Source organism: Lycorma delicatula, chromosome 9, assembly GCF_047948215.1.
Source record: "Lycorma delicatula isolate Av1 chromosome 9, ASM4794821v1, whole genome shotgun sequence".
Taxonomy (NCBI): domain Eukaryota; kingdom Metazoa; phylum Arthropoda; class Insecta; order Hemiptera; family Fulgoridae; genus Lycorma; species Lycorma delicatula.
Window position 1 is genome coordinate 5,436,171 of NC_134463.1, and position 144,179 is coordinate 5,580,349.

The 144,179-nt window shown below is 30.5% G+C and overlaps 1 protein-coding gene across 1 annotated transcript; it reads right to left on the minus strand.

The window, feature by feature from the left end:
- Positions 1–3,367: 3,367 nt before the first annotated feature.
- LOC142330388 (uncharacterized) lies at positions 3,368–61,865 on the minus strand. The gene is made up of 15 exons (XM_075375612.1): positions 61,724–61,865; positions 52,795–52,845; positions 44,848–44,929; positions 43,770–43,968; positions 40,644–40,786; positions 39,459–39,550; positions 37,606–37,697; positions 33,987–34,086; positions 30,457–30,594; positions 20,629–20,853; positions 19,664–19,848; positions 14,187–14,292; positions 13,108–13,213; positions 4,117–5,001; positions 3,368–3,688 (listed from the first exon to the last, which is right to left on the minus strand). Exons 1-14 carry the CDS (start codon positions 61,863–61,865, stop codon positions 4,131–4,133), a joined length of 2,532 nt encoding a protein of 843 aa, XP_075231727.1. The 3' UTR covers positions 3,368–3,688; positions 4,117–4,130.
- Between the last annotated feature and the right edge of the window lie 82,314 nt (positions 61,866–144,179).

Below are 144,179 nucleotides of genomic sequence, written 5' to 3' on the forward strand. Positions count from 1 at the left end.
CAAGGAGATTCAATTATCTACTCACCTAAATTTAGAATCAATTTTCCTGATTGTTTGTTACTAACAGTTATAAAATTATATTCATCTTATCTTAATTATCTTCAGTAAAAAAAAAATAATAAAATAAGAATGTGGATGAACTTTCTAATATAGTGGAGAATCTGACTTAGTTTAGTTGGTGGTTTCTTAATTGTCATTGTGGTTTCTTTATTTCATTAAAAATAATTCTTTTAATGCCATGTTATGTTTCAGACACGTGATGGCGATCAAATAAAGCAAACAAGTTTTGACACTTCTGAAAAATGGATAAAGTTGTAATAAAGTATTTTGTTTAAAAGATTTAACCTTGGACATACAAAAAGATTTAACTCCACTTTAAAGGATTTTTCCCCTTCACTGAATTTGAACATGGTCATACATCCATTCAAAATGAACGCTCAGGATGCCCAATAACTGCTAAGACCAATGAAATTGTCACAAAAATTCACAATACCGTATTAAATGATCACTAGTTGAAGGTATGAGGGCTTGCTGACATAGCAAACATCTTACTACATTTTACATAATGTTTAGGGTATGAAAAAGCATTCACACGATGGGTGCTGTGTTTTGACTAAAATATATTGACGCTAGACCAAACAATGAGTGGGAGCAGGTGAAAATACATCAAGAAAGAGGAAGCAGTTCCATCTGCAGGAAAAGTCAAGGATTGCATAACTCAAAAACAATTAGCCGTAGGATGTTAAAAAAAATTTGGATTTAGTACTGTTGTAAACATCTAGATGTGGCACCTCCCCTTTTGATTGCTATCGACTGAACCAAAGGTGTTGAATATGTTAAGAAAAATGAAAGAAAACGAAAAGAAAAATTTTGGTTAACCAAACTGAAAACATAGTTCAGTAGACTCTTATCAAACGTAATAAAATAATATGAACCAAAAATAATTGAATAGAGTTTGTTATGTAAAGAGGACAAAAACTCCTTTTTTTATAATTTGCTCCACATTGATTAATGATCCATAAAATAATGGGTAATGACATTATATCAGGTTTTATTATTCTCATAATATGCATTGTCTCAAAAATAAATAATTTATTAGTGGAATAAATAATGTTTAAATATTATTTTCCATAGGAGTATATATATATATATATATATATATATATATATATATATATATATATATATGAAATCAAATAAAATAAAATATCACTGTAAATTGGTCTGAATTAAGTTTTATTTTTTTATTTGGCACTCAAATTGAGAAATACAACATGTACACTGCTCTAAAACATTTCAAGCGATAAAATATTCATCTGATGAGTTGAATCATTTGATAGCTATCTCACAAAACAGTTGTGCAGTTACAATCAAATAACATAAATCCAACAAAGCACTCTTTTCTTAGATGAATAATAATAGTAAAGAATTTTTATTTTAATTTTAATATTCTTATTATGAAGAACTACAAAACTAAATCTCCCTTTCCAAGGAGGGGAATGATAAAATTATGTTAAAAATTTATCCACAGATATTGATCAATAATTCCAAATTTCTACAGCAATAATTTACTAGGATTATTAAAAAAAGTAAGAAAAATGTTTAAACCATATTATAAGTGTAATTATTTTATATTCATTATGTTGTATTCTTTCATCAAATTACATCAGATTTCTATGGACAGGAACTTTTTTTTGATGAAACATACTCTCCTTCAAAAAAAATTGTTTACTGGTTACTGGTTTAAATCTTTTACTACAAACTTACTTACTTTTTAAATCTTTTACTTCAACTGCTGAGTTACATAAACAATAAACAAGTAACATAAACTAATGGGATTATGATTTTTCACAATAAATCTGTACTTCACATAGCAAAACCGAAAAATTTCAGAGTTGTAACAATTCACTATGAAATTTTTGTTCACATTACCAAATACCTTACTTTACAACAAGTGATCACAATCTTATTCTGCGTGCATAATAATTTGTGCTTGAGATGGGGAAATCTAAGATTATAAAGAATTGAAAACTGTGAGAAAATATTAATATTGAAAATAATGGTGAGAATTTTTTTTTAAAAACAGATTAAAACAGTTAAATATATGAAAAATATGATGAAATAAATCATTACATAAATACTGATTTGTTAAAAATTTTAACTTTATTTTATTTAAGTAAGCGTTAATTTTTAAACTGAGGATAAACAACAAAAATATAACAAAATCAGAACTACAATAAAAGTTAATTGTGACAATGAAATAAAATATCACAAGCAGTGAATTAAACAATTTCATAAAGGAATAAGAATATTATTTACAATAACTAACACACCAACCAGATACGAGCAAAATAATTATATCCACACATTAATACTATTGTTAATCTCTACATATAAAAGAGAATTTCCTGACTGACTGATTCATAATCAATGTTCAGCCAAAACTATTATAGGTAGAGACTTGAAATTTTCAGGTTACCTTCGTATCTTTAAGTAGGCGTGCAATAAGAAAGGATATTGTGAAATTTTGATTTTAAGGGGTCAGTTCTAGAATAATTTTATTTTTATATTATATTTAAAATATTTATATTCATTTTTTGTTATTAGTTATTTAATGTTTTTTTAATTATTTATGTTGTTTGTTATTTAAATATTTATTACAATAAATTCAGTAAATAACATGCAAAGTTTTTAGTATTTATTAGTAGATTTTTAATATTACTGGGCCTGTGAGGGCTCGGATGGAAAAAAGGGTACTTTTTTTTGGGAGCCTGCAAGTAGCTGTGATGAATGATGATTATGAGTGATAAGAACAGGAGTTCTATTATCTATTTCTGACAACATCTTTTAAACATAGCAACATAATAAGCAAAAGCATTCAATAAAACAAACATTCAATAAATATGTTTAAAATTCAAGTATCGTGTGGGTGAGGCCGTGATGGGTAACCTGCTAGTTTATTATTAAAAAGGTTCTATTGCAGTTTTATTTAATAAAAAAAAAAACTATGAAATTTCACAATAGCTAAAATTATAAGAGATTTTCACATTTTCTTTTGCTAGTATGAGATGGACTCAAAAGTTCATTTTGTGCTAAATTTTCTGAAAGAGCAACTATAAATTAACTAACTAATCTTAAATATGTTTCTATAAAATGAAGAAGGTAAGAGTAGTAGATTTTTTTTTTATAAAAATTGTTGAACAAATTATATGAAAAATGTGATTTTATCAGGATAACAATGTTGAACATAACTTAAATTTTAATTAATTAGTGTTACGTTCAGTCGTTATTTATTTTTCAATAAATAAACTAAGTTTTTCTAATTTTTAAAAATAATAATACATAAAATATTAAAAACACTGTACAATACTACTTAAAACCATAAGCAAAATGCATTCTAAAACTGTAATAACAGGATCATTAAAACTGATTCACTGTGAAGAGTAATTCAGTGTCCACGAAAAAAATAATTTTTTCGTGAAATAGCTATTAAGAGTAATTCAGTTCACACTAAAGAGTAATTCAGTGTGATTGTTCATGAACAATCATACACACAAAGCGTATAGGACAATCTACATACACATTTCACAAACACTGTATGCTACACATAGGTTACATCGGAAGTGAAGAGTACATGTGTAAAGTTAATGGCGATAGAAACTTTCTGGTTTACCATATTTCTTCTCTCCTGTAAATAACAGACATTAGTTATCATTTTGAAGTAGAAAATTTTATGAAAAATTTTTGTATATAAATTGTTCCACTTAATACAGATCTGTACTTCACTAGGTCAATAAAAAAAACATGTAGGATAAAAATCTACGCTGCAGCATATAGACCACTGACCGTAAAACAAGTTATTTGATTTGTAGTTTCTAGACTATCTTTAAGTCTTTAAAAAGCTGTATTGACTGAATTGTTTTACTTCCTGTCTCATTTGTCAAAAGTTTAATAAGATTTTCTGAAATAAGACATAGCTCTATATATACACTGACTAAATTATCTTTCTTGTAACAGCATCATTTTCAGATATTTTTAAAGTACTCTTAAAAAATGACTAAATATATATTACATACATATATATAAACCATAAAAAGTAAAATAAATAGATAATACCTAAGTAATTTTTTTTAACAGATTTCTTCATCAGAACTTGAATCAATCACAGCTTTCTTTTTTTTTTTATGGATCGAACTTTGACTAGGAATTTCATTATTATTTTGTCCAGATTTATCAGCAACAATTAACTTTTCATTAGCTTTACTTTCTGTATTATCTGATCCATCCACAGTATTTGAAAATGATACTTCGCTTATATCCATATGATTGTTTTCATCATCGGCTTCTGAATCAGAATTTACAATTATTCGTTTTTTCTTTTTCTTTATATTATCAGATAATAATACAGTATCAGAATCAGAATCATTTCCAGATGAGTCAGAAGTAACAAGTCGTTTCCTTTTAGATTTATCATTATTCATATCAGATTTTATATTTACAGAAATATTCTCTTCATCGGGTTTGGTTTCATTTTGGTCAAACTGTTCATCATTTATTCTTAATGAATTACTCATATTATTTAAATTTGTAAAAATATTTTCTTTCTCATTATAACCATTATCATTATTAGAGTCAAAACAATTACTTTTCTTTTGGGATAAATCTTTTGAACTAATCTCATCATTATCGCTACTATGAACATCAGAATCAAAATCATGATTTAAATTATGCTTTCTCTTATGATTAAGAGGTTCATCATCGTTATCAGAATCTGTCAATATCTCTGTCATAAGTGTTTTTAAATGTTTCTGATTATGTTTTTTCTTTTTCTTTTTTTTATTTGAATTATTATTCAACTTTGTAACTTCCAAATTATTTTCTGATGTAGATGGTAAATTAATACTAGAATTATTTTCTTCATCAGAAATTTGATCTGACAAATTTAATTCATCATTAACATCATCACTAGAATTTTCTTCCTCTGAAGTTGAATCATTATTCCTGTATAAAAAAAAAACAACAAATTATTGAAAGAAGAATTACAGTTGAATCTAGATATTAACTAAGGTTCATTAACTGTGAGTAAGAGATAAGTATTTAATTGTCTCAAAAAAAAAATTAGAGAGCAGTATAACCAGAAAATTAATTTAAGCAGTACAACAAAGTGGATCACTGACGTCTATTTCACTGTTGCCTAAAGAAAAACAAATTCAACAACATATATCTAATCTTTGTTTTTATCACAACAGATTGTCATTAAACTGCAACTGATTTAACAGTTTATTGTGAGATGTATACTCTAAAAAATTACGATAAAATAAAAACATCTTTAGCTGAATGGAAAAGCTACCCTTTTACACGATACGATGCAATCACAATTTTTGAAAAGAAAATCTTCAAAAGTGATTTATATGAAATTTTTAACATGTTTATTATCGATGTTTTTTAATTCTGTAAGTTCTTATTAAATATTATTAAAGGTAATTGTGTAATAGTTGAAAGAAAATATCAAATATTATTTTACATAGATTTTTATGTAACATTATTCGTTAACTGATAATGTTATTTCATTTATTGTGTGTTTGACAATGATGTTGTTTATATCAACATGAGTTTTTATAAAATTTGGTTGAATACTTCTTACACATTATATTATTGAAGAAGTGGCAGGGATACCTGCTGCAATGAATCTTGAAGACTGGATGGCTAGTACAGTGCCTGTTATCCACACATACAGTTTAGTTTTCATGTGCAGATGCAAATTGCTTTCATTTAAATACAACTTATTATTTTATTTTACTGGTTGGTATTATCGATTACTTGTAAATATTTTCTAATTCCACTGTTTTTGTTTTTTCCATTATAATTATGTCAGCAGACAAACATCAAATGATAAAATAACATTATAATTATCTGACACCTGTGTGGAGTTTTGTGGTCACTCATCAGGCACCTCCCCAAGTAGTGGATATGGGAATGCTCACTAGATATGGTGGTTACTGGGTGATAGAATACCCAGGAAAGACCAAAACCAGCAACAGATCAAAGGCCTCAACAGTGGAAGAGGAAGAATTTCCCAATGGTGGAGAGGGCGGAAGGGCCTAGGGGAGTAAACCCTGAATGATAATCCTGCAAGTCTGGAAGCAGAAAGGTGGCACCAGTCTTACTCTACATAGTGCCCATGACGTGGCTAGAGGAATCTTTAAAGTACTGGCAAGCATCCATTAGCCTAGGATTGGAATAATCGTCAAATTAAACCGGAAAAGTCAAAATTAAAAAGTTTAAATGGATTATGGACACAGTAAAGGTGGCAACTTGGAATGTTAGAGGTTTGTCTTATAAAGAGATGGAATTAGCAAAGCTCTTTCATCATGCTAAGATAAAAATTGCAATAGCTACAGAGGCTATAAAGAAGCTATCAGGTACTAAATATGCGGGTAATTACATTATGCTGTATAGTGGGGTTTGGCAGGACCAGAGAACTAGCAAGGCTGGGTCTGGATTTACCACTGTCCAGACAGTTTGAGGCAGGCAATAAGAGAAAAAAGGTCCAGAACGGGCAGGCCAACCTACCGTGCCGGCGGGTGGCAAGGCCCATTAGTCACAAGGATACTTCCCTGGGATGAGAAAATACTTGACTGTTGATCCAACCCAGGGAAGCAAAGAAAAAAAGAACTAGCAAGGGAGTAGCCATATATGTTGACAGGAACTGAGCTTAAAACTTAAAGATTATAAATTTGTGAGTGATAGAATTATCACAGAAAAACAGGATACAAGTTACTTCCTGATAATTGGTGTGTATTCTCCAGAAGACAGTACAGATTATAGGAAACAAGAAGAAACGGTTGATTATTATGTGTAGTTGCAGGATGTAATTAATGGTATTGTCAATGATGATTTTTTGCTGATGGGAGATTTGAATGGCAGAATTGGTAACTGCCCCATACCTGACTGTGTTGGAATGTTTGGAGAGACTACAATTAATTGAAATGGAACCAAACTAACAAACAGATTTTGTAACTTCTAATCAGCTAAAAGTCACCAATCCCTTCTTCAGAAAGTGAGATATCCATAAGTTTATATGGTTTATTATCAGCTAGAGGAAATAGATCGATCATAGATTATATCATTACCAATCAGAGATTGGCGAAACAGTTTCGTGATGCAAGGGTTTTTCAAAGTGTCGACGTGAATTCAGATAATTTTCTAGGGGACTAGGGGAAGATTGATTTGTATGCTCGATGGTATCATCCATCGGGTTCTACCGCACAGAAAAAGAGTAGTAGCGAAGAAGGTTTCAAAATATCTTTATTGTGTGATGGTGGTGTGGAACATTTGTTTCAAGATAGATTAACATCCATATTGAGAAGTGTCCCTACCGAAGAAGATATAGATAGAGAATGCGAAAATATAAAGAAGTCTTTAAAACACACTACCTATGAAGCTCTTGGAAGTTATAAGTGACAAAACAAAAAGAAAGGTTTACAAGTGTGGAATGATGAAATTTAAGATGCTATTGCTAGTAAGCAAAAGGCTTATATTAAATGGTTGACTAATCCCATGCAACAGAATAGGAATGATTATATAAGAGTAAGGAATTATGTTAAACTTGTTGGTAGGCAGGCTCATCAAAGCTCTTGGAAAAGATTAATTGCTAATGTTGAGGATAATCTGTAAGGCAGGCAGGAAGGATCTAGCTTACAGATTTTTAAGGTTGATGGGACAAACACAAAGAGAATGTGTGTGAATAGAAGAATGTGTCAGAGGAGGAGTGGATGAAGCATTATATGGGTCTATGGTATGATGAAGCTTCCCCTGATGCTAAATTTGTATTATTTCTATTGGGTTCATTAAAGGAAGATACAAACCAAGGGGAAGAAGAGATATAGGACGCCCAAGAAAGTGATGGATGCCGGAACAGGCCAATGAGCTTAATCCATGATGGATGATGACTATCTGACATATATAAACATAGTTTCTAATTGATCATGATTTTATTTATCGTAAAAATAAAAACAGACAAGCCAAGCATTATAACTCAGGAAATGAATCACCTTTCTCAGAATCATACCAAGAAACAATACTGCTGTATTGTTTGCTATGTGCTCATAGTTTTCAAATATAGCCAGGCCAATGTAAAAATAAATGATTACCCATAAACCTAAATTATTGAACTCTTGGTACGGATATAATCCAAATAACTAGTTTTCCTATATTTGTTGATCCTGAAAGAGCATTTTTGCAAATTCTGTTTCTTTTTATTCAAGTTTTGATGAGAAAAGGCAGTCATGTTTTGTAATCGGTTGTGTATTTTTAGTGTTTTATAATTATGAATAACTTAAAAACTTATGAGTCTACCATAAAAAACAAAAATACTAAAACAACAGGCTCAGGTAATAATAAATAAGGTGTATGATTTTATGAAAAAAGAAGGAGATTAATTTCCAGAGTTGGAAAAGGAAGATAACACCTGATTCACATTATGCTAGGTATCACCATCCCAAATCCAAAGAGTGAGAAATGAGTAAAATTGGCAACGTGTGGACATACAATAATGAGTGAAGGAAAGGTTAGACAATGGTGTCGAGACTTTGATACGAATGGTATTGAAAATTGTGATATGATCGGCAATTGACAATTAGTGCTCTGGCTGATGAATTTCCACATGTTGCATGCACCTCTATCTACACGACTGTTACAGAAATGCTTGGATATCACAAATTGTGTGCAAGGTAGGTACCAAAAATGCTCACTGACCACCACAAAGGGCAAAGAATGTGCAGTGGACAAGTGTTTTTGGACCGTTATCGACAAGATGGAGATGATCTGTTTTCTCATAATGTTATGGGCGACGAGACATGGATATCCTACACCAATGCAGAATCAAAACTGTCAATGCAGTGGCGCCATTCAAGTTCCCCAAAACCAAAAAAACCATTTGAAATCTTCGTACTAAAGTGGAAAAATGTTGGCTACTGTTTTTTGGGACGAAAAGGGTGTCCATTTTGTTTGATTTCATGGAACATGAATCAAAAGTTATAGCTGACGTGTACTGTGAAATGCTCACCAAACTGAGACATGCGATCCAAAATTTATTATGCAGGAAACTGTCGCCTGGCATAATCCTCCTTCACGACGAACACTCATACTCACACCACTGCCTTAACCAAGAAGATTCAAGATTTTTGTAGGGAACTTTTTAACCACCCTCCATATAGTCCTGACCTTGCACCTAGCAACTACTTCCTCTTCTTGCATTTGAAAAAGTGGCTTGGTGGACGATTTGAAAATGACGAGGAACTCAAGACTGCCTTTGTCAACAGGTTCAATTCCCAGGTGGTGAGAGGCTATGCAGAGGGGTTAAAGAAACTGGTGCAGCATTACGAAAAGTGCTCAGACCTGAATGGTGATTATATGGAAAAGTGAAGTAAATATGTAGTAAACCCTAAAACTGTAAGTAAAAACCTTTTCTCACAAGTTAACTTTTTTTAATGACCAAACGGCCCTTATTTATGAATATGCCACATATAGTAAACAGAAAACAAAACTGAAGGTTTCCAAAGATACTTGTTTGTAGCGTAAATAAGGGGATATTTAACACAGTTGAACAAGCAGACTTCATAGAGTGAAATTTGATATACCAAGAAGCTTCATTAATTAATGAAATAGAAACCTGCTTAAAATGACATATCTATAGATTCCCTCTAAATTGATAAAACATAATAGATTTTACCTGAAGATAATGTAATCGAGAGCATTCTAAAGCAGTGAGAGCAATCATAAAAAATAAGAGGTGGTAAAATGAAATTTATAAATAAAAAATTAAGAAAAGTAATTAATAAAATAATAATAAAAAAGTACAAGCAATAATGTACTTATCTAAAAATCACCTGAATAAAATTAATTTCTTGTACTATTCTTTTATACTTTAAAAACTAAACAAAGAACAAGTTAAAAGAACAAATTTTAAGTTAATAAAAAAACAGGTTAAATAAAATATGTCGGCTACTTCACTTAGAAATACTTTATGAACTTATATTAAAATCTTTACATGCTGATGAGACTGTAATAGTACCTAACTTATTTCATTTGCCTATGTCTGAAACATTACAACACTAAATGAAAAGACTTACTGAAATAAATATTGTACATAAGCAACTTCAAACAATTTTAACAAAATTATCTGTTATCATTTTAGAAAATTTAATCAGAGGGACTTCATGGTGTAAAAATGAAATTTTAAAAGAATTAATTTAAGAAAGTAATAAATGGCCAAAAAGAATTGCTGCTGTATCACCTAACACTATTTTTAGAAAGTTCTTTTCAGTTTAATTTTTTTTAAATTTGTTTAAAATAAAATTTAATAAAAAACCATAAAATGATATCTTCAGTCATTTTTTCTAATAATAAATTCATTTTTTGTTATTTATTACATAAAGAGATAAAAAATGAAACTCAAACAATAAACAATCAAAATACAAATATTGTCAGTTGAATGTTCAATTACGTTATTTCACAACGGTAGAAAAAATTGCATTATTGCTGTTTTAAAGTCAAAATAAAAATGTAAAAAAAAAAAAATTTTACATTCCAACAGTTTTAAATCAAAATATTCAATTATAAAATAATCATTTTTGGTTTTATTACATAATTTCTTTTGTTTCAAAGAAAATGATGGTTGAAGACTTTTTTGATAAAATTTTGTGAATGACATTCAGTAATGAGAATTATTAAATATTTAAACTTTTATAACAGTTAAACCATAATTTATAATAAAACTTTGCAACCATCTTCATCGACCAATCACAGAAAATTGTTGTAAAGATAACTGAAAATGTTTTGAATTAACTCACTTAGTTTGATTTGTTGTAGAAAAAATTTTTATTTTTAAAAAAATCTATAGATCAGTAAGATGAATTGCATTTATACCCATTTAGTAGTGGTGTTAAGGGTGCTTCTTATTATGTAAAGTGTTAGGAAGCCTGTTCAGTAAGTAGTCTAAACAGTATGAATAACCTTTGCAGTATTTATTCAAATAATATATTCTGTTACTTTTGCTCTTTTACTATGAAGTGATCTGCAGTCTGATTCTGATGTACATGGTTTGTATAAGTTTTATGGAGTTCTTAACTCTGGGGTTGAATATCCTGGATAACCTAATAAGAATTTAGGCAACTGTAGTTTAGTAATAAAGTGCTACTTATTTTATTGATTTTTTTACAGTTATCATCTTGGTGATAGATAGTAATTGGTGGTGGTTGGTGCAAGTAATAGATGACAAAACATGTCTCCAAAAATAACATGTTAGTGTAATTTGAGAAGGCTAGGTGTGCTTTGAATTTTGAATATGTGTTAAATGTGGTGGGTGGTTTTATTTATATTTAGAAGATGTACTTGTCTGTTTAGGCCAAAACACAGAAAAATATAAAGATACTTCTATGTTATAAAAAATTTCAGAAAACAAACTGTACCAAAGTATGTAAGATGCTTTGTGAATCAACACGTATATGTTTCTAACTCTTAATTTTTTTTTTTATTATTATTTAAATAAATATTATAAATATATATTATTTTAAATTTTATTTTCATAAAATGCATGCTGCGTGCTTCTATTACTATATATACAACTTCTCTGCCACTGGTGTACCCCCCCACTGCACAACTACTTTCGGCCGCTAGAACAAATATACTCAAGATGTTTAGATGTATTTTTCACCTATTTCAACACATTTTAATGACATAATGTAAATTGACAAAATTTAGTAAATTTTATTAGTTTTAAAATATTTTTAAAAAACGCCAATCAAACCATTTCTGGAAAATGCACACTATGCAAGGCAGGTACATAATATTGAGCACAAAATTCAGAATGCAATTTTACAAAAACTAGTTACCCGATAGCACCCACATTTTGCACGTATTATTTATATCACTTACTATAATTTCGCAAAGAGCTATTGCTACAGCTTTGAAATTGATTGAGCTATGAATTTTTGAAAAAAAAAAGACTTTTTTAAGGATTTTTTTAGATTTTCTCGGTAAAAAGTGAACCAATCAAGTCGTTCAAGGGCTCATTTTAAAGTATTTTAATCGTCTATAACTTCTTTAATTGAAATACTACGATTGCTACATTACTTTTCAATTTAGAAGTGTCTTTTACATTCTGCAGTGAACTCTTAAGTTTAAATACAGTTCGTTGATAAGCATGAAGAAAGTGTGACACTGTATTATATTACCTTATAGTACAGGAGTATAATTTAACATAACACTAGCAGTATAAATTCTGACTAATTAAAATGTGTTTTTCAAAGTTAAAAAATGTTTGAACAGGAAGCTAAAAGTAAAATACTGATAGGCCTGATTGTGTAAATATTTATGGATTCGACAGAAAATTTTTGTACTACTAAGGCTATGTTATGATTTCAGCTTTAATGACGCGTGGTTTTTGTGCAATTCTTGTAATACATAGATGATTTCATGATTAAGTATATTAGTATAGGTTAATTACGTTCAATCACCAACATCTTTCGAGAAAACATTTCTTGAAGAACTCTTCAGAAAGTAATCTTCCAAATATTTACAAATTGAGTCATAAATTATTATCAAAAGATATTTATCCTGCATACCATAACACTGTTAAAAAGCTTCTATTTAATAATTCATTAGCTTTTTCTATAATTTATTTTAAAATTAAACCAAAACCTCACAGCAAAACTTTGACTATAAAAACAAATGAACTAACAAAAAAGAACAATCAAATCATTAATATTATTTGCTCCATAAAATTTTTTATAAATCACTAATCTCTATACAAAAAATATGGCACAAAACAAACAAATTCAAGCTTCAAGGCAAAAAAGGACATTATTATTTATATAAGTGTGTTAATACTAACAGAATATTACATTATAAGGATTTGTAATAAAATAATTTAGAGAAAATGAAAGGTAAAGAGAATAATACAATTATCTGATGTTGCATTAGGTACAATAACACATATTGAAAAAATTAACTTCATGGTTCTAAAATTTAAAAATGTTAAAAACAATAAAATATAGAAACTACTTTACAAAGAAAAAGTAAACTAAAAAGACCTGTGAAAAGTACCTGTTAATACTTTCAATGATGTCTTTAAACTTTTCACTTTTTTTAGAATCCTTGCTTTTTTTCTTCTTAGGTTTCTGTTTTTTTGCTTTTTCAAAATTTTCTGTTTCTGTGAAAAGAAATCAAAAACAAGTTAAAATATTTCTAACTACGGAAAATAAGAAACGATATGAATTGGTTCAACTCACTTGGAACTACAAGATACAGACTTGTTTACACACCGGAAAATAAGAAATGATATGAATTGGTTCAACTCACTTGGAACTACAAGATACAGACTTGTTTACACCCCACCTGTAGCAGCACTTTTAGGAATTTTTTTCCAGTTAAATTAGTGAGATACTAAAGAACGGATATTTTTATATTGAACTTGGCATATATAACATACAAATATTCACATCAGTTCAAAATAAATGGAGTTTACATTTTACAGAATAAAATAAAATCTACCATTTTTATAATGCAATAAGCTAACTTACAAATAAATAAGGTAGTAGTATTTAGCCCACTGAAAAAACCTAGTGATTAACATGTCATCACAAATCAGTTTTTTAACAGTTAATTTTCAAAGTCAAAGGTTCTGAGATTCAAATCACAGTAAAAGTTAGTTGCTTTTGTATGGATTTGAATGCCAGACAATGGAAACCAGTGTACTATGGTGACTGAGGTTCAATTAATCACCATCTCAGGAATGGTAAGTCTGAGTCTGTACAAGACAACACCTCCTCATTTACATGTCATATATATCATATTCATCTCATTAGGTCATGAGGGGGCTGCTTAGTTAAACAAATTGCAATGTACATTTAATTAATTGCAAATATTCTTTAATTTTAAAATGAAAACAATTCATATATAGTAATTCTGATTATTATGACATTACATGTTTGAAAAATTTAAAGTATTGATTTACTGGTTAACTTTAGTGCAATACAACATTAGTTATCTAAGATAATGAAAGAGAAAGAATTTTTAAATGATCCAAATTAATAAAATTCTGAGTAGTAAACATAAATTCATGTAAAACAAACAAAACAAAACATTCTAATCCGTAATGAATGTACAATAAATGTAATGTATACCTTCGACATGTGATACCAACTTTCCATCAATAGCATCTCTTATTTTGTCAACTTTGCTCCTTATGTCAGACTCTTTCCATGTTCCTGGAATTCGCCAGTACATTTCCTGATAAACATAAAATCATTAAAATAATAAACCGGTAAACCTGTGATAATACTACAAGTTTTAGTGTTTGTCTGGTTCTCATAATGCATATCTTCTGTGAATCTGGAATTGACATAACTTTAAGAGTTTGGTAACTTTCTGAGCACTATCATAAAATAGTTCATACTGTTTACAAAGTCTGTAAGTGGCTCTAGGACTCACCAATGGATGTCATTATTTTAACAGTGTAAGTTGAAACATTTGGATAACTAGAATGAACATAACAATAACATAAATTCCTTCCTACCAAAAAACATGATTTTAAATGGTAGATGGTGGATTTGTTTGATACTAAGCATTTAAGTTATTACAAAAAAATACTTTTCAATTATTTGAATGACTGTGATTTTAAATAAGCATCAACAAAAAGATTCACTAAAAAGTGGGAAAGATATCTCTACTCATTACACACATAATAATGGCTGCTTAAAAAGAACGACTGATTATGTTTTCTATTACTGACACCAAGAATACAATACTGGTAGAAAAATCTTCAACGTCAAAAATTAAATTAACATCTAGCAGCTTTTTTTATATGGCAACATGGCATAATATATATATTTATTTATTTAATATTTATGAAATATAAACCCCAAAACACAGTAATTTAGTTAAACTTATCTTATTAATTTACAATAAGTGATTATCACAGTATCCTGCAGATTCAGTTAGTATTAAATCCATTAGAGCCTATATTTATTAAAACTTATTGTTATTAATGATGTCATTATTTCAAAAATTATAATATTCTCTATTCTCAAATTTAAATGATGTTACTAACATACATATACTTAAATCCTGTACAGTGTACAGTACTACAATGGACTATTCCATTAATCCATTTTGGATTACTCCAGTACTGGATAGCTCAAGTACATTACATCATTAAAAACTTGACAATAGAAAATATTATAGTTTTCAAAAAAAGACACCATTAAAAGATTAAGTTTTAATGTAATAAATATAGAATTTAATACAAACTGAAAATGTGGGATATTGCAAAACCTGATTATTGGAAATTAATGAGGTAAATCTAACTTTTACTGCATTTTGGTGGTTTATATTTCATATAATATACATTTATTAGCACAGTGGTCAAAATGTTACTGAATTATTTGAATATTAAAAAAATATATATATAAAAACAATTTTAAGAATTTAGGAGATGGTCCCTCACATTAAAATACAGAAAAAAACTTTATAAGAATATATGTCTGGAAAATAGTTAATTTATTGGACATCAATAAATAAAATTTATTTTTATGTTAAGAAACATAAATTTACTACTACTTGTATAAAATAATGAACCTGATCTCTCAATCCATTTCAAAATGACAGCCATGAAAATTTTTTAATTGTTAATATCTTTCCAACTGTCAGTTTATTTAAATGTTATGTTATTACAAAAAATGTTTATGGCAAAGAAAATTATATCTTATTTAATCAAATCTAGGCATAAATAACAAAATTATGGCAAAAATTCTTTAAGTAAGTCACTCTAGGTTAAAAAACTAGTTTTCATTTCCTCCCAAATAAAATTAAATAACTTGACACAATCTCAACTGAAATAATTTTATTAATGTTATCATATAATAGATTATAATTTAATAATATTGAAAATATTACAATAAAACAAACTATTATTGAAATCGTGAAAATACTATAATAATAATTAATTTTTACTGAAATGACATATTACTTTGTGGATTTCCAACTAATCTTGAAAATAGTTTATGGTGAGGTGGAAGTCTATGAGGGAGTATCGTGTATGTATATATTTCTTACTGATGTTGAATTCCTGTTACTAAAAAAATAACTTCCAGCACATCTACTTTTTCATTAATAAACTGCTTTATTAAAGTTATACAAACTGATAAATAATTAAAAAAAGAAATGATCACAAATAAAGAATATTAAAAACTGAAATATTTATCAACTTTTTGACAATTCAAGCAACCATCAATAATTATTACCTGTTTTTTGTATTCTTGGGAAATTTAACATTAAAACTGTATTTATTATTTTTGAAAGTTTACAATTATCAGCTTGTACCTCCGTAATGGCTGTGTTTAGAGAAAAAAATACAAAAGAATAAAAATTTCTTATACTATTTTCTACCCAAAAATGCTTTAAAAATGTTAGGTTTCCATTTGAAATAATGAAGTTGGCCATCATATTGGAAAAAGGATAGACTTCAAAAATGGTATACATATTTTTAATACAGGGAAAGATCTAGGGAAGTTTCCCCATTTAAAGTTTCACATATAGCTTCTAAGATCCCAATGGTGGCCATCTTGAGTTTATTACCTTACATGTATAAATGAGAGGTTATCTCTAATGTAAAGACTGTTTCACTGTAAAAAAATTTATTCTGAAAACTTTATAAATATTTTTTATTTCTGTTAAATTACATACCTTATACTACTTCTCTATTTAATTGACACATTAATTAAGACATTTATCGTAGCGATACACCAGCTTCAATATACCCTTGTTGTATTCTTCTACCAACAGTCCATTTAGTCATTGATTAACAGTATTTTTAAGTTCATCGTCACCCGCGAATTGCTTACCACTTAAAAATTCTTTCAATTTCCCAAACAAATGGTAATCAGAAGGAGCTAAGTCCAAACTATATGGTGGGTGATCATAAATTTCCCATCCAAATGTTCTCAGTAAATCACGTGTTGGACCCGCAACATGTGAACGTGCATTATTGTGCAGCATAACGACCCCGTCGGTCAGGCGCCCACGTCACTGATTTTGAATTGGGTGCCATAATTTATGTAGAGTTTCACAGTTGGCTTTTGCACTTATAGTCGTTCCATGTGGCATGAAATCGATTAGTAGTAAGCCAAACCGATCCCAAAAGACTGCGGCCACAGTTTGCGTCTAAATGGCTGTGGCTTGACCTTTGTTGGTCTGTTTTAATATTATACAGATACATATTACATAATATTATATAGTTTTTAATATTCATTATTTGTGATCATTTCTTTTTTTAAATATTTATCAGTTTGTATAATTTTTATTTATTGAGGATGACGCAGTTTTCTCTCTGGCATGTAATACAAAATCCATGTTTCATCGCCAGTACCAATTGAATTAAGGAACTACTCACACCTTTTTCTGTGTAACGCATCCAAAATTCCAAAGTAGATCCCATTTGGATTTTTTTGACGTTCCATTAAGATGTGCGGCATCCAACGTGCACTAACCTTTCTGAAGTCTAAATGGTCATGAACAATCTGATCAATAACAGCTCCTGAAACATCACGAAAAAGAAGGTCCAGGTCGGAAATCATTGAGCAACGATCTTGATTTTTTTATCAACACGTTTCAACAAGTCCTTGGTGATTATCGAAGGCTTCCCCGTACATTCTTCATCATGCACAGTAATTCTGTTATTTCTAAACCTTTCACACCATTTTCAGATGCTTCTTTCATTCATTACATTATCACCATACACAGTAACCAACTGCCTATGAATTTCAGCCAGCTTAACATTTTGATGGTTTAAAAAAAACGTATGACTCCATGTATTTCACAGTTGGCGGCAACATTGATTTTCCTATTTATTTTATAACGTAATCAAAGATATTGAAACGTAACAACTTACAGGGAACAATGCAGTGTATACATTACTAGTGTGGCCATGAATGACACAGGTTTGCCAACTTTAAGGAGAGAAATTTCCCAGCAGAGTTTACTTTAGATATCCCTAGTATTTATAAGTTTTTGAATATTTAATTCATTAACATACTGACCACTGTGTTAATAAAATTTAATATTATATGAAATGTAAACTACCAAAACATAGTAATTAGATAAGTTAAACTCACCATATCAATTTCCAATAACCGGTGTTTGCAATATCCCATATCTTCAGTTGGGATACTGCAAACACCGGTTATTGGAAATTAATATGGTGAGTTTAATTTATCTAATTAATGTGTTTTGGTGATTTATATTTTACACAAAATTAAATATATACAGAGCATTTCATAATATTCTTTGGAGTTTCGAAAATTCATTAACATCATAAGAATAAAACAAGTACTGTACAAAAGATTACTTCAAATAGTTTTTTCCACATATACTAGGCAGTTAGTAAACCATTTGCTTGCTAGGCGTCGACAGCAGAGACTTGTCAAAGACAGTAATTTCTGTGCAACGTGCGTTTAGGTTGAAATTTCATAAGGAGCCACGAAGTGACAATTCAATTCGTGCATGGTATAAACAATTCAGTGAAACTGGTTGCTTGTGCAAGTGAAAACTGGTCATCCATCAACCTCAGAAGTCAATGTCGAACGTGTGCGTGCAAGTTTCATTCGCAGCCCATCAAAATCGACTGCAGCTGCAGGCAGAGAATTAAGAATTCCGAAAACAACAGTGTGGAGAGTTCTCCGTGAACGTTTATTATGCAAACCGTACCATCTTCAATTAATCCAGCATCTTTCTGATGGAGATAAAACACGTAGGCTCGATTTTTGTTTACAGTTACAGGAAAAGATGTTGTTAGATGAAGATTTTCTAAACAAGATAATTTTCAGCGATGAAGCTACTTTCCATATTAGCGGCAAAGTAAACATCATAACATGTGAGTTTGGGGAACTGAAAACCCACACGCTTATGTGGAACACAGTCAGGATTCTCCGAAAGTAAAAGTTTTTTGTGCGATCTTTTGTGAGGCAGTGTATGGGCCGTTCTTTTTTATGGAAACGACAGTAACCAGCATGATATACCTGGATATGTTACAATTAAGACTTATGCCTCAGCTACTCAACGACTTCATTTTCCAGCAAGATAGTTGTCCTGCCCATTTTCATAACGAGGTTCGACAGTACCTTAACTCAACATTACCTCGGCGCTGGATAGGACGTGCGTCTGAAGAAGACCAACACATTATGCTGTGGCCACCAAGATCACCAGACTTCACGCCATGTGATTTCTTTCTCTGGAGTTACGTGAAGGATAAGGTGTTTATCCCACCGATGCCGCACGATATCGCTGAGCTAAAGGATCGCATAATCAATGCAATCAACTCTATCAAAAATGACATGTTAGAACGAGTTTGGCAAGAGCTAGACTTTCATGTTGAAGTGTGCCGTGTCACTAGAGGAGCACATATTGAACATTTATAGATTTTAACAAAAACTGTTTGAGTCCCTGCATCACCTCGTACAACTTTCATTTAGGTAAGTGAAATACTTTTTTTGTACTGAATTTTTGAAACTCCTAGGAACATTAGGACCTTATATATATACCCTGTATATATATAAGAATAATATATGTATATGTAAACACACTTACGAATGAAAGCTACATTTACCTGTTCACTTGATGGGCAATTAATACCAATTCCAGTCAACATTTCAAGAAATACTTTATCTTCCATAGATTTTATACATTCTTCAGTAATAGGTAAAAGAGGAATGCCTGTTTCATCATCATCATCTAAGTCTTCAATTGTTTCCAATAATGATGTAATTAACCATTCCAGTGGCTCATGAAATCCTGTTTAATAAAATAAAAATTATAAATAATATTAACATTTTTATTTTAAAATAAATTTAATTTACCGGTACAAAAAAGACGGAAGAAAATTTTAATGAGCTTATAAATCTGCTTATGATATGATATGCTTGTACATTCTTAGAGATCTGATTTTTATCCATTTAAATTGATTTTACTACAAAATAAAGAAACAATTCAACCCATAGCTTTGTTATAAACTGAATTGTAAAATAACACATACAAAAATATTTTTTCTGTCATCAGTCACTTGACTAGCATATACTACTTTTCCATTTCTGGTGAATGAAGCTTTTCATTCTAATTCCTGGAATCCATTAATGCTTCAAGTTTCACATTCAAATATTATGTAACAGAATCCAAGTTAACTTATTTTATATATACATAAAGTTTTTAGGCTAGAAGAAAAGTTGGATGATTTTCAGAAGAAAACCAACATAACATTGCCAGGAGTTAAAAAAAAAAGTTTCAGGACATTTAATTTACAATCAGAAATATTATTTTAATTAACTGCTGAAATGATTACAACTGAACGTGACAAAGTTACCAGTTAAAGACATTTTAAACAAGAACTATGCAATAAACATTACCACTACTACATTAATGCTCTCTTCCTTTCATGTCATGATAATCTTCTGGAGTCGTGTACTTTACTAGTTGACATTCTTATTACTTTATTATCACCTAGAGATATGACAAAACAATTTCCCATAAAGCTTACTAGAAATAATAATATTATTTTTTTTAAATTTTTTAACTTACCAGCTTCAACACATTTATTTAATGCATTAACAACATCAATGTTAGAAGAAATGTTATCATTTTTCTTTGATTTTTTACTTTTTTTTGGTTTAGATGGTAACTTTCTTTGTGTGCGCGGTGTAGTAAGTAAATTAGTGTCATTGTCACTTTCACTGCTATCAATACTTTCATAATAAAAGGTGCCCCCTACATCATCACCAGACAAATCACTATCGTTATTTTTCTCTATAAAAAAAAAAACAAAATAAAACAAATAATATTAACAATGAAATAAAACAAAAAAACCTTAAAAAAATAAAATAATTCAGTACACCTGTGATATTATTTAATACATTAAAGTTTTAAAAGTATAAATAAAACAAACACCCTTCCTTTGATTTCAATGTTTTTAATTTCACACAACATTAACAGAAAAAGTGAAAACAAAATAAAAATTGAATAGCATTGGCTAAGAAAACATTTATCAAAAACAAACAGTTATTATTAGTACGAGTTAGGTTTGAGGAACCTATGTCTTATGAACTGTTACGTGTGAAGTTTACTTCTGAATGATTGTGAAAAACATAGATTCTAAGAAAAAGAGAAAAAAATGCTGGAGGAATTTGAACAGTGACCATGTAAGAAATTATAAAAGATTAAAAGCTTAATCAGAACAATTCAGAATAGCGAGAAATAAATATTGTCTCAGCCAATTCAGAATTGGCTGACACATAACAGAGAGAAGAATTAACATAGTACTGTAAGGATCAATGGAAGGTGTAAAGAAGAGAGGCTGAAATAGATTAAAAAAATGATACTTGATCTATAAGTAAATGAGAGCTCTCTAGAACTTAAAAGTTTTGCAGGGAATGAAAGAAAATGGCATGGTAAAGGGGTTTGTATTAGGGCTGATAACAATATGATGATATCTATTTCAGATATTATTAGTAAATAGATTGAAAAAAAAAACTGAAAGGTATAATTCCAAACATTTCCATGTGTGGAAATTATAAAATTTGATATATTTTCAGGTTTTTTCTGCAACACTAGTTGATGAGACATTATAGTTGAGACTTCTATCTGTTTATCACTTTGTATCACCTCTGCTTTTAGTACTAAAAATTATAAATAAAAGAACATCTATAAAATTTATATTTCCATCTTACATATTTAATATTATGTAATTGGATGAGGGAAAGAAAACAAAATACAAAAAACACAAGCACAAACAAAGGAACAATAAAGTACACAGTACAGGGACAAATCAATCTTAACTGTGCATTAGGCTCAACTACTAAGAGATTTGTATCCCTTTATGTAATTTTGATTGTTTTTTTTTTTATCTAATGAAAATTAATGCTTTTTTTGTATATCTAAAAACTAACTATTTTCAAAAAAAATGTAATAATTACAGCTGTTGAAATTTATGGGGATTGTTTTAATTGGTAAGAGATTAGATTAGACAATTGTTAGAAAAGTAGCTTTCTTGAAATAACTAGAAAAATAAATTTATTTACATTTATCAAATATGCTTTTTTCAATGAGACACTAAACTATTTTGTATCCTTAATTAGTTTTTCTGTTTCTGTATCTAAGCAAAAGAAAATACAAACTGAATGATTTTCAAATCTAAATTTTTTTTATTAATTCACACTAACAAGACTACTGAACATACAAGATCTATTTAAAATTTATCTTTTTTGTTACTTTTTCAAACATTTTAATGTCTTACATTATCTTTCAAAATTTTGATGAAATCCATAAACAATGAGGACTCAATGACAACCTTGAACATTTTGAATTCTTCTAAAGAAAATCTAAAATATTTGCTGTAGATTTCAGAACTAATTAATCAAAATTTAGAGATGATTTTGAACCAAGGTTATTTCTAGATTGAAATGATAAAATTATAATAACCAGTTATGTAATAATACTTAATACAAATACAGAAAATTTAAAAATGTCAATATTTTACAAATTTATTTTTAAACAATTCTGTCAACTACAAAAAGTGAAATTTTGAAGATTCTTTAAAACGATTTGTAAGTACAGTTGAATTTTTTTATAATCTGAGAGTGGAAGAAATCTCAACATGGTTAAGTGCAAATGAAATAATCTTGACACAGGGTGCAAATAAATGGATGCAGCTGTGTGTAGAAGATCACACTGTTTTAAGACTGGCTGCATCAAAATGATTACACATTCGCTGAACTTCAGGAACTGATTCAGGACACCAAAATAAGCAAAAACATTCATATTGATATAAATCCTATCTTGCTTTGTTTTCCTTCTGGATACCATTTTGTGATTTTCAACAAAAAAATTATTTCTCAGAAATGTGTAAACCTACTTAATTAAATTTGGCAAATCTAATATTAATGTCTTATGCTACAAAATAAAAAATGTTGAAAACATCACCTTCAAAAGTTTCAAAATTTGGCGGTCATCTTCATTTTTTTATCTTCAATATCTTTGAAATTATTTGTTTGATCAAATTTTTATTTATCACAAAATTTATTAAGCAATTTATTTTGAACAAAATAACACCTCATTTGTAAATATCTGTTGATAAACAATCGAGTTATTACAGACAATTAATCCAGCAGTACGTTTGTACACCATAATGCAAGGTAATTTTTTGCCTGTTTTTATTTCCTCCACTAAATGTAATAAAAATTGTTAATAATAGTAAATTAATAAAAATTATATGAACTTCTTTGCTCATTTTGGTGACCTGAATCAGTTCCTGAAGTTCAGTGAGTACGTCCCAGAACACGCTGTACACTATTCATACTAACACATATACTCATAAGTATTTTGTTGATAATACATAATATTAATATTACATACTCGATTTTGCAACTGCATATTACATTTTCATGTATATCATCAGCCTAATCAAAGATGCAGTTTATCAACTTGCTCAATAACTAAAATGTTCTTAAATATTATACTTTAATAAATGTAGATTTGCACAATGTTTTGTAAACAAATCTCCAATCTTTAATATTTTCCTATTTATCAAAGTACAAGTGAAAACGCACTAAACTTATAAACTAACTTAACTTACAAACATAACACAAAATATACTGCAACAAAAATTAAAGTATTGAATCTTGAAACAATATAAAAATTAATATTTTATAACAATGCATCAATATTTTATTGATGTTCATGAATGCCTAAGATTTAGGCAATTTTATTTTGAATAACAAAAGAAAGCTGGTAAAGAATTGCATAATTTTCCTGGAAAGTCAATATAAAGTTATGCAACACTGGCTACCAAAGTCTTCTTCTTTATTACTGATGAGGAAATTATTAATAAGCCCATAGCTTTATTCAGTGTGAATTTAATTTGCTTCAGCACATTTTTCAACTAATTTTACTACATATTATTGCTTAAGGAATTCTACTCCTTATTGAATTTTTTTACAAAGAATGTTAATCAATGTTTATGGCTCCACATAAGCAGCAGCTTTATTTATGGGATTAAGAAAAACTGAGCTTTGCGCTGCTAATATAAAATATTAAATTCCTTATTATTGAGCCAATTCACCTCTTTTACAGACTGTTTAATGACTGTTTCTGCTTTTTTTCTTTATAAAATTTTACTCATTTCTGTAGCCAATGATGTTTCAGTTGTGATTAGTAGGTAAGTGTTTCTTTAACTAATTTACTCTTCATCACAAATTTGAGGAAAAGCAGATTTGGATTTTGAATGTTTTTATATTTTTTCAAATGACAATAAAGCTAATATTATTTTTTCAACATAATCCCCGGCTACATTTAAGCACTTGTCTCATCTTTCAATGAGCTTTCTTATTCAAATATAAAAAATTGCTCACCTTCGTGTATGAGCCATTCTTGTACAGCATTCTTACTCTTCTACTGCTGATAAACATGGTGCCATATAAAAACTCTTTGGGAAAACCAAACAAAAAAAATCTGATGATGCAAGACTGGCACTGTAAAATGGATCTGGCAACACCTCCCGAACCAACTTTTTAATAGCTTTCTGTGTCCTTTTGAGTGTTATGTGGGCGGGTGTTATGCAAAAGAATTAAACCTTTTGAGAGAAAACCAGTACGTGTATTCTGGGTTTCAATTCATTTGTTTTGCTTGTCATAATACTGCTCTTTCAAATAATTACATTAAATTGGATCTTCCATTAACAGCTGTATTGGCTGATACATAGATTTTGAAGATTTTTTTATGCATGTGAACTCTGACTTTGGACTCTGTTTAAAATGATGAATCCATGTTTTATAATAAATATGTAAACTGCTTACCAACAATTATATATGTAACATGTCCAAGCACTTTCAGAAAGTAACTTCCATAATCAGGAACACACTAAGTTATTATGTATGTAATAATAAATAAAACCACATATATTAATATATACAAAAAAAAATTGTATAATTAATATGTAAAGTTTTATTTATAATAATTGATTGTCATCTATGTTAAGATAATGTCAATGTCTATCTTGTCTATATGGTAGTCTCAATTGTTATGTATATTTGAGGGAGGGGATCAGTTTGGCCAACTTAAAAGTCAACAATTATTATTCAGTATTTGTTTGAATAAAATGTTATAAAATTTTGTGTGCTCATTTATCAGTTTGTTATTATTTAAATATATATGAAATTCTTCTGAAATATTAGTTTTATATATATTATTAGAATAAGCAAGTATATTAATGAAATTGTCAGGGTGGTAATTATGATTTTTATTTAGAATGAGTTTAGCAAAATTTGATTTTTCTATGTAACCTTTATTTATACAATTTATATGCTCTTTGATCCTGACTGAAAATTGAAAACGATTAGTCATACCAAAATATTTTAAACTATATATACCCTGTTTATCTAGATTAAATTTATCATTCTTTTTTATTGTTTTAGAAGGATTTACATTATTTATATATTTTATTAATTTATTTCAGATAAAATTATTAAAAATTTTGTTGAACTTTCTATAATTCATATTATATTTGAATTTAGCATATTTATTTCCATTTATATTATTAGTTAACTTTATCTTTTATGTATATGTTGTGTTTTATTTTATTGTATAATTTATTTATTAAATTTTCATTATATCCATTGGTTGTAGCGATCTATTTAATATTATTTAATTCATTTTTTAAATTTATATTACTATATTTTAAATATTTTAATGCTCTATAAATTAATGTATTAAATGTAACAATTTTAGATTCCAAGGATGAAATGAGATACTATGGATTATTGTGTCTTGTTTGGTAGGTCTCCTATAAAAGTAAATATCTAATTTGTTATTATTATAATTTTTAGGTCCAAAAAATTTATGCTATTGTTGTTTTCTCGAGTTAAATCAAATTTGATGTAGTTGTCTAAACAGTTCATTTCATTATTTTGTTTTCTTCATCATTGTATTGTTGATTATGTATAATTAATAAGTCATCTACGCATCTCTTATGTAATAAAATTTTATGTTTTTTTAAAAATATTATATAAATCATTATTTTCCAACTTGTTCATGAAGATATTAGCTAATATGGATGAGAGTGGTGAACCTGTAGTGAGACCTTTCTCTTGCTGATAATATTTATTATTGAATTAAAATAATTTTAATAATTATATGTACTATGTTGTCTATTTTTAATTTTGTTACGGTATTATTAATTATATTAATAGTTTTATTGGTATCGATATTAGTTTACATATCTTTTATATCTAATGTTATGAATTTGATTGTGTTATTTATTTATATTATTAATTATAATACTTATTCTGCCCGATTTAAAATCTTCAATACATTTAAACATTTGCACACTTAATGCATCTTTTAACATCCTAGACTAAATTTTGGAGACATGTTTCAATAAGAGTCAACATTTTACAATAAAAAGAGGTTATAACAATGGAAATTCTTTATAAACAGCTGATATTTTTTGTGTAAGGGGTGCTAACATTAACACCATACTGTTTCAGTTTATTTTATTAAATAATTTTTCTACTATTGGCTTTGTCTGTTAGTTATTGAATGACCCAAGTAATTGGACTTCACCCTTATTTTTTCAGATAAAAATTTGAAACAATAACTTTCAGCTGATGCACAAGGTACTGTATATGGTATAATTATTTTATTGAGATTTTATGATTTCCTGGGAGAATAGTAGTTTATTTACAACCTACATTGATTTTTGAAGATACTTCTAAAGTTAGTTAAAAAAGTATTATATTAAAACCTTCATTTTAATTAAAATGTTCAACGGGCAGAAATTACAAATTGTAGGCAACAACTGATATTAAAAAAACGAAGGCAAAAAAAATAGAAAAAATTTAACTCAAACAAAGGTATTTTTTTTTAACTTAACAAAGTTAAAGAAAAATAGATTAAACAAAGATTGTTTAATATTAACATAGAAATTTTATAGTCATGATATTTTAAAATTACTTCTATTGGAATTTTTGATAAAAGTACACCTTATAAATTTTGATTGTGACAAAAAGCTTGCAGAAATTCAATCTACAAAGCGAAACCTTATTAAGTGACAAAAGTAAAAAAAAACATTCAAGACACCTTACATTAGAAGAAAACATCTAAAGATTTTAAGTGGTAAAAAAACTGAACCTATAAAAAGAAACTATAAGACCAGTTTGTTCAATAAAATCACAAAAAAAAGACAAGAAAAACGTTTATTCTAAGAACATCAAGAAGGAACTAAAAGAAAAACAAGCAATAAAATTTTATAGAACACAGAAAACACTGATAAAAATATAATGTAAAAAGGTATCTATAATTAAACAAAACTTAACCCAGTAGTAAAGAGAATTACTTTAGAGTTACTTACTTTAGAGTAATAAAGAGAATACTTTAAATTGTTTTGAAAAATAATTTATATAAAATTTATTAATTTATCAATAATTTATTTAATTTATTATTATTTTTTTTTGTATTATAAACAATAAACCTATTTACATAATGTGGAAATATTACCTAATTCTGGATAAGCCAATTTAATCCACTAATTGTAGAAATTCCACAGAGAAGAGAATGTCAACTTTTTGCTTTACGCTGTTACATTTCTTTTCTATGATTATGACATATGAAAGAAAAGTGTCTAAGGTAGAAGCATAACAAGTCAGAGTAGTTTTATCTTGAGAGTAATGATGTTCATTAAACAGTCAGACTATGATGAAGAAAGTAATGGTGTCAGTTATAGGTTACAAATTATTTATATTTCAGTGTGCCTGACATGCTGATATACAGCAGTGCATTTGACTCTGTGAAGAAACCAGCAGGAAACTACTTAATTCTTTTATTTATTTCATTTTTAAACATGTGAACAAATTTTATATAAGAGGATCATTCAAAGGAATTTTGCTGCACAGACTGAGGAAGAGCAGTGATTGTGGTGGGGCGTTATGGGTAGTTATATATGGGTGGAGGGAGCATCTGGCCAGCCATGTGTGTAGGTCACGTTCCATCAGTAACAAAATGTCTAAGCAGGAGATACCATCTTCTGTTGTGCAATGTCTTATAATCTGATTTCTTGCCAGTGAAGGTATCAAATCCTCTGAAATTTTGGCTCAATTCCAGGCACAGTTCAGAGAAATCTTCCTGTCAAAAACTCAACTGGTGAGGTGGGTTCCATGTCTTCTCACTGTGGCATAGAGAAATGTCTGGAAAGATATCTGTTAGCAGCTTCTGAATTACTCTGAGGAAGAAGAGACATTTTTGGATCATGTTGTGACTTGTGAGAAAATGTGTGTCTACCCTGCACCCCAGAAAGCAAGAGAACAAGTATGGAGTAAAGGAAAAGTGACAATGAGGTATCAATCAAAGCCAAGAAACACTCTTCAGCTTGAAAAACTCTGCCAACTGTATTTTGGGACTCAAAAGGTGTGTTACTGATTGATTTCCTGCATGAATGAAGGTTGGTAAATGAAGCATATCCTGAAGCTGTTGGATCACATCAGGGCTGCTTAATGCAAAAAAATGATGCCAGCAATTGATTTGCAACATTTTCCTTCTCCATAATAATACACAGCTGCATATAACAGCTGTGATAAAACTTGCTAAAATTCATTGGACTCTCTTGAACAGTCATCGTACAGTCTAGATTTGTCACCATTTGAGTTCCAGGTGTTTGATTTGCTGAAAGAAGCTTTAAGAGGGAAAATATTCTAAGACAATGCCGCAGTGAAGCATTATGTGCGCATATGGTTGTTGGGATGTTTTTTTTTTTATGAGATCAGGAAGCTATCTATCTGGTGGAGAAAATGATCTCTGTTGAAGGAAACTATGTAGAAAAATAAGGTAATTTATTTGTAATTTTATCTAATATCAATAAATCTATATAAACAAGTTTCGGTTTATATATGAGTGACCTTCATATAAAAGCACTTATTACATAGGCAACATCCTCTTCAATAAAATGTGGTGTGTGCTGGCACACTGAATATTTGACTTTCCAAACATCCCCAGGAAAAGAAAATGAAAGGTGAAAGATCAGATATCCTGATATTCTCTATCAGGAATAACAAGACATTCTGCAAATGTGCCTTGAAACCTATGTGATGCGGCTCATAGTTCCATCTTGTTGGAAAAGATTTATTTATTGGATGATGAGTTTAGGAACTAAAATGGGCAACAAATATTAACACTCTAGAGCCTTTCTATCATATAAGTTCAATAACAACTACAGAACAAAATGTACACCACACAACTCCCACAGTCACAGCACTTCATGATGATCCACTATACAGTTCTTCCTCGTGAAGTGCTGCGACTTCTATGGGAAACTATTAACAGAAGATTCACTTAAAAAATGAAAATGATCTTCAATACTCACAAACTTGTTTATCAATTCTCAATTTTTGAAATACAAACTAAGAAGATGTTGGTAACAATTTGCAAAGTTTTTTTGGTTTTGTTTGTGTGTAGTGCATTAGTATCTTGAATTTTATGGATATGGAAGTGGTGTAGGCCTGTAACCTCTGCCAAATGCTTGCTTCAGACAATGTGTCGATTTAACTCTGTTAAAGCCAGTTTTTGTAAAAATATTTTACAGCAAAAGCACAATGCATTGCAGTTCAAAATTCTATCGCAACTACAACATAGTACGTGCTATGAGGGGTCAAGCAACTACAAACCAAAATTTTGTCTTCACAGTTTGTGTACGAACATGAGTGGACCTGGTACAGAGGGATATTGGTGGAGAAAATGTGAGAAGGGGATGGACACTTTAGCTGCCACATTTCTCTGATCAATAGTGTGATGTCAGAGCAAGAAGTTCCATTGTCAATTGTGCAACATGTAATCATAATATCTCTCATGAATGAGAGCACGAAACCCTGCAAAATATTGACAAGGCTGCGTGTGCGGTTTGAAGATATGATGTTGTCACATAACCCAAGTCTACGACTGGGCCAGGAAATTTAAAGGAGGGCATGGAGCTGTAGAAAAAGAGGGATAAGTGCACATCAACATAAGAAAATAAGATAGCTTGGTGAAAGAAAACAGAGCTAGAATTGCAGTTTAACCATGTGAATAATAACTTACTATAATAAATTGAAACATTCCTGTTATGCTGTAGACAGCTACATCTATAAACAACTGTTCATCAAGTAAAAAGAAACAAACAAGGAATAGTGTCTGTCATCAATTTTCAAAAAAATACATTAAAGTTGTCTTGATATATCATTTAAGGTGTGTAAATAATCAAAAAATATTAACGAAATCAATTACATTAAACTAAGAGACCTGTGTTACGTATGAACATACTCTTCTAAATATGGTTAATGTTGCACATTATTTATGAAAATATAATATGCAAAAAAGTCTTAACAAACTTACTTTTAGATCTTGGTTTTACAATTTTTTTCTTAGACAGCTCACTCTTATCAGATATTAAATGTAATTCAATACATTTCTGAATAACACTTTTTTTGCTTCTATCTCCTTCTAAACTAAGCATGATACAATCAATTGGATCTGAAAAAAAACATAAATATTTTCATAATTCTATTAACACATTTGGCAAAAATATAATTTTATTGGTATATATCAATAAAACTATCCCTAGTGGCAAGACTAATTAGCAACTACTTACAATAAATATTAACTCTCAAATCTTAATAAAGATTAAACTGTTAAACTTAAAAAAATGTTTTTCAGCAAGAAAAGAAAGTATAATTGTGACAGCTCACCATCTGATTGTTAAATAGATATTCTTTTCAAGTGAAAAGAGATTATACCAAACATATAGTTTTTCATTAATTTTTTCTTTAACAAATTAAATCTATCATTATTTCAAAATGTTACAGCAATAAACGATAATTATCATTATTATAAAGTAATATTACACATTTAGTTTTATAATGTGTTAAGTATTGCTCTAATTTCTATGTTTTAATGTTTCACCATTTTTTCTGTTCTTTTATTTAAATACTACAACACACAGTGGTTCTTCTACTGTTCTGCTGGTTTCTTAATAGGAAATAGCTATGTCTATGGAAAAGGAAATTTAAATATATTTTAAATTCTATTAATATAAATCATGTAGTCAGAATATTGAGATAAGACATATCATACCCCAGTTTTACCATGAAGTGAAGGATGCAAGCAGGATCCCCGCATCCTCAGTCATGATTGAAATATTTAATTAAAATGCATATTAAAAATACTAAACTAATGAAAATTGTGTATAAATTTATTATATGGGTGCTGTTGCAATTTTTATAAGACTGTCTCCCCTCAAACACTGTCTGATGATTTATTAAATTATAATTTTGTTTGTATTTATATATGTTAATATTTTTCTAATATATTTAATTTTATGTTATCTTTATTAATTTCTAATATTTCAAAATTTGTGTTAATATGAGAAATAGAATGTTTATTACATGGTCTGCCATAACAGATAAACCTAATTTATTATTTTGTAATTTTTATAATGTTCAAGAAATCTAGTTTTAAAGGATCTACTTGTTTTCCCCTTTTATTATATAAATACCATTACAATTACTACATTTAATTTTATAAATTCCGCACAGAATGTTTATTTTATTATTTTTGATTTTTATGTATTTTATTAGGTTTCTATGCTGGCTTAAATATTACTTTATTGTAAGTTTTAGTAATGTTTTCAATGATATTATTGTATACGTACTTTTGTATATGCGTGTTTTCACATTTTTTTGTGTCTTATTATGAAGTAGTTGTAAATTATTGTTTTGATAGATTTCTATAAATAATATTAATTAAACTAGTAACATATCCATTTTCAACTGCTACATGTTTTTATGATGTTTATTTAACTATTTTTATAATATTAGCTGTAGGTTTTCTATTTACTGATGTTTCAATTTGGTTGTCCTTTTTATTTCGATATTGATATCTAAATAATTTAACATTCTATTATAATCTATTTCAAATGAATTTTAAATTTTCATTATAAGAATTTAAATTGTTTAAAATAATTAGATGTTCATTGTTTGTTATTGGGCTATATATAATGAAAATATCATCAACATACCATGCGAACATTAAAACTTTGTGTATGAGTGATGCCATCCACTAATTTACACTCAAAATCCTGTAAATATTTTCTGACATAATTGCTGAAAGTGGACATTTTATAGAAAACGTATTTTTTGTGTATAACATTTATTATTAAATTCAAAACTGTTTTATTGTCATATATTTCTTAAAACAGCAATGATACATTTAATAAATTTTGATCTTTTTGGTTATTTTTTAATTTATGTTTTATTTTTATGGTATGGTATATAGGTATTATACTAGGATATATATTAATTATGTCATAACTAACCATTCTAATGTCTTTATTTACAATTAAATATTTTAATTTATTTTTTACTAATTAGTAACCATTTTTTATATTAAATGCATTACGCAAATTTCATTTTTTCCTAAGAATTTTATTTATATTCGATATAATATAAGGGGGGCAAATTAAAAATTTATCAAAGGTCACACTGGGATGTTTAATTATGAATTTTTGGTAGACAAGTTAAATTAGGGGCAATGTGTTCAAAAGGAAATAATCTAGAATCGTATTTTAAATTATAATTAAAAATTGGTTTGAATTTTTTTATTACTTTTTTGTTACTTTCAAAAATTTATAAAATAAATATTTAAAAAAAAAAGCTGGATGTATTTAGCTCCAACATTATTTCTTTGTTTAATAACAGCGTTACTTGAAAATCACATTTGTTACTTAAAAATACAAAATAATTAATTTATTTCATTACATTATTTAATAATGAGTTTTTTAAAACATACTATAGCATTCAATTTTTGAGTTGGAAACTGTATATAGTTTTTATGTGTTGATGTTTGCTAAAAAGGGTGAATAAAATGTGATTTAAGTAATTTAGTGATATCAACAAAATTGTTTGTATTTACTCAACTTAAGAGGACATACTTGCAGGCAAAGAAATACAGGTTAAGATAAAAATTCAAATTTGTATAATTAAATTTAAGTCAATATTTAACAAACTATAAATTACTAGTTTAACTTAAAATTATTCCCATAATACTACAAAATCATCTATTTTTCTATAAAAATACCAAATACAGTATTGTAACCAAGCTAATAGGGTACAGAAAACAAATATGCTGGAAAATAAGGATTGTATCAGAAATCTTAAAATCATAAAATAATCCTAGAAAGAGGAAACACAAAGGATGAAGTAAAACGTAAATATAGTTGAATTAGGCAGTTTTGTAAAATTAAAGAGAATATTATTAAGAAAGTTGAATAAAGAAATCAAACTAAAACTTTCCAACAAATAATAGCACTGGAGATGAATATGTCTTATAAACCTGACTAATGATTAAAGGTATATTAGAAAACATTCAGAAGGTTCAGAGAGGTATGGAGGAGATAATTTTAGTTTAAATTTAATTTAGGTTAATTTTAAAGTTAACTGATAAAAAGAGAAAAAAGATCGGGTTAGATCACAAGCCAGAATAAAAGATTTAGCATTATTGATAGCAAGGATGAAATAATGATGGGCAGGTCATGTAGTAAGAATGAAGATGGCTAAGAAAGATTCTAGAAGAAGACTGCAATGGGAAAAAAGGAAGAAGAGTCAAGAGTATACAGAGAAATGATACTGTAAAAGGCAGGCAGGGAAATTAGATGAAAACAGTGAAAGATTGAAACAAATGAAAAAAAATCTCAAAGAAGTCTACTTTATGAATATAATAGTAATAATAGATCTTTTTACCTTATTAATCATAGGCATCTTTTTAATGTAGGCCTTAAAAAGATATATTACACAGATAAATCTGCATTCATTTCGCAATAAACTAATCAAGTATCATTAAGTTATTAAAATAAAAAATTGTGATCTTACTATCAGCTTCAAGGAATTTAGGGACAAGTTCCTTCAACTGCGTTACTTCATCATCAGTCCAATTCCTTGTAGAATTAGATTTTGTCAATCTAAAATCTTTCTGCAAAATAAAATTATTTTAATTAAAATTAATTACAATTTTATAACAGTGTTTACATCTGAATTAATTATCCAAATGGATCATTATACATGCCTCCTACATTTATAAAAATTGTTTATACTAGACAAGTTGCACTAAAGTAAATTGACTTCTATTTAAACTTTCAATAACTTTATGATATCTGAAACTGTACCTTTGCATAATTTAATTATATTTATGAACCTTCTTTCCCCTCCGGTCATGAACTTGGCTTAAAGTGTTTGTTAATTACTATACAATGATAAACTTTAATTATGATGTCATCTGACTCGTAGTGCTTTAGTAATTTTTTTTTACATAACTCACATTCTTACTATATGAAGACTTAAACAAAGTTATGTTTAATATTCATGGCGACTTTTTTCTTGACGAAAATGATTATAAAAGGCGTTGGAGAAAAAAATATTTAAATTAAATTTTGTTTCAAAAAGAGATTTCATTGACATTTTAAAAATCTATTCATTTATTTGTTCAGTTTTAGAAGATTATAAATAAGGTTATGTAGAAGGAAAGAAAGTATGAACTGAATGGTGTTACGAATTACTCAATCGTTTTACATAAGTGTAACTTTGAGGTGCATACTATTATTAGGAAAATCATTGATTGGATCATCATGATGTTGCAAAAAATGGGAACATATAAATTTGCATTACTTTACTTAATGACAAATTTAACATACAACCCATTGCGATGCAATTAGTACCAAGCTTTTGGGTGAAGAACAAACCAAGGGATACCAAGCTTTTGGATAACTTCTTAAAAAATGTAAGAAATTGTCATAAAACGAGAGTATGGTGGAAGCCATACAATCATTATACTGGATGTGAAAATCACATCACACATACTGGAAGTGATAAAAAAACATTAAGTCACCCGAACTTTTGTTTATCAGGAGTTTATCCTGCAAAGTAAAACAATCAATAAAAAAATTCTGTTTGGTGGTAATGCAACATTTAAGACAGATAGTGATAAAGAAGGGGAATTGGGTCAGCTATTCATGGATGCTAAAAGACAACAATATCCACGTCTAGGCATTATTCCATAGTCAACAATTAATCTCCCAATTTGGCTCCTGCACATTTTCTTATTTAAAAAAAAAATAAAATCAATTTTGCAAGGTTGCTGTTTTCATGCGATAGAAGAGATTAACAAGTTTTATGCACTGTTCATCAAACAGGATTCAAAAAAGCACCCAGCAAAAGAAAAAAATTCTAAGAGATGTCCATTGACAGACAATGACTTAGAAAAACAATTTCTTAAAAATAATGACAACTACTAAATTATTATGACCCTATTGATCTGACTAACTTTATGATTGTCCAACTTCTACGTGTATATACATACAATATAAGAAAATACTTATATTTTTAATAAATATTGTACAAATTACACCCTAGGAGTAGAATTTAATTATTTACAAAAACTTAATTAATAGAACAGAGAATGAATAATTGGATTTTTAAATTAATCAACTAATACGAAGAGGAATGTGTTAAGTTATCTAAGTGAATAATGTGAAGATATCTTGTATCTTGCACACAATAATGAATTTGCCATTTGTACAGTTTGTTGCCCAAATAAATCAAATTATGTGTTAATATATTGATAAACCATACTGAAACTATCAAAGATTCCAGGAAAAAACAAAACTGCATCAGGATATTTATTAATTTCACAACCAAAATACTCATGTGGATCATTACAAGAAAACGGAAGCATCATATGATAGATAATATTTCAGAGATGTCATTCTCAAATAAATACATTTTTTTTTTCAAAGAAATCGTAACATAAACAATTTAAATGACGTATGCTTTCAAATATCAAAAAAGCTTGTTTCAAAGTGAATTTTAATGTTAATAACATTTGTTATAAGATGAAATCAATGTTTTTTTTTCAACATAGAAACAGCCAGACAGATCCTCTGATCCGAAAATAGCAGAAACTTACAGGATACATTCTGTTCCAAGAATGGGATAAAAATAATCATAAACAACTTCATTAAACTATTTCAACAGCTAAGCATGTTTTTGGATTGCTAAGATCCAAAGCATAAAATAATAAAGGTATAAACTTATGTTAAATAAAGATTTAAATTTTTAAATAAATTTTATTCTTCTATAAATCCCTATTAGTATGTAAAATCTCATATATATATATATATATATATATGAGAGAGAAAGAGAAAGAGGTAAGTAGAATAATAATATTCCAAGTGTTAAGAAGTTTTTTCAAATTTATTAAATAAGTATAATAAGTTATAAGTAGAAATTAGTTAATAAGTATATCTTTTTTTTTGTTTAACCTTCGGGACCACCATTAGGTAATACTTCAGGATGAAATAAATGATTTGTAGCATGTGTGAAAATGAAATGCCTGACTGGGATTCGAACCCGGAACCTCTGGACAAAAGGCCGAGATGCTACCACTCATGCTACAGAGGCCGGCGCAAGTATATATTGTTTTGCAAGTATATTGCAAGTCTGTGTACTTTATTTACCATAGTAACTACTATTCTGTCTTTTGTAATTTAGTTTCTTTCTCATGTTTCTTTATAAAGCCCGAATATTTCAGCTGTTATTTATTATGTTATAGTATTATTCTCACAATTATGAGGGTAGTAAATTCTGTGGGGCTCCTGGCTAGATGGGAATGGCGAGCAAAGCAAGCTCTATGGTCCTGAGACTGGCCCCTTGGCCCAGGAGCCCTGGGGAGCCTCCCAGGCTTGTATGTTAATAAAATTACCATATATGGATGGGGGTCTTTTCCTTGCATGGTGATCTCTGAAATTTTCTGTCATATAATCTTCGTTTTCCTTTACTGATCCAAATGAGTATTTTGGTTGTGAAATTAATAAATATCCTGATGCAGTTTTGTTTTTCTTGGAATCTTCTATCATTTTTGATATGGGTGATCAATACATTGACACATTTCATTTATTTGGAGAACAAATGGTACAAATAGCAAATTCATAATTATGTGCAAGATACAAGAGATCTTCTTTAGATTATTCACTTAGATAATCCCAAAGCTATAACTTCACTGTTAAAAGCAATGTTCACTGGATTTTGAAATAAAGAATGGAATCAGATTTTATATATAATTTTGTACTGTTATTTTGGAGAGAGAGTTTCTCTCTTCTGAAAAACTTTTCTGATCATATCTAAATTTTTTCTTTGATTTCTAGAATTGGCTGCAATAACCTATTACTTGCTGGACAGTCTGCCAGGTCTGCTGTTCTTAAATTTAGTGAATGAATTTCATATCCTTACTAACATACCCTTGTATGATAATAAAATCAAATTTATCAGAGTTAAACTAAGATGTTTTAATTTATAAAAGCAAGATTAATAAAAAAAATTGATTAGTTAAATAACTGAAACAATATAATACAACCAAGCATATTCTTTTTTATAAATAATGTGATAGAATTTATACATTTTCTTTAAAATAAAAAGGATAAAACAAAAAATATACTACCTGAATTAAACCTAATTCCCTCATTTTTTTAAGTACAATTCTACGAGATCTCTCTTGATTAATAATATTCATCATTATCCAGTCAATAACATCTATAAAAATAATAAAATTTATCAAATGAGGCATATATAAAATAAATACAATAACAAATTATAAAAACTGAAATTGATAAATCACAGTTCAGACTCCTTTTATTCAAATATTTCAGATAATATTTCTAAACATACAAAATTAATCAATCTACGGTTAAATAAAGGCAGGCTTATTAACTGATTAAAATTATTTATAAAATATTATAAGAAAAAATAGCCTAACAGACCTTTAAAATATCATCCAAATAAAATAGAACTTGCTATAATAATAAATAAATAAAAAAAAAAGCTATCAAAGAAATTATTTTAAACATTATACTGAAACAAAATTCTTTTCCTATTAATAATATAATTTATTAGTAAACAGAAGGTTTAGCTGCTGGAATACTAGGTGAAATTTTTATGAATAAATTTGTTCACACAATAAACAAATAAAAAACCTCAATAAAAAGAAATTAACAAATGAATTGATATCCTTATAGCACATAATTAAATGGACAAGATTATATAATTTGATAGATAGATATAAAAAATTTTAACAAAAAAAAGTTATTAAATTATTTAGACATAAAAAATAACAATTAATGCTAATTTATATAAAACCGTATAAAATTAATGCAATACTTATAAAAATTCCAATCATACAATAGACATAAATATTTGGCAATCAGATGCATATTTCAGAAACAAGGATATGTTTTATATTTGAAATATATTTAAAAAAGAAATTTAAATAAAAATGAAATAAATAATTAAAAAAATACAGATATTCTAAAAGAATGTCGATGTAAAATATAATTAAAATTAAACTGAACATTTAAAAAATAAAAACTGTAATACTTATTAAGCAATAAAAAACTTAATGAAAATTTTAACTAATTTAAACTATGAGCAAAAGATATGAATAGCAAAATTTAAAAAAAAAAAATTACCTAATGAAATAATACATTTTGAAAATTAAATATTGTTCAAATATTTATCATCATAACCATAAGAAAAACAGAACAGATTTTTTAAGGTAACAATACAATATATTGTATTGCTTTCAATTATGAAAAAATGTGTTTATATAAACTGATGAAGTTTTAGTTTCCTATTTGTTAGGAACATTTTGTCACATTAAGTTGATAATAGTGTTATAAATTTAATAACATTACAACTGAATTGCAATTATATTTAATAATTTAATTAAAACGGATTAAAATATTTGCCAACTAACAACAAACAACTAATTTTTTATATTTTTATTATTCTAATAACTGCATAATATGAGAATATTATGCTGTTTAATTTGTCATATGAGACTGGTATATGTTGATATGTATTTATTCTTAACAACAGCTAAATAAAATGAATAAAACAAAATTATAACAAAACTTTTGACTGATTTATTTTCCTTATTAAGAAAGATTAAGTTATTATTTGTTTAAATTTTGTAATATGATTTTATTGGAACTATTGCAATTTCTATATCTGATCTTATTAGTAATTTTAATTCTGTAATATACTTTTTCAGTGCAATTTTCAAAAACTCATCATCGCGCTTAACTTTCTTTTTGAATTAGAAGTATAAAAAATACAAGCTAAAGATTTAACCAACTTTTGTAGTTTCTCTTTTTTATAGAAGAGAATTGTTACTAATATATTACGCAATAAACGTAAGAATATTTTACATCCAACATACAGTTTTCTATTAATTATTAAGTAAAATTAATTTTGTATTATTAAACAATAAGGATTAGAAAAAAAATATTAACTTACTTGGCCCAGGATTATCTCGTTGATATTCCTCAAATAACCTTCTAAGTTCATCTTCTTGTTCTTCAGTCCACATATTCCTACTCGAGTAAGTCCTGTTATATAAACAAAATATGTTCATTATATATTAATGAACATTTATGGAAAAATATAAAACTACATAATAAAAAGTAACATAATATGAAAACAACAAGTGAATTTTATACACATGAGGGACTTGTAAAGTACTTTTACGTAATCAAATATTTGTGAACTGCTAGATTACAAAAGAAACATGTCCCAGAAGACTTTAGTTGCACTTTCTTTTTAAAACAACACACATTATGAAACAAACTCGACAAAACTGAAAATAAAAATTTCATACATTATGGTAAATAAATTTATTCTCATACTTGGTATAATATTTGATTATAATGTAATGCTTCTATTCTATTACAAAAAAAGAAAAAAACTCATAAAATTATTCTGCATTCTTATAAAAATTAAAAAGAAAAACGAAATTTCATCTTCAATAAATTAAAATATTATATATTCCATATTTTGAATGAGACGACTTTCTCCCTAAAATTTCTTTAACGAAATTAACTTTAAGGGCTATTTAAATGAATACATTTGCTATTTCAACCGACTTCTTGTTACCTACAATAATGCAGAAAAGAGAATCGCAAAAAAACACAAGAAAGTGATAAATAAATAATATTTTGAGAACAACTGTTAGAAATCAGCCCCAAATTAAAAACAACTATTTGTAATTTATTGATAATTTGGACTTAATTTGGTTCTGACTTCAATAAGTCAAAATTGAGTCAGAGTTGAATTTTTTTTTTGATTCTTTCATTTTTATTGCTAATTGATTTTACATTCTTCAATATAAATTTATTATCATTAAAAAAGGATAGGCATACAAAAATGCTTACTACATTACAAATTTGTTAAAAGATATTCTGAAGTTGTTATTTTTAATTTGTAATGATTAATAATAATTTAATCACAATTATATATTTAATTTTTATATTATATGTATACTATTTTTATAGAAATTTAATTCACATTTATGCCTCACAAAAAACGTGGTTATTGATTAAGATTTTTTTTTTAATAAAGAGACATGTTTTAAAAAAGATAGGATATATAACATGATTTTATTGATAACATTATAATTTTTTAAAACAAAAATTATTTACTTACTTAACATAAGTTCCATATCCTTCAATAATCTCTTTGGCCTCATTAAATTTCTTCCAAAATAATAATTCCAAAAATGCATGTCGATTTTTTTTTGATATTTCAATAAACTGCTGAATTATAAACTTTCCAAACTTTTGTATTTCCTGTTAATAAAAATCAATAACAAAAAAAATTAATCACATTATGACAGGCTGTTTTAGTAGCTGATACAGTAACTAATTGATATATACCAAATGTTTCGATTCTTACCGTGTATGGATTAATTAGGTTTTGTATTTTTTTCAACTCCTGCAGTTTACCTGATTTATTTATTATGACTTCAGCATGAATCTAAATAAACATTTTAATAACAAAGCTGAAGTGAATTAACTGACAAATATATAAATAAAATCATGATTGCACATCTGACAGAAAGCAATGAATATAATACAACTTACTCTTTTACAAAATACTTTAAAAAGTAAAATGAAGTGAATAAATGAATAAAATATTTTAATTTCATCAAATGTTTTAAATAAGAGATTGCTAGAATGTAATAATGTCCAAAGTTAAATAAATATTATATACTGCTAATTATTAAGAATATATCTACATAAATAAGTAATATATATTTAACATAAACAATCTCCCCATTCTGTCAACCTGCAGAGTGGTAGTTCTCTGCTTTTTATGGGTTTGAATTCTGATTAGACTGTGCTAAAAAAAAACCATTCTCAGCATTAAGAGTAACTGCAATTGGGATAATATCCATAAGTATATAAACAGAAAAATAAATAAATTTAAATCCATGTCAACTTTATGTGATGTAAATATTTTAAAACAGTTCATTATTAGATGTCTAAGAAAATTATAGTCAAATAAAATAAAAATTATTTTAAATATAACTATATTCTCTATATAGAACATTTTGATTCATAAAAAGAAAAACACTACAATTCATAACAAAAAAAAAACAGAATTCGTAACATTTATGAAAATTTAAGAATTTCTGTAAAATGAAACGAGGATAAATCTTGTACTTTTAATAATAATATTAAATATATTAAAATTTCTGTAATGTATTTAGTAAAAATTTAGGAGTAGACAAAAATCTTCGAGAGAACAGAAACATTGCTCAGATAACTCATGAAGTTCTTTTGTAAATTCAAATTTTTAAATAAATTTGTTGTTTTATACAATTTTCCCTAGTTTTTTTTTATGGCTGTCACATGTAAACCACATGCAGACATGACACTAACTAGAATATTCTTCTCTGAGAGTAATGATGTTTACTACATAGCCAATCCTGGCATTGAATGGTGTTTATTATTAGAATGGATGCTTCATTTTGGAAGTGACTGTATCTCATAATCATTTATGTTAAAATCATTTCTTATAAGTTTTTCAATACTTACAAGAATGTAAATGACTTTTTTCTGTTCATTTTGTGATCGAATCTAACTACACAAAAATAATAAATATGAGGTGTATCGTTCAAATTTGACCATTATACAAAGACATTTTATTTATGTTAGTACAAGACTAATGAACCTTGCAAAGAATAATTTTTTTGAAGATCAAGTTATCAAATATAAAAACCAACAAAGAGTTAAAGAAATGCATTAAATAGTTTTTTTTTATATTATTAAATATAGAGTTTACTTTTATTAAATATTCTTAACTAATTTACCTCTTAAATTTTTTTTGTCAAAACATTTGCTATGGTTTTGTTGTGCTCATGAACTAAGGATAGCATTTTCAACATTTCTCTTTTTATTGTATCAATTTACAGATCTGATATATTAGTACAATTATATTAATTACTTTCACTAGTGGACAAGGTTTTGAATCTTTTGCTAGTGAAGCCGAAATAACCAATTATTAGTTAAATAAATTTGTAAAATAATATTAATTTTTTTTAACTTAAAAGAATTCAACAAAACTATTTCTTTAAAAAAAATTGTAATGTTTGTACCGTGTTGAATTTTGTTTTTTTTATATTTTAATGCATTTTGTTATTGGCAAATAAATAAAGGAATAAAATCAAATTTTAGCAAAAATAATCTAAAGTAACATGATAATCTAAGTAACATGATAAGAAAATTTGTAATTCACATTAATTAATATTCAAACGTATGAATATTTCAGCGACTGTAAATTAATTAATTAATTATTTACGTTAGATTTATTATTCCCAGAACTATAATTAATTACTAAGTTTACTCATGTTAATATAACTAAAAAATACCAAGAATAAATAACAATTCTGGGTTAGTAAAAGATATTACAATAAAAAAGATAAAGTAAAAAATAATAAAATTACTTTTTAAGAAAAGAATTGTTCTATTACTTAAAAAATTAAGTAATACAATTTAAATTAAATTTACTTATATATTTACTTTACTTTACTTTATATATTTAATTTACTTTTATATTTACTTATATATACAGCAGAATGTTTCACGAGGAATCTGCAATACAGTTGAAATCTGTTAAAGGTGAAGAATTCAATAAAAAAGATGACTAATTTTAATTATGATAAAATGGTAGGAAATATTAAGTGTAAAAGAGAAGTTAAAAGTTTAAAACTATAACAGACATCAACTGTTGTTTTCTAACCTTTGCTGATTGTGAACTATTATATTTCATTAATTAATTTGTTGGTGAGATTCTGATTGGTTGGTTAAGTGAAACTACACAGTCATTGGACTACTGAATCCTAGAATGATTCTATTGTTAACTTATTCTTTCAGTTCTTAAGTTAAAATATTAAAATTCAATCTTAAACTTTATCAATGGTATACAATGATTTTGATGTGTTGAAATTCTTTTCACTGTCTTAAAGACGATGTAAGTTGCACATGTTACAGATCAATTTTTCCACTGATACTGAAAACAGACAAAACTCCTATAATATTAGCTGATTTTAAAGTCACTAAAGAGACAGCACAATTTGTATAGTGCTTAGAATTCTGATTTCTGGATCAGCTGGTCTCAGCTAATTAAAGTATTATTCAATTTTTTGATAAAAAAATTAAAGCATAAAAATTAAATTTAGCCAAGTTTTTACAACTTTTTTCAAGATGTTGAATGCATCAGTTAATAACCGAGGACATATTACTTAAATTAAAAAAAATATTCTATTACCTTATGTTCAGGATTCCTTGATTCCAGCGCTCTCTGAAATATTCGAAACATTGATGCCTGAAATACCATTGCTGGTAATTTACAATCCCATGCAATTCTATGTAACAATTTAATGACACAGTGATTTGTATAGGCAGTATTCTTCTCAAATTGTGATAACAACATAGTGCAGATTTCTACTGCTTTATAATTAACAAACCTGTAAAAAAATTTTAATGAAAAATTTTGTACCAAAAAAATCAATTCTTTAACTTGATAATTTAGTATTAATTGCAGGTAAGTTAAAAAGCTGAAATCTGACCGTAAGACTACAACTTATAACTATCTACACAGTGTGCTGTAGAATTCCTCAATGAAGTAAAAATAATTCTTTAACAAATCGAATTAAAAACAGTTAGCTGTAATGAATTTCTGTTAAACAATTTTTTCTGTAAAATGGTGTCTTATCTTAGAAATTTTTATTTACGCTATGTTTTATCACTTTGGTTAACCATATAAACATCTTGTAAGAAAAGACAACTCTACAGCTCTACTTATAAAAATACTACTAATCCAATTTTTAACAATAAAAAGGCACTGAATAATCTTTTAGAGATAATAGATAATAGGTTTGGTTTGTCATTTAACATGTTTACATGGATTTAAATAACTTTCATTGCTGATAATCACAGATATAAAAAATACACGAAACAATGCAATATTCTGTAACAAGGAATTAAAAAAAAAGATTAACAAAGAATAGTTATTTTTTAAACTTTGATTTCTTACTAAATTAGTGACAAGAGATTTTACTTTTTTAACATTCTATACTTTCAATGGTTTTGGATGAAATTTTCATTAGATGGAATTTTTAAGATTCAGATTCAGCATTATAATTTATTTCATGTCTTTCATCATTCCAAGGTAGTGTAGGTAGTAATATTCCAAATGTAAAGCATCTATCAAGGCATATTATAAAAGAATACAACATACCATATCAAGATAATTTATTGCTTATTAAATTATCTTAAGTTATTAATAAAAAACCAACATAATTAATCATTATAAAATAGATAAGAAAAACATAATAGGCTGTTACCTATTAACGAAATCATTAAAACTGAAATCATGTTCTTGAACACGAAACTTGTGAGATGCTTCTTGATCTTCATCTTCTTCATCTGAAAAAATTAAAATTGATTTAATTTCAGTATGGCAAATCATATTAAATTACAATCGCTTGAAATCACACACATGTCATCTCGGCAACTCAGTGGTAAAATGACTTTTCATATACAAAAGAGTATTGAGTTCGATTCCTGGTTTAGGCAAATATATTTTCATCGATCATTGGATCACACTTGGGCAAGAATTTATACAATCCATAGAAAAAAAATTTTGAAATGGATGTACTTAACAAGAAAATAACTTTATAAAAACTGGATCAATGGTTCACTAAGTCACATGAAATGGTTGTGGGATGGGTATGAGTACAAAAGGTACTTAAAATTTGGAAAAGTGCCAACAGATCTTAGAGAGCGATGAAACAAAAGTAATTTAGACATGGTTTCTGTAATACAAAGTTCACCACTAGTTTAAATAAATACATATATAAACTAGCAGTAGTGAAACACATTGTAGACTAAATATAATTCATTAAAATTACCACTCCAGCCGGGACATTTTCCAAGTTTTTCACTGATCTGCTGCATCTACCATTTTACCATTTACATTTAATTTATTGGTGTTTTTTTATAGATTTTTCTGAATAAAACAAAAAAAAAATTATAATCAGTTTACATTTATATAATTTTTTATTGAAGATAATAAATAAAGAGGAAAAAATTAATTAATTTCTTCAATACAAATTTAGATTGAAATAAATAAACTTGTATTATGTAAATGAAATACAATGTGAAGTGAAGAATCTAAAATCATTTACAACTTAATACTTATGATAAAAAACTTTTATTCAATAATAATGTTTTACAAGACTTGTATGAAAAACGGTTGAAATCAGCACTACAATCTGCAGAAACTAGTTCTAAAAATCACACAAATTAAAAAAAATCCAGTTTTATCTATTTATATACATAAAAATTTATATAATTAAATATTATTATATACATTAAACTATATAACAAAAAATAAAACAGAATAAAAAACAAATCTTATAAAATATATTCAAAAAAATATAGATCTTCTGAGGAAAAAACTAGTTAACAAGATTCAAGCTCATTGGGAGAAATTAAATATTTTCATAACAGTATCTTGGGTTAAGATTTATTTTTTAATTTAACTTCCAAATTGCGCTTGCCTAGAATCTCAACATTTTTAAACAAAATAGAAATAAAACTAATATATATATCTATCTGAAATAAACATTTAGTTCAAATAATAATGAAGAATCTAACAATCATTAAAAAATACTTATAATTTACTACTCTTAAAAAATAAATAATCTATAAAATATAATAGATGATATAATACCAAAGTATAAATAAACAAAACAGATGATCAAAATGTATATATATATATATATAGAATGAAGAAATGTTGTATAAAAGCTAAATCATGTGTTAAGCAAAAGATTAGGTAAAGGATTTAAGATCAATATTTCATATAATGTTAAATGAAGTGTGTATTGAGACTAAAGTAATAGAACAGGAGTATTTTAACATAAAGATCTTTTGATGTTCCAACATCAAAACATAATTTAAGCAAAAGTATTTTCTATGACAAGTAGATTATAAATCAAATAAATAAATAATTCAATAAATTACGTTTTAGCAATAAAAGACATAAATTTATAAAAATTGTTAAAACGATTTTATCACATTTTTACCCTTTTATCCATGTCGACCTCATTAGTCTCTGCTTCCTCAGAATAGGTTTATTAAACAACATCAATAAAAAAAAAAAAGAAGTGTAGTAATATTCTAAAACAGTAGAGTAGCATCTCTCAACCTGGGGGTTGCGGTGATACGAAAGGGTTTGCAAAATTAGCCTACAACTTTACATGTAAACAAAATAATGAAATCAGTTTATGACAAAAAAAAAATCATTTATTATAAACATTTTACTTACACATAGTAAGTACAAATGTAAAGAAAATAAATTAATGAATTATTGTGTTTGTTTTTCAAATAAAAGTTTTTCTATACATAGTTATATGTTAGAAACACAAAAAAGCAATTTTTTATCAAGTGATAAAAAGATGATTCCTATATTTTACTGCAATCACAGATGAAAAACCCTTTTAACAAAAATAAGATGTGGCAAAAAGGATTAATATTTTCATTACTTCCGTAACTAAATCTTCATATTCACTTCGGCAAGCTAAAACGTATCTAAATCTTCAGATATAAATTGTAGTTGTAATGTTTTTATTGGCAAACATTTTGATGAGCTAGTCATGAATCTCAACCGGTAACTTAGCAACCACAACAACGTTTTCACTAAATGAATTCAGTACCCATCTCTTTGAGAAATCATTTTTATTGTCTGGGTAATAGTCCGCCATTTAGTTCATGCAAATGCATCTTCATGCTATCCAAATTGTGGTGAATAATAGTCTTCTTCATCCAAATTTTTCTTAATATAATTGGAAGTGAGTGGAAACATATCAAAATTTTTACTGTGAAGGTGAAAAATCCAGATATCAAGCTTCTTAATGAAAGCATCAACTCTGTCGGTCATTAATAAAATGTTTTCATCACGTCCTTGTAAATTTACATTCAACTTGTTTAAATGAGAAAATACATCAGCTAAGTAAGCCAACAGCAACATATACTTATTATTCTGTAAAAACATTGAGAATGGCTTTATTTGATCTGGAAAATACTTCTGTATGGAAAAGGAGAGATTTTTCCTTTTCGCCCATTTCATCACATAGTTTTAGCTGACCACCTATTCTGTAATGGTTGACTTTTAATAAACACCATTTTTACAGTTTTACAAAGAATTTGTTTGACATTTTCCGACATATTTTTTGTGGCAAGAGCATGTTTGTCAGGGAAGCAGTGCGTCCATTCTGCCCTTGGTATAAGATGATCTTTTAATTTTTTCAGAAATCCACTGTTCTTTCTGTTATCCCCATTGCACCATCAATACATGCTCCAATACATTTTGTACAATCTATGTTCCTTTTAGTAGCTTCATAAAAACCATCAAAAAGACATTGTCCTGTTGCATGACCAGGTATTGATTTGCAAAATTATATATTTTCTTTGATTGATCTGTCCTTATCGTATTCATATTTCATAAAATATAAGAACTGAGAAATGTTGCCACAACTGTTGATTCATCAAACTGAATACTAAAAAACTCACTTGAACTCATTTGCTGAATTATCTGATCGCAAACATAGGCAGCCATGTCATCGATTCGCCTAGAAACTAAGTCATTAGAAAGCAGAATTTTTTTCAGTCTTTATACTTCTTCCATGTCTATTAAAACACTGACTATATCAACTGCAGCAATATGAGGTTTTCTGCAATTCTATGGGGTTTGAAAATTTTGGCTGCTCTTAATGCTACGAGATAGATGTTTCAAGTACACTTTTATCAGTATGGCTATTTACAAACAGAAGCTTGTTGATTTCTCAATGTATGTAACTTTCTTTCCAAAAACACAAGGGTTTGCTTTTATGATCTCGATGTTTAGTTTCCAAGTATCAAATTCATTTTAATGGCTTCTGCTTTCATTGGAGAAGACTTCAAAGTAAACAATGCATTGTGGTTTTCCATTCAATGAGGTGAAACCACAATTTAAATAACTGGCTTTGAACAATTTTGTCTTTATATTAATCAATTCACTGGATGTACATGGTTCACTTCTTTTTTCACAATTTAACCATTTTGGATAAGAAACTAATTTGAAAAAAAACCGTTACACTCTTTGACCACACACTAAAAAACCAAAACCTCAATAATTATTATTATTTTCACAAAAATATGCTTTTAAAAATTTAAATAAAGGCACAAGACGCATCAAAATAAAACTGACATTCTGCAATTCCTTATGCCTTACTGCTGAGACCATGACCTGTTCAAACGTATCATATTTGAATATGATGCTCTCACAGCAAATATTATGTAAGCTGACCATATTACAAGGAGCGCGTACACACAAAGTTGGAACCTATAAATTGCTCATTTGTACGCTTCATACATGGATATTATACTCATCGCAATCAACGTAGCTAAATAGTTTTACTGTGTTTCATTAAGTTGGGATTGGGGGGAGTCACAAAGTATACATTATATCAGGTGTCCAAGAATTATCTGAACAACTATGATGTATTATTAGAAAAAAATAATAGTCCTATTAATGAATAGTTGGACTCTCTTTAACAGGTAACTCACAAAGTTTCCTTCAGCAAATGCTAGGTAGCACTGTGATTGCATGCGTAATCGCATACGTCAGTCGCCATGAATCCAAAGATGAAAGGACAATGATATAGAATGGTTTATTTAAACAAGATTAAACACACAAGTTTGACACAATTTTAGAATTTGATAAAACTTAGAGCCAGCATCTAGATCAAGTATTCGTTCATGGTATGATAAATTTAAAGAAACTGGCATTTTTGAAGATAAGAAGGTTGCAAAGGCAAAATTAGAATATCAGATGAAAAAAATGGATATCATTCGTCAGTCTTTAATTCATAGCCCTGGGAAGGTAACTCGGATTGGAGAGTGTGAGTTAAATATTCTGCGATCTATAATTCAAAATATTTTACAACAAAATGAAAATTGTGTTTTTATATATTAAAAATATTGCAGCACATTACATCACAAGATCTCACTGCCAGAAAGGAAATTGCTGTGGAAATGTTTGAAAGAATTGAAAATGATGATTGTTACTTTAAAAAAGTTATGTTCTCAGATGAGGCTACATCTCACATGTCTAAAAAAGTGAACACTCAGAACATGCGAATATGGGAAAGTCAGAGAACCCACATTTTACTCTTGACCGTATTAGAGTTCAAAAATTAATGTTTGGTGTTGATTGCTTCACAATTGTATGATTAGACGTTTTTTCGTAGTGAAAATGGCAGTTAACGCGAATATTTATATAAACTTGTTAAAATAGTTTATTTACTCTCAGCTTATAGAATTAAAAGCAAAATCATATGCCAACAAGATGGAGCGCCGCTACATTAAGGTTTATTATACGTGAATCCCTAAACTACACATTCCCAAATCGCTGTATTGAATGTGAGACTAATTGCTTGGCCACCTTGATCACCATATATAAATCCAAGTGATTTTTTCCTATCTGGTTTCATTAAGGATGATGAATACAAAATGCATTCGAACTCATAGGTGTGGATATGTTACAACAAACGTGGCAAGAAATTGATTACTGGTTGGATATTTTGTGAATTACTAATGGTGCACAAATTGAATGTCTGATTATAGATAAAAAAGCTTTCAGTTTTAATTTTTCTAAATTCATAAAACCTGTCTTTGTATCTTAATAAATAAATAATTTACTCAATATCAGAGTTATTTAGATAATTCTCAGATATCTGGTATATTTTTTTTACTTTTTGGGGGTCTAGAGCTAAAAAGGTTGAGAAACCGCTGTAGAGAAAATATCTGAACTAGTGAAATAAAATGCACTGTTCTGCAGTTAATAAAATCAGCTGGTATAATTATGGGTAATGAAACTCTGTATTCATACAATAAAATACTTAAATATAAATTTATTTATATATTTAATTATATTTGTAATATATTATTTACTTTAAATAAATATATATTTAATGTAAAATATATACTTTATATTTTTGTAGATTATGAATTATGAATAATTTAAATAGTCAGTCATCTTGTTGATATTATATTTGATCATTATGCATAATTTTTTCACTGCTGTTTATTTCTATTTTTTCAAGTAAGAGGAATTTAAATTTGTCTCTTGACTACCAAAATTGACAAGTTTTCTGGTAATATTTTCTAGTCCACATGAAAATTAGAAATCAGATTTCCAATTTTGCAGATATGATAAGGATAATTATATTTTTAATTATTCACTTTATATCCTTTAGATTTCCCTGATTATCGTTTTTTAAAGTTTCTATTCATCATTTTCTTATACAAAATTGTTTTATAATTTGCACTCCATATTCTGTTTTGTAGAAATATGTTTTAATATAAATATTAGAATTAGATAAATTATTGTAAAATGATTAATTTAATAATTTTATTTTAGTTTTAATAACAATTTAATCTTAGTAAATTTTTTCTATTAATTTTTTATTTAATATTGTAATATTTTTTGTTCATTATATAGTTAATTCAATTCTTCAACCTATCAATATTATCCCATTTGTACAGTTTAACTTCTATTAATCTTAATATTACTTTATTTTTATACAATATCTTAAAACTGAAACATATTATTGTAAAGTAGTTACTACGGGAAAAAATAAACGCAATAAAAAATATTTTTTAATAATTAAAAAAAACAACATGGATATAAGTTATTAAATAATAGCTTATAATAACCAATAAACATAACAGTTCAAAAACTACTCACTCGCTCACTTGTAGTTTGACTTCGACTATTCTAACATTATTTGCCACACAAATTATACACAACTCTTATTAAAGCAAGAATTATTGGGTATTTGGCAATTCCTTTTCCATTCAGAAGACATGCTATGCTACTGACTAGTAATTAGTACTATTAAAATACATGAGAAATACATGTGCCCTTTCTGAACATAACTCTTTTATTATTTTTTCCAAAACACGCTAGATTAATTTAAAAATATACAATATTGAACCAATACTAAATTTATTTTGTCTCTCTCTATGAATCACGAGACCTTGCTGATGGTGCGGGGGCTTGAGTGATCAGTGATATGAGTAGCTGGACTGAAGGTGCAAACATATTAGAGAGGTATCAGTTGAGAGCCAAACTAAGGAATGACTCCTGAAAGAGGGCAGCAGCTCTTTCAGTAGTTGTTAAGGATGTAGGCCAGGAGAACTTAAACAGTCATGTCAATATCACTCAATCTTCTGGGTATTGTGCAGCTGAAAGCAATGGAAAACTACGGCTGTTTTTTTTTTTTTTAAGAAGATGTAGCTCTTTGCATTTTCATGTAACAAAGATGAAGGCACTTTCCTTGATAAAATATTTCGCAGATAAACCAGTCCCCCGTTCAGATCTCCTGGTGGGGACTGCTAAGAAAGGGTTCACCAGAAAATTAAAAATTAACATTCTACAAGTTGGAGCACGGAATGTTAGAAGTCTAAAAAAGGTTGGTAGGTTAAAAAATTTAAAGAGGGAAATGGATAAATTAAATGTAGAAGTAAGAATTAGCGAGGTTTAGTGGGAAGAGGAAAATAACTTTTGATTGTGATTTAAGAATAATTAACTCAGTATCAAATAAAGGGCAGGCAGGAGTAGGTTTTGAAATGAACAAGAGGATAAGGAAGAGAGTAGAATATTTCAAAAAGCTTAGCAATACAATCATTATAGCAAGGATAAAATCAAAACCTAAGCCGACAATAATTGTTAATGCCTATATGCCTACAAGTGCCCATGATGATGATGAGCTAGTGTGCATATGAAGAAGTTAACGAAGCAATTAAATACACAAAAGGGGATGAAAATAATAATAGAGATTAAAATATAAGCATCGGAAAAGGCAAGGAAAGAAATACTGTGGGTGAATACAGACTGGTCAAAAGGAATGAAAGAGGGGACCACTTATTGCATGAAGTATAATTTAGTAATAGCCAACACGCAGTTTAAAAATCATATTAGAGTAATATACGTATGGAAAAAGGTGATACTGCAAGGTATCAGATAGATTATACTGATATGATCTACATAATGTGAAATTATTTTATTAGAACGAATAAAAGATTTATTTATAACTGAATGTCAATGCTTAAATTATTGGTGTTATTTGTCTTAAGGTTGGAGGAGATACAGAATAAAAGTCCACTGACAAAAAGTTTTTCTGAATGATACTAATAGTGCTCATTTCCAAAAATTTGCGGAAATAAGAAAAAAAACATTTTACCTTCTTCATTAGTGGCTGCATTATCTCCATCTTTTCTCAGAACATTACCATCTGTAACAAACAAAATGATTTAAATAGTCACAATTCATTAGCTGCTATTTATTAAATCAAAAATAAAGAAAAAAATAATTATTTAATACATTCTGAAAAGAAAACATTGCATTTATTTAAAAAGTGACAATCAATTTAGTCTGTATCCTTTTAAACTGATATTTCAAACCTATTTCTGATATTTTAAATTAACTGATTTAATTAAAATTTAACGTAAGAAAAATTTAATTTTTCAATCATTATAATGTCTCAAGTATGTGTTGTTAAAAGAAAAGTTGGGAAATTTATTTTATTTGATATTTATCTCCTATCAAAGTTGCTTTTAAAACTGAAGGGACACAAAATTAGAATACAAAAAATATGTCCAACACTCATTCATTTAAATTAATACGGATGAAAATCAGCCTGAATTGACAAAAAAAAAAAAAAAAAACACTTTTTATTAGACTCCACAAAAAGAAGAGTAATGCGTAAAGTGTTATATATTTATTTTAATGCCCTTGTTAATGGTAAGATGGCAGCATTAACTGTGAGCAAAATTATTAGATGCAATTATGAAAATATTAACAATAATAATAAAAATAAATTTTAATAAGTGAGTAAGTCATGTATAAAAAGTATTATTAATATATAAATTAATCACTGGGAACTCTAGAAAAATATATTGTAACTTGCACTTCAAAAAGGAAAAGAAGTTATAAGCATGTAAGAAAAAGAGGACAAGGATACAATCCAGACAATAATATTAATTATAATATAATAATTAATTACAATTAGCAATTTATTTATTTTATTTACCATTTGGTAACATTAAAATTTAATCATTACATTTTTCTTTTAAAGAACCAAAATTATTTTGTTCTGGCAAAAAAAAACATCATTGTTCTTTTTTTTATAACTAGTTTTACAAACTTGCTTTGTCTTGTAACAGAAAACTTAACGATAATTATAACCAACCAAATAAATTATCAGCATTAGTGGGTTATAATTTATATAATTGTTGAACTCAATGAAATCCTGTTTACTGAGACAGAGAATAATTGTAGAATACTTCTACAATAATTAGGTTTTGAAGGGTTATGTTGGGAAATGAATGAATACCTTTTGATAACGTAAACATATCAATTTATCATGTACTGACTTTTTTCTATAAGAATATCTAAAAGAGTGTACTCTCTTTGCTTAATAATGACAGAAGACATAAAATGTAAATTAGAAAGAAAACTGTAGATATAACAATACAAATATTAGAAAATCTTAAGAACATTTTTATTCAGTGCTAACATTGTTCAAAAAAGATTATGAACTTTTTTTATGCAAAGCCAGTCCTAGGGACTTTAAAAAACCATATCATGAATTAACAAAGAATTATGGCCAACATACAACATTAAAATCAAATAAACTGCAATTAAATGGTTAATTACTACTAATAATAAAAAAAATTATATAGTATTAGCTGCTGGTACCATCTCTTTCAGAAATTTAATCTGATACACCCAACCTAGTTTTATGTAAAGAGAGATTTATTAATTTAATTTTAAAATACATGTCTTCAATGATTTTTAAGTAATGTTTACAATCTTTTGCTCTTAACTTGGAAGTTGTATTAATTTGGTCTCCAATATGATGGAGTGTTTTGATGTGGCTTTAAATTATGTTGTTCAACATGAATTTTGCTTTTATACCTTATGTCATGGATTTCGTTAAACTTATTTTTACAGAAAACATTTTTAAAATATAAAACTTTCATGTATGTGTACAAACATATAACTATCAATAAACCTAACGATACAAAAAATTATTTATGTTACATTTGTTTCACATCTACCAGAGTTACAGTGTCACTTTTCTGAATTTTAAAAATTCTGTACAACATTATAACAAACCTAACAAAAGCAATTACTTTTATATTTAATACGAGACATTAACTAATTAACTTTGCATTGTTTAGCCTAGCAATTTTTTTTTAAACGCATACACTAAGCACTAGCTTACATGTAACCAAGAATATACCTATACCAGGAAAACCTTTTTCATTGGTAATCCGCCTAGAAATTTACATTTTGATTGCATATTTAATTGGTGTTTTTGTTTATTGTTTTTATTTTGAAATTGAATAAAACCTGTTTTTTCTTTACTTAATACCAGCAATTATGTGAAAAGTAGACCTTCCTCATTTCACATTGAATTTAACTGGGCTTTGTAAACTAAATAAATTACAGTAAAACACAAAGTAAAATTGTTGATTTTGGAAGGATTACCTTCAACAAAAATAAATGTACTTTATCACCAACACTGAATGGCCTCTGTGACTGATGACTATCAAGAACTATATCTCAATGTTTTTAACATTTTTTTAACTATAGTAAATAAAATAAATAGGGAATAAAGGTATTAATTATAAGATTGTATTAAAAAAGTAATTTATATGGTGGTGAGTCACTGAGTGAAGGCTAACAGTCAGTGATCTACCTAAAGTAATATTAGCCATCATTTTGAATAGAAAATGAAAAATCATACAGGTACTTAAATTTGCTTAATAACAGGGAAATTCACCAAAAGTTTTATAACAGCATCAGAAACATATGAAAAGGTCAACTAAAATAGGACCTTACTTTGCTGAGCCATAGTTTAATGGTATTAATTAAATGACAGATATTCCATTTTAATTCAACAAATCATCAATAATTTTTATTTTGATGATATTTGGTATATTATAACTACCAATTTTGTAGTGACCAAAAAATATTTAAAAAAAATGTTTATCTTGAGTAATAGACTATTTTCTATATTTATTTTACATCGTACATTCTTATTTTACATCGTACAGAGGGTCAAAAAAGCTTTTTGGAAAGAGTAAAGATGGAACTTCATCTTAGTGTACTCAAAACTCATTTTGTTACATAACCAGATCTTGTAATGTTTACTGAAATTATGTTTACAAATTGTTGTTTTTTCCAATTTTTGGCCCAAAATAAATAATGGAGGGCTTAAGGTAACAGGCCTGTTTTTTACCTTTTAATTCTTAGGCAATAGTAGTACTTATTAAAAATAAATTGCACTGTTACCGAGTGTCCTTCATTTAAAAAAATGGCCGCCAAATCATACGATTTTGAAAATGTCTCACTTTTGGGGCCTAAAAACCACATGTGGGTAGATTGTTTATAGCAGTAAGTATTTTTGATGTACTTCAAAACCATATAAAATTTATCTTGTTACTTTTGTTACAAAAGGAAAATTTTGAGAGAATTTAGAGAGAACTTTCATTACAATACATTCATCCTCCAACAAGTTTTCCTTTTTAATGTTGAGGAAATTAGCTTGTTTTTTTGCAACAAAATAATGCCTTTTTAGATTATTTAAATTTTCAGAAACTTTATTTAAATAATCTTGAAATGGAAGAATTTGAGTAGTTAGTTCACAATGGCCAACAGAAACCCACTGTTTGAAGATAATTTCAGAATCAAAATCATCCCAGTACCTGGACATTTTTCACACTGTGCATGCAGGTTTCATTTTCTATATCAGATACCATGGTTGAAAGGAGAATTTTATAACCAAATTACATTTTCAGAGCAGATAACATGAGTTTTAAATTTTGGTTGGGTGACACACACACATACACACACACACACACACACACACACACACACACATACACACACACACACACACACACAGGGTCAGGTACTATAAAAAAACAATTTTTAAATTGTTTTTCGTTGAAGGATGTGTTCAATTCTTTTAAGCCACAAAAGATAAGCCTTTTTTGAATATTAATTTTCTTCCCATCAGCTTGTCTTGCAGACACAATCCTTCTTGCCTGGCATCATTCAGCTGCGCTCATTATTCAGGTAAAAATCTTGGACACATTTAATAACATTTTCAACAATTACGTGACTGGGTTTCTTTTTGCTGATTTGAGGCGAAATTCCACTTGTTTTAACTAATTGTTTGGATTGACGGGTTAAATACTGACTAACACTAAACTCATTTTGAATGTTTCAGCTGCTTGGAAATAAACTTAAAATATTAAGTTTTTCTAGGGTTGATGTAACTGTTTTCATTTTATCCTTTATTTTAATGATTAATTCTTGATATTTCCTACCTAAATCAGCATAAATTTGTGGTACTAAACTGGTTTCTTCTGTAGAAATATTTAAATCAAAGGAATTGGCTATTTTTGTAACTTTATTTTTTAAAATTGGTTCCTTTGTGATGCTCAATAATTTTTTAACCTAACGGGGGAAATGGCAAGTGCTGAACAAGCTTTATTCAGCGACTCGTCTATAACACATTGAGGATCGAATATACGAGGTCTGTAAATAAAATAATAAGACAAATTTTCTTTTGGCAACCTAAGTGGCAACACTGTAAAGTTACTAGTAAACGTGTGGTTATATGAACAGCTGATTTATATTAGGTATTAATATTTTTAGTCGACTGTTGTCACGTGAGACGTAAACAATCTTTTCGTGAAACGAGTTTTTGTTGTGCGTCACAGAAATGAGTTATACTAATTATGAGCAACGTTGTGCAATCAAGTTTTGTGTTAACTGGGTGAGAATGGTACTGAAACTTTTTCAAAATTGAAAAGGGCGTATGGATATGAAGCTCTGTCAAGGTCCCAAGTTTTTAGGTGGTTTAAAGCATTTTCAGAGGGCCGGTGGATCCATGCTCTGGAAGACCGTTAACGTCAAAATGTGACGACAATGTTGAGGGAATCAGACTTGATACGGTACGACCGGCGATTAACTGTTAGAATGATTGCAGAACAATTGAATTTGAACCGTATCACAGTCCATCAAATTTTGACAAACGAATTGGACATGGAAAAATTTATGCAAAATTGATCTCAAAAAACCTCACTGTTGAACAGAAAAACAACAAGAGTGGAAGTGTGCCGCGATCTTCTAGGGCGAATTGAAACTGAACATGATTTTATAAAAAATGTTATTACTGCTGATGAATCTTGGATATTTGAGTACAACCCAGAAACAAAACGCCAGAGCAAGGGTAGCGCACTACAACCTTACCATGTCCCAAAAAAGCAAAAATGAGCAAATCAAAACCATACAATTTATTTTATTGATAGTAATGGCATTGTCCACAAGGAGTTTTTGCCTGCACGACAGACTGACAGTAAATCAATATGTTTAATTCTTGAAATCAATATGAGAAATTCTTGAACGATTGCGGAAAAGTTACCCGCGTGAGATCAGCCATCAAAGACAACTGAATGCTACATCATGACAATGCACTTGTCACACTGCACTCTCAATTAATGAGTTTTTGGCAAAGAAAAACATTCCTGTAGTTGGTCAACCACCTTCTTCACCTGACTTGATCCCTGCGATTTTTTTTTGTTCCTGACTTTAAAAAAACACCTCAAAGGACACTATTTGGGAAAACGTTAAAAAAAATTTAACCGACCATCTGCAGGATATTCCGGTTTCTGAGTTCCAACACTGTTACGAAGAGTGGGAAAACCGTTTGAAGCGTTGCGTGGCTTCCAAGGGAACTATTTCGAAGGTGATAATAGAGTCCATGTATAACTGGATTGTAAAATAAACGTTTTTCTGAACCGGTATCATTACTTTATTTACAAACCTCGTATCTTGAAATTCCGGTTTGCTTTCAAATTTGGATAGCTTGTTGAAAGTATCAATGATATTTCTCGAAGAGATTTCTGAACCGGTTTAGTGTGACAGCTAAATGGGTCAGAGCAATATTTCCTATATATATGAAAATAATAACTAAATATTCGGTTTTATGAAAAGTACCGATATTTTTTGTTTCAGTACATTCGCTTCTTAAAGATATCAATGTTATTTGATATTCAGTAAGCTCTAAAATAACGTGTTTACTTTTCAGGATTACGTAAACATTCATGCGTCCATGCATGTCTATTTACTTTTGTGTTTAAACACGAGTCCGTGTGTATGAGTCATACTTTAAAATATAGGCTATCTCATTATAGATATATCAAAATATTTTGCATAGTAGGCCTTCATTACTATCTGAAAAAAATTTTTGGATACGTTGTTCACGGTTAGAAGGAACAGTGTTTTTAGCGATTTTGATGGCTTCATTACTCAACCCCTTTGAATAACAAAATAAATTTTATATGGTTTTAAAGTACATAAAAGGTACTTACTGCTGTAAACATTTCAGATTTTTGCCACCTGTACCACTTGTGGTTTTTGAGCCCCAAAAAAGAAGACATTTTCAAAATCTTACGATTTGGCGGTCATTTTTTAATCACGGACACTCGTTAACAGTCAATTTTTTTATTATAAATACTACTAGTACGTAAGAGTTAAAAGGTAGAAAACAGGCCTGTTACCCTAAGCCCTTCATTAATTATTTTGGGCCCAAAATTAAAAAAAAAAAAAATTTAAACAAGATTTGGTTATGTAACAAAATGAGTTTTGAGTAGACGAAGATGAAGTTCCATCTTTACTCTTTCCAAAAAGCTCTTTTTGACCTGTGTATGATGTAAAGTAAGAATGCTACAGCTTTTGGAAAAAGTGACGAGAATGGTTGTTTTTACCTGTTGCCAAGTAAGAAAATAATCTAATACTCAAGAAAAACATTTTTTTTAAATATAAAAAAATATTTTCTGACCACTACAAGGTGGGTAGTTGTTGTATACCAAATATTATCAAAATCAAAAATAGCGATGCGATAAAATGTTTGAAAATTTGTTGAATTAAATGAAATAACCCGTGAAAATGTTATGTAATGATCAGCTGGGATACTAGTTCAGCATGTATAATACTGTTATTTAGTTATTATCAGTATACAGATATAAAAGACCTGATAAGAATCTTTGATTTGCTAATTCAAAACAAATGCAGAGCAAAATGTTTATCAAACATTGCACGGTATCATGTACTATTTGTTTACTGCTTATAAATTTATTATCACAAACTATAATAATGAATAATCATACCTGATGATGGGAACATATTCCTAAAACATGCTGATATTAGAGAAAGTTGCAGGATGGATTTAAATCAAGATAAATACAAAAAAAAAAAGGAATTGAATATTAATCAAACCTTAGACATAGTTTTCAAAATAAACCGAATATCCAGTTTCATAATACACGAAAGTTAAAAATAATAATCTTATTTTTAAAATTCATAAGAAGGGACTCTGATGTTACCTTGCTACCCTTGACTCCATTGCAGATTGTTGGGCACAAATCCTGGCCAGGTTTGGCATTTTTATATACTACAAAAACTATTTCATATTCTTATGCACAAACTTTGAGCTTATACGGTGAATGAATCATAAAAAAGTAAAATCAAAAGAAGAAGCTTTTCGTATAACTAATCCTGTTTCAAATTGTTAAATGCATTTATTTATTTTTACAGCACAAACAAAAAACAAAATATATTGTTACACATTTTCAATCATCGAGATTAATTTTATTACAAAACTATAATAATATATTAAACAATATTTAACAATAAATTATCGCTTATCATGCAGTAGTACAAAACAATAAAACATCATAATTCAGTGACACTAAAAGGATATACTTCGTCTTTTTGCACACATATAAATTTCTACATCCTTATTATAACAACTAAATATCGGTGTAACGGTTGTTTATTTAATTTTATAAACAGTATTCAAATAATTAATTCATAATACACAGACTGGAATACATCTGTAGTTACTATATTCATCTATTACTAGTCTACTATTATATTCATACTGCATTCCGAATTGATGTTATCTCTATATCTGCATAGCTGTTACTGCTGCATTCATATTTACCAAAACATTACTCTTGTTGATGCAGTTGTAATTCAATTAGCAATCTGAAATTAGATTATTCTTCCCAATTTAATTTATAATAAAATAATCACATAAATGTGTTTAATAAATATTTAACAAGCTTAAATTGTTATATTACAATTTCAATACCTAGATACAATTTCAATGAATATAAAACTGGAAAAAAATCATTACTTTGTCTCTTTTTAAAAAAGAAAAAAAGATGATTATATATATATATATAAATATAATGATTCCAAATTGCATGGCATTCTCTCAGAAGATGATTCTATAGCTAAAAATAACAAAAAAAGTTCATATAACCTTAGATCAGAATCTGGTTCATTAGCGAGTTTTATCCATCTAAACATATTACAAAATTTTATTTTTTATAGGTTGGCAATAACAGTTGAACAACAATTAAGTTTAGTGTCTAGTGTTTAAATATTGATTTGACTGGTGTTTGTGCTGTTATTGTTTGGTTAGTCATTAACAATGGATGATAGCACAAATTTATTTTCATCTGTATAGTTGACAAACATGTTGTTAATCTACGATAAAGTAAATAAAATAGGATTGGCTGCGATGCGTGAATACTGGGAAAATTATCCAGATCGATGAGTACCAGATTGTAAAACATTTGAGGCTTTGGCGAGGCGAGTTCAAGAAACAGATATACTTAAACCACAATGGTTCGATGTACATTTCGTGAGAAATGACAATGTTGAAGAAGCAATATTGAATGCAGTACGAAGGCTCAACGAAGACGTTGTGCCTTCAATTTTGTTTTCAATTTTTTTTTTTTTTTTTTGTTTATACCAACCTTTTTTCTTATTTTAAGTTACAGCATCAACTCCCGAGAGATTGACGCGCAATTTGGAACCACTCTCTCTCTCTGTGTGTGTGTTTATATATATAAACACACACACTCAGAGACCGATACTAGCGGACCGGACAGACGTCCTGTTCAAACGTTGTAAATCCAAAAATTAAAAAAAATTTCAAATAAACTATAAAGTTTTTAAACTATAAACTATAGACCGTTTTGATGAAAAAATATGTAAAAAAAAAATTATTTTTAAAATACCTGACGCCACCACGCGTACAGTTATCACAACCTGACCTATGAGATCTTTCAGCGTTCTATCGAGAGCTTCAAATGAATGCTTGTGAGCCATAGTGCATTCATCCCAGATAATAATTTTGCATTTTCTAAAAACTTCAGCCATGCCTAAATGCTTCCTTATGTTACACACTGCGTCTGGATTTGTGTGAATGTTCAATGGCAACTTGAGTGCTGAATGCGCAGTCCGCCCACCATCAAGCAAGGTCGCAGCAATGCCTGATGAAGCAATTGCCAACGCAAAAACGTTTCCAAAGTTGCCACTATTTCTAGCTCCTCCATTTACTCGATGTGGTTGTATCGGCAGCGTGTGTTAATTTGTTGCTCCTCGTTGCACATGAAGTAGATTTGCAAAAAATTTGGATCGGCATCTGGCATTGAGAACAAAGAACCAATTTGACGATACACTCGGCCCTGAATCTTAAAATTAATTCAAAATTAAGACCGTTCTCATTCTGAACGAATTTTGTCATTTGGAAGCGAGAATTGAATTTACGAATTTTACGCAAAAACAATTTCGATTGAGGTATGGCTCCAGCCATTAGTGTTTTCAACGGTTCTGGCGGCGAATTCAATGGTGGAAGTGAAACTTTTCCTGATGCGCAGCAAAGACCGGCCGATTCACATTTGTATTTAAATGCTCGACAATTAGTGGATGTGACGAATAGTCTACGTCCGGCTCATATTCGAACGCAAGGCGGTGAAGTGATGCACGTATCAATTCGCGACGTTCTTGCACGCGCTGTCGACTATGTGCTCTGTGTGCGTCGGCGACTGTCTTTGTCTCAAAACATTAGCTTGAAGACGTTGATAGTGATGCTCTCGACTTTCATTTGCACGTGTATTTGCAACCTGATCTCTTAAATTTACATTATCCGTCAATTGATCTTCTGCCGGTCTATTTAACCGACGGTTATCGACTTTTTGTGCATGCCGTGTACGTCGTAAAATTAATAATAATTAGTATAATAATAAATTTTAAACCACATTACTGCTAATTTTCACTTCAAATCATTCTAAAAAAGTACCTTCTAATTTTTTTTTATTTAATAATTTTGAAGTTTCATAACTATGCGATAGCTTAATTAATTACACGATAAAAAAATTAAAGCACTGTAAAAAAAAGGAACGTAGTTAAAATTTTAGTAGACATTTTTATCGTTCTTTATTTTAACATCTATTTTACCAAATTTTTAATAATTGTAAATTGAAAACAATTTTTGAAAGTTTTTTATAAAAATTAATCGGCTACAAAAATTAGAACATAATTTTTTTAAATATACTTTAAACTATAATTATTTTTATTTTATAAATGTTATAATTTATTTTACAAACTTACATTTTTATTTTTCAAAGAGCGTTCTTATTTTTCTTCATAAGTTGCATAGAATCAAATGAGAACTGACAATTTAAATTTGTAGGTTAAGTTGATTGTTATTGAATGCATGTGTATAGATCATTAACATTCATGAAAAATACTCACTTCAGTACTACACCTTACAAATTTGCACAATGTATAATTTTTAATTACACTTTAAAACGTTATTTCAGTAAGTAATAATATAACATAATATAATATTCTCAATCAGCGCGCAATTCTAAACGCAATCGCAATGCTGCCTACCGGATCCAATTGTGAACCTTAACCGTCCCAAGATCAACAACACATACATGGATAAATTAATTAAAAAAACATTTTCATCAGACCAAATTGTGAATCTAAACCATTCTCGAATCAACTTAATCACACACACAAAATTTCATCAAAATCAGTCCAGCCGTTCAGTCACATACACACGGACAGAAGAAATATATCTCAAAAAGCACATTTATTTTAAATAAGCATGTGAGTTAGGTTCCATGCCCGTAAAGTACTAGGTGATCTAACATGAGACATAATTATTCTACTAGAATCGCATAAGAAGTACCACATACGAGGCTTACAAAGATAAATGAAGAGCCGAGTGGTTTCCTACTGTCTTATCACTAACAAGGACAAGCAGTCAGTCAGCTTACACTTTTGCAGGGTGCTAGGAAAGGGATACCTACTTTAAATCCAAAATGACAGTTTCTAACTTGGCTCTATTTTGAAGTAAACTCCATTTAAGGAATGAGTTGTAAGTTTTTTGAACGGCCAAGAAGCTCATTTGTACATCTTCAGTCTTAGCAGTGACATCAATGCAAAGTCGCGAATGTTCCAGTCTAATAATCAAGAGGAGTTCGGTTCGAGTCTGTTGTTTTATTACTTTACCGTCTATATAGCAGCTATAGCTATATAGAAGGGGAAGTATGGTGATCGATCAAAATTGAGCATATCCAGTTTTCACAGAATCTTGTCGAACTGACCCCTAAGGACCCCAGAAAACCGAAAATTGGCATCGAAATTTCCGCGACAAAATGTGTGTACGCATACATGTGTATGTTGGCGTGTAAATCGTCTTATATCTCCAGAACTACTGGACCGATTTTCACCAAACTTGGCTTGATGCTACAAAATTTGCAATTCAAAAAGTCAGGGGGTGGGGGATACAGGGGGGGGGGAGAAATCGTCTCCAGATTTTGCATAATTAAGGTTATATATTTTTTTGTGATAATTTTGTGAATATTAATAAACTACTTTTGTAAAAAACGTTTTTTGCTAAATTCCACCTCCAAAAATGATTTTAATTTTAAAGAGTTATAGAAGGGATTACAACGGGTGATTTTCGTTGCATTAAAAAAAAAATATCTTTATGAACAATTATATAAAAAAAATCTTGTGTAAAATTTTTTTTTCTAAATTGCACCCCCCTCCAAAAAATATTTTTGAAACGCTGTAGAAGGCAATACAGAGGGTCTTTTTCGTTGCAGTTTTTTCACTTCCAGGACGTTTAGTGCACACTGTAAGGTCCATTTGAAGTCCAATGTCCATTAATTATTATTTAGTCCATATTCCAGTTTCGTCAATCGCACTTATGTTCACTCCAGGTAATGTCCATTTACCGTATTGTCTACTAGAAGATCTTTAAATAAAGTCCATCGCATTTGTCTAGTCCATTTACCAAAATAAATAAGAAAAGAGAAATATAATCTTTTATTTATTTATAGCGTATGAATCCCAGAAATCATTATGACATATACGTATCAATTCGATGTTACAGATTTCATTCACCGATCATATTTGGTTTGCTAAATACACTTAGCAATCTATGATACAATTGTATCATAGTACTTTGTATCTATAATACAATGATAGATGAACAGATAGACAGACAGATAGAAGCCTTGTGTTAATGTGGCCTCCTAGCAGCTGGGTAATATCTTGTTGATTTGTTGTAGACAACAACATTTTGATTTTGTAGACAGATAGAGGAATGATACATAAATAAACGTTGGTTTATTGTTTTTTTTAGAATAAATCACCTCTGCCATAATTTTCGATGAATTATTCCAAGATGCTATCGCCTAAATCAACTCTGCCATAATTCTGTAAATTCTTCCAAAATGATATCGCCTAGCAACGTTGGCAAGCAATGTTTTATTTCCAATAATGGTAACATGTCTGCCCTGATATTATAACTCACAGTGGTCTGAAAACAGACCCAAATCTTAGTGTAATAAATCTGTGTGCACTAAAAGAAAGTAGACCAAAACTGTAAAAAAATACCAGTGGACGTTAATGGACAAACAAGACAGTGGACATTGGACTTTTGTGGACCTCAGCGTAAGTGGACTTTACTGTGTGGACCAAACGTCTGCTAATCGTTTTTTCTGTTAGCATCTAGTTGGATCCACAAATTTGTTTCCCCCATCAAAATAGAATCTTAACCCAGCCAACCCCCCTCCCTTACACATCCCATATCAAACTTACCGGCCGGACTACTGTTGTAGTCGTCTGCTATGTTGTGACTTCACAGGTGAGCGGTAGAATTAAAAAAAAAAATATTAATTTTTCGAATGAAATACGGTATGCGCGCGCGCTTTAGTTAGAATCATTGAATTAAATAAACAAAAATGATAAATATTTTAAATTAAGTTGTGTGTACGTGTGTACAAGCCGTACATCAGAATAAAGCCGAGTGACGGGAAAGTCCTAAACTTTATTGTCAGTTTTTTTTTTCTTATATGTACTTTAGCACAGATGATATTTTTTGAAGCGGCCTACTTAGGGACCACGCCAATATAATTTTATTATTAACTGGATGATTTTTTTTTTAACTTTTACTGTTTTCTTAGATTTACACCAATGCACACGATTTTTTTAGTATAAAGTATCTACAATTATAATATTTATAAAAATCTAGAAGAAATATATATGTATTCCATGTTTGCTGATTATTTTATCTGTATAAGATAATATTAACCTGAAAACCTTTATATGTGTACGGGGATAGAGTCCATTTTATTATAAGAATATATATGATTTTTTTTAATATAGTAATTATGATAACAATAATATTATTATTGTTTATAAGTATCTGGGAAAACTAAACATTTCATGTCTGTGTATTGTTATTTATTTTATTTGAATATAGCAGTTATTATCCTAACAAAAAAATTTTTATAAAGTTTTATAAAAACTTGAAAAAAAAAATTATTTTAATTTTCAAGAGTTCAAAAATATTTACTTTTCATTTGGTTTTTTTATAATTATTGTCCTATGAATTGAATCAAACATACTGAAAATTAAAATAAATTTATTAATTCTTTCCTGTTAATTGTCTATTTGTTAATCCGACATTCTTCATGAGACCCCTAATCTACAAATTCATAAAGCATTTTATGTTAATACAGTAATTGTCATACTCAAATAAAATAATAATCAGCAAACATGAACTGCATACGTATTTTTTCTAAATTTTATTATTATAATAATATATACTAAATAATACAAAATCATCTGGGTTAGTGTATATCTAAAAAAAAAAAAAACAGTAAAAGTTAAAAAAAATACGGAGATTTGAACCCGAGACCTCTCGATTATGAAATTCGAATGCTCGATGCTTGTCAACTGCCTGCAGCGACTATGGATATACAAAGTATACAAATAAGCTACTTGAAACACTCCAAAATCTTTAAATGGAGTTTACTCCAAAACAGTGCCAAGTTGAAAGCTGCCATTTTGAATTTAAAGTCGGGACCGACCACCCAACCTACCTACAAAAGGCATCGATGAACTGCATTAAAAGCTGACCGACCACCTGCCCTTTAAACATGACATATATTTTACACATCAACATGGTAAAACCATTAAGAGGAGAAATTTGTACATTTCCCTTCATTAATTTCAGTATCTGTATTCAAATAATGAACCGTTCTTTGGATTCCATTATACAAAAAATCTGATGTGGACACCACATGACTTCCTTGTATACCTATTAAAATCACATTTACATACATTTTGTTGCACTTCATTCAAACTTATTTCATTTGAAAGTGAAATACGATCCTCTAATTCTTTAATAAAGTGGACAGTTTACACAATTTCTGAAATATTAGTTTTTATTAACATCATATATTTATATAATTATTAATTCAACAATCTTACATAAAATATAGGATAGAGTAAAACTCCCTTTATTAATCGTATTATTAGACCAGTATTATTCGTATCTTTGTTAGTTGCTGATTAACAAAAGTCTCAGATTTCTGGTGTGTCATATAAATAAAAGTTAAAAATAATTAAACTATTCCGTTTAGTGAACTCCTGTATACCGGTTACAAATGTTAATCGCGACCTTACGGTGTAAAATACTCAGTTTTTATTATTGGATTATTTGGTGAACAGTAAAAAATGAAAAAGAAATAATCATACAGGAAAAATAAAGATAATATGAAGAAATATATCTTAAAAAAGAGGAAGAAAATGTTGCAAGCAAAGACAGAATAAAAACATTAATATAAGATGATAAATATAAAGAAGAAAATGTTAAAACCAAAGAAAGAATAAAAAGATTAAGAAAGGATAATAAATATAAAGAGAGTAAATATGAAAACTAGAGAAAGTGTACACAAATTAAAATCAGAAGAATTATGTCAAACCAAAGAGCGATTAAATGATTGGCAGAAAAAAACAAATAAACGAAATGATGAACAACTCCGACTTAGGGAGAATATTGTCCGACAAAATCAGAGGAGTAATGAACAAAAAGATAAAATCTTTTTGCAATTTATTAAAGATCGGGCATATATGCCTCAGTGTATATCTGGTTCTTGTGAGGGTCTATTTTTCAGTCACTCTGTAGTTAACTTTAATGTAGATAAAATTAAACTGAAATTAAACTAGAAAATCCAAAAATAATACGATTTTAAATTATAATTTTCAATTAATATTAAGTAATCAGATGTTTCACCAAATCTGTTACATATTCACATACGTAATAATGCCTATTAAATTACATATACACATTTTTAAAAGTACATAAAATTTTATTTCATTAATAAATTCTTATTTTTACAAAAAAAAAAAATATATATATATATATATATATATATATATATATATACTCGTATATACATACACTTTATTGTTATTATTTAATAATTATTTATTAATTGTAAAACTTTTTATTACAATCACGGGTTAATAATTATTAATAAATCAATATATTTATATTACAAAAAGGGTTAAAAAAAATAAATTAAAAAAAGTTAAAAAAAAGAAAAGGAGATGAAGTCTGTTTCAAACCAATTTCCTTGCAAGATCCAAATATTTCATTAAATAAAGTTTTATTTGGCTATAACTCTGGAACCAATGAAAATAAGAACCAATTATGATATATCGTTGAAAAGCTCTCAATAAGGGCTTATTATTGCAATTAAGAAAAAATCCAAACTTTTTTTGAACACTTTCGGTTCAGTCGATTGCAAACAAAAGGGGAGATGCACAACTAGATGGTACAACAGTTCTAAATCCAAAATTTCGACATATTAGGGCTAATCGTTTTTGAGTTATGCGAAATACATACGAACGTACAGACGTAACGCCGAAACTGGTCGTCAAAATGGATTCAGGGATGCTCAAAATTGATATTTCCGTTGAAATCTGAAAACCGACATTTTTCGCGATCACAATACTTCCTTTACTTCGTACAAGAAAGTAAAAAAGTAATAAAGTAAACACAAAAGCAAATGTGTACACTTTAAATCAGAAAGTAAAAATAATTATCGATAATATGATATTATTCTCAATTATATAATAACATGAGAATCGCTCAGTAAATGTAAGTACTGTACAGCTCTAATTTGTATTGAAATTTCTAAATGTAAAAGTAAAAATATCATATGTCACATGATATAAAATAAGTTACTTGGAAGATATTCGAAAATAAAATTTGAAGAAAAATAAATAAATTATTATTGATTTACATATTTAGGCTTATAATATTTTTTTAATTTGCCTTTACTAACTTTAAAAATTATATTACACGGTTTAATTATATTTACACGGTTTATATAATATAAACCGTGTGAATTTAAAAGATTAAAAGTGAAATACATTCAAATTATACATTTTCTACAAAGCTTATTAGCCTAAAATGACTATTTTTCATTATGTTTTTCCACGTTGGAAAGATTCTATTAATATCATGTAAATTTTCATTGTATTTCACGATAAAATCTTAGGAATGAGAAGAAATTCTGCGGTAGACAAAATGTCAGTAATTCTTTTTGCGTCCGTTGAGAGTAAGTTTCACAGGATATACACAGTAGAATACACTTTTTTTTCTTAATAATGCGAAAGAGGATTTAAACAATGAAAACATTATCTTGATTGAGGGATAGGTCTATCACCTAGGGTAAAAACAAACACAAAAAAATAAATTAATGAGGAAGGGGACTGCAGAGTCCACATTTCATTTTTTGCACGCTGCAATATATCTCCCCTATTTCTTATTCCTTTTTACTTGGTCTGGTCTGTCACCACTTTTTACTTTTAATAAAAATTTAATTTTCTTTTATAAACATAAAAGAAAAAAATATCAAAACCAATTTATATAATGTAAAAGAAAATAAGACAAACATTCTAAAACTGCAATTAAAAACCCTATAATATAACATTTATAAACATCGTTTAAATGTAAAATCATCCTTACTGATTATTATATTTTAATTCTGTTATCAGTTATATTTATTAGCTTGTGATTTATAAAAATATTCTAAGATGTCGCTTAACATTCCGGGCATCTAAATATTTGTTAGAATTTAATCCCCCTCATTGTATTGAAATTTATCACTATTTTCATCCTGATATATTTTCTTATTTATTATTTTTTAATCTTAATAAAAATAATTCAAAAAACTTTTTCATTCATTTATTAAACAAGCAAAATCATAAAAACTCAAACTTCTGTGGTACTAAAATGTACTGGTTATTTGAATAAGTCTTTCTCTAAAATTTAAAAATAAACCCCTATCCCTGTACAAAGATTGAAAATTACATTCGTCCAGATGACACTTCATTTAAAAATAGAACGAAATATAAAAATACTTAAATTTAACTTAAAACAGTAAAATTTAGTAAGTGTTAAAAACACATTTACGGGTAACCCAGATTTTTAGCGGCGAGATGAATTACCATTTTCTAATCTTTATGAAAAGTATTCAACTCTCATCCGGGTTCCCACCCAGATGTCTCATTTAAAGGAACAAGAAATTTTTTTAACGAGATATTCAAATATTAGGTACCATAATCTAAACAATTGTACATAATTTAACACACAACATAAGTCATTCCCAAAAATAGCATTTTAAAGAATCATAAAATTCCATGCTAAGATTAAAAGGAAAAAGAAGGAGTGAAAAGGTGGCTTGTTACTCTCTCTCTCTCTCTCTCTCTCTCTATATATATATATATATATATATATATATGTATTTATTATTGGAAATCAGCGATGCTAAACCAAACAATGAAATACATGTGATATTAAGCATTAAAAATGATAACTTCACTCTGCCCACCATAAGAATTAGTTATGTAATAAAATAATTACTCATACAAGATCCTTCTTCTTTTTCCTGTTTAGCCTCCGGTAACTACCGTTTAGATAATTCTTCAGAGGATGAATGAGGATGATATGTATGAGTGTAAATGAAGTGTAGTCTTGTACATTCTCAGTTCGACCGATCCTGAGATGTGTGGTTAATTGAAACCCAACCACCAAAGAACACCGGTATCCACGATCTAGCATTCAAATCTATGTAAAAATAACTGGGTTTACTAGGACTTGAACGCTGGAACTCTCGGCTTCCAAATCAGCTGATTTGGGAAGACGCGTTCACCACTAGACCAACCCGGTGGGTTACTCATACAAGATCCAGCTATGACTAACGTCACTTACGCCTCAGGTGCTACCTTATAGTTGGCCGCATTGCATTATAAACACTGTCTTCACTTAAAGGGGAAGAAACCAGCAAAAGTTTCATTAAGGCCCAAACCATTTTGAGATATATTATTCCTCAATATTTTACATCCAAATTTTTTTAAAAATTTGGATGTAGAATTTGTTCATAACTGACAAAAGGCAATTAAATTCAGGTTCCCACAAATATGTCATTCCATATGGAATGAAAGCCTTTTTATCTTGAGAAAACATCTTGCGCAGTATATAAAATTCTAAATTTTTGTTTCAAAAGTTCTTCTTACGTAATTAAATGAATTTGATTAAAATCATAAATTTCCTCCCTCAGTTCTACATCAAATTTTTTTAAAAGTTTGGAGTAATAAATATTCCTAATAAATAAGTGATCGCACCAAATTTAAAAAGTTAAATCTTTTTTTGAGACGACAAGCAAAACAGATACCCACAAACATATTCAAACGTACATTAATTTTAACCACGATTATATAATGCATAAACTTTGGGAATCTTGATAGAAATACAAATATTTAGCGCATTCACTTTTGTACTGGCAGCAATATACATATCTGCTCACAATCGGCAATCAAGAAAGTAAACATAATATTAGAAAATTATAATTTATTTTATTTTTAATATAAATCTAATACAATCTTTAACATATTTAATGCAGATTTCAAGCTGTCAATCTGGGTTCTTCTCTAGAGATAATCATATTGATAATGAACCAACCTTACAGTCATCTATTTATTGAAAGCAGTTTAAAAACAAATGGAATGATATCTGTAACAGATATTCAAACGGCATGAGGATATTTTATAACAGAAATATAAACAACTGAGTAGTTAATATTGAGTATTACAGTAGATACAGCTCTTAAAAAATTATAACTGTAGGTCTATCTACGATTATTTTCTTTTTCAGTGATTTGTTGCTATTCTTTTCATTATTCTCCATTCTAAATATTCTACCTCTAAATATTTAAATTAGCTTTATATTCTTTACATCTAGTTTTTGTCTTCAGTTACAGGTTTTATCTACTACAACAGCAATCTCAAACAAACTTGGGTACTCATCCTCAGGAGGTACAAGAGTGGTTTTGTTCTTGTGTTTAAAATTACAAGTCGTCATTTATTCAACTTCTAAGAAGCGATGGTTGATGTTTATCGATAACGATTGGTTTGGTTATTTAACCTCAGTTTCTAAATTTTTACTTCAAAAAAAGGAGATAGCTGACAATACCGATTCCACAACACACAACAAGAATCACAGGATAAGAAATACTGTCACAATTTTTGATATATTTCACCGCATAACTCTTAAAGAACTTTTGAAAGATAATTTGGAAACAAAAATTTGTAATTTTATGTACTGCACAAGATATATTCTAAAGATTTGGTGAAAAGGCTTTCGTTCCATTTAGAACAACATATCTGTGGGAATTTGGATTCAATTATATTTTGATAATTAAAAACAAATTACTCGAATGCAAAATGATCTAAAGATAACAGCCGGCAACAATGTTCTCTGTTTTGATAAAATTATGAGACTGAATCAGAGTATGGTCACGAGTACTTTCATAATTACCACTTTTATACCGGTTATATAAAATAAAAACCGGTAACTTTAAAACAAAGGAAGGAAAACATCCTGTCAATTAATAAAACTAGATTACAATTATTAGTGTTGCATCTGTTTGTGAGATAAGCACAAACGACAAAGATATCTGTTTAAATGTAATTTAAATAAAATTAATAATTAAATTTACAAGTTCTCTGATCTAATTATCGTAGATAAATTTCAGTAGTTCATTTATTCTACGTTCATAATCAATTTTTCAAGAGTATAAAATTTTAATTTGTTATAATTTAACTTTTAAAGCTGTTATATTTTTTAATATGATCTGTGAAATTAGATCTCTATCGTTCATATTGTGTGTTTGTAAATGCTCCTGATGATGTTTTTTTTTTAAACTTTCATTGAATTTAAGTTGGATATTTTGTTTTCCATATATTATTTTATAAAAAAATGCACATAATTATAAATATGTACGGTGAATTTATCTTTATTTAATCGATTAATTAAATATTCTATTATGCGTTTGAATTCCTACATGACAACCGGTTAAAGATATATATTTTAAATATTAGAAGTGATTTTATAATAAGTTATAAGTGTACAGTTTTTAAATATTTTAATGAAGTCAATTTATTATTATAAATTAATTTATTTTGTTTACAATGTAGCTGTAATTTATCAAATTAAATTCTTTAATACAATCAATGTAGTGCAACGCTCATTAATCTTTCTAAATTAATATAAACTGACATTTTTTTGGTGATGTGGAAGTACTGAAGACTTGATTTTTTATAAACATTTAGTTTTATGTTTGTATATAAAAAGAGTTACAGTTTTTTTTATTAATCTTAAAAAACAAATTGTTTTGCATTACATTATATAGCATATTCTTGTTTTATTCATATGTAATATGTAATTAAGCAAGCAAAGCGTGCAACTATAACAAAAACAAATGAACAAACACCACACACGAGACGTAATGTATAATTTGTTCAGTTATGTAAATTAAGATGAAGTTTTACACATATTATTGTTATCGTTATCAGGTATTTTGTTTTGATTTTAGCATATATTTACTACGGTTTTGCATTTTATTTAACGAGTAAACAAATCTCCAAGGTGCAGCGGTTTGCCTTTGCCTTTCATCTGGAGGTTTTGGGTTCAAGTCCCAGTCAGGCATAATATTTTTTAAACAAAACAAAAAGCTCATTTCATTATTATTCATCGGCAGCTGTTACAGAGTGCCAGCCCGAGTAACCAAAACATACAGGAGTTAACTGCTGCTGGGCTTTCTCTCCTTCAAGTTAATTTTAGGCATTCAGCTCATCTATTAATTATTGTTCCAAGGGAACAAATAGTAGATAAAAAAAATTACAGAGTTACAAAAGCTTATTTTTTTAAATTAAAATTTCCCACTTGCAGTACTATGAGCGGTTAAAACTCCAAATATCAGATTTCTTTGTAAAAAAAGTTATTTTTATCGCTATATACTACACGATGTAAGAAGGTTTTACCTTTTTCATTGAGGTAAATTAAAAGTCTGTACTTTTTCTTATCCTGAAGTCGATTTTTTTTTAAAGTGATTTTGAAAAAGTAAGGAATAAATAAATTTTTTCTTATAGAATAATATATCAGTATTATAATTTAAGATTATGCCGTTGCTTCTTTCTGTTAGATAAAATCTGTTCAACGGAACCCTTTATCAAGATTTATAAATTGAAATGCGGGAGGAATTTAACAGATTTTAGACAAAAAATTTATTTTTAAAGATAAATCAGCTCACTTACATTAAATAATGTTAGAAAATTAGAAGATTCATCATTTTTCACTTTTATATTTTGCTTTTTTAAGGAGTCAAAAGATGAAAGTACCCTGATAAGTTGTTTGTCCTTACTACCTACCTAACCCTTTCCTTATCCTTCATTTCCTCATCGGTTCTACAGGTGCAGGTCTGATCCTATGAATTTCTTCTTGCTGAAGGACTATAAGACTTGGAGACCAAGAACGTTTTTAGTGTCTGATAGAAAGGTGCCTTTGGACTGACAATTGTTTCCTACATGGTGGCAGTATACTAAGCCTATCGGCTAAAGCTGGACCACATAATTCCAAAAAAAGGAACAAAACCTCATTCAACATTTTCAGGAAGACTGGAGCGCATAAAACATAGTAAATCTTTTTATGCGAAACAGATGTAAAATCTTTTACGTGAACAGCGGGGCACTGTTCTATAAAATCCTGTATCAAGATATTTTTTGCTTGTTTATGCACCTATCCAGGTTAAGACCAATTAATCGACCCGATTAAAATGTTCAATGACAGTAAATATGTTACTTTTTTCAGGAATAGACAGGAATTGAAAATATTTTGTTATAAGATAACGGTGTTTTACACACAGACTTAAAAAAAATTATATTAAATTTCAATACAGTTACATTTTAAACAATCAACATTTATTTGTAAGGTTTATTCTATTTAATTCAGCGATACCGAGGTTAAAACATAGCAGGGTCACAGCATTACACAAATCAATCGGCTCAATGTATTGAGCGACAGTGAAGAGGTATGAGGTAAGAGCTAAAGGGCTCAATAATGATTATGGACCAGAGGCTTATGTTGGATTTGTTCGCGTACACAAACACACAATTACACTAACACATACGGGTTGACAAATGACCGTGCCTCATATTAATCATTATATACACTGGACTAATGTAAAGTCCAGCAAGATCCGATCGGAAAACAGATTCTTGACAGGCCATATATTGCTTACTGCTAGTGTAGCAATGGCCACTCGGATCACAGTATTAAAAGGACAGTCAACCGTACGTATAATACCACTAGAGTAAAACATTAAAGCTTTCTCTCTTTTATTACTGAACTAAGCTATCAGACCACGCTTTTATTAATGATCTAAACAAGAACTATTGTAGTACATTAAAGCTTTGCTTAGAATATCCAAAATTTCAATTCATCAAATGTAAAAATATAAAAGCTGTTTGATCTTTATTTATCCTATTAATATAATACTTTACTCTATGTTCCTTGATCGCTCACTTTGTATATTAATAATTAAAACACAATATTATTAATTACATAAAAAAGTAGTATTAATTATATTTCAAAACAAATACAAGTTTTCATTGGGGGTAAAACACAATGAAAATCCTTTCAAAATTAATAAATTTCTTTTACAAGAAAAATAAAAAAATAAACACAACAAAAGTGAAATAAAAAGAGTAAAATCTAAATTCTCAGTAACTCAAACAATTTTTATTTCTTTTTGAAGTAAAGAACCATCAATTAATTGATGGTTTTTTAAAGGAAAATTAATTTCCTTTTTTTTCAATGGATTTATAAAAAAGAGATATTAGAATAAGTTTAATTGACAAGACAATATTTTTTAAACGTTAAAATTTACAAGTAAAATGTTTAAATTTACGGATACATAATCATAATTATTATTGTAAACTGTAAAATGAAAAATATTTTTTAAATGAACTTACAGACTTTCACAAATCCTATATAGCATAAATAATCATCTGAGATAAAATTGGTACTAACCAGTATTGCTTTCCCTGATAGTAGTACTTAATTATATTATCAATCTTTACACTTAATAAAGAGAAGTTGTTTACAGGGCTGGATATCAACTTGATCGGCATTTCATAAAGTCTGGAATGCTGATGTGTAACAGTATATTTGCCTAAAATTTAAAATATCTTATGAAAAACTACTTCCCATTTTATTATATGTGTAAGCTTACTAGGATTCTTTTTACTATTGGAAATAATAATTCAACATATTAATTTTTGTATATAATAATATATAACAAGTAATAGAATATACAATAATTATAGAGTACAATACGTTTTAAAGATACCGAAGATACCACCACAAAAAAATTATACATCAAGATTTTCTTGAAAAAATTTTTAGAAAATACTGTAATAAAATAATGTTATCTTTACCTATTATCATCAAAACAAAATGAAGAGATACTTATAACTATCATACACAGCAATAAATATCCATTTTATAAAAATGAAGTATAGAAAAATAACCATAAACACGTAAAATATTAGTGTACATGGATATACGCAAATGTCTGTGTATACACATATACAAACCTTTTTTAGGTTTTGTGTAGTCGTAGTAAAAATAACAATAAAAAAGTATATAACTCATTTTTACATCCTAAAGGAAATAAATTCAACAATACACCTGTACAAAAAAATGTTACGTTCATTGAAACGAGGGAATTTAGCACACCTCAGCATAAAACTGCTGAACAATAAGTATAGAATGAATTTATATACAAAGTTAATCCTGAGGTTTCAAAAACGAAACAACTTATCATTAGGGAAAGGATTTTTATACAATTAAATATTTCTTTAGGAAAAAACAATTTAAAGATAAAATGTAAATTTTCTTTTGTAGATTTTGCATAAAATGCAATACTATTAATTGCAACTGCGAGAGGATACAGAAAGCAGATAGTGCAAAATATTTAGGCATAGTGATTGAGTCCAAGTTATCCTGGGCAGACCACACAGTGAAATTAAAGAAATAACTAAATTATACTTGTAGAAAACTTTATTTTCTTAATAATCTCTACCCAGAGTACATTATAAAATCAATATAAGTATTATCCTTTAATTGAAAATAGACTTCAATATGGAATATGAATGCGGGGAGGAGCCTATTTCTCCATATTAAAACCTCTCATAATAGGGCAAAAACATCCAAAATCTTTGAACATTTAATTCTTACTCGTTTTCAGGGAATAGAAGCTCATACCCCTTCGATACTTGTACTTCTATAAGACTACTAATATTTTATATAAAAAGTGACCATCAGCAATAAAACTACATTTGCATTGCTTACAACATGCAAACATACAGCACCAAACCACCCAAATCAAACAAGATTTTCTGTAGATTTCATCTTTTTATCGCACATTGAATTTTCAATGAAATCCCTGGAGACATTAAACGACTAAAAATAATAACAAAATTTAAATCTGCATCAAAAAATTGCTACTCAAAGATGTTTATATTGAAAGTCTCTTTTCAAAAATAAGTTAATTTATTGAAGAATTACGAGGGCAATTATTATCTGCAATTTAGTTATATTTTTGTTTATGTTGGTAGTACTGTTGTATTGCGTAGATGACACATGCGTGGTTTAATTGTTGTTATGTCTGTGCAGGTTTGATGCTGCTAGGTTAGTTCCATTATCGCTGCCCTGTCGTTAACCATGGCTGCTCCGCTTTCTGTTTGCACCAAAGAAGAGCAATGTTCAGTGATCAGTGTTTTGTGGTCAGAAGGTATATCAGGGGCCGAAATTCATCGAAGACTTTCGGTACAGTACGGGAGCAGTGTGTCGCCGCAACGGAATGTCTACGAATGAATTGAAAAATTCAAAAATGGTCGCACAAGTGTTACGCACGACGAAGGAGCCGGACGACCGTTTATCGCCACAAATGAGGAAAACATTGAGCGTGCACGTGACATGGATTTCTTAGATAGACGAGTAACTATCGATGAAGAAGCACATCGTCTGCAAATTAGTCACGGTTCTGCCTACGAAAGCATCCACAACAGACTTGGGTTTCTTAAAGTCTGTGCAAGATGGATCCCAAAACAAGTCGCACAGTTGCATAAACAAACGCGCTTGGACATCTGCCAAAAACATTTGGATCGCTATGGTAACGAACGGGACATCTTCTTAGACAGAATCATCACTGGTGACGAAACATGGATCCATCATTACGAGCCGGAGAGTAAACGACAGAGTATGGAATGGAAACATCCAAATTCGCCTTGCAAAAAAAAGTTCAAGACCTAACCGTCCGCAAGAAAACTGATGCTTACGGTTGTTTGGGACTCACAAGGCCCAGTACTGGAACATTATGAGGAAAGGGGCACGACAATAAACAGTACGCGTTACAGTGAGATGCTTACTGTCAAGCTGAAGCCTGCAATTCGAAGCAAACTCCAAGGACTGCTGTCGAAAGGTGTTGTGTTGTTGCACGACAATGCCCGTCCACATACTGCTGCCCACCCTGCTGAAACGCTCCAGAAACTAAATTTTGAAGTACCGGCTCATCCTCCGTACATTCCTGATCTTGCACCTTCTGACTACCACTTGTTTGGTCCACTCAAAGAGCCATTAAGGAGCCGTTGATTTACCTCGGACGAAACAGTGAAAGAAGCGGTGCATTCCTGGCTCGCGGCTCAACCGAAAACCTTCTTTTATGAGGGCATAAGGAAGCTTGTGTAACGATGGACCAAGTGTGTTGAAATGCAAGGGGACTATGTTGAAAAATATATGTAAATTCAATATATTTTGAATGTAAATATAATAATAAAGTCAAGTAGATGAAAATGAATAAAGTAACTAAATACTTATTCAGAAGTACAAATCATCACACTCTGCATCATGGCATTTTACACCACTATTATATCTACTTTTTTAATCTTTTGAAAAGTTTTATTAATAATTTTATAACAGGACTGAATGTAAACAATTCATTTATTGAATTGTGCTGGGTAGAATATAACTCACCGGGTTGGTTTAGTGGTGAACTTGTTATCGCAAATCAGCTGATTTCAAAGTCGAGAGTTCTTAGGTTGAAATCCTAGTAAAGACAGTTATTTTTATACGGATCTGAATACTAGATCGTGGATACCGGTGTTCTTTGGTGTTGAGTTTCAATTAACCACATATCTCAGGAATGGTCGACCTGAGATTGTACAGTACTACTTCATTTACATTCATTCTCGAAAAGTAAAGAATACTGGCTACGAACTCCGCCCTGTCTTTCCACAGACCTGTTCGGCACAAGAAACATTTACTCGTTTCTCTGCAAACACCTTCAAATACCCACCGAGTAAAGTAAATCCAGCCTGCATTACGTTTCTGCCTAGAAAAGCTTGATTCACCAATTTCTGTTGAGCGTCCAGGTCCCGATTCTGACTGATTAATAGTAATGAACATAAACCTCCTACAGATAAAACCTCCAGCCTGTGTTCGCTTCCATTCCCGTACAGAGTTCATCGGCGCAGAATTTGGTAGTGGTGTAATCCTTTCACCAGAAATGCAATCTTATCGACGGTAACTACAATTCTCCAATCGTAGACCGATTTCCATTCTGGACGTTGTTCTAACGCATCACCAAGATCGGACCGTGCACTTAACGACATAACCATTTCATAGCCGTAAGGACCCATCCTTTCCCGATGTTGAATTCTGCATAATTTGAAGTACCGTATTGCATTTTCTTTCGAGTTGATCTCGCCAAGTTAAATTAAGGACACTGTACGTCTACCGCGCCACTACAAGTAAACTGGAATAAAGCGGTTATGTATGAACTAATATAAAAGAAATTAATGTGAAACGATCAGAAACTATTGCATTTGATACGAAGAGTAACATTTTAATACACCTGATAACAGCAGAAAATTTGTTTAAATAAGAATGCAATCTTATAACTTCGATCATAAGAATATGAGAAGATAAAACTTATAAAACGTGTTACCGGGACATTCCCAGAAAAAAGCCCCAAAACCTACACTGGACAATTTTAAAAAAAATATTCAATTTAAATGAGCCTTTAACCTTAAAAAAATAATGAAAACCTTTTTAATTCACACCATTTTTGTTGTGAGGATACATTTTAACAAATCGTGAATTTGTATTTTTTATCACAATCAGACTTAGGTTATGCACGATAAATTAAAATCATTCTAACAAATTTATGTAAAAATAATTATCATATTTTAAATAAATATTGTCTTTAAAAAACGTCAACTGTAGTTTTTCCTTATCAATATAAGAAATGTAAATTTCTTTATTACGTTTGTGCCTTAAGTTACAAGATTTATGACATAGCTTCACGATTGTAAAAAAATTGTTTAAGTTTCCTTTTTATCCATTTAATTTATTGTACCACAAAATTCTATTTTTTTTAAGATAAAATATTGTAATCGGATAAAATATATTATACCAAAAACAGTTTTTCTAATCGAGTAAAATATACGTATATTCTTAGGAGTTTAATAAAAGATTCAATTATTTTTATTGAATTTATATAACTGTATTTAAATAACTTAAAAAAAAAAAAAAACAATGAAAAGAATACTAGTCAGTATTTTAGAATGAAACGTTACTAAAGTAATCGGACAAAAAGCTGCCAGCAAAGCTAGCAACGCAACATCGGGCAAAAGAAGTTAAGGAAGCGTAGAAAAGAGTGAGTGTGTGAAAAGAGAGTAACGGTAGTAAAAAGAAGGAGAAAAGAAAGAGAGGAGGGGAAAGAAGGAAAAAAACTTGATTCATGGACTAACTCCTCCTTCGGGAAGGCATATTCGAGAGGAGGTGACGTGTCCCGCCGGGAGTTTTTTACGTTTATTATACGGACATGTACTGCAGGGAACGGGAACTGGAACGAACGAAAGACTACCCGCAGTAGAATCTCGGGGTGAAAAAAAGGAAATGAGAATAGGGAGCCGAAAATAGATAGAACGGCTCGTTTTATTAGCCCGTTCCCATTTATAACGGCAAAAACCGGGAAGCCTCATTGATCTGTATATATCTTCTTATCATTGTTGTCTTCGCGTCAACAAGAATTTTTTTTCCGATGTACCGTGAACCGGCTACGTGGTTTATCTCTTCGACTCGATCTAATGGATTTAAGCATTCTTATTATTAAACTCGACTCTACTCAAAAATAATTTACATCAAATGAATAAGTGCAGAACACATCCCGGTAAACATAAAAAACTTCGTCCGCCTACACATTTTCCTAAAATAAACTAACGGTAATTTTTTTATGAAAAAATTAAACAAAGATAAACTACAAAATTAATTACAAAAATAAGAAACAAAACAATAATTTTCACCGAAAATAAGTTTTTATTTACCGTTACAAAACTATAAATGTTTAACAGCAACCTACTCACCGTTAATACTACAATTGTTTACGCTGCTCTTTTTAAATTAGACTATTAATTAAATTTTAATTTAGATAAAAATATGAAAAAAACTAAAATCCTTAAAAAATCTTCCAGACATAAATTTGCCAGATTAAATAAATATATATAAAACTAGATAAGCGTTTTAAATAAGCCGATTAAAAAATTCACAACGCGACCAATTTTAATATTTAGATTCATTCGTTTTTTCTTACATTTCCTTTAAAAAGACACGGAAAGAATATTATCTTCTTTTTCCATCTAAATTTTTATTACTTACGAAATTTTAATTCGGTTAGGAAAAAATGCAACAACCCGTATTTTCATTAACTTAAAAAAAATTAATTAAGCAAATTCTATTTAAATTAATACGATAAAATCACAGTTTCTTTTTCATAAAAATAAAACAAGTGTCAAAAGTTATAACCAATTTCCATAAATTAAAAATTATATTCCATTTTAGTAGATATATATAATGCGTTCTATTTTAAGTTTAACCGATTAGATGAAAATAAATATTTTATATAAGCAAGAAGAGTTTCTTTACAAAACAAAATTTTGCCGACATCAAATATAAATTTTAAAATTACGAAGGATTTTTGGAACTTTTCTCTTAAAAGGTCCACCGCTCAAATTTATTGATTTATTTCATATACATTAGCGGTACTGTTTATTTTATTATTTATTAATATTATTGTTCGTTACAGAAATTATACGATAAAGTAATGTTGAATTTGTTGATAATGCAGTATTTACAATGAAACTGTTGGATTTTTACTTACAATTTTAACTAAATCTTACTCGAGAAAATCTTGTTAAATCTTATAAGATTCTGCTATTAACCGATGATTGTATCATATCGCAAAGAAATTATTTACATATTACATTAAACGGAAGTTCTTTCATTTCGTCCGCGATTTAAATAGTAGAAACGCGTGCAATATTTACAGGATAACTACATCAAAATTGAAATACAAGTAAATGCGAAACAAATCGTGCGGTACCTGACTCATATTTATGTGCTGGAGACGCAATCGGAACAGTTTGAAATCGCATGTTCGAACAGATTATAATGGACATCGACGTCTTTCGAACACCACAATTACTACAAATTTTGCTGCAATATCAACATTATACATAAAAACTTACTTTTCAATTTATAATAAGTACTGGCTGCAAGGCGTACATACGGCTCGCCTCCGCAGCTAGACTGCAGGCGGGCGGCGTCTCAGAATGGAGGTATTAGGTGTTCAAAATTGATTACCTCTTGTGTAAAAATATTTTTTTTTTTTTTTTTTTTGAGTGATGAAAACTGATATAACGCAAGTTAAATTAGAAATTTAACTCTAGAAATTGATACTGAAGAATCAGAATTTTCCTAGTGATCGCTAAATTCCGGTGTCTACATTTTGATTATAGTTCAATATTTTATGAAGAAAAACAATGACATAAATAAATAAAAATTGTAATAAAATGATTTAAATCACCACTCATATTAATATAGTATTGATACTTTCAATATATATTGTCATGCGACACGTTCTATTAGAACGTATTAATTTGTTTAAATTAACGTATATATTAGTTAAATTTTAAAACTTAACAGAATCTTTAACTTACCAAATATATGAGTAAATAAATTATATAATATTTTTTAGGAAATGAATTAACGGTTTATCTTCTATTTGGCACGTCCCACAGTTACTTTTGATAACAGTAATATTGACAACAATTAGAATGTAAGGTTTTATATATATATATACATATATATTAGCCAGTCAGTCTTCGCTCGCCAGACTGTCTATTCAGGGGTGGGGAGCCCCATGGGTAATAACATCCCTGGATAACGCGTTCGTTAACCTCCTGGTTTTGAGAAACTTTCCGCATTTATATGCTCGTTCAACCTCTAGGCACTTATCTCATTCCTCATTGTTTTCTTGTTCTTATGAAACCCGCTACCCTTAACGGCAATTGATCGTCCTAGATTCGATCTCTTTTTAGAGAGCAAAATGAGAAAGATTGAAAATATTTGGAAGGAAAAAGAAAAAATTAATAATATGTACAATAAAAGAAAAGAGAAGAGGAAACGGCGAAGAAAGAAGTACACTTGAAAAAACTCAACTAAATTACAAACGGGAGAATAGTAAGTATAATAGAGTGAATATTAAATAGTTTACAGATAATCATTAAATAAAAATTAAATTAGTAATTTTATTTCATTATATTTCTGTTGCCATGGTTACAGAAATATTGATGCGAGCTGGAATGATCGCTAGTTTCTGGTGTGGCGGGGAGAGCTCTATTCGTAAACAGAAATTCCAAGAATAACTTTCTACTATTCAAACGATGAACATAAGCGGTCGATTTCTTTTCATTCGCTTCTCGCAGTTGCCTGACGACAGTGGTAGCGTTCAGGTCGGTATAATAGCTTGCACCTGCGTTTTCTTTCTATTGCAATACAACACGTGAGCTGAATTCCTCGCCAACTGCTGCGTATAGCGTCCTAGTCACTGCATTGTACTAGTCTGTACTGTCTATAAGAAATACAGGTTGGAAAGTAGATCTATCGTTTACCTAGATGAATCGTGGGTCGATAATAGTTTGACTTTCGATACATGCTGGCAAAGTGAGGACATAGAAGGTGTGGTGACCATGCTAGTTCACGAGAAAGCTTATTATTGTTCATGCCGGCACAAAAAATGGATTTACTGAAGGCGCAGAACTTATTTTTAAAGCGGATAAATCATCTGGCAATTATCACGGCCAGATGAATTCAGAGAATTTCAAAAAATGGCTTATTGAAAAATTATCGCCGAATCTTCCAGAGAAAATCGTGTTCGTTTTAGATAACGCACCTTATCAGATAAATAAGAACGCACCTTACCTTATTGTCCAGATAAATAAGAAGCCATCAAGAAACAGTAACAAAACTGAAATTAAAAACTAGCTTTCAAAGAATGGCATTCCGTTCAAAGAAGATATGCAAAATTTGAGCTACATTCATTAACGGAAAACAACGCTAGAGCGAAAAGAAGTACTCAATTGAACTCGCTTGAGCAGAAGTAAAAAGATTATCGAGAGAGAAAACCATATTGTTTCTGACAGACTTGGAAAACATAACACGAGAAGCCATTAATTCTGTGAACGAAGAAGACTTGAGTAAACGTTGCAGACATATGAAACACATCGAAGATTACTGCAGAAATGATGGTCTGGTGGAAGACCACTGAAAATTTTGTCATATCGGCGAGTGACTAGCGATGAAAAGACTACCGATTCTGATAATGAGGATGATATCGATAGCGAGGTCAATTATGTAACTGATGACAGCGATCACCACTTGCAAAATTTCTAACCGAAGAAGAGCCTAAATAAAGAATATTGGCACCTTCCTCGTTCATTCATTTCCATTAATCGTACCTTTTTCTTGAATAAATAAGTAAGATTTGAAAAATTTAATTTATAAAAAAAAGAAAAGTAAATAACACAGTAATTAACATCTGTTTTGTTTTTGTTTTTGCGCGCGCGCGTGTATTCGCACGCGCGCATAGAATGGTAAAATGAGGAACTCTGATAAAGAGAATGATAGAACCTGAACGGTAGGGATAATGTTATGAATGAAAAGAGAAGTTTTTACAAATGTACGATAGACAACGCTTTTGTTACCTAACCTTCGTGCAAGCGAGAACTAGGCGCATTCCATAGCCTAGTAATCATTCTAGCTCGCAACAATATAATGGAGTAAAAGGATTTTGTTTTTTGAATGAATATCTTTAATTCACAAATTCATCCCCAAGGGATCTAGGGTCTCAATCTACGGCTTAAAACCTTCCCTGGGATAACACCAATGAATCCTGAAAATTTGAAAGCAATCGGACGGTTGGTTTTTGCGTTATGCTGTTATAAACAAAGAAACAGACTTTTGCATTTATATATAACATTATATTATATTTATATTCGATATTTATACTACAATAATTTATCGATTGGAGGTAAGGTTTTTGTAATACAGGAATACATATTATTGTTTTTATCTAAAACTTTCCGATTACTTTTCTTGAAGTTTACGCAACCAGGAAAATTACGTGAATATCAGAATGATTTTGAATCAATAAATTCGTATTAATGTAATTTTCCAAAAGAAACATACTACAGGGTGTGCTAGCAATGTAAAGGTGAAATCGCCGACATGCCACTCGAAAAGGCTTATTGTTCATCCGGGACAAAAAATGAATATATTAAAGGTACAGAACTTATTTTTACAGCGAGTCAATCATCTGCCAATTATCACGGCCACATGAATTTCAGAGAACATGGGGTCGTTAAAAATCACTAAAAATTTAATAAAAAAAAATCATCAACAGGTCCAGTCCAAAATTTTCCACGCCTTTACTACGGGATAATCAAAGAAATTCATTTCGTCACGAATAGGACATAAACATAAAGAAACATACACATACACACACACACACACACGTCAAGAAGAATCTCCTCCTTTTCGTGAATTCGGTTAATAAATACAAACTGAGTTAAGAAACGGAATCTTAAGTAATAGTGGCGCTGGCGGGGAGGGGTGGTCGGCGAGTTCATATCCTGGTGAAGTATGTGGTTGCGCTCGCTTCTCAAGAGGAATTTACATCAGACCTTCGTCCGGTGACGGGGGCTGTGCCACCCATCCTCGCCAAGTTATTTGCTAATGGTCGGGTGCGTGTAGGATGGGTTGCCTGCAGAGTAGTGCGGCGATCCCTGGAGGACCGCTGCTTCCGTCCGGGGCACAGGGCAAAAGCGTGTAGTGACCCGGACCGGTACGGTCACTGTTTTAATTGTGGGGAGGCTGGCCAAGTCAGGAAGAACTGCCACCGGAGGCCAGATGTTCTTTCTGTAATGTGCATGGACACGCCCCTGGAGGCCGGGGTTGCAAAATTACTTATGCGGCGTGAGGATCGGCTGTTGTTTCAGCTGGTTACCATGCGGTTCTGGTCTTGGACAGTCCTGTCCGGGAAAGTTTGGATGCTCCGGCGTCTTACTTTCGACGATAAGGCGGGGACTCCTTCCGGAGCCGCCGGGGGAAAAATTAAGACCGTAGTCCCGGTGGGGTTCTCCATTCAGGGGTTCCCCATTTGAAGCGAGGCAACGTAAAGACCGGAGTCCCGGTGAGGGTAACCCCTCGGGGTCTCCTTATTTGAGGCACGGCAAGAAAAGATCGAATCCCTGGTGCCTGGGTCGGGCCTTGGGAACGGCGTAGCCGAGCCCAGGGTTATTGCCAGGTGATTTGAGATAATGACACCCCCCCAGAGCTGAGTTTCTGTTCAGTATGTGTCCGGCTCTGGGAGGCGGGCCAAATAAAGAAGCAAAAAAGTAATACTGGTAGAATTAATTTTTCAATGATTTGTTATTAAGATTCGATCAGTAAGGTTAGTAAAATCTCGAAAATATTCAATTTTACAAAACTGAGATGACTGGATGAAAGAAACGTATCTAGATTAATTCGCTAGAAAAATCAAATTTTATATTAAAAAAAAATTATCCGCCTTCTTGTATCAAACTTTAATATGTTTTTTAAATATCAAGATACAAGATTATTCATTAAAAAATTTGGTAAGAAAAATGAAGGTGAAACTGTTTATGATAATTATTTCTGATTTTAAGATATCAGTTACAAAAATTGTAAAAAAATCAAACAAAAAATCACGCAAGAAAAAAAAAATGTTTTTTGCGTTACGCCTTCACATTGCATTTAAAAACAAAATTGCAACGGTTGATTTGTGTTGCTAAACATTTAAAATTATTATTAAAACCAATGTTTTACTTAACACCAAAAGTGAACCTAATTACAGATATTTTGAAACATTATTACAAATTAAATGACGCTGCTTTGGTTCAGCTGTTATTTCTTATTTAATACACAAACCTCAGCCTTTGTATCAAATGTTTTACATGTAAATTTCAGCCTTTTTTAGAGACATTAATTCGCATCTCTTTAGAGGTTAATCACACTTTGGTATTTTTATTTGGTTGTTTCCGTCCGACTTAAAATTCTGTTTTTTGATTACACTACACGCCAAATTTCCGTGGTGGAATTTTAGCCTCTCATCCGAAAGGCTGTATGTTTGAATTCTGTCCGGACATGAAATCTTTGATAAAAAATTTATGTACTATAAAAGGTAAAGATTTAACCAAGAAAATAGTTAATTTACAAATGGATAGATACAATTACACATAAAACATACAAACGGACCGGTAGAATACGAAAGGGATACTCTGGATGACCCCGAACGGCTTCATTTTTTTGTAATATGACTATATTCTTTTCCTTTTTTTTATAACCACCATTACAATACGACATTATTGATGATGTGGTTAAAAATATCATTTTTATCAAGCCCGTATTATAGGATATGTATTAATAACGATCAGACACTTTTAATTCAAAATTTTGTAAAAAGAAGCTGAATCGATATGCGTAATGTTAAAAAAAAATCAAGATGATATAATCGAAAATGTTACTCGTGTTCTTTTTTTAAATTTGTATGAAAGGCAGACTGATTAATGCGTATACAAATACTTTTGATAACGAAACTCCAAACTGACCTTAACCTAAAATTTAAATTAACTACTATTTTAGATTTACCTCTTGAAGAGATAGTAAACAGTACATTACATTGCAATTTAAACCGGTAAAATGTTATGTTGTCGGTATTCCAAACTAGTAGTACGCTATTTAGAAATAGTTAAAAGCGTATAGTACAATTACTGAAACAAACGAGGGCTCTTATCGGACAGTGCAAACTCGGTGTTGCAGCTTTTTGCAACTATCCGTACTCATTTATCACTTTCTCACTCGCGCTATCTTTCCCTCTTTCTCTCCAGAGGGGTACAACAACCCTTATTCCTATAACAAAGTATAAAAGAGAGGGGGAGTTGTGACGTGCCGGAGGACCACAGATGCAGACTGCCCTATTATCTGCATGTGTTCTACGACCACGAACCCGCGCAACAATCGCCCACCGCCGACAGCATCACAAAACCTCTACGAACTCAACTCTTCTCATATAAATACAGCGCTCTTTAATTAGTGCAATTCGCTTGAAATCCCGTTCGTTCCCGATGTTTTTAACAGATATAATCGTGTTCAAATGTGCGGCATGTTTCAACGAATTAATGAATAGGGGGTTTATCTCGCTATATATAACATTCTGACCTGTCTGTCGACACCAAATTGTACTCGCCCTAATAATCTCCAACTGTAATTTTCCCACCGCAATCTGGACGGTTTACTGATGGTTATAAAATTAGTCAATTTCAACAGTTTTACCGACGAGAGGGAATATTTCTTGATAATTAAAATCGTTTCCGCGATTAAATCATTCGATAATTAAACTTTAATAAATAATATGATCATAAGCAAATCATAAAAATATTTAAAAAAACTTTTATCATTAACGCTTAGTTTAAAATTAGTTTTACGTTTTAGAAATATAAACGTTTAATATAGACGTAATAAAAAATAAAAACTAATAATGTTAATTAAATGCAACATTTTTAGATAAGGTTATTTAAAAATTAAAATCAAATTATAAAAGATCAAAACACCACAACTCATGGGTATATTAGAGCGACCACAAATATTACACTGAGCAGACAGGACGCATAATCAGTTGTAGATAAAGAATACATCCAAGTGTTATAAATAAATGACAATGAACTGCACAATTAATAAGCCAATCTCCGTGGCGGAGTGGTAGCGCCTCATCCTTTCAACCGAGACCACTGGCTCGAACCCAGTCAGGCATGACGTTTTTCATAAGCTACAAAATTGCATTTCCATACACAAGATTCTGCGGTGAATTAATTCATCAAACAAGACAAAATTATAAATAAAATTTGACAAAGTTAACACTTTTAACGAATAAACACAATACAGATTATTTAATCATTCATGAGGAGGTTCACTAACCAACTCAAAATGGAAGTCACCGATGAAGAAGGGGAATAAAGTTTCCGAATAGATCAATTGACAACATATATTCACATATTTTGAAAATAATCAATGACGGGTCTATTACAGACCTTGCCCGTATATTATTATTTTTTTAATAACTTCTGTGTAACAATTTTAACTTGTATTTTATTTATTACTAAAACAAGTTATATATCTAAGTTTTCACATATATTTTGAATTAGCTGTCGCTCTATTTAGATGCTTTAAAAATTAACTCGAGAATCTCTTAGTTAAAATCTGATTCGAAACCATATTCTAGAATAATTATGGACGAGAAGGTTTCTAGATTATAATTTCGAACTGGACCGATGAAGTAATTTCCTTAATATTATTTGCCAGAACGAGCGACAGCCTGTGCAAAGTAAGAATCGACAAAATTAAATAACACAATTTGGGCATCCTAAACGGGTTTTCCAACGAAGTATGGCATACCGCATAACGAGGAATCTATATCTATTTCCGAGGAGATTTACCGGGTAGTGTGACAGAGAAGCAACGTGAAGGGCAGCCACCGAAGATCTCCTTTATCCATACCTTAAAAATTTCAATACTTACAATTAATTAAATTAAATCAAATCAGCAATTGCGACTCCCTCCGAAGAAGGGGGCGCATTGCTCCCTCCAAACAATTAGGGCCCCGTTGTGGCGTATTCCTGCTAGCCTATGAAGCGTTAGCACCGAAAGAACTTCAGTGGACGGTCTGAAGGGGAATTACGTCGGGAGCACAGGTTTTAAAAGTCTAGTCTCCCGCGGTCGGACCCAGAAGTGGGTTTGAGAACGCTGGTCCAAACGGATATGGAACGCTACTCACAAATCCGTCCGTAAAATATAACAAAACTTGAAACTTAGACCCGACATTAAAATAAACCCTTGAAACACGCCCGATTAACAGAATCATACAGCAGCAAGGGACACTGTCCAGGCTCTGCGATTCGAAGGGAGAATTTGTGAAACTCCCGCCACTTTTGCGTTCCGTTCCGTTCCAGGTCGTGTGACCCGACTAACTCTGGCTGCATCACCTTATACCGATCTATCATTCAGGGTGATGATTTGTAATCAACGGCAGTACCAAACCAAATCTATGTAGCCACCCTAATTTTGGTTAACCGGGCAATAAGATTATGAATTTTCCATCCAAGACATTCAGCAACAAATTACAATCGAACAGACACTCGGCACAGCCGTCCATGGGATTTTCATCTTGCAATCAAGAAGGTTTCATCAGGCGTAACAGATCTTTGTTGTGGACCGACTTGTCCAAGACAGATTTCGAGTGTGACAAACTCTATCGTGGGATACAGCGCAAATCAAAGCTTTACCAAAAGAAAGTAAGTACAAACTAGAATTATCCGCTAGTAGGAGCCCAAGTTTGAGCCGATTGAGGGACGCAATTTTAAAAAAATACGAAACGTGAACAAAACAGAACCATTAGGAACTAACAGACGATATAGAAAGAGATAATTTGGTCGGTGTACGAATTTGTATAAACGGCTCGTCGTTTAACCCGACCGCATCGACAGAACATTCTACTAATAAATAAATAATTGATTTATCAATAAAATATGAGTTAGAGAATTAGAATAGATGACGTCAATAAATTCAATTTATATACTGCGTTAATTTTTAAAATCTAAATATTATTTTACGTGCGGAATATAACCTTTATAGTGAAATAATAACTACTAATCCAGATTTCATATAATATATTTAACAGATTGGACTGAAAACCTATTTCCGGCGCGTTCAGGCTTTCTGCGGGACAGAACAGGCTGATTCTTTTTATTCTGTTCGGAATGATGCACAGATATGTCATCAAGCGTCATCGGACTTCAAACGAGTCTCCTTTAAGAAATCCTAAAAAAAATCCTTATCTATACCTTAATTGAGGAACTTTTCAGGATTATTACTAATAGGAAAATCACTTTGAAGATCCGTTGATGCTTCATAACATATCTGCGGGCTAATCCGAGCAGAATAAAAAAAAAAAAGGCCGATCCGTCCTAAGAACGTCTGGAAATAGGTTTTGAAAACGCATTTTACCAGTAGTAGGAAAGGAAAGAAAAAATAAGGGGGTCGGTGGTGAGGTATTATAAATAGAATAAGTTTTTAGTAGATTTAGAAAAAATAAATAAATAAAGTTACTTTGTAACGGATACAGAGCTACATGGAGCCACTAGTTTTGAAAATAAAATAGGCTGAATTACGGATTTTTTTAATATATATAAAAAACGAATATAGAATTATCTTAAAAATATTAAAAATACAGTAATAAACAATAAATTATAAGATCACAAACATCATTTAAAAACTTTTCTTGACATTTTTTGTTTAAATAAATTATATGGAAGAGAGAAAAAGGAAGAAAAAGAATACGATCTAACGAACATATTCCAAAACTGAAAAAAGAAGAGAGAGACTAAGAAGAACGAATAATTCTTATTCTAACCGATACACACGCGCATCCACATGTACACACGCTCAAGGGAAAAGATAATACAAGTGGACCTTTCCATAAACACTGGATTCCACTAAAAAATTTATTAGATTAGCGCACTGCGTAAGAATCCCCCTTGTTATTTGAAAACGTGCGTGCAAGCTAGCCTTTATGCTACTAGTACATTGACAGAACATTTTAAGTCGCAAAATTACAACGGAAAAGAATGGAAGTAGAAAAACGGAAGTACGGTAATAATTTCTATTTGTTGTAATAATATTGTCTACGCTTATGTCGGGGAAATACGAGTGTGTTCGTGTGTGTAGTAAACCCAAAACTCGTTCTGTTTATTTGATAAGAAGGGCCGTGGAATTACCGGGAAGAATAGGTTTTACGAGGGTCGGATAGAGAAAACCGTGAATATTCCAGACCGGAGAGAAAATCTAATTGTAGCAGAAGAAAAATGTTTGCGTCACAAAAGGTCAGAAGGTACCTCTAGAACGGGGTAAAATATTTAAGTACTTCTATCGCGTACGACCCTACCGCCCCTCCTTCTTCCGAAAATACCAGTCGCCCCTCCGTTACTACCTACTATATTCTTTTTCGAGTACAGTCGAGGGTTGCGTACATCTGTACAACACGTGTCAACCCCCTTCTAACTGCAGTATATTAACGAAGGTAAGAATGTCTTCTTTAAGTGAATTCACCGATGTTATTTCTTCCGGCTCACACACGATTTGTCATCTAATCACGTCACTAAAACCAGAAAAAAAATCATTAAAATAAAAATAAATCAACAGAAAATTCGAGCGCAACGCCAGTATTTCATAAATTCATGACGATTTAAACATTTCAAAATTAATCTTTTATTCTTCCATATTTAAATTATTTTTGATCAATAAGTTACATTCCTTAAAATATACTGAATTTAACATACGATTATTACACGACTGTTCAAGTATAATAAATGCTGTTATGAATTATTTTACGATTATCAATAAAAAATAAATTAAAATCGATTAAACTAATCTACAATCATATTCTTCATTATAACAAATAAGTTTCTATCAACTCAACTTAAAAAATTACTTTGATGGAACAGCCTGTAATTTTATACACTATCAGATCATACATCGTATAATATTTCTAATTATTACAAGCAAGCGAGGTGAAATATCTCTAAAGTTGAATTTCTTATAACAGAATTGTATTTGTAATATAAAGTTAGAAAAATACTTTTAAAAAATCTGACAAAAATGTTATACTTTGTTTCCTGTGCCAGGAAAGTCATACTTTTCTAGCACAGGTAATTTATATAGTGGAAACATAATAATATATGAAAAGTTTAAAAAATCAAAAAATCGGTATTTCTAAACTTTCACCGGCTTCCCCACCCTTAAATTATTTTTTGGGGGTCACTTGCGTAACTACTACACTTAGGAAGAAATAAAAAAATTCTGTTAAAAATTATGCAATATTTAAAAATACAGCTCTTTCCCATTTTTGGGGTAGAGGAAGGAATACGGAGACAAAACCTTTTTTTTTAAACGGTAAGATAACCGTGCACGTATGTACTGAATATAATAGTAATGGTTATGTTTGCAAAATTTTGAGAAAATTAACCCCCAAAAAATATCTACCCCCATCCCTTGGAGATATTGGACCCAAAATTTTACCAACAAATTACTTCCTTATATACGAGTATCTGTGCCAAATTTCAAGCAAGTTATAAAACTTCTACCCTATAACCCATTTTTTGACTGATTACCATACATTCATTCCTTCTTGCAGCACAGCTATACAGCTTTAAATTGTTTATATTTCACTGAAGTTGGAAATACAATCTTTCTAAAATCTTTTCTCTAATTTGATTTAACTTCGCTCTTATTTCTTACCAGTTATTTTTTGATTTAATGTAAATATTTGTATACTACTAACAGTAATTTATTGCATTTGTCTTAGAAAAAGACAATACAATAAAAAACAATAAAGTAAAACAAACTATAATAATAAACTACAATAAAAAAAAGTATCGAAAGAAACGTCAATATTAGAAGAGTTTATAGAAAATTATAAATTCATCTTAAATTTTTCTAAAATTAAGCTTTGATTGATTCAATACGTCGAAATGCATTAATCAATAGCATTTTTCGTTTCTCATTTTGGAAAAGCACGATTATACGGAGTGTTTCCGAAAGTTTCTGAGAAATTTTACCGGTTTATTTTCTAATTAGAAAAATTAAAAAAGTTCATATAAACATGAATCTAGAAAAAGGTTTTTTCTAGTTATGTGTTTAGTTTTAACAAGTTTATGATTTTTTATTCATTACTAATTTTATACTGTTAAAAAAAAATAATAAACCATGTTAAAAAAAATTAAATAAAAGCAAAAGAAAATTATCAACTTTTGACATTTAACTTTTAGTAGTTGCGGCCATGGTCTGAAAATTCACCATCGAAAATTTCACAACGACGGTCATGGGTCGTTCGGGGTCTACCTCTGCAGGATCGGAAAGAGGCGCACAGAACTGTGCCAGTACTGTGAAATGGATACGGTGGAGTAGACCTTCTTTGTTTGCCCCAGATGGAGACAGGAGATACCGCGTGACGATTTGAACTCGCCGGTGAAAGACATGCGGTCGATGCTTTTTTCCGGTGAGGGATGGACTGCGTGTGCCCGGTGGTTTAAAAGAGTGCTGTAAGCATAAACTGAACGGAGATGTCAGTTGAGGGCAGCGATGGGCGCCAGCCTTCAGGGACGGGTGTGCCTCGGCATTGTCGTCACCAATGGCTCCCGCGGGACGCGTTCCTGTTGTCTGAGGCCGGCATAGCTGTGGTGTATGTATTCTGAGCCGCATATATTATCGATTATAAATATTGAGCGGTGTAAATATTTGTACGAATAAGAGGTGTGCCCGTGACGCGCGTGGTGCTGAGGTTATGCCGTCGGCGTCGATTCCAGCATCACATTGCGTGAGCGAGTTGTTTTTAGCGGGTCCCCATGCAGTAGGCGGTGAACTTCACACACCCAGTACGTACGCGCTACTGGGCATTTGGTTGAGGCAAAGTTTCCCACTTCAGACGTAAAAAAAAAAAAAACAAACTTGTGGTAACAAGTAAAGAGTAGTACTTCACAAATGGACCGTGGATGAATACAAGGAGTGTTCGGTGAGTTATTGGTAAAACAGCAGTGAAAGTAACAGTATTATATTCATTGATAAAGTGTAAGGTAATAAAAGTAATAGTATTTGCAGAATTTCAATTATATGAACTATGAATTTTTCTAATGTTGTCTTGTTGTTAATGCATAACAAGTAGCTGTAATTATAACGTTTTTACTAGATCGGAATGTATTTTGGTTTTTATAATTTAACTGTCGATAAATAAATCTTTGTCTTTTATATTATAAAAAATATTTTTATTTATTTTATGTGTCTCTAGAGTAATAATTGTTTTTTATAAAAAAAAATTGGCGTTGGATACCCTCTTAATATCCTTGTCGAACCGCGAACACATGAATATACACACAGACACACATTTTTTATGTACATTTTTATGTATTTTATATATACATAAAAGTTATGATTCAGCAAATAGATGACACATCATTGATAATTACACGAGCGCCTGGATATCAGGTATTCCTAAAAATCATTACGCTATGGAATGTGTTGAAGCTGCAGCCTTTTGTAATTAATTTCTTTACTGTCTGTCGGGAACTCAATTCGTTAACATATATACTTAACGTTATTCTGTACAGTACTCGTTCGATTTATATCGTCCTATTTAAGTTAGCATGTACGCATAACTTATATTACGATGAATATGTAATAATAATTATATTACATAATTAGTATTTTCGTGTATATCAAAGAAAAATGTTATTAATAAAATCATTTTTAAAAACACGGTCATTAAATTCAGAAATTTAATTTATATATATATATATATAACAAGTTCGGTACAACGGACCTGGGTAACGGATTCCTGCCAATTAAGGATAAAGTAGTAGAAAATATAATAATGGGAGGAATCCAGAAAGGGGCTAAAAGAAACAATTTTAGTTAAGGTAACAGGTCCGTTTAACAATCATCTTTTGTAATATTGCTCACTCTGACACACCTAAACAGATGTTGTTCCGTGAGAAGAGTTACCGGACCTAGGTTTGGAATTCATAGGAATTGTGAGGGCGGTAATCATTATCACGCTTCGAGTTGGGTCCGGTACGGCAGGTAAAGAGAATTGTAGTACATATACTCCCGGGAAGACCAACTGATATGAGTTCTGCGAAATGAATCTAGGCGAGACGTTATGATGTGAGTCTGCGGGATATCAGTTCTGCGAATCAGCCTAAGCGAAACGTTACGATGTCAGTTTGCGAGGAGGTCAGTGAAAGAGCGAACTTCTAGTTTAGGTTCGACGCAATTTCGGTGACGTTACAAGTAATTCCTAAATGAAAACAAGAAATGGTTCTGTAAATTATTGTAAGACTATAATTGAAAGAGATATATATACTAAATTTCAATCATAAATTGTTAGGGCAGTTATATTTCTGAACAGAAAAAATATTTCCATAGAAAGAAGTTTATAGTCGTCTTATCTATTGTACTATTGTTAATACAAGACTAGCGGTCACGCTAATGTCTTTTGTCAACGGGGCTGAATTCTGCTTTTCATCATTTATCTATGTTCCGACGTCGACGAGACGCCCTTGGTTAACAGTGCTGCGGTAGATTTTAGAGCGAGGCTGGACTGTATATGTTCATAGCTGATGAAGACAACACCTTGTTGATTACAGAAGGATTGTTTAATTGTACGCCGTCTTGGCGGGTTAAAATAATTTTGTAACATAACACTTATAACTTACAGCTTACCGTTAAAGATAGCAAACGTAAACTAAATAAAACTTAAAATAATGTTCATCCGAACAAGAATTGAGAGAGTCCATCTGGACACGACCGCTTTGGGTCAGGTATGAGTGCAGACTCGTTAGAAGACGCTACGTACAGTGCTCGAGGGAGCAGCTTGTGACGTGATGGTCGCAACCGTAGTTTGCCGTGGGCACTCTAGCCACCGCTAGGTTTCAGCACTCGCCGGCAAGAGGGGGTGAAAACGTAACGATCTATCTGTGAATAAATCCTGACGATTACTTTAAATTCTGTTTTGTATGCAACCACTATTTATTATTATTATTGCCATTTATTATTACTATTGTTGCTGTGACTACTACGATCATTATTTGTTTATTATTGCCATCATTCTAATTATTATTGTGAGTTTACTTACAATAATAAATTATTGTTTATTATTTGCTTGTGTTTTAATGAACAAATTGTAAATATATAAACATTTTCAATTGTCAATCTCTAATATCCTGATCGAGCGGCGAACACGCGACGATATATATTGTGTGTGTGAGTATATGTAGGAGATGACGTCAGTGTACGGTCCATTAACTATGATTTATCCAAGCTGTCTAGGAAATGTATCTTTACACTAGATATCGATTCGAGTTTTCCATCGCTGCAGAACAGATTTGTGTTTTTTTTTTGTGGAAGAAAACCAAAAGTTTATAAAGAATAAATTTACTTCTCGTAACGAAATAAGTTAATAAGTATACTTAGGTAATTAATAACCTGTTTTAAGTTAATTAATTTATCATTAATATTTTTAAGCGACTGTAAATGAAATTACTAAGTGAAATACGATTTTTCTTCATCAATAAAAATTTAAAAGAAAAAAGTAACTTTAAAGTTGCTAAAATAAATTTTTATTAATATTTTTTTTTTGGAAGATGTATTAGGTTACATAAATTTCTGCACCGATATTAATATAAAATGATGTTAAAAACATCTGAAAATGTTTTTGTTTGAACAATATTGTATTAATAATAGTAATAATAATAATAACAACAACAACACGCTTAAATTTATCTTTAGTAGGTATTTCATCAGGAAGAATATTAATTAATAGTCTTCCAGCAGACCGGCTAGAAAGATAGGTAGGTAAACAGAAAACGAGGAACTGAAAAGGATGAAGGGTTGAAGAACAACAAGAAAGGAAAAGGGAAGTGAATGTACGACAAACTAATTTGTTTCTGCATCTCAACCCTTCTATTTTAACACTCCTTTACACCCTCTACTAATAATAATAATAATAACACCAGTAGTAATACGTAGTAGACAGTCTCTGCCAAATTACCGGCCCTGTCAAGCAGCAGGCATCATTAATATGTTGAACGTTGCTTTATAAGGGATTATAAAATACTGTTGCTACCGTATTAGCTGACGCGTGATTAACAGTAAGGAAATTCTTATTTAATATTAAATTATTGAAAAATACCCAGAATTTTCATTTATTGTTAGCAACAACGCCATCTTATACGTTACCCAAAACAAAAATTAACAGAAATGTTACGTATTTTGTCCTTTTACTGTTGACATTTTCTTTTCAATAATTAAATAGAAACCAAAATTTGATAAATCAATTAGCGACAAATGTAAACAATTTTTGACAGAGAATTTCTGAGCCGAATAAATATCGTGTGAACATATACGTTAATAAAAATGTATAATGTCTCTCAGTGTAAAATGTATATCGACACTTTTTTTTATTCATAAAAAATTAAGCTTTCTTTCTCAAGTTCACGATTTAAAAAATATATAAATATTAAACCAGATATAGAAAATTAAAAGGTATAGAAATTAACCAGTATCGAATTATAATTCAAGACTAATAAAAACATTTTTCATACATTATATGAAATATGACAATAACGCTAGTAGTATTAACGCGTAATTTCATGCAACGAGACAAAGTTTAGTAGCTTAAAAAAAAATCGAGATAATTTTAGTTCTTCGACAATTTAATTTTTTGTTACATATCTACAACATTAACGTACAAATAAAATAAGAAAGAAATTAATGAATGGAATATTAAAATAAGAGAACATAATTTGAACAAGACGTTGAAAGGTTTTCTAATCTGAGAAGTAGAATTGTACAAAGACATCAAAGGAGAGCTAGTAAAAGGAAGTAGTTCATTGGAATCAAACAAATATTTAGGAATTGGAAAGAAATTTTTAATGTAACATAGTCACAGAAAGTAGTTTTTAATACAATGTAACAGTAGAATTAGAAAGTTAAACAGACTTATAAAAGTACAACATGAAGTGATTTTTAAGTCTCTAAATTAGAAAAGAGAAAAGTTAGTATACTGTAAATAAAGGTTGGAGAGCTTTATCTTCTGAAAACATCCACATTTTCTTATTTGCTAACGGAAAGGATTTTTTTTTATACTGTAAGGGAAGACAAGGATTTAAAGCTCAAACGATACTTTAATTACACTAAATTTAACGAGTAAAAAAACAAATAAATGCGTCAGTAAAATCCTGACGCATTGCATTCTATAGGCCACGCGTGTTGTATATCACTAAAATACTAAGAAATCCACCTGTGATGGAATGCAATGCAGTTGCACCCTTTATTAATTGTAAGAATAATTAGTCCGTGTATGGCACTCGTTCCATACACATCGTCCGATTTGTTAATCGCGTACGCATTAACGTTATAATAATATCGTACAATTAATATTTTAAATGTATATCGAAAGTAAATTGTATAATGTGTGTTTTTGAAAATAAGAGTTATTTTTTAAAAACACATCACCGTTGTGTTTTATCATAACTTGTATATGTACAGCGAGTCAAAAGTACGGAAACCTCTCAAACAAATTTAAAACCGTTCCGGATAGAATACTGTAACTTTCAGGATAACTGAAGGGTACTGGTATTGGTCAACTACTTTAACTTTTGACAAGAAATAGAATTTCAACTCATTCCTGCGCGGTGGCCCAGGGGTTGTAACTCGAATATATTAAATGGTTAATACCCTTTTTGCGATAGACCATTTTAAAGGTTTCATTAAGACAAGAAAAATTATATAAATAAAAACTTGGTACGATGTCTTTATCCAAAATGGCGACAAAATAAAGTATGGATTTAAAAAAAAATTACACTGATAATTTTAGGAACTGTTATCGCAAATAAGTTTTTTATAAGTTTATAAAAAATTGATTAAATGGATGTTATCGAATAAATTTATTTATTTTTTTAATGTCTATTAAGCGTAACGTTTGCTTATTTACTTACATTTCATTTTAATTAATGTCCAAAATGTCTTCCTCCTTCTGTTGTATAACAGTGTGCCAGTCGGCTGTAAAAAGAAGATACTACATTATTCAGTGATTCCCTAGCAATAATTTGCCCCGATTCTCGAATTCTATTTTATAAATCATCGAAATCTTGGGCTTTATTATGATAAACAATACTTTTTAAGCGACCCCGTTGAAAGTAATCGAATGGGGAGAAGTCGGGTAGCTGGCCATTTTATTTGACCCCTTCGGTCATCCATCTTCTATTTAAAATTTCACATACGTGAAGACCAGAATGAGGCGAGGCACCATATTGTTGAAACCAAATGTTTTGGAAGTTGGGGCAAACAACGTTTTCAATGTTTGGAACGATACGGTCAAAAAGCAAAGCCTCATATTCCACCGTTTTAAATTTCCATCAATAAATACAAGCCTATCAACAATACTTGCCCCGGTAGGTACATTTACTTTGACTGAATACGGTGTATGTGCCTCAAGATTCCAGCGTGAATTAATATCAGTCCAGTATCGACAATTACGGCCCACCGGCTGTTCTAATGGTAAACTGGTCATCGCAAATCAGCTGATTTCGAAGTCGAGAGTTCTAAGGTTCAATTTCCTAGTAAAGGCAGTTACTTTTATATGGATTTCAATACTAGATCGTGGATACCGGTGTTCTTTGGTGTTTGTGTTTCAATTAACCACACATCTCAGGAATTATCAACCAGAGACCTGTATTACCTTATACCATAAGGTATAAGTAATACCTTATGGAGGTTCCGAATGCTAAACGAAAAGAGCGAGAGTATCGACAATTACGGCGATTTACACTGGCGTTTGAAAAATGTGCCCTCATCACTAAAAACTATGTTGTTTAATAAATTATAATCTGTACAAAAATTGTCATCATAATTTCGCAGAACTCAAGACTTCGATCGTAGTCATCTTCATTAGGGTTTGAAATTTTCACTTTTTAATATTCGAATCGCTGAACTTTGGCTATGTTACGTTTTCGTGCTGCTGTTCAAGTCGAGGAATGAGGATTCTCAATAAATTCTTGCATAATCTAACGATTTGTTGCAGATTAAGGCCTCCCTAGTTTTCCCCTATGCTCAATGCTGCCTACCTAAATTTAATCCCGCTGCCATTTTTGGCACAGAAATCGTATCGACTTTTTATTTAAACTATTTTTCTTTTCTTAAAGAAGCCTTTTAACATATATGAGTTACAACCTTTGGGCCACTTCCAAAGGAGTTTAAATTCTATTTTTCGTCAAAGGTAAAGTAGTTGACGATACCTTATCAAGAGCTACAGTATTCTCTCTGAACGGTTTTAAAATTGTTGAGGGGTTTCCATACTTTTGACTCTGTATGTATGTATTGTAGCCGAATGACTTCGACGGCTCGTAATTCACAACCTTGTGGTGGCCCTGAAAAGGGCCGTTCTTCGCGTTAGCTCTCAGAAGAGCTGTTGGGTCTGGAAGCTGGTCTCCGGCGAAGTCGGGGAGTTGCGGCTCGTCCATTGATGTCAGACCAGGCTCCCCCTCAGCGGCAGTCGGGTCCCCCCTACAGCGTGGCCCCAGAGCCCCGCAGTGTCGGTCGTCCTTCGCCGGCGCGGCCAAGGCGGTTCTCCCCGAGCGATCCCACGCTGGGCCGGCTCCTGCTGCTGAGTCTGCCGGCCAGGGCGTTCGAAGCCCGGCGAGCTGGAGCGGGAAGGTAGCGCCCGCGTCCAGCGGGTCCCTCAGCTGGCCGGCCAGGCCTGCTGCTCCGACGGGGATGTTAGCATCTGCCGGAAGGTCCTACGCTAAAGCGGCCAGGGAATTTCTTCTGTCTTCTCCAGGTGGTGGTCGAAGATGAATTGAAAATTCACTCTCGTGCTCGCTCTTTTATTGGAGCCTGAGAGTGGTGGGGTCGCAGAGCCGTTATGGTGGGAGAACTGCGCGGTCATCTGCGCGTACTAAACTGTGGGCCACTCACATCTGAGTTGCTATCGTGTTCGTCTGCCGATGTGAAATTAGGTAAATATGTGATAACAGTATATATATATATTTATATATATACTACTATTTGATTCCTGAAAAGAAAGAGTTGTTTATCCTTGAACACTGATTACGTCTGGATAGTTCTATGCAATCCCAAAAATCTAAAAAGAAATTTTTTTTTTTTAATGAAACATCACAGAGGAGTTATACAACCAACTGCTGCTAAAATAGCTTTAAAAACAAAACAAAGATATAGAATTCTCTCAGTATTCAGTATCTCAGCAGTGACATTTTATCGAACTTCAGTCTCCTACAAGGTATACCATCCCTCCTTATGGAATCATTTTCAAAAGTTAATAAGGCCATTACTTTCTAATATACCTGATGCTTCACCAATGTTAAATTATTTTATAAAATTTAATTTGTTTAAAGATATAAAACCAAACAGAAAACAATATACATATATAACTTTATAAAAGGAATTAACTACTTCTAAACTCAAGGAACCTAATTTTCTTTTTCTTAATGATAATATTCTATCTTAAAATATATATTGTAACAAGAGAGAAAGAAAGATGAGTTTTGCACGCGTTAGTAATACGAAAACCGCTTAAAGAATAGACTCAAGGAGTTACACATTTAATTTGCACAAATCGATTTTATACATATATAGAAAAAAATGTTCTATATACTTCCAGATCATAATTATCTTATAAAATTTCAATAATATTGTAGTAAACATTTTTTTTGAGAACTTAATCTAAATTTGGTTTGATAAACGGTTAAATCTGTCTGATAGCATCTAAACCGCAATTTTGGTAAGCGATCTGACCAGAAATAAATCACATACAAAAAGGTTATACAAGAATAAAAAGCTTTTCCGTTAACTACATCTTTAAATTGAAATATTAATATATATTTACACACCAGAATTAAATGAAATATATATATATATATATCAGTCAGTACTACGTATAAACAATAGCATGACTGTCAATAGCGAGGAATTACACATCTACAATATTACTTTCAGAAAAAGGAATTGTTAGGGGTACCGTTTGCTTTTCAGTTTATATTACATCTTTTACGTCTATTATAAAGGAAAACGTAAAATGACATATTAATGTGTACTTCATTCCTGTCTTGAAAGAAAATATTTATTACATACGAATGCACATATACCGGATGAATTGCTGTCCGGAGACTATATTATAACGGATAAGGCTGGACATCCTAATCCCTTCTAAAATTAAGAAATAAAATAAAAATTACGTAATTTGATGTTTAAAATTACATTATTAAAATAATTTTAATATGGAATCAGTTTTTTTTTTTTTTTTTTTTTTTAATTAAATCAATTCGCAACACGTTAAAACTTTTCTCTAATTCAAAACTTACTGGAATTTTAAAAATTAAGAAATATCGGGTTTTAACTTATTTGATCGTAAATAATTTATACTAATTTCCTAACGAGATAAGTTGTTATAATAAACTGAAATGAAATGGAATGATATAAGTCTAACAAATTGAAACTGAAAAGGGAAAGAGATGGAATATATAACATTAATAGGTATATTACATTATAACTTTGTTAATTTCATTTAAATCAATTCTCTTTAAAGCTCTACCTACTCGTACCACCATATATATATATATGTACAAACAAAACCAATTAGAAGTTAGTCTAAAATAATAATACTTGATACGGCACTCACAGGTCAGTACATTACTATCTAAAGGAATAGGGTTAAAAGGGATGGATACGTAAGGATACTTTAAAATATATATATATGTGTATACTAAAAACTAGAGGGCGATTGAAACCACCTGCCGCCAAACGTCAACTCGCCAACTAATATCTCTGAACGTTTATAGACACATAAAATTCAACGGTTGAAGCAAATAATACAATGAAATCTGAGTGAAATTATAATTTCTTAAATAAGTAAAATTAAATTGTAAATTAAGGGAAAAGTTGTACAAACTACAACGGAATAACTCCATCTATTAATATCCATATAACAAAAGGGAAATGTTTAATCAAAATTGAAATAATTCTAATGTTATCTATAATGAACAACATTCTACGAAAAGTGTTTGTCAAAAGTTTACGTTATTTTCATTGTGTAGTTACTACACTTTTTATCAACGATCATAATTTTTTTGGAAAACATTCCTGGAACTGGATTTTTAGTAACCTATATCTTATTTTTGTCAGTTTTTGAGTTTTTGTCAGTCTGCAATAACGTCTTCGATATAATTGTATATTTTTCTCATACACCCGAAGAATCATGTAGGGAAGAAATTAGCGAAAATGAATTACTGAAAATTAAGATGGATTGTGCAACGTTATTTCTGATCGGTGAGTACCAAACACATCATCAAAAGCAGCCCATTTTTCTGTATATTTCCTTATATAAATCTGTATTTCGGTATTCAATGATTGGTTTTCAGGAACGTATTCTTGGTAGAGGATTTTCATTTTTCTTCTTTTTTCGATTAGACCTTTTTAGATTTCGTTGCATTTCTTTCTCCTTTTCTACTTCATTCCGTTGTTTCCAGTACTTTTTTATTCTTTCCGAGAGTGCTTGTTTCTGTTCTTCAGTAAATTTTCAGGAGCTGTTGTTTGAGTTTCCTTTTGATCCAGTTTGAAATCCTGTTATTATTTTCTTCCAATCTTTATTTAGTTTTTTAAGTCTTGGTTTACTTCCCGGAGCCATTCTATTTTTGTTTATCTTTGTAAAAGTTAAATAATTATTTTTCTATCGTCACTCATCCTACACATATGACCGAAAACCTCATTCTTCCTTTCTGCCGTTTCGAAATCTTTATTTCTTGGTAAATTGCTTTGTTAGATTTTAGCTTATATACCTTCTCTGTTCTCATGAGTCAAAACATCTTCCAGAGATTTCTCTTTCTTCTTTTAAAAGATTTCTTACATTAAACTTTTCTAAACAGGTTCGCTTGCATATAAGGCTTCTGGGCAAATTACTGTTGTAGTGTCGTAGTTTAGCTTTGTAGCATAAAAATTTCTAGTTGTAAACATCCGCTGTCAGTCTATAAGCTGTCTCCAGTTTACGAATCCTACTTTTAATTCATTCTGTTTCAAGCACAGTTGGTTGTATTTTCTCCCTAAATTATTTAATTTTGTGTATTTTTTGTCCCTTTTTAAAGATTATTTTTTCTACACAATGTTTCTTCAAAAAAAAATCACTGGTTAAAAATTTTGTTTTTTCATAGGATATTTTTAAACCCGTTTTTACTTTTGGTCAATTTTGCTTGTTTTATGATTTTAATTTTTATGATAAATAAATAAAAAAACCTATCCTTTCTCTTGGCCAAAGAAATTCCTGTACCCATGTAAATGCTATTGATTTACATTTTAATGACCGATTCGCGGATCTTATAAAACAAATCATGTAATTATATGATTGAGACAAGTTTTTGTCTTCACCTTAATCAGCCACAAGATAAGATTTCCTGCAAGTGTGGCTCCGAGTTTTTATCTAACTATAAACTAAAATTATTGAAACAATGTTAACAAGCACGATGAATTTTCAGATCATTACGGAAAATGTTAAGGGTTACTTCTAACTGATATCCCAATTTTGACGCTAATTCCTTAACGTCAGTTCAAATGCGCTCAATATGCCCCACCATTTGTCGCTGTAGACGGTTACTCACTACAAATACCATAACGTAAACATAATTCCAACAGAAACGTTTCGTTACTCTTGAATTTGTATATTTTTACCGTAAAAGTTTTAAGCAACGTTAAAGCCTGAAGTCGGTTTTTGAAGCAAAATAAAAAAAAACGCCGTTGCTGACGTAATTTTTGAACTGCTAGATATCACACAGAAATTATACAAACATGCAGCTGTTTTGTGTTTACAGATGAAAGAAGGACGCGATCCGTACTTTACATGCGACTGAGTTTTTGAAAACTTATGAAACAATAATTTCACTGTGCCAATTCCAGGAAACTTAAACTGAATTTACCCCATACATATATAACATTTTTCAAGTTTTAATACTCTTATAATAAACTTTAAGATTCGAAATTACAAAGTTCAGAAAAGGATAAATTTTCAAAATTAATTATTAATTAATTTGGAATTTTGTTACTGTACTGTTCAGTAGCATCTTATTATTATTTTTATCAATTAGTAGGTAATTACATAACAATTGGTTAAGAAGAATTCAGCGGGAACACTAATAAAAAAAATCCGATTTTATACAATTTAGAAATTTCAAAAAAGAAAAAGAAAATTCATAGATGCTACTGCAATTTCAGACACCAAATTATAAACTTCATGACTATTTAAACATAATATACAATTCTACAAGAACTTTTAACTGGAAACAGAATTATACAATGTGAATGAACTGCTAAAGCTACTGAAAACAATAAAAAGAAAACTATTAACAAAGAGAAACCGGATTATATATTTAATCAGATGAATGAGTGAGGGTATTGTGAAATCGGAAGAGCGATAGATAGAGAAAAACATTCTGAACATTAGGGTGGAATGAAATTACAACAATAAAAAAAAGAACGAAAGTAAAATAACGAAGTAAGAGAAAATATTACGTTAAAACCTTTCAGGAACAACAACTCACAATACTTTATCCGTTTGTTAAAACTACAATTTTATTATCGCAAATTCATTAATTTTTTTTGAAAACTTAAGTTTGAGTAATGCCTACCGTCAAAACTCATTTTGGAATTTAATATCGCTATTTATATATTTAAACAAATCAAGTATTCCTACATAATATTGGAAACTTGTAAAATGCATGTATTGCATAAAAGTAAACTAATAGAAATAATAGATAAAAGAAAAAATTACGCAAATTGCTTGAATAAAAATAAAAAAGTTCGTTTTTTTCAGCTTATTTGACTAAATTGGCAATATGCTTAATATAGCTGTTTTGAACAGCATACTCTCAATAACCCGATTTTTGCCTTCCCTGTGTTATCCTCATACATCCCTTTATTATCAAACTTGGATATCTTAATATAATGACAACAACCTAGTAAGTCTCTTTAGAAGAGTATTCTAAAAATTAGTTTTTCACTATTCCTTTTTAGACATCTTTATTTCAAGCGTACTTAATTTTCAACAGTTTCTTTTTCGTTACATTTTAAAGGCTTCTATATATTCTATTCTACTTTTCTTATTATCTATATTTCTTTTACCATAAAGCGCTGCTCTCAACTTAAATATTTTCGAAAGATCCCTGTTTGATAAGAGTCTGCTTTTAATCTTTCCTTACGGCGTTTATATTTCGAATTTTACTATTTCAATAATAATTTCTACAGCGATTCCCTCTCTTAATAATATTTAACCGCTTTTCTTTTTTTCATTACCTTATTTATTCGAGTATATACGAGGGACGTTCAATAATTAACGAGACAAACTGATGTTAGAGAAAAAAACGGTTCGTTCAACGACAATGAAACCTTTTGAAGGTCAAGTTGGCAACCCTGGGAACACATTTAATCAGCTGTTCGATCATAATTAATCTAAAACATAACCTCTTTCGTTGATTTCAGGATGTCAGTTCCGCTTGAAACGAGTACGCCGGAAGAGCAACGTTCAGCGATAAGATTTTTACTATAAGAAGGTGTGAAATGGGCGGAAATTTACTCGAGAATGTCAGAACAATTCGGTGAAAAGTGTTTAAACCGCGGTAACGCGTATAAGTGGGTGGAATAGTTTAATTCGGGTAAAACAAGTGTGACTGATCTCCATCGCTCTGGAAGACCGTTTGAAGTTTCGACTATCGATCTGCGAAATCGCATAAATGATGTTATTCGCGAAGACAGGCGAATCAAAATTTCTCGAACTGCTACTTTGTGTAATCTTAATGTTGGAACCGCGCATTCAGTCATTCATGACGTGTTCTAGATGGGTTCCAAGATAGTCGATTCAAGCCCATAAAGAATCCCGGATTCGCATTTGTTCTGAGCTCAAAAAACGGTTTGAAGCGGAAGGCCGTGCTTTGTAGATCGTATAACCTGTGATAATACGTGATACACCGCTGCGACCCCATCTAAACGGCAAAGTCTTGAGTGGAAACATGCGGATTGTCCACCAAAAAAAAAAAATCAAAACTTTTGCATCAGCCGACAGAATGATAGTGACGGTCTTCTGGGTCTCGCAAGGCCTAATTTTTAGTGATTATGTAAAAAAATAATGTACCGTGAATAGCGAGTAGTAATCTAACATACTCCAACAGAAAGTAAGACCCGTGATAAGGCGAAAATGTCACGACGCTCTCTCATAAGGTACGATTCTCTTGTATGACAACACGCGCCCAAACATTGCTCAGAGAACGGGAGAAATGCTCGAGAAGTTAGGTTGGAAGGTGTTGCTATATCATTCTTACAGCCCAGACCTTGCCCCACCCGGTTTTCATTTGTTCGGCCCGGTCAAAGACCTATTACGCGGTAAGAAGTTCGACGACAACGAAGCAGTCAAAAAAGCGGTTCACCAATGGTTCAAACAGCAAGATAAGACTTCTATGCTGCAGGAATCAGAAAGCTCACAGAACGGTGGGACAAGTGTCTAAATGTTGCTGGAGACTATTGGAATGCAGTGTAAGTTTCACTGTCATTAAATAAATGGTTTTTTCTCTACATTAATTTATCTCTGTAATTATTGAAGGCCTCTCATATATACTAAACTATATATATAGTGAAATCGCATGCTAGAATATTGGTTGGTGTTGGATAATATCATTAACGTGACGAATTATTTAAATTAACTAATACCCAACCAAAATTTCTACATTTTATTTTTCATTTTGTGTTTATAAATACAGTTAAATTAGTTTTGGATTCATTATGATGTTGCTTAATACTACTACTGACTGATATTTATCAGAAGTAAACATCTTCTATTACGTATAACAGATGAATATCGTCTGCATTTACATGAGTATATAAATAAAATGATAATGTTGTAAGTTAATAGATTTATTTTTTAATGAGCGTTTAATGTCTATAAATATATATATATGTATATATATATATGTAGACATACATTTTATTTCGCCAGTAAATAACAGAAGAAAGGTAAAAAGGTACAAACAAAGATTTTTACAACCCGTGGTATATACAGAAACCAACTACAGAGTCGTAAAGGGCCCAAACCGAGAACACCAAAACGAAACGAGTCAACAATTAAATTTACGAGATAAAAGTAATTACTGAACAAAGATTACATTTTTACAAAAATGACCGTAACAGTAAAGTAAGCATACTTGAAGATATTTCTTTTTTTTTCAAAATTTAATAATTTTTTTTTTTAAGTAACGTAAATGAATAATACTTACATAAAAAATTTCTTTCCTAAATATTGGCAGGGGAATCTCCCCCTCTTTTGCATAATAAATACCTTTTTAAATTATATTTTAACATATTTGATTTCAAAAAAAAAAAATATTATAAATATGAATACTATGAAACGCTTCTATCATTTGACACGAAACGATAACGAAATAACGCAGGTCAACATAAAAAAAAAATTGGTAACCGAGTGAATTAGAATGTATTTTTTATGCTGATTTTTAGTTATGACCCTTAAAATATTTAGAAACTTGTTAAATAATACAATACAATAATAATAATTACAATTAAGATACCTATCTTTATTTTGCAGAGATTTATGTTTGTCTTGTATTCTTTTTTCATATTTTCCTTTTGCATTCAATGAAGTCTTCTCTTTTTATCATCCAGCAGTATTCACTCATCACAGATTCATTCCATCTGCCTTGATAACGTTGTTTCATCTGCAATATATCTTGATGGAATCTTTCTCCTTGTTCGTTCCCGATGTCACCACCCGAATTTAAAGGGTCCAAATGAGAATATCTAAAATAAATTTTCAATGACTTGCTGCAGCCTAAATTTTTGTAGCTCAATAAGAGTTGAAACCAGTAACATCTTTGAATGACTTCCATGCTGCTAGTTCTTTAGGGTTCAGTTTGCTGTGAAATATATTTTCACGAATTAATTTTCTTATTTGTGGCTCGATGAATATTTCCTCTTTTAATCTGAATACACTTAATTGTGAAAAAACGTCGGCTAAATATTTAAAGCGTTTTCATTTTATCTAATACTTCTACAAAATTCTTTATCAGGCCTAGTTTTATGCGTAAAGGTGGTAAAATAATACGATCTGCTTCGACAAGAAGAATATTGACGATATTTTGCTTTCCTGGGGTAAACCGATTTCTTTTTGGTCATTCTTTAACTGCGTAGTGTTTATCTGTAGCCCGATTATCCCACAAACACAAGAAACACATGTGTTTTGTAAAACCGCTCCGAAGACCGGGAAGAAGCCCTATCCTTTTCAGGTCAGCATTGATTCGCCGTGAGTGTTTATCATACTTAATAGCTTTTAAAATTTCTGACATATTTTCATTTGTTTCTTTCATTCTTACAGCACGTGCTGTAAAATTTAATCGAGTTATTCAATAACCGCCTTTAAGTTTTTTTTTGACGAGTCTGTAAATAAACGCTGATCATGAATAACATATTCAATGTCCAGTTCAGACATTAGCCCATACATCATAGCAGGAACAAATTACACCGTCTCTTCTAAAATATTTCAGAGAATTTTCGTTTCGATTTCTATATACTAAAATTTTAGTATCCTTGTTCAATAAATTCCATTTTTAAGTCTTAAACCTAGGAGTTACGCATGTTGTTTTGAGAAATACAAGTCACGAATTAGCTCGCTCGGTTCAGCTTGAGTGATGAGGTGAGGTTCACTATTTGGTTCTTCTGGAATGCAATTAAAAGTTGAGGATTCATCGGTTGAGCCTTCTGGGAATCAGGAATTTTTTTCCAAGAAGTCGGAGCAACGGAATCGATTAATCAACACCGTGAAGTACTGATCTCGTAACTGAACGATCATTTGGGTATGCAATACTGTTTTTACTGTTTGAACTGAAACCGGTAACATTTGTAAAGCAAAAGTAGCAGTCATCAAAATGGTTAGTAGTAAGCTCTCGCCAAATCATAGGTACGCCTAAAGACAAATGCTCTTTTTCCTTTTAACCACTGGGTTACTTTAACGTATCACTTGATGCATACTGCATGTGGAGCCCGGGACTTACTTACCTTTGTATCCCGAAGGACCAAAATAATGTTTTTAAGCAATGTTCAGCAGATTCACAACCGGTTTTCGTCGACTTTTCGAGGTGAATTCTCCGAAAACGTAACAAAAAATATTTGGATATTTTTTTATAAACCCGATTTATAAGGAAAAAAATGTGTAGGCAGGCCACGTTTGGAATATGTAAAACAAATTGTTAGGGATGTAGGATGTAGAGGGTATACTGAAATGAAACGACTAGCACTAGATAGGGAATCTTGGAGAGCTGCATCAAACCTATCAAATAACTGAAGACAAAAAAAACCCGATTTTTATTCATTGTAAAATTCAAAATGTTTTAATGAATGAAAGTAAACTGACATATTACAGAAATACTTAATTATAAAAAGTATTATCTAAAATACTTCATAAAATTGTTTCATCATAGAGTGCAATAAAAAACAGCGCGAAACACACACACAAATATTAATATTCAATAAAATAATACCAAAAATTGTTCTGTCATAAAAATTTTTCATTAAGTTTATGGATCACTGATGAAACAATCTTTATAATATGCGTTTGATAAAACCACTTCCACAACTAAAGAACAAAGCACGTCATACCAAGAGAAAATTTCATCACGTTGAATTACTCATTATTTGACTCGATGACATGTCTACACATGTCTGACTTGAAGTGAAATGACATTAATCGACTGTTACGTATCAAAAATATAGGTCTACAGCATGCGTCACAATATAAATCGGATGAGAATAAGCTTCCCAAATCAGCTGATTTGGAAGACGAGAGTTCCAGCGTTCAAGTCCTAGTAAAGGCAGCTACTTTAAATGGATTTGAATACTAGATCGTGGATACCGGTATTATTCGGTGGTCGGGTTTCGATTAACCAACATCTCAGGAATAGTCGAACTGAGACCGTAAAAGACTGCACTTTATTTATACTCATACATATCATCCTCATTCATCATCTGAAGTAATACCTGAACGGTAATTCCCGGAGGCTAAACACGGGAAAAAAGATGTGAATAAGAAAACATACAGACGTACTAACTTATTTGTATTGTTTGTTCCACGAATGATGGAACAAATAAATTTAAGCGGTTGTAACTTAAGAACGTTACGCGATGATTGTTTCGGAATACATATTCAGATTCAGCATGTAATACTATATACAACACCTACTCCCTTTTCAGTTCCAAATTTTATGTTGACCAGTGTAATTAATAATATCTGATTTACTACATCAACTAATAATAAAAGGAAACATCAGGATTATTTTTAAAACATTTAAGCTCAGAAATGAGAAATTAAAAGGAGCATATATTTTCAATAACTACATCTATAGTATGCAGTGGAAGGTTGCGATGAAAAGTACAGTTAAAAATGCATATATTCACGTATTTTTGAAAAGAAAAAAAAATTAAAATAGCAATAATTTCCGAAACGGGAGGTAAATAAGCTGTCTTATATTACATTTCTAGATTGAACAGCAATTTATTTTCTATTCACGTAAATCAAACATATATAAAAATAAAATAAAAATCTGAAAAGGTAATAAAAATAAGATTGTTAACAATAAAACTTCCAGCTACAGAAAAGAAAGAGAGAAAAACAAAGGAAATATCTAATTCATCACTGTAATAGCACGGAGTAAATGTTGAACGCTCCAATCTATCTTCTTTGCAAAAATGAAAAGATAACTAAAATGCATTATTTACTTAAATCTATTTAAGTCAACAGAATTTAAACTCGATGAAATAAATATACGGAAACTAATGTAAAATAGTGAAAATTATTACAATGAAGAAATATTAAAATAAATGAATGGAGATGAAATATATAACGGGAATTTATATTTCAACGGATTAACTAAGGGATATAAACTTTACAAACATTCATTCGGTTTGAACGATTACAGTTTTCATGAAAGCTTCAAGTAAATTACTAAACAAATATGAAACGTATAGAAGATAATATATTGAAGCAAGAAATAAATCCACGAAGTCATGAATAACGGTGTTTCTGTAACTAAGACGTTTTTTATACTGAATTGTAAAATAGAATAGGATTAATCCTTCTTCATATAAATAACCCTTTTAAAAAGTAACAGAAGTAAAAAAGTAAAAAAAAAAATTATTTCAATTATTTAAATTTTAACTTTTCGAAATCGAGGGGAAATTAAAAACGACTATAAAAAAAGTATTAATCTTTAATTTGAGGCCAATATCAAAAACAAAATATACCGAGTGATATAAAAATCAGTACTCAGTATTAATAAGAAAACAATTTATATATTCTTAACACAAATCAGAGGAAGTATTCAGAAAGACATCTCTCTCATAAATTTTTTGCAGCAATAAACCACCGAATTACATATTTTTGCAATTAAGTTTTGTTTCGATGTAAAAACTGACGATTTTTCAATCCAGGCGGTCAAATCATTTGGATTAAAAGAAAATACTATATCTTCGACGATTCGTTAGAACGAAAAATCACATAAAAGTTACAGATACCCAATTGTTCCTCGACGTAGTTACGGCTTTCTTAGTGATCCATCTTTCTGACAAATGCAGGGATGACGGATGTCAAACACTGGTTATTTAAGAATTTTGGAACCGTAAATGAAGCGATATAATAAATAACACTTGCATTGTATACCAACCCACGCCGAGCATGTCAAGTATAATTAGTTCTTTCACCCCAACTACACGAAGATTTTCATCACATTAATAAACATAATTATGAAGGTTTAATAGGCTATTTGATCTGAAGCGTACTTCATCAGACCGTATTACCGAACTAGAAATGTGAGGACTTGCTTAAAAAAAAACTAATAAATTTCTCACGAAATTCCACTTTTCTATCAAAATTAAATTTTATTTTTTTGTTTCGTTGCTAGATGATTTCACCACATAAGCTTATTCGTGGGAGATGGAAATAAAATTTCTATAGCGTATGAAAAATGTCATGCCTAACCGGGATTCGAACGCGGGACCTCCGGATGATAGGGCAAACGTTACTACTCCGCAACGAAGTCCAGTCGTGCATGAAGTAATCTTTTATTAATATGACGATAGGTTATAGAGATATAAGTTTAATTGTTATTATAAGAATTAAATCATTTTATTAAAAATTGTTTATCGAGAATTAAGTTTTTCGTTTTTTTAACCTTCACTAAATTTAGCTGAAAAAATCTAAAATGGGACCTTTAGAGGACTTTATTTAAGAAATAAAAAATAGATCATTAAAATCTGTCAATCTTTTAACTCAATTAAAAATAATATAAGCCAATTGCAAAATGGAATCTGTAATCGCTGTTACATATTTTTATAACAAAACCTGCAGTATTTCTGACTATCAAAGCTTACATATTGGGGTAGTTCTTACACTGAACGTAGTAGTATAACATTTAATAATCAAGATCAAAGTTTTTTAAATAAAAAACGGCTTTTACAAAATTCTAATTTGATTGTTACATTTCGTTATTTAATAATCTTATTATCCGTTAACATCCAGCATCATAAAAATAATATATTAACTATCCATAACAATGACGGTATGATGAAGTATACAAAGCAACAAATTAAAAGTATTTTTTAAACGTTCAACGGTCAAGAAAAACGAGACTATATTTAACATTTCATTTTTTATTCCTTAGGAAAAAATTACGAACTATGATGAAAAATAGAATTGAATTGAAAAAAGTATATTAAAGGGGATTGTACACGGTTCGATGATTAAAAGAGAGGTCATAAGTAATCCCATTAAGTTATCGCATGAAAAAGTGAATAGAAGAGTGGAGGAAGAGGATGATGATGGTGTAGTAGAAATGAAAAAGGGGTGAAAAATAATAGCGCTATTTAAAGAAGGAGATAGGAGCCAAAATGGAAGGGTAAAACGACGATGATAAAGGACGAAAATAGAGAAAGCATCGGTGTGAGACGAAGGGGACGGGAAAAGGTGTAATGAAAATCATAGGAATCAGGGGAAGGAGAGAAATACATGTGAAAGGTAAAGGCAAGGAAAAGTGAAGGTGTCAGAGAGATAACAAATTAGCCTGCTGATGGATAACTAATTGTTAGGGTCTCCTATAGAATATACTCGGAGCACGCACACGCGCACATACATAAACTAGTGATGTGATTGCGCTCCATCGCCACTGTCGTTAGTCCAGAGTCCCCAGACCTTTAAACTTCATTCTTAACCGTAGGATACCTCGCTACAAACACTCTATAACAATCCTCCTTGCAGCCCCCTTAAACCCCCCCTTTATCATCAACATACTCCTCGCAAAACCCTTCAGTTACCAAATATCCCTCCAAAATACCCTTTCATACAAGAACCATCCTCGTTGACGAAGTACGTACGCAGCACGACGATGCTGTTACTGTTACGAAACGTAAGATGCGGTCGATGTGCCCATGAATAAACAACACCCCCTTCAGTATATGCTGTACAGAGGAGGGATGTTTCCTCTTGGCCTGGAACCAACTAAACCCCCTAAACCCCCTTTTGTTGCCGTCCCGTGTCGATGCATATTGCTTGTTTCCCTTCTCCAGCTAGACACATAAATTTACATTTAACCTCCCCTCTATATACATATATATTCCCCTTTCTATTTTACCTACATAACTTCCACGGTAACTACTCAAACTACAAATGATATCATAAATGTTAAATTGAAATAAGCGATAAATATTTTATTTGTAACTGACAAGTAGGAAATTTATTTAACTTCACGTTAACGAATAGACCCTGTTTAAAAAAAAAGGGTCATCGAAATTGAATATAAAACAGTAGGCGCTGAAAATGCTAGGTCAAACCATCCGATATTAATATTAACAACGGTTCAGTTAATCTTCAATCAATCTCGAATAATATAATTAATGAACACAATAAAAAAAAAGAATTCCACTTTCCTTTGATTATCGAAAATACTGGCCGTATAAAATAAAATTAATAAACGGGACTTTTATATAATTAAAAGAAGGTAAAAATTGAAAGAAAACAAAACTACGAAAACCCCAAATAAAGCGTACAATGTTTACTAAATTATGCCGATACAAATATAAAAATGGTGTACAAATTATTTGCAACGATAATTACAGAAAATAGAAATGCAAATTACTTCTGATTGCAGAATTCTCTAACTTGAAACGGGATAGGTTGGGACTACACCAATAATAAATCTTTTTTTTGGAAATCTGTGGGTAATGTATGTAAAATTATCAATCGAGTAGAAAAAAGAAGGCGAATTACAATATAGAAAGGAATGAGATAAAATGTAAATTTAATCCATTGTTTTTGTATCTACATAAAAGCAATAAACGAATTAAAACATAAATTTGAGAGCAGAGTAAAAGTCTAGAAACAATACATTAAAATGTTTAGATTTGTAACCCTCCCCTATGAATCATGAGACCTTGCCGTTGGTGAGGGGGCTTGAGTGCTCAGGGATACAGAGTAGCTGGACCGAAGGTGCAACCATATCGGAGAGGTATCTGTTGAGAGCCAGACTAAGGAATGATTCCTGAAAGAGGGCAGCAGCTCTTTCAGTAGTTGTTAGGGGCTTGAGTCAGGACGACTTAAACGGCCGTATCAACATCACTCAGTCCTCTGAGTACTGCGCAGCTGAAAGCAATGGAAAACTACAGCTGTATTTTTTTTTCCAAGAAAATGTGGCTCTGCATTTTCAAAAGCAATAATGGAGGCGCCTTCCTTGGTAAAATATTCCGGAGGTAAAATAGTCCCCCGTTCGGATCTCCGGGTGGGGACTACTAAGGAAGGGGTCACCAGAAAAGTAAAAAATAACATTCTACGAGTCGGAGCGTGGAATGTTAGAAGCTTAAAAAAGGTTGGTAGGCTAGAGAATTTAAAAAGGGAAATGGATAGGGTAAACGTGGATATAGTAGGAATTAGTGAGGTTCGGTGGGAAGAGGAAGGCGACTTTTGGTCGGGTGAATTTAGAGTAATTAACTCAGCGTCAAATAATGGGCAGGCAGGAGTAGGTTTCGTGATGAACAAGAAAATAGGGAGGAGAGTGGAGTATTTCAAGACGCATAGCGATAGAGTCATTGTAATAAGGATAAATTCAAAACCTAAACCGACAACGATTGTTAACGTCTATATGCCTACAAGCGCCCATGATGATGATGAGGTAGAATGTGTATACGAAGAGATTGATGAAGCAATTAAACACGTAAAAGGAGATGAAAATTTAATAATAGTTGGAGATTGGAATGCAAGCATTGGAAAAGGCAAGGAAGGAAATATAGTGGGTGAATACGGGTTGGGCAAAAGGAATGAAAGAGGGGACCGACTTATAGAGTTTTGCACGAAGTATAATTTAGTAATTGCCAACACCCAATTTAAAAATCATAATAGAAGAATATACACTTGGAAAAAGCCAGGCGATACTGCAAGGTATCAGATAGATTATATCATGGTTAAGCAAAGATTTAGAAATCAACTCGTGGACTGCAAAACTTACCCTGGAGCAGACATTGATAGCGACCATAATTTGGTGATAATGAAATGTAGATTGGGGTTTAAAAACCTGAAGAAAAGGTGTCAGATGAATCGGTGGAATTTAGAGAAGCTTGAGGAAGAGGAGGTAAAGAAGATTTTTGAGGAGGACATCGCTAGAGGTCTGAGTAAAAAAGATAAGATAGAAAATGTAGAAGAAGAATGGGAGAATGTTAAAAAGGAAATTCTTAAATCAGCAGAAGCGAACTTAGGCGGAATAAAGAGAACTGGTAGAAAACCTTGGGTTTCAGACGATATATTGCAGCTGATGGATGAACGTAGAAAATATAAGAATGCTAGTGATGAAGAAAGTAAAAGGAACTATCGGCAATTAAGAAATGCTATAAACAGGAAGTGCAAACTGGCGAAAGAAAAGTGGATTAAAGAAAAGTGTTCAGAAGTGGAAAGAGAAATGAACATTGGTAAAATAGACGGAGCATACAGGAAAGTTAAGGAAAATTTTGGGGTACATAAATTAAAATCTAATAATGTGTTAAACAAAGATGGTACACCTATATATAATACGAAAGGTAAAGTCGATAGATGGGTGGAATATATTGAAGAGTTATACGGAGGAAATGAATTAGAAAATGTTTTTATAGAGGAAGAAGAGGAAGTTGAGGAGGATGAAATGGGAGAAACAATACTGAGATCTGAATTTAAGAGAGCATTAAAAGATTTAAATGGCAGAAAGGCTCCTGGAATAGACGGAATACCTGTAGAATTACTGCGCAGTGCAGGGGAGGAGGCGATTGATAGATTATACAAACTGGTGTGTAATATTTATGAAAAAGGGGAATTTCCGTCAGACTTCAAAAAAAGTGTTATAGTAATGATACCAAAGAAATCAGGGGCAGATAAATGTGAAGAATACAGAACAATTAGTTTAACTAGTCATGCATCAAAACTCTTAACTAGAATTCTATACAGAAGAATTGAGAGGAGAGTGGAGGAAGTGTTAGGAGAAGACCAATTTGGTTTCAGGAAAAGTATAGGGACAAGGGAAGCAATTTTAGGCCTCAGATTAATAGTAGAAGGAAGATTAAAGAAAAACAAACCAACATACTTGGCGTTTATAGACCTAGAAAAGGCATTCGATAACGTAGACTGGAATAAAATGTTCAGCATTTTAAAAAAATTAGGGTTCAAATACAGAGATAGAAGAACAATTGCTAACATGTACAGGAACCAAACAGCAACAGTAGCAATTGAAGAACATAAGAAAGAAGCCATAATAAGAAAGGGAGTCCGACAAGGATGTTCTCTATCTCCGTTACTTTTTAATCTTTACATTGAACTAGCAGTTAATGATGTTAAAGAACGATTTAGATTCGGAGTAACAGTACAAGGTGAAAAGATAAAGATGCTACGATTTGCTGATGATATAGTAATTCTAGCCGAGAATAAAAAGGATTTAGAAGAAACAATGAACGGCATAGATGAAGTCTTACGCAAGAACTATCGCATGAAAATAAACAAGAACAAAACAAAAGTAATGAAATGTAGTAGAAATAACAAAGATGGACCACTGAATGTGAAAATAGGAGGAGAAAAGATTATGGAGGTAGAAGAATTTTGTTATTTGGGAAGTAGAATTACTAAAGATGGACGAAGCAGGAGCGATATAAAATGCCGAATAGCACAAGCTAAACGAGCCTTCAGTAAGAAATATAAGTTGTTTACATCAAAAATTAATTTAAATGTCAGGAAAAGATTTTTGAAAGTGTATGTTTGGAGTGTCGCTTTATATGGAAGTGAAACTTGGACAATCGGAGTATCTGAGAAGAAAAGGTTAGAAGCTTTTGAAATGTGGTGCTATAGGAGAATGTTAAAAATCAGATGGGTGGATAAAGTGACAAATGAGGAGGTATTGCGGCAAATAGATGAAGAAAGAAGCATTTGGAAAAATATAGTTAAAAGAAGAGACAGACTTATAGGCCACATACTAAGGCATCCTGGAATAGTCGCTTTAATTTTGGAAGGACAGGTAGAAGGGAAAAATTGTGTAGGCAGGCCACGTTTGGAATATGTAAAACAAATTGTTAGGGATGTAGGATGTAGAGGGTATACTGAAATGAAACGACTAGCACTAGATAGGGAATCTTGGACAGCTGCATCAAACCAGTCAAATGACTGAAGACAAAAAAAAAAAAAGATTTGTAACTGACACGTTATTTTACCTGACTAAAAAAACAAAAGAACGATACAAAATTCTGAAAATATGAGCAATTATGAGTGAATGTGTGTATAATGCGTCTAATCAACGTTATACCTCAGAAACTGACCAACATGAAATTTTGTGTAGTACCTTGTATGTAAAACGCTCATTTTAATAAAAATAAGAAAAATACTAGAAAATATTGGAAGATGTATCTCTAAACTGAATTTGAATTCTTGAAAATAACTATTAATAACCTTAGAAATAATTTTTTATGGGAAATTGTGGAAAAATTTTCCTAACGGCATCTTTAACAAATAACTTTTTTAATAAAACGTGGTTTTTTAAACCGTCTATAAAATTAGTATTATTAAAACGAAATATTAAAGATATGTTAAAAAGCTTTATAAATCTTACTACAGGATTGAATGTAACCATGTCCCGATCCTAAAACTAACAGTCTATAAACGTTTTCAATTTTTTACTGTTTTAAACAATAAATTATAAAGGTTTTCAACCTTAATCTTAGGGATAGTAGGGAAATAATTTTTTTTTTTTACTTTCCCGTCTACCTCTAGAAGGGAAAATATTGTAATCGGTCCAATTTGGGCATGTGCGGTTTCACCGGACCTTGACGTTTTGACACCTAAGAAACCCAAAATTCCGGATGGAAATTTTCCGAATAATAATGTTCGTATGTGGGTTCGGTGTTGCCTCCAAATCACCTTATATCTCTAGAACTACTGGACCGATTTTGACCGAACTTGGTCATATTACTTCCATATATGATCATTGACGCCATTTAACTTTCAATTCAACTGAAAAGGTCAAGGGGGTGAGAACGTAGAGCAAGGTAACCCTCAGCATCTCGAGATTTTGCCTAATTAAGGCCGTTATTTTTCTTGGGAACATTTATTAACAGTTAAAAAATAACAATATTTGCATAATCCACCCCCACCCCAAAAATGCTCAAAACTACTGCTACGTTGTGACGTCACAGGCGAGGACCCGACCTCTCGGATCAAGGAAAAAATAATTGGAGAAATGACGAGTCCCGACGGATGGGCGGGGTCCCGGGAACGGCGTAGCCGGGGCCGGTTACCCCCCTCTGAAGATAGAGGCAGGCAAATCAAAATAAGAAGATCCAGACTGCCGGCAGGGGGGAAGGCCCGTTAGAATCGCAAAAAAACGCCCCAGGACTGAGTCATGCTTGGCTACAGATGTTGGGGTGTAGAGAAAAAATAAAACAAAAAAGGTGAGCGGAAGAATTAAATAGACGGATAATATTTATAGTGTAAAAAACTAACTCGGTCTGATCGGGTCTCGAATTCGATCGTCCGGTTGGCTCGGTACCCGGTGCGTTAAGCCTCGCGGCTGCACCAGTCTGCAGACCGTACAAGCGAAATTTGTTTTATGCAAGTTGCGAAATTGCATTACTTTAGTTAATGCTGAACGCTGCCGCTAATTACCGCCACACCCACGCGAATTAAATACGGTATGAGCGCGCGCTTTAGTTAGAACCATTCAATTAAATAAACGAAAAAATATTACATTTAAATTAAATTGTGTGTATAAACAGCGCATCAGAAACGACCAATAGTCGTAAGACTTTCACGGTACACGGCTTAAGCCGCGTGCCGGGAAAGTCCTTCAACTGGGTTGTCAGTTTTTTAAATCAGTTTTTAAGCGGTAGCATCTTTTCGCCTTTCATCCGAAAGATTTTGGGTTCGGATTCCACACCCGCTTTGTATTTTACCCCAAGAACAAAAATTCATCATATCTCATCTATCGTACAAAAATCAACTGTATTTGGGCAATCTAAGTATATTTTGCCAAAATAACTCGAGACACGCCTTACGTTAAGTATTTTCAATTATATTTTATGATAACTACAGACAAGAGTACTTTAAAACAGAATTAAAGAGTTTGGCTAGAAAATCAATAAACTTTGTTTTTATCAGCCTACGTTTTTCTTAGTAAGAAAAAAAAAATAGGAAAAAATAACGTTGTAAGAGTAACTTTATCTCTCCAAAAAAAGTTAAATTTAAAAACCTGTGTTAATTCCTGTGAAACTTTAGCAACATCCTTACCAGGATTTACTTTATTTATGGTAGAATCTAAGACAATCAGGTCTACCAAAACCCGATTTTTTTACGATAACAGTAGATCCAAATCTTTTTATTCACAGACTTAATCTTTACTTTCCCAGCTATAGCTATATAGCTAGCTAAAGGAAAAGTGTATAGCTCGGTCTAGAATTTCTTTGTGGGTTTTTATTGCGAACGTCAACGTTTCACGACCCCTGGGTCCAAAAATCCATAGAAATTTCCGGAAAATGTATGTATGTATTTGTATTTTAACATTTCCGAATTGGCTCAACATAAATTATTCGAAAATGGTTAAAAAAAGGAGGTTCTATACATGAGGCATTAAATTTTGGAAAAGATTAAAAGAGGCAAGGGTAGTTTTCGCCATTTTGAGTCATTATTAGCGGTCGTAGAAAATTGAGCGTTAGAAGAATGAAATAACTTATTAAGTTTCTTAAAATCCCAAATTTTAAGTCGATCCGTAACAGGGGTGTAAGGATATTCATCATTATTTCTAAACAGTTTTCACCTCATATCTCAAAAATCAAGCGACTGATGAAATTTAAATTCCGTACAAAAAATTTGCTGTATATTCCAGTTTTGACCTGATTTTCTTCTCTGCAGATTAAAGAGGCATCAAGTTATCCATATACAACATTTTTTGTATTATTTTTTCTTCGAAAGGATGTCTCCAGAGGTATTGGCCTAACTTAAGGAAATGATAGGGCATCAAAATAAACAAAAAAACTTCATTTTCCCTCTGTCCGACATTTAAGAAGTTTTCCCCTCAGCACTATTTATACGGAGTGTCCTGGGAGATGTCGGCCAAACTTAACGGACGGGACATCAAAATAAAAATCGTCGCATAGATGAAAGACGCATCTTGCTTTATTTTACCTCTTTTCACCATATTGTTTCTTTCAATAAAATTTTATATCTTAAGAATGGATTGAGGTATTTCAATTAAATTTGATACATGGCACATAACATCTCAAAATAAATATGTTTGAAATTTTACCTTAAAAAAAAACAAAAAAAAAAAAAAAAAAAACGGCAGCCATTAAAACCTTTTAATTATTGACAGCTCCGTAAATATTCGTTTTATCGAATAATATTTTATCAAATATATTATCAAGCATTTTATTGTAAACAAAATGACACCTCATTTATTCAAATCGATTGATAAAACAGCAGCAATAAATTAATAACAGAAATTATTTAAATGCAACGCAGAAATATGAGCAAAAACAGGCGTAAAATGAATAATTTCTATTTTGAACCTTTACAAACAAGCGGGTAAGTTTGTACGCGATTTCAAATGTATTAGATATTTTCTAATATCATTAAAAAAATGTTATATTAAAGCACAAAATTTAATTAAAATGTTTTCTTACTTTTTAATTAAATAAATTTTATTTAACGATTAATTTTGTTTTATTATTTCCATTTTTTCAATATAAGAGACGCGTCGGGAAAATCCTTTGCCAGCTTTTTTTTTACATACTTGAAACGTAACGAGTATTTACACTGTACCTAATATTTCGTCGTAAAACGTTTTACGCTTCGCGATATTTCTCAGGAATATATTAACTTATATTATATTTCTCTAAAGAAAAACAAATGGATTTATAAAAATAAAACGGACGAATCGACCGAAGTAGGGGGAATGAAATAAAAAGTACCAACGTCAAGAAATATATTTCCTTAACGGGATAAAATAAATAGCAATAAAGACACGTTGACGACAAATATTTACGGGCTGAGGGTTTTTAAGATAGTTCCGATATCGTATTATTTTCGTTACTGTAAAACTGTGAGTTTTGAAAACGTCATACCTTTCCTGTTAGCTGCAATTAATTAATAATAATAAAAACAGAAAAACGATTCTATTAATTTTAAAAATATTTTTGTAGTTATATTTCATGAGACAACTGTAGAAACGGCTTGAGAATGTGTTGGCAGTGTGTATATGTATATAAACATATATATATATATATATATATATATATATATATATATATATATTACATCTCGTGCTCGTTGTAGATGTGAATTCGTGGCTTCGGTGTGTACAGTACATTGAGTTTTAATGCGAATATGATGATGTTAGGCGACAATCCTAGCGACTTGGTTTCATGCCTCATAAAACTAGCCGGTTACCAGTTACGAATCGAGTCAGATTATCTTTTTTACACTTGCTCCCCTTTACACCTTCATCATTCTTCTCCTCTTTTCCAGCTATTCTTTCTCACAGTTGTCATGGCACTTGCGACTCTTTATTTCAGTATAATTTTACTCTTTCCATACATTCTTCGTCGACGTAGGCTCTATATATTTAATGTTTCCGACTGCTGGATGACTTACCCTTATAATTTAAACACTCCTCGCTCACTTTTTTACTTTTTAAATCTCTCTTTTTTGTACCGGTATTCCCCTTTCTTATTAAATGTTGGGGTGCAGGTGGGAAAATATTTGTTATCGTAAATATTATTTAATGTCAACAGTTTTACACGAAAAAATAAATGAAACAGACCCATTTTTAAACGGTTTTTATTTAACCGCTTTAGTTTATCTTTCTTTTTTGTAATAAGTTTTTTAACCGATTTAATATAATCGATAGAGTATTATAGGCATTACATTAAAATAAAATCGAACGAAATCCATTCCCATCTCTTTTCCAGGAAAACCGGAGAATTATACTTCAACCCCACCGACTTCTCTATACCGATGAAAGTAATCTTCAAAATCCTTCTTATGTTGTGGTTTAATTAAAAATACATACAAGAAAGAGTACTTTAATAAACGAAACAGAAGAAAAGCTGTTTACGGGACTTGATTTAAAGTAGCTGCGTAAGATATCAGGATACTTCCGGAATATTATAGAATCACTAGCTTAGTTACCGGTCGATCTTTAGCATATTTTAGTACGATAATAGGGATACTTTAGAGGAAATTACATTTAGTTTTTTCAGCGAGTTATCTTTTGTGTATACATTTAAACTACAACAAATTTTTAATTACCGATTTACATCTGTTTTTTTTTCTTTTCTGAAATTAAATTCAGTATAACAACTACGGGGTCCTTAGGAACAGGCTATTAAAAAACGATTCGCAAATTAAATGCGCATCAAAAAATTTACTTATAATACAGTGGCGGACTGTCAACTGATCTCGAAGTCGTCTGATTTCACCTCTGGACTGCTGCTGTGGAGCCGATTGAAATCAGTAGTGTACGAACAAAAATCCAATACAACAGATGAATTAGTAGATTCTCAGTTCGGTACTAACAACCCTGCTGAAATACAGAAAGCCGCTAAGAACATTGTACTGTATTCACTGCGGCTGAGAACATTTTCAGCGGTTTATTTAATCGCTTGTGTTTGTATTTGTTATTTTTATCGACTATTTAATTATTTTGTTTTGTAATATTTAAGGTAATTTAAAGCAAAAAACCTAGAGATGTTTTCAAATGTAGACGAACGTGTTAAAACTTACAGGGCTGAAGTACAACAGGCGAAAGTTGTTTTTGTAACCGCTAAAAAACATTTAACCATGCCGGCAAAGAATTTAAAAAAGTATTTCCTTGCTGAAAACTTGGTAGCAAGTTAGAAACAAGGTAGGGATCCATTTCAAAATACTCCCGAAGGGCCGTTAATTGCCGAAGAAGAAATCTTCATAGACTTTACGGCAAGTGACAAAATCAAAAGACAATTTAGTAACAAATCACTCTTTGAATTTTGGGACGGGTGGATGATGAGTTTTCTGCACTGAAAACAAGAGCCTTTCGTATACTACTACCGTTTACAACATCCTACCTTTGCGAAACTGGATTTTCTGCGGTGACTGCTTAGAGTACAAAATACAGATCTCAGCAAAATATAGAAAAAGACTCGCAGTGTTTATTTCTAATATTAAACCTTCCTTGGAAAAACTCTGCTCTGCAAGGCAGCCCCAAGGGAGTCATTAATAATTAGTAAAACATCGTGCAGTACTGATACAACCTGTTTATAAGTGTATTGTATCTGTGTAAATGTATATTTATTATGTCAGAATGTACTTTGTTTTGCTTTTCTTTCAGTAAATTAATAAATCATTTTAATAATATTTTCTTTTCGATAAGCTCATGCTCCCCATTCAGTGTTATCACGTCCCCCTAGGGGGCGCACCCCTCAGGTTGAGGGCCGCTGTCTTAAGTGCTAAAATAGCAGAGAACGGAGGGCACGGCAGGTTAGTTCCATATAAACAGCCGACTCGTTTTCCAGAAAAATAAAGACGCGAGTGGGTGTATTAAATACTTTATCCGGAAAGTTACGCGAAGAGAATCATAATCCTTTTCTTATACTGAAATGACATCCTGACCGGTTTTTAAGGTACTCGAAGATATCAATGAATAAATTCAGTTTTATATATTAGAAAATTAAAGACATCAAAAAAGAAAAACAGACTGGAAAAATCCGAATGCAGTCGTCGACACGTACTGCATTCCAGATTGATCTATAATAAGTTGTTCGTTGGCCATCTTCTAACGCTCCTAAAAATCAAACGGACTTTTTTCAAACAGCTTCGCCCTCTCAAAGGTATGTTGTTAGCCAATCTAGGTGGTATAAAGTTTCATTTAGGTGGTTTCCGTTACATTTTTAAATTAAAAAATTAGTCAAAGTTAAGTCGGACATTTTTTATAGTTTTATTTTGTTTCTACTTTCTTGTTCGAAGTAAAGGAAGTACTGTGATCACGAAAAATTTCCGTTTTCAGATTTCAACGGAAATATCCATTTTGACTAGTTTCGGCGTGACCGCTGTACATACGTATGTATCTCGCATAACTCAAAAAAGTTTAGCCGTAGGATGTTTAAATTTTGGATTTAGGACGGTTGTAACATCTAGTTGTGCACCTCTTTGTTTGATTGCAATCGACTGTATTAAAAATGCCTAAAAAAGCATTTTTTTTAACTGCAGTAGTAAGCCCTCACCAAGAGCTTTACAACGATATATTATAAGTGCTACTTATTTTCATTGCTTCCCGAGTTATACCCAAATAAAATTTTAATGAATGAAATATTTGGATCTTATATGGGAAAGGCATATCGGTTCGAATCCGACTACATTAACGTTTTTTTTTAATTTAAATATATAGATCTATTAATAATTATTAACCGCTAATTGTAAAACAAATTTTACAATAAATAATAATTCAATAATAAGAAAAAAAAACAGAAGTTATTAGTGAAAGAGAAGTTTATGTACTTTAAATGTGTATATGTAATTTAATAGGCGTACCGGGAAGTTATTATTCCGAAAACCGAATACTTGTAATATTCCGGTATTTCCTTTTATTATAATAATACGATTATTAATATATTGTGTAACTAATATTGCATGTTAAAAAGAATGGTCAATTTAAAAAATGGAAAATAGAGCATTTAACAAAAATAAAGTACTTTTATCAAAAATGTTCTGTATTTAAATTCAACTTTAATATCGCAATACAAAGTAAGAACCATCGAATTATGATGATACAAGAGTACGTTGGTATCAGATTTACTGCAAAAGAAAACCAAACGCTTTGTAAATAATTATATACCATGTCATATCGGAATTATGGAACGTATTAACAAACCGAACTATATAATGTAATTTTTTTGTATTAAAATAAAGTATACGTTTACTTATAGATATTAAATAATTATATAAGAATCCAACCGATATAACTCAAATAGTATGTACTGTTTGAAAGAAAAAAAAACAAATTCTAAGTTCGATTCCCGATCCGGAAGTTACAATTCAACATATTACAATTCATCAGGAATTAGAGAAATCCCTTTAAAACACACATATGTAATCAACATTGATAAAAGTAATGCTAACATTAAATGAAAAATTATATAAATTTTCTATTTATAAAAATATGGAAAATAAAAAAGATATAATAATACAGCAACAAATAAAAGAGAAAATAAGAAAAAGAAAGGAAGAAAAACAAACGATCCAACATAGTACAGTTTTTTCCATTCCCGTATGAAGAAAACTCAAGGTATATATGAAAATTGTAAGATATACTATATATATGCATATAACTTTAACCTACATTCAAACGTATCCTGTATATATAGTCATAAAATATAGAAACGTACACAGAAAAGTATTGAAAAATAAAATGAAAAAAGTAAGACAGAAAGTAGGGCAGGATTCCTTTTGCATGACAGAATAAATATATAAATAAATTACGGTACGATCGTATCAAAAAACTAAAAAGAAGTACGTCGGAAACGTAGATTTTATAACGGATTTTGAATATTTTGACCGATCAACTTAAACTTAGGGTGACTAAAATTGAAAAAAAGGGAAAGCTACGGGTATGAGAAATAGAAAAAAAAGGGAAGGGGGTTTGAAACAGAAAAAGAGAATAAGATGTAATAAGAGCCCGGTGATTGTATGTACGAGTAAAAGAAAAAAAGAATAAAAAAAAGAAAAAAAGATGGCACATACATGAGAGTATATTAGTAAGAGAGAAGAAAAATGTACGTGTAGTGTGTCGTAGTAGGTAGAATGTGTGCAGTCAATTCCATTTGAAGGGGAAAAAAGGAGGTGCATTAAGAAAAGCTGGCTTTATCCAGCTCCTAAACAAGTCCTCTCTTTTCATCTAAGGGCACAATAGGATACTTCTAAACACAAACGCACACTTATGCGCGCGCACAATAAATAAATAAATATATATATATATATATACAAAAGAGGACGGGTAAGCGGAATAGGAGCCGCGTGTACACGCATGCCACAATTTAGTAAACAAACTGAATTCTTGCAAGTGTGGCGACACATTCATTCACTGACTGAATGAGTGAGTCACTTCGGTTTTTTCTTTCTTTTTTTCAATGCAAATTTTCCACTTGAAAATCAAACAAGACGAAAAAAGAGAGGGATCGGGGTTCAATACGTACGAAAGAAAAACGATCCATTTTGAAGGTGAAATAAAATTTTATTTCAATGTACAATAAACATACAAAAATATACAAAAGCGATTTCAAATATACACATAAAGAACGGGGGGGGGGGGGAAAGACTTATGTATTTTTATAAACCGGGTTACATTTATAAATTTGAATGAAAAAAATTACACCTACTCGGTAAATAGTGAATACATATGAAATGAAAATGATGAATGATGTAGGAAGCCTTTTTACTACTAACAGATACCTGCAAGAGAACTGGCCTTGAGTTTTATTTTATCGGAGTTAATACCACTTTACATAAATTAAAATACATCAAAATTTAAATGAGGTAAGGCAAGATGTGTTGGCTACATACACATCGTGCACAGAAAAAAAATTCATTTTTTTTATTACAAAATTAAAGAATCGGTTGTACTGCCTCTCTGTACAGCAGTCATACAATTACGGGAGCAGCCGGACGGTAGTCCGTTTTTTATAGTAGATTTACAACGAGAAAAAAAAGGTCGCTAAAATCCCAGAACATGCTACCTAGAAACCCGAACCCTATCGTTACATCTATCCTGCGTAATTTAACTTATTATTTTACACTCTGATGAACATTTCGAGTTCGGCAAATACAAAACTATTCTTAAAATCGGCTTTAAATATTCATCCGACAAGTCTTGCAAAACGATAATATTACTGTAGGAAGTAAAGTTCTTTGTACGTATCGGAAAAAGAGAACCGTAATACTTAAAAATTTACTCCAATAATGCGATCACGATACCTAAACTTTTCCCAAAACATTCCGAAATTAAAATATAATTTCTACATTTTTTCCTCGGGCGCATAACGAAATGTCATTATCAGGGCCCGGACACGATATTTATATGGTACGTAAATAAATATTAAAAATGAAATAAAACCGCAATGAAATATTACATAATAATCTAAATTAAAACAATAAAATTACCATCTGTTATAACGGTATAAATAGCTGAAAAAGTTACTACTGAATAATCAAAATATTTGAATATATACGTACGGCTCTGAGAAATCGTATAACACCGTTTCATTGTTCCCCAACGTACTTCCCATGTCAGCCCCTAGTTTAAACTTGCGACGCAATGCCGCATAACAAATACAATCCACAAGGATGTAGTGTACAATTTGTCGGCAGTCGCAGCGAGCACAAACGAGTGCATCGTTTCAACAGACATTAAAACAAGCATTATGTGATTAAATAATCACAAATTTATTCTAAATGTCGCAAACAGGTTTATTCAAATTATAATATAATAAAGCAAGACGCAGCGTACAAACAGAAGTTTCGTAAATAAATTTGTCCCTGAACATCCCGGATGGTGGGCAAGCGCAACGCTAATACTCTCATTGCCTGTTATGATTTGTCTGTAGCAACTGATATTTAAATACAATCTTAGGATCCAAATTTAAAAATGACTCGAAACATAAAAATATTCATATATATTTTTTAATCCTTTCGAATTATTTATCCTTTTGAGACTCAAATGTCAATATTTAACCCTTAACCTCCCGCTTTGTTTCGCGCGCGAATCGAGATTTCGGTAAACGTTTATTTATCTCGCTATTACTGAATTGTTTTTTATCCAAAAAATCTGAATAAAAATTAGGGTATGTTAACAATGCGTTATTAATTTATATTGTTATACAAAAATTAATTTTTGTTAATATTTGATTATGTTGCGCGCGCACAAATATGGTATAAAAAAAATTATAATTAGTTTTGATTTTTTTTTAATGATCACCTTTGTTTTTTTATATTTATATAAACTAAAGACTTTTCTGGTTAATTTGACGTAAAATTTATATATATCCAATAAAAACTGATTATATATATATATATATATAAAAAAAAAACACTACATTTCAGAAAATTGTACCTAAAAGAAATTGAGATTTCGGTAAAGGTAAAGGAGTATACGTGCGTACGTTGTGTCATTGAACCAGTATAAAATCTTTGATATATATATATATATATATATATATATATATATATATATATATATATATCAAAGTTAGATAAATATATATATATTTAACTGTTTTGCTTTTGATACATGTATAAAAATATTTTGAATAAAGAACAAGTATGGTTTAAAAAAATAATAATTTAAAATTATTGCTTCCCTCGTTATTCCGTTCCGACGCTCAATCGTTATTCTGTTGAATTAACGTTTGCATAGCAATTATATAAAAGATAACAAACCGCTAATATATATAAGTATAAAAAAAATACCAAAACATTACGACTTAAAACAATGACATCAGTGAAAAAAAAAGTACCGAGTGTTTGATCCCTTGTGAAATATCTACATTATACACGGCTGTTATGGTTATTGAATTTTCTCATAATTCAAGGTGTTGTGATTAAATCCATATAATAATCTTTTTTCTATGTTAAATGGTTCATGAGAAATTTGAATTTGAAACATTGATTACTAGTGGTGGTTAATATAGTGACCGGCGGGAGACAAGGGGTTAATCGCAACAAAAACTTATACACAAAAATCTGACGTTTAAAATTTCACGTATAAAATAACGGTTTTAAATTTAAAATGTTAACGGTCCCTTAAAAACCGTTATTTTTTAAATCGGAAATCATTGTGGGAAAAATGTTACAAGACAAAATGTTTGTTAAGTTTATCACCAGACGAGATCCCGTTAGAATCGCGATTCTTAAACTTAAATATAATATTTACAGAAATCATCACGCCAAAGTAAGAGATTATTGGTCCGGTCAATCCCGAATCAAATTATAAACAGACGCTTCTGTTTACGTATATATAAGTAACTAAATGTTAAAAAACAATATTTGAATACTGTAAAAGAATAAAATAATAACAGATGCATTTGGATTCATAACTTGTTTTATAAGAAAACAAGGTATGAAAGCAAATACACAATTTTGAAACCGCAGAGAAAAAAAGAGTTTGGAAGAACGAATATGATTAAAAACGAAACAAAAAAAAAACACAGACGAAATAAGAAACAAAGATCAGACCGATGACTCATTCCCTATTTCACTTCGATACATCAACATGGACCGTTGTAATAACAATACACAAGAGGCAGTGGTTGAATTAAAGAGAATGCACTGCGAGTAGGATTTAAAAAGAGGGATATATGATTGGATAAAGGGACGATGAAGCGAGAGAACGAATGAGTGAGAGGACAGGATACAGTTTCCAATTGGACGACACAAGAGTGCGCTACGGTGCATTAGCATCCTCACGATTGAGAAGGGTGCGTGCGTCCGTGTGTGTGTGCGCGCACACACACAGTAAACCCGTAGAGTGCTGCACGTTCTGTTATCAGCCGAAGCCAGGCGCGGGCTGCGCTTTTGTTCTAACCTTCAGCTTTACGCCGCGCCGCCCCTTCCCATCAGCCCCCAATTTCTCTCTTTCAAAATCTCCCTCCGCTCATCCTATTCGCTCTTGTGTTTGTTTCTCTATCTCATCCGCAAAAGCTTTTTCTAATTCAATAAATACAGTCCGACCTACTTTGTTCATTTTAGACCGACCTTTTTCGCAAAATAGTCCTGACAAGTTATTGTTTTTTTAAATGACTTTTTTTAGGTAACGGCGCATTTTAAAATTTGTCAGGACACATTTTGAAAGGTGTGTATGAAAGCTTTTTATTTATATTCCGTATATTCATAAAACCTACATAAATACAACAATTCAGATATTTAAAATTACAGATAAAAATAAAAAGAAAGGTTGTCAATGTAAATGCTTATGAATAGCTGTACAAAATTTTCATATCGACTTATAAAAAAAATATTTGCCAGTGTTTATTAAATCCAGAATTCTCGGTATTTCAACTTGCATTATCAAACATAAAGAAGGAAACAAACAGATGGATCTTTTTTTTAATCTTTTTCCCGCTTTGTGTTTTTTCATTTCTTTATTTATTAATTTTTATTATATTTATTATTTATTTGTTCTGCATTTATATTTTAACTAATTTTTATTTTCCCACGTATATAGCGCTACAGCAGAGCTATAGCCCTAGAAGGGAACATATTGTAATCGCTCCAATCTGGGCATATGCGGTTTTCGCCGGATCTTGACGTTTTGACACCTAAGGAACCCAAAAAACCGGATGGAAATTTTCCGGATGTTAATGTTGGTATGTACGTGTGTTGTTCGGTGCTGACTTCTAAATCACCTTAGAACTACTGGACCGATTTTGACCAAACTTGGTCAGATTACTTCTATGTATGGAACGCATTGATGTCATTAAATTTCTAACTTAAAAGGTCAAACGGACGAGGCTGTAGAGCGAGGTCACTCACAGTATCTCGAGATTTCGCCTAATTAAGGTCATATTTTTCTTAGGCACATTTGCTTACGAAAAAAATTGTTTTTAATTGTTAACAATTAAAAAATAACAATATTTGCAAAAAAAGGTTTTTTCAAAATCTCACCTCCGCCCCAAAGAATGCTCTAAACTTTGAAACTTTGTTGTGACCGCTGTGATAGTTGTTTTTTATTGTGGTTTCTTCTACTGTCGTATAATTACGCATATAAATTAATTTTTACTAAATTGGAAGCCCCAAACCCCACCAAGAGGCCGTAATCGATCAAAAGTCATGCATTTTTTAATATTTTTCTTCTTTCTCTTTTTTATTATCAAAACTGTTTCAAAAAAAAAATATTTTTTTATAAAATTGCACTTTGGCTCCAACTTTTGAGTACAAACAGTAACAAACCTGGTCGTGTGCGGTATCAATTTATACATTTTCAAGGGTGCTGAAAACGATTTTAATATTTAAAGTTATTGAAATAAAAGCTTTTTTTAGCAATATCAAATTTGAAATTTGTAGTTTTAAAACCTCAAGCCAGCATTATTATCTTGTAATTATAACGTGGGATTTTTTCAATATGTCATTAATATATTAATTATATTTTAATTATAAATAGCAGTGTGACGGGAAAGTCCTACAACTATGTAGTCAGCTTTCTTTATATTTACTGATAATTGTTTTTCAAATCCAAATAGTAAGCATCTAAGTTTTATCGGTTAACAGACTTTTTCTTTTTTTATATTATATTATCATATTAATCAGATAAGTAAAATTCCACATAAATACTGACTCGGTCGTCATACATTACGTAAAATATATGAAACAGATAACAGGATGTAAGACGCTGATTATAACAACATCTGGTTGATGATTATTCTGATCGCTATTTATTTTGTAATACAAATATAATTAAAAATATAAATAGATAATTTAAATAACGCTGTTCCAAGAAATCTATTGCTAAACTGTTTTTAACAACCAAACAAAATTTTCATTACATAGTCATAAGTTAATATATATGCCATAATTTCACGAAAATTCGTAAAGATTAGACCTAAATAAGCTTGTTATTTAAATTAACTTTCTAAATGAATAATATAAACAAATAAATACAGAAAGAGTATAAAATAAAGTTAAATATCTTATAAGTTGATAAAAATATCGTAAAGTTCTCGAAAATATAAGGACGGATTTAGAAGAAATAACGATTTGTTCTAAAAAGGTTTTATGAATCTTTGTTTAATGGTGTGAATTGATTGCAGCGATAGGAGTATGATTTTGCTCAGATTCTCTCTCTCACTCTCTTTAAAAAGATTACAGCACGTAAACGAAGATTAACTGAAAAACAATTTCCCATTACAGATTTTCTTTGGAAATAATATGCAGTTTAAGAGGGTGCGTTTCGTGTTCTACTTTAATTTCGTAAAAAGTATTGTTTTTTTAATTTTCAAACTTTTCATTTATCGATTATTATTTAACAGTCTCAAACTTATATTAAAATAAAATGTAATCTTTGGCTTTTTTGTAATGTTTTCTAGTTAGATTACGCATTTCGTTTTGTATAGTAATTTATTTATTATTTTTTAATCGAAATAAATGTATTTCTTCATTTATCTTATTTTAAAAATCATAGATAACTTTTAAATTTCAAATAATGATAGTCAATGTATTGAACATAAAGGATTACTATTAACCAATTACTCGGACAAGTAGCAGAGGTCAAACCAGATAACCGTAATTCTAGTTAAAATACTGACGATTTTAAGAATATTAAATAATACATAAAAGCAAAAAAACATTTAAATAAAGCGATAAAAATATTTTAATAAAGAATTGTAATTTTAAAAATATAAAACTTCAGTTTTTAAGCAATACTACCATCACTACTTCATTTTTATTAATTAAGAAAAAAAGAACCCAAAGAAAAAAAGGACCCGGGCTGGGTCCTGCGGCGGTCGCAATAACCGAGGACATTGTTTCAACTGTGGGATTGCAGGGCATCTACGTAAGGATGTCTAACGGAGGGCAAATGTACCCTTTATAATTTCCTTCTCTCGGAGGACGCGGCTGCAGGACCAAGACCAAATATTGAGTTGCTTTTCCTCTGTTTTCGGGAAGACCTGGATTGGGGCAGCCTTGTACAGGAGGAATGGGCCGCTTAGGTGTCCCGCTGCCGGTGATTGGACAGGGACTCCCTTAGTGTCCCGATCGGACTTCGATGAGACGGGCAAAGTAAGACCGTTGTCCCGGTGCGGTATCCCTTTGGGGTTCCTCATTTGAGGCGTGACGTCAAGACCGGAGTCCCGGCGGGGGATCTCTACGAGGTCCCCTCATTAGAGGCATGGCGACTAATTAAAGAGAGTCCCGGCTGTCTGTGGGGAACGTCAGTTTTCGAGTAGGCAGTTTGAGGCGGTGGCACTCCCTAAAGCTGTGTTTACGCTCGGTTGCGGATCCGGTTCCAGGGGGGGGAAACACAGATGAACTAAAAAAAAAAAAAAAAAAAAAAAGTCTGAAATAACTAAAGAACCAACAAACCGATACAAACACAATTTATCAAAATTCTTTCAGTAAGAGTAAACTTATTAAAATTCTAATAACTTTAATACATAAGGTTCCAAAAGCGAATAGGTTAATTAAAAATTCAATTCAACTAGCTAATTACATTCTCTTGAGAAAATTCTACTTTCCAATGAAGTTCTTTTAACATACGAGTATACTTGCCAGACGAGGTAGAGACCCCGGTAATAAAATCTTAGGAGGAACAAAACTAGCAGCCTTTGCATTTAAAAGGTACAATCTCGGAAGAAAGATTACTCGACCCCTTACTAAGCGAAGGGTTAGTTAAATGTTAACAATTTCTTTCATTAAAGAGTACTAGTGATGGTAAAACGTACTGAATGGAAAAACAAATCTGGAAAGTTCTGGATACAGAGAGAATTATATTAAAAATAATCATTTAACAAAGTTTTTTTTTTCTATAAAAGATGGAATTTCTAAGTTTTAAGACAATTAGAAGTGTGCAAATTTGAGAAACTCTCATAATCCAAAAAGAGAATGGCAAAAATGCCTTTTTAAATTCATGTAGAATTACAAACATAAAAAAATGTTTTTGTTAGAAAAACTGGATGATTACGAATGAAGTACACAGATTCAATGGCTTGTAAAAAAATATTTTTTAAAGATGGAGATTACTTAAATCGTTTTAAAAGTATTCCGTGTGTCCATCGTGAGTTCCACGGTAATTAAATTCAACCCAAACTCGTGAATACAGCTCAACAGCGTTCACTATACGTTCTATTAAATCTACTGCACATCAACAGAAAAAAACTTATCTATTATAAAATCCCACAAAATATGGTCACAAGGCAGCAAGTCTGAATTTCTAGGTGGTTAATGTCCAGATAATATCCGCCTTGTTAGGGTAATTACTCTATGTATTTATCGCTGGTTCAAATAATAAATAAATATAGACATTTATCACTTCGTAATTAGATATGATCCTTTAATATTTGAATGAATAATATAAGTGTATATAAATGCCTTTAATGATTCCATAAATGATACGTTGTTAAAGAATACATATTTTGTACGTTAAGTCCATGAAGATTGATAGAAGAAGGCTGGAAGAGGACTGCCTGAATGTACTACGAAGCCGGCTTATATAGTGTATACGGAGCCGCCGAATCGTCAGGAGCCAAGTGCATTCGAAAGGAGCTGTGTGAACTGTACGGAGCCGAGTGTGAACCGATACAAAGAACTTTAAATTTCAAAGTCCTTCTTAAATAAATTTTTAATAACATGCACTGATTCTCAACAGTTAACTTAACGATGCCATTTTTTTGTCCGTTGGACGGTCAATGGATTCATTTTCTTGTAAGATGTTTATGTACATAACTATGAAACTTCTTTGTGCCAGAGAGGCTCAGCTCCATTTTATACGAGAATGAACTTCTTAGTGTCTTCTTCGAGATGAGGCATTACCCATTCAATTATCATGTCGATGTAAATTCATCCACCTACTTTTAAAAAAAACGAACTATCCGTACATATTTTCGCAGGACAAAGCACAAAACACATTCACCCTTCAGGCGAATCGCGTATAAGTTTCACAGTATCTGTAAGATTTACTGTTCCCCGTATTCGTACTAGTACCTATTCACCATTCCATTATGTGAAACGTAAAAATTATGCGATGAAATAAATCATCTTCGACAACAGTCTAATAATTTATCGTCGTCACGTAAATTTTGTATTACTGTAATTTTCAACCGTTTCTGCAAAATTTTCCACGCGATCGTTTGCGTAATTTGTTATGCTTCCTGATCTAATCGATTTACTTCTTAGGAGCGGGAGTCTTCCATAACTTTGCTTATTACACAAAAACCTTAGTTTTTTCTAATTCGTAGATGGATTGTTCGTGGTCGTTTATCGTACATTGTTCTGAAACGTCGCCGCACGATAACAATAAAATTTGTTTTGGTCCAGCTTGGGGAACACATAAAATGCATTTACCAGAGAAGCGGCCATCTTGGCCAATTTTTATGCGACGTATATTGACATCACTTTCAGCAGTTGTACAAACGTAAAAACATTCTCTAAAAAATTCTATTAGTTGATATTTTTATACGATATAAGCATTAAATATCTTAAAACCATCAAACGTGGCGATTTCATTTGCAATCATCCTTAGGAATCAGAAAGAATGGGTAAAGAAAAAAATATTCCTGGACAATAAACATGGACTTAATACGAATTTGAATTAAAGTGAAATGTAGAAGAAATAGTTTACTTCGTACAAGGAAGTAAAATCCAAGAGCATTTTTTTTTAACTGATTTCCATCCTTCAATTTATCCTTTTAATTAGTAAAGAGATCAGTAACTTATTTTATCTTCTCTGATATAATCGACGAAAGGAAAAAGTTTTCTTAATTATCATCTTGCTGTAGATCCTAAGATGTCTTTAATTTTTTTTTTTTAAGTTTGATCTTTGCTTTTAAATTTGGCTTTAATTTTAAAATGCGTGTAAATTTTTGTTAAAATATTTCATTCTTAATGATTAGTTATTTAATATTTTCGACACTTAGATTTTAAAAATTATTTGTTTAATTTGAATTATACTTTTTAGGACTAAAACTAACTAAACCGTAACTCAGGTTACTAAGTGAGGACATCTAACTCGGATATTTTGATCGATTACTAACTTTACCCGGCAAAATTATTCTTAACGTACTTAAACGCCTTGTTACTCTAAAGTTTTTCAAGTTTATTTTTCCGCCTACGAACAATAAAACTGAAATCATAATATCTAAAGAATATAATTCTATGATCTAGACAAATATATTTATAAAATGAACAATGCAGTGTTAAAATAATCATCTTTTAATATACCGATGTAAAACAACATTTAACTGTAGAGTAAGGAAAAAATGTATGAAACAAGATACTTTAATATTTATTCCTTTTTTATCGAAATTTCTAATAACGGTCGAAAACTCGTACAGAATTTAAGTGCAATGTTAAAAGATATAATTTGAGTTACCCTTTCTCGGACTGAAATATAACTCAGGATACTAATTTACCTCAGACATTCTGACCGATTACTAACTTTATCCGGCAAAACTATTCTTAACATATTTAAACACCTCGTTACCCTAAAATTTAAATAAAACTTGAAATAAAAATCAATCAAGAAATTAAAATGTCCATTCGTTAATTTAATAATCTATCTAAAAGAATCTTAAATTCCATGACATACTATACACCGGATAATAAAAATTTTAAAAATGTTTAAAACATTCTTGGGTTAACAAACGAAATGAGAAAATAATATTTGTATATTCTACACGGACCTGGTAAAGAATGACCTCTTCACTAAGACTTTTAGTCGATAACGGATACACGTTATGTGGAAATCATATAATTTCTTTATCTACCTAACCATTTTCTTATATTATCACGTAATTTATTTAATAAAAAGAACAAAAAATAAAAAAGAGAAAAAACTGTTAAATATCTGTATTTTTATAATAAGAAAATATTAAAAACGATTTCTATTTTTAATTTGAAAAAGCAGATTAAAGCGACAATAAAATTTCTTTTTTTATAAACTTTTTTGTATAAAAAGAATAAAATAAATATAAATACAGATCTATAATGCACAATAAGCTGTTAAAAAATGTAGGTGGTTATTAACGGATTAAACAACAAACATAATTAAAACATTTAATAAATAAACAATTAAAATGAACGATAAAGAAAGGAGAAAGTAAACAATAGTAACAATGAAAAGTTAATAAAACTAAAAAGATAATTCAAACAACAAAAAATATATTTTTTTTTCTTAGCACCGTAATAAAAATAAAATAAAACTTTTGGGAATAACATCACTTTTTTCAATGACATTCAACAAATATTTTATTGTTTGTAAGATTTTAATACCTCCATTGTCCTAATTCCGTCAAGGGCTAAAAATAATAGTACAAAAAGCTTCTTGAACAAAAAAAAACCCAGGATAATAACTTTGTTTTTCAGCTATTTATATTATTTTACGTTTCTTCAACGTTATTATTGTTTTCGCGAAATTCATAGACGGTAATATTTTTAAAATAACAATAAATATAATTAAAAATTATTTTAATAAAGAATGCAGTTTGCTTTTCAAAGGAATTATAATTCCTCATTTATTACGTACAATACTCTGTAAAAATTATTATCTTAAAAAGTGTTACCTTAACATAAAACAATAATTAACGATGGAATATTTTCATAACGTTATATACGAGTTAATTATAAAAAATAAAAGAATACATATCGAATTAAATAAAGTACATTGCGTGTCTTGTTATTTACTTTTCTTTTTCTGTTTAGCCTCCGGAACCACCGTAATGTATTACTTCAGAGGATGAATGAATGTATGAATATAAATGACGTGTAGGTCTAGTACAATCTCAGGTCGACCGTTCCTGAGGTGTGTGGTTAATTGAAACCCGACCACCAAAGAACATCGGTATCCAAGATCTAGTATTCAAATCCGTATAAAAGTAACCGCCTTTACTAGGATTTGAACCTTAGAAAACTTGACTTCGAAGTCAGCCGATTTGCGATGACGAGTTAACCGCTAGGCCGACCCGGTAGGTATAGCTTATTTTTTTTCACCCCCCCCCCCCCGTGACGGATCCACAACAAAGCAAAGCACAGCCCAGGGGGTTGTCTATTCATACGGGCCTCCCCGTCCGCCGGCCATAAGTATAATCCAACAGGTCAGCCCGCTAGATCTTTTCATCGCCTGCCTCTAACCCCTAGGGCGGGGTGTCCAGGCTCGACTATGTCGTTCCTGGACCCCGCCCCAGAAGTCGGGACTCGATCTTGAGGCCGATGCCTCTAGTGAGAGCACCCTGTGTAGGGCACTCACACCGGGTCTCGGTCTTTTTCAAGAGGGGATGAGGGAGTTCCAGCGCCTCATCGCTACCGTCAATCCGTGCAAGCACAGACGAACGGCAGCTCCGCAGCGGGCTACCCGTCAACCTCTCGCCCCATTCTCCCTGGCATTGTGCTGGAGTATCCGTGTCACAAAGTCAGTTACCGCACAAAACCTCTGCCCCTGATAACATAGTCTATGATTGTGTCAACTGTTATTTACTCGTATTTAACTGCACTAATTTTATAAGCAGATACTTGTTATAAGAACAATTAATTTTAGTTTACGATCGACGTAACTCTCGGCAGCAATATCACTCTTAGATATTTCTATTCAAAATCGGTGGAAATGTCGTAAAGAATGTAACCACCTACTGTTTCACACTTATTTATTCCAGTAATAGCTTTTTATAAATCTCTTCATCGGTAATTTTTGTGTTAAAAAATAACACAAAACAAAGAAAAAACCAGTAATTTTCAATGAATATATTTTATCAGATTTTTAATTTAATTTTTAAAGTTAAAATTCATTATAATATTCAGTAACTGCTAAAAACAATTTTTAATATAGGTCGAAAACTCGTACAGAATTTCCGTACAAATGTTCAAATAAATAATTAAAATGTATGCTCGTTTTAAGATACATTTATCTATAAGAAGCTTAAATTCTATGACGGAATTTTATACGCTAGGTAATAAAAAAGAAAAATCACAACGCTTAATTAAAGATTAAATACAAAGCGAAGTAAAAGTACAAATAAAACTTCACGGTTATCTAATATGTATAATTTATTATTGTGAAAACCAAACCTAAAAGCACAGCTGCATAACATGTATATAATCCCACAATAAAATCTATCTCTCAAACCTTTCTGGTATATTTTCTATTGATGAAATAATATTAATGAAATAATTCACATCTAATATTATTTAACGGCATTATTTAACGGTACGTGTTCGGAATGCAATTTTTGAAAAGAAAAAAAGAATTCCGGATCTGTACGGAAAAGTACGACGAGTTAAAAAATTTAGTAAACAATCAATGCTTTGAGGAAAAAATTTTTAACAAAAAAATACTTTATAAAATTTACCCCGCTGATATCCCTTTGTACAAACTTTATTAAATTCCGGGAAATAAATTTTCATCAATAAAAATAAATAATCTTTTAACTTAATTAGTAATAATAAACTAAATTAATAATTAATCTTAAAACTGTCTGTCTGTCTACTGTTAAGGCATAACACGTGAACTAAAAATTCTTTTTTTATTGAAACTCACGGTTTGATTATATCTTGATCATGTTTAGAAATTAGTCTACAGAAAATAAAAAAAGAAACGGCAGGCCCGTTCTATTCTATTTTTTTATATACATATAAAAACAGCTTTCTGCTCCCAACAACATCATTTTGGGGGAAAATTACACTTGTCAACCCAAAATTTAATAGCTAAATAGCTAACATGTTACACAAGTTTTGTCACTGTAATTTGGGTGCTGATTTCAAATATGCTATTGAAATTATTATTACGTAAAAGGTTTTCGTAAGTTTGTAAAATTGTTTTAAAAAACTCTATTTTGATCAACTACCGGTTACAATTAAGAATAGTTTTTGCATTTTTACTTTTAATCAGTATAATTACATCCTTAATAAAGAGAAAAAAAATACATTTTACTACACAAACTATATCATGAGAAGTACACGTAAAAACGTATCTGTATGATGAGATCGATCATACAGACATCTGTTGTTTCCTACTGCAGAGCTATACTAAATCTTATTTAGTCTAGCTTCACTTGTCTATACTTTGCGTTGTGTTTCGCAGAGTTAGTGTTTTGCTATACATCCATCAATTCTTTATAATAGAAAGATGATTTTTCTCGTTTTTATTTGCTAAAACATTGCTTCTGCAAAAGTTCATGGATATTCAAATCACGCAGACAATTTTTGTTACGGCTGTTGTAAATAAATGCCTAAATCTCAAAGAAAGACTATTTCTGAGTTGATAAAAACAGCTAATACACTTTATTTCGATTGTGCACTCGGGAATCAAGGAAAATCTGGGCGCCTCCTGTTATTTACAGATCGTGCTCAGTAACTCTAACCGAATGGTTGCATGGGAAACGAAGAGCTGTGCCGTTCATTTGCTGTACCGATGGTTCGGCGTGAACCTAAGGACGTAACCGATTGCTACTTTTGTATGGCAAATATATTTGGATTTTCATTCAAAAATAGAAAGTCCTTAAAATATGTAGACGTGTCCTCAGCTCTAAATCTGGTACCGCACGGAAAGGAGATACCTGTACCAACATCTAATCCGACAATGCTAGAAGAGCAATTTAAAAATAAAGAAGTTTATGTAGAAGAATTTCTTCCTGTATCTGATGAGAAATCTCATTTAATTCGAAAACATGAACTTAATGATTTAGTCGCGATTTAAATTTATCAAATGGCCTGTTGAAAGATCTTGAAATTCAGCATATTCCTGAAGAAGGGCGTCTTTTTATTGACTCGTCTAAAGTCAGCATGAAAGCAATATTATTGCATAATGGTAACAAAGTCGTCCATTCCATCAGCTCATGCAGTCGACATAAAAGAAACGTACAAACTATGACATCTATATTAGAAGTAATAAATTACAAAGAACATATGTGGCAAACTTGCAGTGATCTGAAAGTTGTTGCATTACTTCTTGGTTTACAAGGTTATGTTTACGAAATATTGTTGTTTTCTTTGTCTGATAGTCGTGATACAAAAAGTCATAACCAAGTAAAGAACTGGTCATTGCGGTCAAATGTAAAGCATTCATCATTAATCATACTGTCGCCGCTTCACGTAAAACTCGCACTCATGAAAAATTTTGTAAATGCACTAAACAAAAATGAACCAGGATTTAAAAATAAGTTTTCCCTAAAATGAGTGATGGTAAGCTCAATGAGAGTATATACAGTCCGCAAATCAAGAAACTGCTTCAGGACTAAACGTTTAATGATAAACTTACCGAATGTAAACTAACTGCATACAAATTCTTCAAAGACGTTGTCGGTGAGTTTTAAGCAACAGAAAAGATGAAAACTGTTTTTTTTTTGTTTTTTTTTTTTGTTAATAAGCGGTTGAAAATTACAAACGTTTAGAATGTAGGCTATCATTAAAAATTAATTTCCTACACTCTCACCTAGACTTGTTTCTAAAAACATTTGTGCACTATCAGCGATGAGCAAGGAGAGCGTTTCCATCAGGATATTCTGACCGCAGAACATCGGTACCAAGGAAGATGGGATCCTGGAATGACGGGCGACTATCGTTGGTTTTTGTTTAGAGAAACTGATCAAACATTGTACAACCGAAAACAGGTAAGACAATTCCAATG

Coding starts and splice junctions, on each gene's coding strand:
- LOC142330388 (XM_075375612.1), bottom strand. CDS start 61,865: ATGGCTGAAGTTTTTAGAAAATGCAAAATTATTATCTGGGATGAATGC. Junction 39,551..40,643: donor GGATATGGAACTTATGTTAA/GTAAGTAAATAA, acceptor TTTATATAACAG/GACTTACTCGAGTAGGAATA. Junction 14,293..19,663: donor ATTGCCCATCAAGTGAACAG/GTAAATGTAGCT, acceptor TATGTTTATCAG/GAAATGTACTGGCGAATTCC.